The sequence below is a fragment of the Boleophthalmus pectinirostris genome, unplaced genomic scaffold (genome assembly GCF_026225935.1).
Source record: "Boleophthalmus pectinirostris isolate CB_2022bp ecotype Guang Dong unplaced genomic scaffold, ASM2622593v1 HiC_scaffold_14, whole genome shotgun sequence".
NCBI lineage: Eukaryota > Metazoa > Chordata > Actinopteri > Gobiiformes > Gobiidae > Boleophthalmus > Boleophthalmus pectinirostris.
This window is the reverse complement of record NW_026571047.1, coordinates 13,423,622-13,526,789: the sequence shown is the minus strand read 5'-3', so window position 1 is coordinate 13,526,789 and position 103,168 is coordinate 13,423,622. Positions and strand designations below refer to the sequence as shown.

Genomic DNA, 103,168 nt, shown 5'->3' with positions numbered 1-103,168 from the left:
AAAAGACTCAAAGGTGGGAGAAAATATTTTTACTGAAGTTGTATTGTAATAATAATAATAATAATATAATAATAATATATAATAATATAATATGTATTTCTTTATTTTAGTTTGCCATCATACAGTTTTCACATTCGTTTCGTATCAGTTATTATTTCAACACTTTTCCAACTGAGTCGTGGCAGTCACAAATAAATAATATACAACAACTGAGAGGAGGCACTTACACAGCTACAGCAATACAGAGAGTTGTGTAAGTAACTGTGGCTGATGCCAGTTTCTGCTGCATTATAAATTATAATGATTGTACAAATATGAAATCTAATACAATTTTTTCAGAGATGAAGTCTTCACATCATCAAGTGGTAATCGACCAAATGCAAATAATGTACTGATTGTCATTACTGATGGAGAGTCCAGTGACGGACTTTACTTACCAGGAGCTAGTGCGGCAGCAAACAGAAAAAATATTATTCGATTTGCCATTGGGGTAAGATATGAAGCTTGACTTCAAATCAAATGCATTTAGTTTTACTCATCATCTCACTTTGTCAAAACTTGTAGGTTGGGAATTCATTTAATAATCCTTCAGCAAAGGATGAGCTTATAACTATTGCATCATCTAAAGACCATGTCTTTCAAGTTGAAGGATTTGATGCTCTTGAAAAAATAAGACAGACTCTGCAGGAAAAAATCTTCTCTATTGAAGGTAACTACATATTCATTGCTTTTCATGGTCAAAACTTTGTTCATTTGATTTTTAGTGTTAGATTTGAACTATAAATACATTTTATTTAGGAACTCAAACAGGTGGGGAGACTTTGAAAATGGAAATGTCCCAGTTGGGCTTTGCTGCAGCCTTTTTTAGTGGGGTAACAGTCCACTTTTAGTGAGTATACAAAACTTTACATATATTTAAATATGAGTGTTTTATCTTGCTTAGGGATTTCAAATGACAGCTGTTGGTGCTAATGAGTGGAAAGGAGGATTACAGAAGTACACCCAGTCTGGTGCCATGACGAGTTTCTATGAGCCTAAAAAACATTGACAACGACAGTTACCTTGGCAAGTCTTTCTAAAATGTTGAAAGAGCAAATGTGTTTCATTTCTGCTATGTTTTGACACATTGTGTTGCAGGTTATTCTATAGCTATTGCAAATACTGTGGCTGGGACATTTACAGCTGTTGGTGCACCACGGTATCAACACAGAGGCATTGTAATGTATATTGATAGTACTAACTCTAACACTAAGCAGATTGATCCAGTGGATTGGCAGGTGTGTAGTCACTGTTGAGACTGAATAAAGGCCAATGATCACCTGCTAACCTGCTGCTGACGCTGTGATTGATACAGCTTCAGCAGAGTGGTGAATATTTTGGGGCAGAGCTTTGTACAATGGATGTCAATGGTGACATCTTCACTGACCTGCTGCTGATATCTTCACCAATGTACAGAGAGAAAGACAGGGAAGGAAGAGTCTATGTTTGCGACGTAACTAATTCGGTAAAAGATTATCTTTTTTTTATGCAGAGTATGTATATATATATATAATTTATTTATTTTTATTAGATTGTGGATTGTCACTTTAATTCTCCGTTAATCCTGAGGGGGGTGCCAGAAAAAGGAAGGTTTGGGTCATCTCTTGCTGTACTGCCAGATCTGAACTCGGATAAATTGGCTGATTTAGCTGTGGGAGCCCCTTTGGAGAATGGTGGTCAAGGCACTATTTATATTTACCATGGCTCTGGGTTTAGGAGGATTAATCCCACCTATTCACAGGTAAGCGAAATCCAAGATTTCTTTGATTAAACAGCCTTTAGTACCATTATATATCATCTCTTTTAAAATGTGGTGCTTTCCATCCAGTCTTTCAATCTATTATTATTATTATGGGTTTGCACATTTCCTCCCACTTGTCCCCACATGTGATCACTGGAATGTAGTGAATATACTACTAGGGCAATCTGAGTGTTCATTTGTAAAAGTTTCTGTATAACTGTGATTTATTTTTAAACACCATATAGGCCGGGAGCCAGGTCCACCCCTCAGGATGTTTTTTGCTACCTTTTTTTCACTATTATTTCCTGTTATATTATATCTTGGGCCATAACGAGTTGATAGGGACCAACCCCAACTCGGCCCCGTTTGGTCTCAGGGCCCAAAAAACACACTTTTTAAGAAAAGCTATTTGCGAAATTATGTAACTGTAAATATTAAGGTACTGAAACCGCATACATGGTCAAATAACCCTAAAATTTGGCATGGTGTATCCTGACACAAGGGGGAAACTAGCAGAAAAATATTTTGGGGCTTGCTGCCTTTCTACTGTCAAATATCACCCTCAAAATATCCTAAAAGACTAAAAAATGTCTGTCCGCCTGACAAATTGTCATCAAAAGTGATCATTTTTAAGCATTTTATTGCATATATCAGTGCCTCAAATGTACATAAAAAACCTCCCATGTTCATAAGCTTCAATTTAAGCCCAAGATGACCTTTGTATCTAGAGGGAAACAGCTGCTATGACCAAAGTTCTTCACTGTACCTCAAATCGGCAGGAGGCAGAACTTTCAGGCTTTACCATTACTTATGGGAATAAGCAGGATTTTTTTAATAGAAACAATATTTGAAAAGAGTTGACTTATGTACTGCTGTACTATATGAAGTGAATTACATTAAAAGTGAATAATGTTAATTACATTAATAGTGACTAATATTAAAACTCAAGGTCAGAGTGCAAGATAAAACTATGGTAACCAGGTTACACATACAAACTCACACACAACCAACCAACATCCTGACCCTTCATGTAACATCCCATCAGAAGTTATTTTCCAAAGACAATTGTGAGAGATGCTGATCATTTTTTCTGGTTATAAGAAGAGATTGAGTCTATTGGGAGATTGGTGTCCTTTTATAGGCGTCCATGACTTCTAGACTGAACATTAACTATTGTCAGATTGTGAGATAACAACCAACCAAAGTAGATGTGGGAGACAAAGTATGGTGTGTGTACGTGTGTGTGTGTGTGTGTGTGTGTGTGTGTGTGTGTGTGTGCGTGTGTGTGCGTGTGTGTGTGTGCACATGTCTGTGCGTGTGTGTGTGCGTGTGTGCGAGTGTGTCTGTGCGTGTGTGTGTCTGTGCTTGTGTGTGCGTGCACTGATTTCATCAATAAGATCAGTTAAGTTTCTGTTTGAGGCTAAACTTCAATGAAATTGGAAACATTGGGTCTCAGTTCTTGTGTATTTACACATTGAATACTGCACATTATTTCATTGTTGTAATGAATACACTGATTTTCAGATGGGTGTAATGCAACAATATACTATTGAAAGCAGACAACATGCCAAAGAAACAACAAAATGATGAACTGGACAGCTGGTCAGAGTTCTTCAAAGCAGAAACCTCCACCTCAGCCATCTCTGCAAAACTACAGCCTGCATAGTTACAAGGGGACAGTAAATGATAGGTTCATACTTTTGTCTTCTAAGACTGATCCACTGAGTGCATTTACTGCGATCCATGATATAAAAAAGAAACTTCACACACAAACATTTGATTGTGCTGGTTAGCAAGATGTTGTTGAATCAGTTACTGATGTCTTTGGATTATGACTACCATAAAAGCTGCCAACACATGCTTTAAGCAAGTGTCAAGACAATTTCTCAATGAGACAGAAATGTGAGCTTGTGGATTCTTTAGTTTTGTTCAGGAGTTATTGCATATTCTGCAGTAGTAGTGCAGTGAAGTAAGTGTCCAGCAAGAGATACAGCTTCCAATCAAGTGTATACAAAAATTTAGAGAAAAAAGCTCTGGAACTCAGTGATGAAGACCTGCTGTGCACAATCAGAGGAGTTGATCTTTTTGCCAATGAGGCAAGTTTCATGAATGTTGTCACAAACAGTACATGGTAACACAAGCACAGTCTGACCATTTTTTGTCTGAGGTTATGACTAGTGATGTCAGCAACAGCCGCTTCTCTGAATTCTGTTAAGGTTTCATTACACAAAGCTGTGAGATGAGCAAGTTTAACAACCTAACCCTTTTCCATAACTTCAGTTTCTCTCTGGTCATGCACCCAACTAAAAGCTTTACTGATCAGTGCCTTCTTTGTAGCTGTTTCAGACTCTGCAGCTGAAGTGTCAGACTCACGTTTCTGTCTCATGGAGACATTCTCTGCTTGACACATATTATTATTATTATTATTATTATTATTATTATTATTATTATTATTATTATTATTATTATTATTAGGTGGTTTTAAAGAGGTCTTGTTCACAAGTGAGGGGAGGATGGAGCGTGAGATTGACAGGCGGATCGGTGCAGCTTCGGCAGTGATGCGGTCGCTGTATCGGACCGTTGTGATGAAGAGGGAGCTGAGCTGAAAGGCGAAGCTCTCGATTTACCGGTCAGTCTTCGTTCCTACTCTCACCTATGGTCATGAGCTCTGGGTAGTGACCGAAAGGACGAGATCGCGGATACAAGCGCTTGAAATGAGTTTCCTCCGCAGGGTGGCTGGGCGCTCCCTTAGAGATAGGGTGAGGAGCTCAGTCACACGGGAGGAGCTCGGAGTAGAGCCGCTTCTCCTCCACGTCGAGAGGAGCCAGTTGAGGTGCCTCGGGCATCTGTTCCGGATGCCTCCTGGGCGCCTCCCTTGGGAGGTGTTCCGGGCATGTCCCCCCGGGAGGAGGCCCTGGGGAAGACCCAGGACACGCTGGAGGGACTATGTCTCTCGGCTGGCCTGGGAACGCCTCGGGATTCCCCCGGAGGAGCTGGAGGACATGTCTGGGGTGAGGGAAGTCTGGGAGTCCCTGCTTAGGCTGCTGCCCCCGCGACCCGGCCCCGGATAAGCGGAAGAAAATGGATGGATGGATGGGTTTTTAAAGAGATGGTTTTTAAGGCTTTTTAAAAAAAACAAAAAAAAACATGGGGAGTGTGGATGAGTCTCTGATGTGTTTGGGGAGGGAGTTCCAGAGGGTGGGGGCAGCAGTGGAGAAGACCCTGTCCCCCCAGGTCCTGCTGGGGGGGACACAGGAGGTTGGCGTCAGCTGATCAGAGGACATGGGTTGGGGTGTGGTGGTGGAGGAGCTCAGAGAAGCAGGTGGAGGCCAGATTATGGAGGGACTTGGTGGTACACAGTGGTGAGGAGTTTGAATTGGATGCTCTGAGGGATGGGGAGCCAGTGGAGATCTCTGAGGACAGGGGTGATGTGTTCATGGGAGGAGAGGTGCAGGTGCGGAGGCGGGCAGCAGAGTTCTGGATGTACTGGAGTCTGTTGAGGAGTTTGGAGGGTGAACTGTAGAGCAGCTATTGCAGCAGTCAAGGCGATGCAGTTTGTGAGGGTGGAATGTGTGGCTGGGGTTATGGATTTGGTGAACAGGCAGAGTCCATGTCATCTGCAAAGCAATGGAACTGGAGGCTGTGGGGAAGGATTATATGACCCAGGGGGGAGGATGAAGAGAAAGGGTCTCCAACCTTTTTTCACTGGAGAGCCTTTACAAAACAAAAATGCCAAAGAGTTACTTATTTTAACAGTTGCAAGAAATGTAGTAAATATAAGAGCCACAGCCTTAGATTAGGGACAGTTAGATAGATAACATATAAACCATTATTCATTTATTAGTGCACAAAACTGGCCATTAATATCGTAGATTTACAATGATAATTAATCAAATTGTACTTATTCAGCACAATATATATAATTCAACAATACCTTGGTGAGCTATTTGAAATGGGGTGGAGAACTACTGGTAGCTCCTGAGCTACAGGTTGGAGACCCCTGATGTAGAGTACGAAGAGGAGTGGGCCGAGAACTGAACCAACCAATTGCTTAAAGCATTGTTAGCATGTGTTGGCAGCTTTTATGGTAGTCATAATCCAAAGACATCAGTAACTGATTCAACAACATCTTGCTAACCAGCACAATCAAATGTTTGTGTGTGAAGTTTCTTTTTTATATCATGGATCGCAGTAAATGCACTCAGTGGATCAGTCTTAGAAGACAAAAGTATGAACCTATCATTTACTGTCCCCTTGTAACTATGCAGGCTGTAGTTTTGCAGAGATGGCTGAGGTGGGAGGTTTCTGCTTTGAAGAACTCTGAACAGCTGTCCAGTCTTCATCATTTTGTTGTTTCTTTGGCATGTTGTCTGCTTTCAATAGTATATTGTTGCATTACACCCATCTGAAAATCAGTGTATTCATTACAACAATGAAATAATGTGCAGTATTCAATGTGTAAATACACAAGAACTGAGACCCAATGTTTCCAATTTCATTGAAGTTTAGCCTCAAACAGAAACTTGACTGATCTTATTGATGAAATCAGTGCACGCACACACAAGCACAGACACACACGCACAGACATGTGCACGCACACATACGCACAGACACACTCGCACACACACACACGCACACGCACACATGTGCACACACACACACACACACGCACACACACACGCACAGACATGTGCACACACACACACACACACACACGTACACACACCATACTTTGTCTCCCACATCTACTTTGGTTGGCTGTTATCTCACAATCTGACAATAGTTAATGTTCAGTCTAGAAGTCATGGACGCCTATAAAAGGACACCAATCTCCCAATAGACTCAATCTCTTCTTATAACCAGAAAAAATGATCAGCGTCTCTCACAATTGTCTTTGGAAAATAACTTCTGATGGGATGTTACATGAAGGGTCAGGATGTTGGTTGGTTGTGTGTGAGTTTGTATGTGTAACCTGGTTACCATAGTTTTATCTTGCACTCTGACCTTGAGTTTTAATATTAGTCACTATTAATGTAATTAATATTATTTACTTTTAATGTAATTCACTTCATATAGTACAGCAGTACATAAGTCAACTCTTTTCAAATATTGTTTCTATTAAAAAAATCCTGCTTATTCCCATAAGTAATGGTAAAGCCTGAAAGTTCTGCTTTCTGCCGATTTGAGGAACAGTGAAGAACTTTGGTCATAGCAGCTGTTTCCCTCTAGATACAAAGGTCATCTTGGGCTTAAATTGAAGCTTATGAACATGGGAAGTTTTTTATGTACATTTGAGGCAGTGATATATGCAATAAAATGCTTGAAAATGATCACTTTTGATGACAATTTGTCAGGCGGACAGACATTTTTTAGTCTTTTAGGAAATGTTGAGGGTGATATTTGACAGTAGAAAGGCAGCAAGCCCCAAAATATTTTTCTGCTAGTTTCCCCCATGTGTCAGGATACACCATGCCAAATTTTAGGGTTATTTGACCATGTATGCGGTTTCAGTACCTTAATATTTACAGTTACATAATTTCGCAAATAGCTTTTCTTAAAAAGTGTGTTTTTTGGGCCCTGAGACCAAACGGGGCCGAGTTGGGGTTGGTCCCTATCAACTCGTTATGGCCCAAGATATAATATATAACAGGAAATAATAGTGAAAAAAAGGTAGCAAAAAACATCCTGAGGGGTGGACCTGGCTCCCGGCCTAATATATGTATGTGTGTATGCATATATATATATATATATATATATATATATATATATATATATATATATATATATATATATATATATATATATATATATATATACAATTATTTTTTCCCCATGATCTTCATGATGTTCATTTGTCAGAGTTAACCCTGATTCTATTCATCTTCTTCGTTTGTTTTATTTGAAGTTTTATTATTTATAAAACTCTATTGTCAACAAGAAACAAATTGAAGAACAGTGAAACCGTTTGAACAATATTTATAAAATATTGTCGCACAACAAGCTTGTTCACCATATTTATTAGTTTTCTTTCTTTCTAGAGAATTACTGCCTCTGAAGTAAAGTCCAGTTTGACTTTCTTCGGCATGTCCATCAGTCCAACATCATTGGACCAAAGTGGTGATGGTCTGCCAGACTTGATGGTGGGTTCCAAAGGGACTGTTCTCCTTCTCAGGTAAGTGCAACCACTTCCTGTGTAATATACTGTTCAAATAAGAGTGAATGGTGAAGATACAAGATTGAAGACTGGCAAGGACAGATTTGTGGCTTGTCGCTATGGTAATGTATGATGGGGTGTGGGCGTCATTAAACCATGACCATGTCACAAACGTGAGTACCAAATTGTGTATATCTACGACAAATAAAATGTTATTGTTCCACACAAATTGTCTAGGGGGCGCTGTTGCACCCATTTTTGTATTTTCTTATAGCAATCTGCTCAGGCTCGGGGTGTGCACCCATGATTAAAATTTGAGTGAAATTGGGTAAAGTCTGTGTGATTTGGTGATTTGCCCATTAGAATAACATGGCAAGTTTATGTCATTGCTATGGCGATGCCCGCATGGGTGTCAATGACTTTCTGGATCAAGATGGCAAAATGGAATTTTGTGCAAAATTTCAGACATTTTTGAAAAACCTTTTTTTTTGCCCCATTTTAAATTTGATTTCAATCCGTAGGGGTCAAGTATGGCCAAATTAGGACAGTTTGTAAGTGGGTCAGTCCATATGAAATCAGCCACCCTCCCTATGAGCCATCTCAGATTTGGCTGAAAAAAATTCAAAAAGTTTCAAATGGTCCAATGGTAAATTAGAAATGAGGAGAATATCTTAAGATCATTTATGTACTGAAGTGTCAGTTTCTGAAACACAAAATGAGATTGTGCCAGATATCTCTCTGTACCAGCCAGGTCAATACAGTGCATGTATTTATGACAACAGGTGGTTCATTGGGAATATTTCAGAGCATTCAGATAAACACTGTGATGTCTATGTGAGATTCATGAATGGAGACGACAGAACCCTCATCTAGCCTCCTGAACATCAGCAGAACCATGCTGGGCCCCATTTCAGCACATAATCTGTTGTATTAAGGTACCAGAAATTCAGAGAAGAGCACAAAATTATCACCTTGACACTGCAGATTATGACAGGATCCAAACATTACTTCTGAAGTTCATTAGTGGTTAGGAACATTTAATGTGCAAAATACCAATACAGATGATCTACATGTAGGTTGCAAAGGGACCAAAATGGGCAGATTTATCCAGTATGTTGGTATTTTCTGCTGAGGTTGTTTTTCACACTGAATTCTTAAAATGTAATTTCTAGCAGTTGAACAAATAACAGACCAGATTAGTATATTTTGGTAACTTTTGTGATACTTTGTATCAAATTTTTCCTTGTTAATGTTACTGCCTTCTTGTAATATTTTTGTGCAAAAATTATATACATATGATGAAAGTCATGGTTATAGAATCAGAGACTTCATGATTTAACAGGCAATGAGTATTCCAATTGTAATTTGCCTTTGATCAGTTTCTATATTATCTCAACTTTTATTGCTTTACTTATACACCATGAAAAGCGGTTTCTTTGAGAGATAACAAAATATCTTTCTCAAATAAAAAATAGAATAAATAATGCAAACAAACATAAACATCATAATTGTGTACGAAGTTAATAGTTGAATTTTCTCAAAGGATTAATGACAGTATTCGAAGCAATGTACCACAAATAATATCCAGTTGTCTTCCCTTATGACAAGCAAATACAGTCCCTGACAAAAGTCTTGTCGCTTATCCATTTTGTAGAAACAAAAGCTTATAACCTGAATTTAAATTAATCGATTGGTTTTATAAATGTCTCATATGAAAGCTAAAACCCTCCCAAATTAATACTATATATATATATATATATATATATATATATATATATATATATATATATATACTAATAAATTTGCTTCACTGAAGAAAGATTGATCATTTAATGAACACAGAAAGGTCAGATTTTGGCAAGACAAAAGTTTTGTTGCCTACAGAAAATTGAACAAATAATTCACTTCAAATACAAAAATATGTTGCATAACGTCAGTGAATTAAGTAGTGGTGCTGTGAGATCCATATTTAATATCTTGTATGACTTCCATGAGCTTGAAGGACTACATCCATGCGGTTCGACAATGATTCATACAATTTGTTGATGAAGTCATCAGGAGTAGCAAAGAAAAACAGTCTTCCATGCCTCCCAGAGTTCATCAAGATTCTTTGGTTTTGTCTTCCATGCTTCCTCTTTCATTCTACCCCCAGACATGCTCAATGATGTTCATGTCTGGTGACTGGGCTGGCCAGTCCTGGAGCACCTTCATCTTCTTCGCCTTGAGAAACTTTGATGTAGAGATAGAAGTATGTGATGGAGCACCATCCTGCTGCAAAATTTGACCCCCTTTTTTTTTTTTTCATTTGTATTTTATTGTCTTTTCACAATGTGGATTTACATGATAATTTAGCAAACCAAGTAATTTACAAATTGTCCATATTGTCAATTCTGAATGTCCAATGTCCACAGTTAAGCACTTCCACATTTCTCATTTCTATTTGCACAAACTGTAATGTAACTTTCATAAGAACAGGTAATTAATAAAAAAAAAAAAAAAATAAATAAAATAAAATAAAACAAAATAAAACACTGTAGCTTTAAAACCGGAGTGTAAATTCAGTCTTTGTTATCCAGACAATCATACCGGTTCTACACAAAGTCAGATCTATGTTGTTTAATATAGTGTAACCATCCTTTCCAAGTTTTTTAAAAATTTATGACCTTCCAATCTAAGTGAGGCGGTGAGTTTTTCCATATTATAAATACTTAATATTATATCAAACCACTCTTCTATTTTAGGCCTCTGATCACTTCGCCATCTCCTGGTAATCGCTTTTTTACTAGCCAATAAACAAAATTCTTAACATTTTATAATCTTCCCCTCTCTTTAAATTCAGAATATCAATCGTACCAAGATACATAATTTCAAAAGTCATTGGAATATTGATTTTGAAGACCTCATCAATCACTTTTTTTATATCTAGCCAATATTGCTGTATTACGGGGCATCCCCAGAAGATGTGGAAGTGATCCGCTATATCCGTGCCACAGAACCTCCAACATTTGGTATCCCCCCCTTTTCTCTGTGCCGGCGTTGCAAATACCTTACAGTGTTCTTCCAGCCATACTCCCTCCAAAAAAGGAATTAGTGGTTTTCCATTGGTAATTGTTAATTTCTACCCATCCTTCATTTGACATCTTAATTTTTGCCTCCCTTTCCCATCTTTCTTTTAAATATTCCGTACTGTCTGTTTTTAATTCCTCCAGTGCTTTATACAATTTGGCAACGGCTTTCCGAACTATCTGTGATTTGTATGCTTCCATAATGATTTTTATGATGCCCGATGTATCCAGGGCAACTTTCTTACTTTCTTGCTCTATGTAATGCCTTATCTGCAGGTACCTGTGAAAATCTTGGTTTTTCAGAATTGAAACACTCCTTGGTTTCCTGGAAACTCAACACCCCTTGCTTTTTAATTAACTCCCAGTACATCTTTGGTCCGTTTTTCCATGTTTTAAATGTGCCATCAATTTTATTTGGTGCAAAATCAATATCGTAAGCGATCCACCTCAAAAATCTACATTGACTTAATAAGTTATACTTCTTCATAATGTTTGTCCAAATTTTGATAGCTACACCCAACCATGGATTTACATTTACTTTACAATCTGATCTTAATTTTGGATCAACTAATATAGCTTGTATTGGCATCCCCTCTATCGCTCTTTCTTCAATGCCTTTCCATTTCGCGAAGTATTCAGGATCACATAAATTTAATATAACCCTCATTTGAGCTGCCTGGAAGTAACTCTTTAGACAGGGAAGGGCCAGGCCACCTCCATCTTTTGGTAATTGCAGGGTTCTATATCTTATTCTTGGCCTGGCCCCGTGCCATATAAATCGAGATATTATTTTATCCCATTCTTTTAATTCCTTCCCAGTCAGCTCAACCGGCAGGTTTTGAAAAAGGTATAGCAGTCGGGGCAAGACATTCATCTTAATCACTTCCACCCTTGATGTCAATCCCAAATAGGGTATCAAGTTCCATTTACTCAAATCCATTATTATCCTTGTAGTTAATCGATCATAGTTTTCGATTTTTAATTTAGATAACTCTTTCGGTAAATTAATCCCTAAGTACTTCATAGATTTCGAATCCCAATTGGCATCATAACTGTTTCTTATACTCTGGTTTGGCACATAGTTGAAAGCTATAATTTGGGTTTTTTGAACATTGACTTTATACCCCGACAGCATACCGAATTCTTTAAAAACCTTCATTAACCTAGGCAAAGAAGAGTTCGGGTTATCCAGGTATATCAAAGACGTCGTCTGCAAATAATGCTATTTTCTGTTCTACCCCGTTCATTGTAATACCTTTAATGTCATTGTTTTGCATTGTTTTGCTTTATCCACTGACTTAATGGTTCTAAAAATAGGACAAATAACAGTGGGCTTATGGAGCAGCCTTGATGACATCCCCGTTCTAATTTAATGAATTTAGATAAACTGCCATTAACCTTGATCCTCGCAATGGGATTTGTGTATAAAGTCTGAATGGTTTTGATACATTTTTCATGAAAGTTGAACTTTTTCATTACTCTGAAAAGAAATTCCCATCTCACGGAATCGAAAGCTTTTTCAGCGTCCATTCCCAATATTACTGTTTCTAGTTTCCTTTCGCTTATATGTTGCATGATATGCAAAGTCCGACGGATGTTATCGTGGGTTTGTCTGTGTTTTATAAATCCGGTTTGGTCTAAACTAATAATATCTGGCAAAAGTTTTTCAATACGTCTTGCTAATATTGCTGTAAATAATCTATGATCGACATTTAGCACACTTATTGGCCTATAGTTGGAACAATTTGTTCTGTCTTTTCCTTCCTTTGCAATTACAGAGATAATTGCTTCCCGCCAAGAATCTGGAATTGCTCCTCCTTTCAGTATCCAGTTAAAAGTTTTATGCAACATTGGGATCAAAGTTTTCCTATAAGTTCTGTACCACTCAGAGGTATATCCATCAGCCCCAGGGCTTTTATTGTTTTTAAGTTTGGATATTGCTGTGCTTATTTCTTCTACTGTTATTTCAGACACCAATGAATCATTTTGTTCAGCTGTTATTTGTGGTAAGGTCAAATCATTTAAAAAGTCATCAATTTGGGATTCATTGTTGTTATGTGCCTGAGAGTACAGCTGACTATAGTAATATTCGAAACACTTTTGAATTTCTTCAGTTCTATACACTATAGATTTTGTTTGTGGATCCTTCATTTTGAACACATGTCTGTCAGCTTGCTGTTTTTTTAATCTGTAAGCCAATAATTTTGCAGCTCTATTCCCAGCTTCATAATATCTTTGTTTAGTGTACACCATATTTTTCTGAATTTCTTGTGATAGTATCTCATTAATCTCAGCCTTTTTTCTTTTAATTTCATGCATGATATTATGATCTATATTCTTTTTATGTTCCTTTTCCAATTTTCCCAAATCCGTTTGCAATGTTTTTAATCTTATTTGAGTCATTTTTTTCTTGTGTGCCGATCTGGCTATCAAATGCCCTCTCATCACAGCTTTACAGGCGTCCCACAATATTGATGGGGACACCTCCCCATTGTCATTTTGTTTCACATATTCACTAATTTCCTTTTCTATTTCATCCTTCATCTGGCCATTAAGCAGGCTTGAATTCAATCTCCATACTGTACACTTCTTATCTTTACCCATGTTGATTTTCAGATATAATGGACAGTGGTCAGATAAATCCATCACTCCAATATCACAGCTGTCAATTCTGTATAGGTCCTTGGTGTAACTAAAAAAATAGTCGATTCGAGAATATAAAGAATGTGGTGCGGGTTAAATTCCCTCCAAATGTCTAGAATTCCCAGCTGTGACATTAATTTTCTAATTTTTTTCCCAATAGTGTTTTTTTGTAAACTTTTCCTTGATGAGTCCAATTGTGGATTAAGCCTCTGGTTGAAGTCTGCTCCTCCTATTAATATGCCTTTTCCTTCTGTTGTTATCAAGTCAAAAATATGTGTAAAAAACCTCCATTCAGACCCCGGAGGTGCATAAACATTGAGAAGTGTAACAAGTTCACCTTCCAACCTCCCCGTCACAATAATGTATCTTCCCTCTTTATCACTGATTATCTTCTCCATTTCAAAGCAAATTTTGTTTGAAATCAACACAGCCACCCCTCTTCTTCGGCCAGTTTTATATGATGATGAAAATGCCTGATTATAACCATTCCTCTTTAATTTTTCATGCTCTTTGCCCGTTAGATGTGTCTCCTGTAATAACAGTACTCCCACCCTTTCTTTCTTCATTTTACTTAAGACTTTGCTCCTTTTGATTGGGTTCCGCAAGCCGTTAACATTGTAAGAGGCTACCTTCATATAATTGTTTTGCTCTGTCATGAACTATTCCCCTGTTTCTTGCCATCCCTTCTTTCACCCCATATGCTACATCGTTTGAACTTGGTGAACTGCTAATAACACATAAAAACAAGAACATAAATAGGATTTCCATACCTGAGGTTGTACATTTTCCAACCTTTCCTGAGCTCTTTCCCAGCTCTAAGGGAAAACCCCTATCAGCCAGGGGGCCCTTATGACCTTTATCGGTCCTGTCCATATTACAGTCTCGGTAAAATAAACTAAATAATTCAAAGTGAACATAAAAAACCCCGATACACACTTGAAAAGAAGAGTTTATCGTAGTCCTTTCTTATTCTATACTGAACCTATATTGTACACCCTATTCTCAGTTTTGTATGCATCATTCTTCACCTTGTCCTTCATGCGTCCTCTTCTTCTAAAGGCCTGTAGTTTCTCCCTGTAGCCCACTGCAGTTTGGTCTTGCTTGTTCATTGTCTGGTGGGAACTCCACATCAGGCGTTATAACTTTTCCAGTGGATCTTCTGCTGGTTTGATGATGCGTACTTTAATCCCTCTATCCACCAGATCTCTAGTTGCTTCGGCCGCTGAGTTGTAGAGGCATGTCTCTTCTTCATCATAAAAGACGCGGAGCTTTGCAGGAAACGGTGTTTGAAATTTGATTCTCTTCTCTCTCAGTACCCTTTTTATTTCAGCGTACTCTTTTCTCTTTTTCATCACTTCTGGAGCATAGTCGTGGTCCACATACACTCGTTGTCCTTCAAAGAGAAATCCTTTCTTCTCCCATGCCTTTTTGACAATGTCCTCTTTACACTTGTAGCTTAAAAATCTTGCTACAATCGATCTTGGTGGAGCATCCGCTGGTGGTCGAGGTCCTAGTGCCCGGTGCGCCCTTTCAATATTAAACGAGTATGTGGCAGGTAGCTCCAGCTTCTCTCTGAGTACATTTTCCACAAAGGCACACATCGTCTCAGCTCCATTTTCGGACCCTTCTTTGATCCCGTGTATGCGAATGTTGGCTCTTCTGGCACACCCTTCTTGATCAATCTGTTTCTCCTCTAACTTTTTATTAATTCTGAAGAGCTCGCAAGCGGCTTCCTCCACTCTCTGAATCTGGTCCTCCGCGTTTCCAATCCGTCCTTCTGCTTCGTCAATCCTGCCATTTGCCATTCGGAGGTCCTCTCTGATGCCTCGTAGGCTGTCTGCTGTCTCCCGCCTGAACTCCCTTATTTCTTGCAGGACTGCCTCCAATTCTGTCATTTTCTCAGATATTTGCTCCTTTTCGGGCACCGGCTCCTCCGCTCGCTCCGAAATTAGCTTAGGGTTAGCTTGCTCGATTTCTCCGTCCCTCGAATCAGCATTCACAGTTAGTTTCTTTAGTCTTCTTTTGGTCATGTTCTACGCCCCTGGGGTTTTACCTTGATCCTTTCTTATTTCAGGTTTTAGTCAACAGTTTTCGGGCGTTTTATCATCTTTAATCGGGGACCTACGTGTCTATGCTACCGTCATGTTTGACCCGGAACCGGAACCCCCAATTTGACCCCTTTTATGGTTGGGAATGTAAGAGGTAGCTAATACTTCTTGATATTTTAGGTTATTGATATTGCCTTCCACCCTGCAAATGTCTCGCACACCCCCATACTGGATGTAACCCCAGACCATGATTTTTCCGCAACCAAACTTACCTGTTTTCTGGGTGAATCTTGGATCCATGCGGGCTCCAGTAGGTCTCCTGCAATATTTGCGGTGGCTGTGATGTAATTCAACCGAGGATTCATCTGAGAAATCCACCTTCTGCCACTTTTCCAGTGTCCATCCTTTTAGCAGGCTGTGGGCCTTGGCAAATGCCACACGTTTTTTTAATTGCCTTTTGTTTAGTGCTGGTTTCTGTGCACTGATTCGACCATGGAGGCTATTTCGAGACAGAATTCTATAAACTGTTCTGGTTGACCCAGGGACTTGAGGTGACCAGGCCTGGTGGAGCACTGCTGCAGTGGAAAAGGGGCTTGCCTTGGATTTTCGAATCAACAAACGGTCCTCCAGCAGTTGTCTTGTGGGGTCTGCCGGACCTGGGCTTGTCAAAAACATCTCCAGTCATTTCAGATCTTTTTCTTATTCTTTGTACTTGATGCTGAGACACATTGAAGGTGTCAGCCACCTCAGCAGTGGATCTGGTCTTCAGCCTCTTGATAATTAACGCTTTGGTCTCAGGGTGGATCTTAGGCATGTTGTCAGAGGTCAAGTTGCAGTTGATGTGAAGGTCTGGTGTGCTGGGGTTCTTTTTATACACACCCACTAACTTAATTGATCAGTAACTGATCACAGGTGAGGCTGTAATCTAGGATTGGGTGCATCATATGGCAAGGCAACAAGACTTTTGTCTTGCCAAAATCTGACCTTTCTGTGTTGATTAAATGATCAATCTTTCTTCAGTGAAGCAAATCTATTTTAGTATATTGAGCATAATTTGGGAGGGTTTTAGCTTTCATATGAGACATTTCTAAAACCAATCGATTAATTTAAAGTCAGGTTATAAGCTTTTGTTTCTACAAAATGGATAAGCGACAAGACTTTTCTCAGGGACTGTAGTGTTGAAGGCTGTTAAAGGTAATTGAACCTTTCTAGCAGGTGGAAAAGTACCTAAGCTCCACCAAGAATGACCCATGAGAGCTCATTTTCAAAAATTCTGTTTAAAATGAAGGAAGTTAAAAGTAGATGTTTTTATTACTTTAAACCACAGGTGTCAAACATAAGGCCCGGGGGCCAGATCCGGCCCTCCAAGACCTTTAATATGGCCCTCGGCTGATTTTCTACTAAAATATTTAAATTATATTTTCTATTAAAATATTGTTAATTTTCTGTGGTGTTTATCACAGCAGCATCTCCAGCATCTCTGTGCGTGGCCCCCCCACCAGAGCAACACAAATAAAGGACGATCATTTTGACTGTTGACCATGACACCCTCGTCAGCAAAATGTCCAAAATGAGAAAAGTGGAGCCGAGTGCAGGATTTTACAAGAAAAACTGACTTATTCCTATGTTGAATCATGTTAAAACATTGTGTTGAAATTGCATTTTTATTAAAGTTTCAGGTTCATAATATTATAATATTTTGTAAAAGGGTTCATCAATTAAAAAATATTTCTGTAATAGATTTGCGTTTCTCTGCACAAATATTTGAACTTATTGTTATTTTTGGGGTTTATATGCCAGGAGTTTTCTGATCCGGCCCCTTTGGATCAAAGTAGGTTGGATACGGCCCCCGGACCAAAATGAGTTTGACACCCCTGCTTTCATCTAATCAGAATATGCCAAAGTTTCTCTGGTAAAAATGTTTTTATCAACATCTAACTGTACCCACATGGGGAAATGAGGGTCCAAAGAAGGGGCCAAAAAGGTCACATTTGGTCTGTAACCATATTTGGGGCTCTACACCATCCACATGAAAGCTCAGAAAAGTGTGAGATTGTTGTCAGAAATGATCATTCTCTCAAATATTCTGGTTCAACAGTTAGTTTGTAAATACCTGCTTGAAGTAAATAGATCTGGGACCTCAAAAATTGAAAAAATAAAATAAAATAAAATTGAGCGACAACCAAATGTGAGATTTTGCGCCACCCTTAATAAAGATACTCAATATTTGACAACAGATTCAGAATCTATGACCAAGAATCTACTATAATACAAATTTCCAGCTTCTTAGTTCTATTTTTATGAAGTTATGGTCTCTGAAACATATAAATTAAGGCTTCCGAAAAAGTGAGAGACTAGTTTATTTATTATTATTTATTTATTTATTTCCGGAAAATGGAAATAGCCAAAAGTTAGAGAAGCGCAAGTTTTATCCAATGGCAAAGTTTCTTGAGTTTTCATCATTGTTCAGTGGGTGAAAAATGGGTGAGTTGGTTGGAAAAAATAAGAAGAAAAATAAAAGAGCGAAAGAAATAATAATATTTCGATTTTTTTTAGCTAACAATCTATAAGTTTTCGGAAAGCTCTTACGCATTCCTTCGTCCTTCATGTTACTTCACACCAGTTAACTTCCTGGCCTAATTGGTGGGTTTCAGATTGTACAATGTGATGATGTCATACTCTCAGACAGCAGGCAAGAGTCATATTTCCCAATTGATTACACTGTACTTTGCCATGAAATATCCAAAAGGTAAATGCATAAAAGTTGAATCTGTTAATACTGACTGTATTATAACAAAAATCTGCATTTAAACAGTATTAATTTTACTGGCCTATAGAATGTTATGATGTCATCTGAAACCCAGCAATAGGCCCTTCATCAGTTTGTGGCGCTCGGGCCTAATAATACTTTATCTTTTTTTATCATAATATTTTCAGTCTTTTAAACTCCCCTTGGAGCTGGGTCTATCATGTAATATTTTTCCTGCTTTAATATTATATACTTTTTATGTATATTTTTATCATTCATTGCTATAATGTGCTTCATCCATGTGATATTCCCTTATATTGATCTGCATACATATATTTGGTCGTATTAACCATTTTTCTTTATTTACTCTGTCCCAGGTCCAAACCAATTGTAAAAGTAGATGCCGCAATTTCCTTCATGCCACAACTGATCCCAACTCAGAATCCCGACTGCTCAAAACCTCTAGATGCTTCTGCTACTGTCTGCTTCACTATGTTCAATGTCACTTCACTAGATCAAGGTCCTTATTAAAGTTTCAGTCATTCTCTTTTCAGTATTTACTGAATATTTACTGAATATACGTGGTTTTTCAGCTCAAGCAAGAATCAATTATACTTTTACTTTGGATGCCACACGCATTGTCCCAAATAACCGGGCATTCATCAAGGAGAAACAACCAGACGCAACTGGAAGTCTCACCATTACACTGAACCATCATGAATGTGTTATTATCAGATTCTTTATACAGGTTACAAATGTTGATTTATATGCATGAATTTTAATGTGTATTGTTTTTATTAATGTCCAGTACACTTTACTTACAGTCATGTCCTGAAGATGCTCTCAGTCCTCTTTACAATGAGTTGCAGTTCACATTTGAAAGCTTGGCTTCCTCCCAAAACCTCAAACCAAGTCTCTCTGAACAGTCCCCCACAAAAGTCAACAAAGATGTAGGTGGACAGGGAGATGATTTATAAATGTTAAACATATATTTAATCGAAATATTTTCATTTTAGTTGGGGTTTGAGATCAACTGTGGGGTGGATGACACGTGTATTGACAGACTCATAGTGGACTTTAACTTCACCAGGTATACAGTTTTTATGTGATAGTTTTTCACAGAATGTTACTCTTTAAGCTACTTAATCACCATTTTGACTTTACAGATCTTCTGTAGTCCGAATTGGCATTGATGATTTGCTCAATGTGACAGTGTCATTAGAAAATATAGAAGAAAAATTCCTATGATACAAGAGTCATCCTGACATATCCTTCGGGACTTTCCTACCGCAAGTTCACTGGACTTCGAGTAAGAAGTTTGCCAGATCATCACTGATTGCCAACTACTTTCTTATTCCTTGTTATATTTCTTTAAGGGGAGAATTGACTGTAACTCAGTGGACAGTAAGGACAGTTTGATACGAGGACGGACCGAATGCTTTATTGATAAGCCTATCTTTAAGAGCAATGCAAAGGTTTGTGGTTTATTTTTTCATAAACCCTCTCTTGTGTAGCATGCACCATCAATTGCCTTTGGTATTGTTGTAGGCGGTTTTTGTTGTCTCATATGGCTTCAACACCAACAGCCAACTCGACAGGAGGATTCTTATCACTGCAAATGCAACCAGGTGCCATTCACTGTAGTATCAACTTGAACAAAACTATATAAGCACTTATCTTTTATTTGTTTTCATTACTTTTAGTGCCAATTCCTCCCATTTGTCCCAGCGATACAAAAAGAGAGAGAGATTGATGTTAAATACAGCATTTCAGTGACAATTGGAAGGTACATTTAACAAAAAATGCCTACATTATTGTACATATTTTTTTCCTCACATAAAATCTCTTCAGTTCAAACAGCTACACCAATTTTACATTTGGTAAAAATGATCTACAGAAGCCACTCAATCAGTCAATAAAGGTAAAGTACAATGGATTGTGATATAGGTGAATGTCTTTTCATAATATTAAATACTCTTTTTGCAGGTTACAAATGAGATCAGAACATTGAATTTCTCTGTGGTGATCCGTGTTCCAGTAAAGCTTGGCAAGAGGGACATCTGGGTAGACTCTGACTCTTTGCAGGTAAAAGGAGACAAGGAAATTCACTAGTTTTATAAGGTAGAAAAGGTTTCATAGGACTTTAACATTTCAGCTCTCATCCAGAACCCATTTTCACTTTGATGAAAAGTGACCACACCTGGGTAAATAAAGGATTACACCATCAGACTTCTGACATAACTGGGCTCATATGGGGTTATCTATTGAACTCGTTCATCTAATAAACATAATTATAAGCATTAGATTTTTTTTTTTAGTAGAGTAAATACCTTCTGTCATTTTTGAATTGTACTGTGCTTGTAGTATTGTGCTTGTTGTGTTTTTTTCAAGATTCCAGACTGTCAAAAAGACAAGGATGAAGAGCCAACGGTGACAGATTTTGTTCCACAAATACAGAAGAACAAATTTGTGGTAAGTATCAATTTCAATACTGTCACAATCAATATGACAACACTAAAATTAGAAATCTGGTCATTTGTGTTTATTTTTATCAACCCAAACAGAACTGCAGTGTGGCCAAATGCAGGGTTTTCAGGTGTACTCGCTTCATGGGGCAAATGGAGAGTAAAGACTACATCATCTCTGCTAACCTCAGCTCAGGATGGATTGAGCAGGTCTTGACACTGTCTAACACATACATTTACATTCAGTATTACCTGACAGATGCCAGTGTGCCATGATACATTTATGCCTCCCACAGATTGGACTAAAATCTGCCAAGTTTCTCCTCATCAGCACAGCCATTCTGGAGTATGATACAGACCGCTTTATTTTCTATTTTGCAGAGAACAAACCCGTCAAGGTACAGTGCCATCTTTTGTTAAAAATATAAGAAATGAGATGAAGTAAATCACAATTGTTACCAGCTATTTTAAGAATAAATGTGAGCCACAAATATATATATATTATATATATATATATATATATATATATATATATATATGTAAGTGTGTGTGTGTGTGTGTATATGTATATGTATGTATATGTGTATATATATGTGTATATGTATGTATATGTATATATATATATATATATATATATATATATATATATATATATATATATATATATATATATATATATATATATATATATGTATATATATGTATATATATATGTATATATATATGTGTGTATATATATATATATATATATATATATATATATATATATATATATATATATATATATATATATATATATATATATATATATATATATATATATATATATATTAGAATTTTAATAAACAATGTAGATGCGTTATGACTTTTTAATCATCTTGAAATGTTTGTCCTTCTAACAAACTGCAGACTAGCCCACTGGGTTTTGGTGTCAGCCTCTAGAACTGATCTGCTAATATTTCTAAAGAGTACAGTAATATTTTTGTAAATAAATTCCATTCATGTGTACTAAGTACGTCTCCACAGATTGAAGCAGAAGTAGAAGTCTATACGGAAGTGGACTTCACCAAAGAAATCATTGGAGGATCTGTGGGAGCAGTGGTGCTGGTGCTGTTACTGACCGCTGGCTTATACAAGGTAGATCATGCTGTGGAGCCATTATGAAAATAACACTATTACTCGGCCCAACACTGTCTGCATGTATTCTACAGGCTGGATTTTTCAAGAGTAAATACCAACAGATGATTGCTGATGAGACTCAAGGGCAGGAAGAGGCTCTCGATGGTGCTCCAGAAGAACCAGCAGCTTAACATAAAATATAGCCTAACATATAAACAATATTCAATAATAGGGCTGTAATTAATTCAAATGGATTCAAATATATATCAACCTTTTTTATCATGTTTACAACAAAAGTAGCCTAACTTTCCTTTGCAAATAAAATGCTTGTTCACAGTTAGATTTAAATAGCCTAGTAAACACATTCTATGATTTTGTATGTCCCAGTTGGTCCCTTTAAGAGCAGGGTGTTGTGGGTAGCTCCCATAGACTGGCCATGGTAGCTGCAGGGCCACAAGGCACCCTCTTCTTTCTGCGGCCGCTTTATATTACAGCCAGTGTATGTACTACTTACCTCTCCTAAATAAATTTTGTGTTGCTATCAAGTCAAATGCCTGTTCAGCCTCTGTCCCACAGTTAGGCAATTACAGAGCAGGGGAAGAAAGTAATATGTTCTTGTATGGCTCAGGGGGTGCAAATTCAAATAATCTCTGAGAGGTATGGTGCAAAGCATCTCTTAAATGCTTTCATTTGATTACAAGAACCATGTACAGTAGCAGTAAACTTAAAATACATAAATATAAGTTTATGAAATAGGCCTTCAAATGATCAATATATAAAAAATTATTGCAAAAAGCACTAAGGATTTTAATTTAAGTTTTATTGAGCTATGAAAAAGCTGAAAATCAATATGCATGTGATTGGAAAGAAAACATTTGCAAACTAATGACACAATATCATATCTTTGAACAGTTAACACAGTTAGTTTAATGTGACTATGCAGCAATGTGGAGAGGATTTACAAAGACAGTAATATGGAGGTAACAATAAGCAACAGAACAGACACTTCAGCTGAGTTTCCCCCCGAGGCTGTTGTATTCACTGCAGCAGGAGATGGCATGTCTCCCACAGTTTCCTTTATGAAATTAGCGAAACTCGAAGTTTTGGTGAAGACATGGATGTCAGAGTGGAAGGTTTTAGCTCCTCTCACAGTGATCACAGCCGCCTGAAACCACGAGGCACCTGATCGGCACAAAAGAGCGCCACCCTGGTCTCCCTGAATTTGCACAGAAAACTGTAAATTACATTTCATTATGTTATTATGAATTATAATATGCTTCAGGAGAGATATGAATAAAACTAAGTACCACATGCCTCCTAAATAGCATTCTAAATCGGTGAGTCAGTGAGTACTCTTTGGGCCCGATCTTGCCCCTAATCTTAGCACTAGCGCAAGCATTAAGGAGTGGGCGTGTCCAGGTGGGGCTGTACTTCGCTGCTGGAGACTGGAGTGGGACAGTACAAGTACATATATAGTGACGGCGTCAGAACCTATCTGTGACCGCTGTGGCATTTAAAATCACTGCCAGTGTGGATAATGTCCGTAATCTTTGCCTCATTATCAGACAGCAAAGTAGAGTGTGGGGAAAAGTTATATATGGGTACACTAAAACAACTCCGGAGCCCCATAATTCAAGTACACACCAACACAGGCGCAAGGAATATAGAAATTTGTATGGGCCAAGACAGAACTGACTGCTCAGGGTTTGTGTTCAGAACACTCTGCGCACACGTACGCTACTCTTGCGCACGCACACACATCCTTTCATAGTTTTCTCTGGTCGTTTTCCTCCCGTTACACAGCAGACCAGTGTCTATCTTATGCGCTCCCCATCCCACAGCAGACCCGCTGCTTTCTCGCACCCACTCCCTCCTGTCCCGGAAGCCCGCTCCAACAGACTCAACTGAGAGACAAATGTCCATTGCTGCTACCGCTGACCGCTCACATTCTCGTCTCACGGGTCTACTGCATTTGGTCCCACACAGGTGGAAGTCTTGCGGATTATGGAATATGTTTATTGTCACATAAATTATTCTGATGTTACCAATTTGCGCACAGATATATGTGCGTCTGCTCCGCCATCACAGCCCAGAGCTGTGTTGTTAGCAGAGCTAAATGCGCGAGCTGATCCCTGTCAGAGTCCGGTCGCAGGAATGTGAGGAAATCGACATCACAGCATTAGGACGGCAGACAGGGTAAGAAAACACACTTTAGGACATCGTTGTAAATGGCCTCATTTGAATGAGCAGCATTTGTACAGATCCAGATCAAACCAAACTATAGAGCAGAGCTGAGCCGATACAGGGAGCAGGCGCGGGGCTGTGCTCTGCTGTGGGAGGGCATCCGGACGGCTCCAGCATAGCACAGGAACATGTTATGAATGTAAAGCATTTATCATCCTAATATATTTCCAAATAAAAGAAGCCTTGAGCATGTTACATGTTGTTTTTCAGTGGACTCGTTTGATATTTGTTTTTACGATTTTGGCAATTTGGCTGAACGCGCCACACCACGCCCTCAGTCTGCTCCAGTCCACCGATATTCAGATACGGCACACCTCCTGCTTAGAACCCCCACGCCCCGCACTTGCGCTAGTGCTAATTGGAGGCAAGATCGGGCCCTTTGTGTGAAAATGAACGATGCACTTTTGGTTTTGAATTTTAGTGGCACGAACAACGACGTGAGAAAAGTTATTCACAAAAGAGGCACAAAGTTGCTCCGCTGGCCCATAATTACCTTGACTTTTGTATGTTTAGTTTCACATTAGTGAGATGGAACTTTATATTGTTGAGAAAAGTTTTCTCTCAATCTGTCTTTGTGTAAATTAATCTGATTTCTACCTGAGACCTAGACCAGTCATTAACATGTATAAAGGCTCAGCAGACATTGCGTCCAAGCTACAAGAAGTCCTTTGTTACTTTACCTATCCTTACCCAGTGTAAACCCAGTGTAAAAACTGATTAGCACATGTCTGAGAAGCAAAATTCATTCTGCTTTGATATATATGTCATTTATAATTCTGTTCAAATACTCAGAGCTCAGATGCTCTCAAGGGAGATGGAGAGAAGAGACTTGAGAGGTGATTGGAGAGAGGATACTTGAGAGAGGCTGTTGGTCTCTGGCCAGAACAGGTCAAGACCCTGTCCATATCTACTGTAACAAAGAATAAATCTGTGTCTGTATTCCAAAAACTAACCGGGCCATGCAAATGGATTCATTATTGATCATCAAGAGATACATAATTTTTTCCTCTACATTAGTATCTGGGGTTGTTATTATTTCTCAATAGGCAACCTAACAGGTGAGCATTGAGGTGGTGAGTCTAGTTCATGCAGCTAATGATTATGTTTTTGTTTCCATCGGCTAACCTCATTTGTGAAAATTGGCAAATCTGTCCATTGTTTTACCTGCTGAACATCCATGGAAGTTGTGCAAATATTGCCCAGGTCAGAAACACTCTCACAGCTTGCAACATAAGTTTTCAGATCTCTGAGAGTTGGTTTGTTTCCTAAAAATAAAAAATGGTTAGCCTAACTTTGAAAGTAGTGCAAGAACAGCAGTTCTCAAGAATGAATTAGACCATTCATACCACTGGTCCCACTCATAACTCCAAAGGCTGATACCCAGCACTGACTCCCAACAGGGAAGGTAGTGGTGTTGATAGTGTCCACACATACAGGTTGGATGTCATTGGTGTAGCTAACAGACATGGCCAGCTTTATCAGTGCAATGCTGGATCCTGAGGTAGCACTCATTATAACATCCACAACACCCATAGAGCTGGTCTCACTTTGTCCAAAAGACACAGCCCAATCTTGAAGATTTGGATTTGAGCTGAAACACAAGGGAAAAAAAATCATTGTTTATCTTGGCAAGAATTACTGTGTTCTGGGGTCGATACTGACTCAGAAAAGTACTCTGCAGCAGTAAGGACAAAGTTGTCAGCAATCAGAGTGCCTCCACAAATGTATGCGCCGCTTTTGTAAATACGGACCATCCATGGCCACATCTGAGAAATACTGTTCTCATTTCTCACAAAATCACTGGGAGCAACACCACAAAAGGAGCCTATAATGTAAAGTATGTATATTATCGAAAATACTGCTGGAATATATATTTTTAAAAGAAAAAATCTTATGGAAAAAATACTAACGAGTAGGACTCATGGCACTCATTTGTAAAGGAAGCCCAGGACAGGTGGTGCTAGTGTCAGGATCTGGTCCACTGGACATAAACTGGACAAACCCGGGCTGATCTGAGCTGATGTGGGAGTTGATCCAGGGCTGGTAGTTGGAAACTCTGGAGTAGACTCCTGGCAGGTTGGGTCGAGCGCAGCCAAAACCAAAGCTAACGACACCAGACTGAACCCAGACAGAGCCCTGCTTACTGACCATGGGACCTCCAGAGTCTCCCTAAAAGACAACAGTGCATGTGTGAGATGAGATGTTATGTTCTGCTGACAACATGTTAGTCCGATAAGAACAGCACAGTACCTGACAGGAGTCCTTTCCTCCATCCAAAAGACCTGCGCAGATCATGTTGTCTGTGATTGTGCCCACGCCGTTCAGACAGTTACACTGACGGTTTCCCACAACAGGCACTTCCACTTCCTGTAGGGTTTGGGGAAACGGGAGCGGTTCTGAGAGGAGAAACACTGGTCACTTCATTACATTCACATGATGAAAAGTGTTTGTACAGAGTGAATTAAATCAAACTGACCTCCCTCTCTAACGGTGCCCCAGCCAGTGACCCAGCTATCAGTGCCACTGTTGAACACACTGTGAGCGGCTGCCAGACACACCGGCCTGATGTAATCTGTGAAAGTGACTGCTGAGGACAGTCTGAGCAGAGCAATGTCGTTATCACTGGTAAAACTGTCATAATTTGGATGTAAAATTATTGTTGACACTGATTTGGAAAATTCATTTGGGTTTGTGCCTTGTAAGTTTTCTCGACCAAGGGAAACCTCCCATCCAAAGGTATTGGTACTGTAACCGAAGAGACAGACAATAAATATAACAGATGTTAAGTTGGCATTGTTTAATATTTTGACAATAATTGAAGCATAACCTCCTCTAACCAGCCAGATGGTCCTCTGTAATATTAAAAACTCTCACTGACCTGGAGAAACAATGGGCAGCAGACATAATCCACTCCCGGTTGATGAGGGATCCGCCACAAATGTGTCGGCCAAACCTCTGCAGACTGACCTGCCAAGGCCAACTTCCTGCTGGAGCATCTTTGCCTCCAACTATCCTGGTGTTCAGAGGAGTGATGCCACACACTGTAACAAATAATGTAAAGTTGTTGTCGGCCTGGAGTCAGAGCCTCCACAAAATCTCCCATTTTCCTTGTAACCTTGATTAGTGCTAGAAAATTCATTCATCACTAATGGTTACAGCTGTCTTGTCACTAACCTCCCTGCCTAACTCTATATTATCTTTTCATCTTCATAAAGAACACTAAAGTCTAAGGAGTCTGCAAATCTATCACCACCCAGCGAAGAGCATTATTTGGCCCACATAGTTCCCGCCACTCTTCTGATAATTTAGTTTAATCAACTTAATGTTGTTGCAGCATGTTCCTTCCTAGTTAAACAAGTGGTTGTAAAAGTAGAGGAAGGAATACTGACGTTTTGCAGTAGGCTCCAGCAGCTCTGCCTCTGTAGTCTCTGGCTCTGGGACTGTGTGGTTGTGTCTTGTGGTGGGGCAGTTGTAGTGAGAAGAGGAGGAGGGGGCAGACCAGGACAGGTGGTGCGCTAGTGTCAGGATCTGGTCCACTGGACATAAACTGGACAAACCCGGGCTGATCTGAGCTGATGTGGGAGTTGATCCAGGGCTGGTAGTTGGAAACTCTGGAGTAGACTCCTGGCAGGTTGGGTCGAGCGCAGCCAAAACCAAAGCTAACGACACCAGACTGAACCCAGACAGAGCCCTGCTTACTGACCATGGGACCTCCAGAGTCTCCCTAAAAGACAACAGTGCATGTGTGAGATGAGATGTTATGTTCTGCTGACAACATGTTAGTCCGATAAGAACAGCACAGTACCTGACAGGAGTCCTTTCCTCCATCCAAAAGACCTGCGCAGATCATGTTGTCTGTGATTGTGCCCACGCCGTTCAGACAGTTACACTGACGGTTTCCCACAACAGGCACTTCCACTTCCTGTAGGGTTTGGGGAAACGGGAGCAGTTCTGAGAGGAGAAACACTGGTCACTTCATTACATTCACATGATGAAAAGTGTTTGTGCAGAGTGAATTAAATCAAACTGACCTCCCTCTCTAACGGTGCCCCAGCCAGTGACCCAGCTATCAGTGCCACTGTTGAACACACTGTGAGCGGCTGCCAGACACACCGGCCTGATGTAATCTGTGAAAGTGACTGCTGAGGACAGTCTGAGCAGAGCAATGTCGTTATCACTGGTAAAACTGTCATAATTTGGATGTAAAATTATTGTTGACACTGATTTGGAAAATTCATTTGGGTTTGTGCCTTGTAAGTTTTCTCGACCAAGGGAAACCTCCCATCCAAAGGTATTGGTACTGTAACCGAAGAGACAGACAATAAATATAACAGATGTTAAGTTGGCATTGTTTAATATTTTGACAATAATTGAAGCATAACCTCCTCTAACCAGCCAGATGGTCCTCTGTAATATTAAAAACTCTCACTGACCTGGAGAAACAATGGGCAGCAGACATAATCCACTCCCGGTTGATGAGGGATCCGCCACAAATGTGTCGGCCAAACCTCTGCAGACTGACCTGCCAAGGCCAACTTCCTGCTGGAGCATCTTTGCCTCCAACTATCCTGGTGTTCAGAGGAGTGATGCCACACACTGTAACAAATAATGTAAAGTTGTTGTCGGCCTGGAGTCAGAGCCTCCACAAAATCTCCCATTTTCCTTGTAACCTTGATTAGTGCTAGAAAATTCATTCATCACTAATGGTTACAGCTGTCTTGTCACTAACCTCCCTGCCTAACTCTATATTATCTTTTCATCTTCATAAAGAACACTAAAGTCTAAGGAGTCTGCAAATCTATCACCACCCAGCGAAGAGCATTATTTGGCCCACATAGTTCCCGCCACTCTTCTGATAATTTAGTTTAATCAACTTAATGTTGTTGCAGCATGTTCCTTCCTAGTTAAACAAGTGGTTGTAAAAGTAGAGGAAGGAATACTGACGTTTTGCAGTAGGCTCCAGCAGCTCTGCCTCTGTAGTCTCTGGCTCTGGGACTGTGGTTGTGTCTTGTGGTGGGGGCAGTTGTAGTGAGAAGAGGAGGAGGGGGCAGACCAGGACAGGTGGCGCTAGTGTCAGGATCTGGTCCACTGGACATAAACTGGACAAACCCGGGCTGATCTGAGCTGATGTGGGAGTTGATCCAGGGCTGGTAGTTGGAAACTCTGGAGTAGACTCCTGGCAGGTTGGGTCGAGCGCAGCCAAAACCAAAGCTAACGACACCAGACTGAACCCAGACAGAGCCCTGCTTACTGACCATGGGACCTCCAGAGTCTCCCTAAAAGACAACAGTGCATGTGTGAGATGAGATGTTATGTTCTGCTGACAACATGTTAGTCCGATAAGAACAGCACAGTACCTGACAGGAGTCCTTTCCTCCATCCAAAAGACCTGCGCAGATCATGTTGTCTGTGATTGTGCCCACGCCGTTCAGACAGTTACACTGACGGTTTCCCACAACAGGCACTTCCACTTCCTGTAGGGTTTGGGGAAACGGGAGCAGTTCTGAGAGGAGAAACACTGGTCACTTCATTACATTCACATGATGAAAAGTGTTTGTGCAGAGTGAATTAAATCAAACTGACCTCCCTCTCTAACGGTGCCCCAGCCAGTGACCCAGCTATCAGTGCCACTGTTGAACACACTGTGAGCGGCTGCCAGACACACCGGCCTGATGTAATCTGTGAAAGTGACTGCTGAGGACAGTCTGAGCAGAGCAATGTCGTTATCACTGGTAAAACTGTCATAATTTGGATGTAAAATTATTGTTGACACTGATTTGGAAAATTCATTTGGGTTTGTGCCTTGTAAGTTTTCTCGACCAAGGGAAACCTCCCATCCAAAGGTATTGGTACTGTAACCGAAGAGACAGACAATAAATATAACAGATGTTAAGTTGGCATTGTTTAATATTTTGACAATAATTGAAGCATAACCTCCTCTAACCAGCCAGATGGTCCTCTGTAATATTAAAAACTCTCACTGACCTGGAGAAACAATGGGCAGCAGACATAATCCACTCCGGTTGATGAGGGATCCGCCACAAATGTGTCGGCCAAACCTCTGCAGACTGACCTGCCAAGGCCAACTTCCTGCTGGAGCATCTTTGCCTCCAACTATCCTGGTGTTCAGAGGAGTGATGCCACACACTGTAACAAATAATGTAAAGTTGTTGTCGGCCTGGAGTCAGAGCCTCCACAAAATCTCCCATTTTCCTTGTAACCTTGATTAGTGCTAGAAAATTCATTCATCACTAATGGTTACAGCTGTCTTGTCACTAACCTCCCTGCCTAACTCTATATTATCTTTTCATCTTCATAAAGAACACTAAAGTCTAAGGAGTCTGCAAATCTATCACCACCCAGCGAAGAGCATTATTTGGCCCACATAGTTCCCGCCACTCTTCTGATAATTTAGTTTAATCAACTTAATGTTGTTGCAGCATGTTCCTTCCTAGTTAAACAAGTGGTTGTAAAAGTAGAGGAAGGAATACTGACGTTTTGCAGTAGGCTCCAGCAGCTCTGCCTCTGTAGTCTCTGGCTCTGGGACTGTGGTTGTGTCTTGTGGTGGGGCAGTTGTAGTGAGAAGAGGAGGAGGGGGCAGACCAGGACAGGTGGCGCTAGTGTCAGGATCTGGTCCACTGGACATAAACTGGACAAACCCGGGCTGATCTGAGCTGATGTGGGAGTTGATCCAGGGCTGGTAGTTGGAAACTCTGGAGTAGACTCCTGGCAGGTTGGGTCGAGCGCAGCCAAAACCAAAGCTAACGACACCAGACTGAACCCAGACAGAGCCCTGCTTACTGACCATGGGACCTCCAGAGTCTCCCTAAAAGACAACAGTGCATGTGTGAGATGAGATGTTATGTTCTGCTGACAACATGTTAGTCCGATAAGAACAGCACAGTACCTGACAGGAGTCCTTTCCTCCATCCAAAAAGACCTGCGCAGATCATGTTGTCTGTGATTGTGCCCACGCCGTTCAGACAGTTACACTGACGGTTTCCCACAACAGGCACTTCCACTTCCTGTAGGGTTTGGGGAAACGGGAGCGGTTCTGAGAGGAGAAACACTGGTCACTTCATTACATTCACATGATGAAAAGTGTTTGTGCAGAGTGAATTAAATCAAACTGACCTCCCTCTCTAACGGTGCCCCAGCCAGTGACCCAGCTATCAGTGCCACTGTTGAACACACTGTGAGCGGCTGCCAGACACACCGGCCTGATGTAATCTGTGAAAGTGACTGCTGAGGACAGTCTGAGCAGAGCAATGTCGTTATCACTGGTAAAACTGTCATAATTTGGATGTAAAATTATTGTTGACACTGATTTGGAAAATTCATTTGGGTTTGTGCCTTGTAAGTTTTCTCGACCAAGGGAAACCTCCCATCCAAAGGTATTGGTACTGTAACCGAAGAGACAGACAATAAATATAACAGATGTTAAGTTGGCATTGTTTAATATTTTGACAATAATTGAAGCATAACCTCCTCTAACCAGCCAGATGGTCCTCTGTAATATTAAAAACTCTCACTGACCTGGAGAAACAATGGGCAGCAGACATAATCCACTCCCGGTTGATGAGGGATCCGCCACAAATGTGTCGGCCAAACCTCTGCAGACTGACCTGCCAAGGCCAACTTCCTGCTGGAGCATCTTTGCCTCCAACTATCCTGGTGTTCAGAGGAGTGATGCCACACACTGTAACAAATAATGTAAAGTTGTTGTCGGCCTGGAGTCAGAGCCTCCACAAAATCTCCCATTTTCCTTGTAACCTTGATTAGTGCTAGAAAATTCATTCATCACTAATGGTTACAGCTGTCTTGTCACTAACCTCCCTGCCTAACTCTATATTATCTTTTCATCTTCATAAAGAACACTAAAGTCTAAGGAGTCTGCAAATCTATCACCACCCAGCGAAGAGCATTATTTGGCCCACATAGTTCCCGCCACTCTTCTGATAATTTAGTTTAATCAACTTAATGTTGTTGCAGCATGTTCCTTCCTAGTTAAACAAGTGGTTGTAAAAGTAGAGGAAGGAATACTGACGTTTTGCAGTAGGCTCCAGCAGCTCTTCCTCTGTAGTCTCTGGCTCTGGGACTGTGGTTGTGTCTTGTGGTGGGGCAGTTGTAGTGAGAAGAGGAGGAGGGGGCAGACCAGGACAGGTGGCGCTAGTGTCAGGATCTGGTCCACTGGACATAAACTGGACAAACCCGGGCTGATCTGAGCTGATGTGGGAGTTGATCCAGGGCTGGTAGTTGGAAACTCTGGAGTAGACTCCTGGCAGGTTGGGTCGAGCGCAGCCAAAACCAAAGCTAACGACACCAGACTGAACCCAGACAGAGCCCTGCTTACTGACCATGGGACCTCCAGAGTCTCCCTAAAAGACAACAGTGCATGTGTGAGATGAGATGTTATGTTCTGCTGACAACATGTTAGTCCGATAAGAACAGCACAGTACCTGACAGGAGTCCTTTCCTCCATCCAAAAGACCTGCGCAGATCATGTTGTCTGTGATTGTGCCCACGCCGTTCAGACAGTTACACTGACGGTTTCCCACAACAGGCACTTCCACTTCCTGTAGGGTTTGGGGAAACGGGAGCAGTTCTGAGAGGAGAAACACTGGTCACTTCATTACATTCACATGATGAAAAGTGTTTGTGCAGAGTGAATTAAATCAAACTGACCTCCCTCTCTAACGGTGCCCCAGCCAGTGACCCAGCTATCAGTGCCACTGTTGAACACACTGTGAGCGGCTGCCAGACACACCGGCCTGATGTAATCTGTGAAAGTGACTGCTGAGGACAGTCTGAGCAGAGCAATGTCGTTATCACTGGTAAAACTGTCATAATTTGGATGGATCCTGATCCTCCTCACAGCCTTTTTGATCTCATTAGGATTGGAACCACGTAGATTTTCACGACCAAGTGAAACCCTCCATCTTCGTCTGTTGGTGCTGAAGGACGTTGTACTGGTATAAAAATGTCTGAAGCTCAATATCCTTAAACTGAACACAATTAGAGTACTTACTTTGGAAAACAGTGAGCTGCTGTCAAGATCCACTCTCGGTTGATTAGGGATCCACCACAAATGTGTCGGCCAGACCTCTGTAGACTGACCTGCCAGGGCCAACTTCCAGCTGGAGCATCTTCACCTCCAACTATTTTGTTGTTAAGAGGAGCCATACCACAAACTGGAGAGCAATCAGTTGTGTTAAACTCTTTTATCATTCTTATCTTCACTTTTAACCTTATTAATAGTCTTAACACTGGTCTTGGTGCCAAATCTGTGTTCAGAATAAGAAGTACTGTTCTGGTGACATGCATCTTTTGATTTTAAATTAAATGAAAAATGGAGGAGAGCCTGATCTGCTGACCTGAGTGCATGAGAGGGGGTGTGAGGTACGAGCAGGTCAGACATATCCTGAGGGGCCATACCATGGAGGCATTTAAAAGTAAATAAAATAATCTTAAACTCAATGAGAAGATGCATGAGGAGCCAGTGGAAAGACTGAAGGATGGGGGATATGTGGTCAAATTAATGTGATACAGTTAAAAGGCGAGGAGAGTTTTACTGAGACCAGTGTAAAGTGAGTTACAATAATCTAAACGAGAGGTAATAAAAGTATGGTTTCAAATTTCAAAGTTGTGACAAGATAAAATGGATTGCACTTTGGCCAGTTGCCTCATTTGAAAAAAGCTGGTCTTCACCACAGAGTTAATTTGGGCATCAAGTTTAAACCCACAGTCCATTTTCACGCCTAAATTTGCCACTACTGGACTCACAGCCTCTTTAGGAGCAAACACTGCTGCATCACCAGGAGAGAACAACACTACTTCTGTTTTTTTCTCATTGAAGTTTAGGAAGTTGGAAACCATCCATGACTTGACTTCATCTAAGCACTCCACAAGAGAATTAGACTGGTTCAGTGGCACGTACAACTGGCAATCATCTGCTTAAAAATGAAATAATATGTTGTGTTTATGAAGAATTGGCTCAAGAGGCAGCAGGTAAATTGAAAAAAGGTTCTGAAACCGTGGATTGTGAACATTAGAAGCAATAATATCAGAGAAATGCCTGTCCTTAGCCGTCCTAAGAGTTTCTTGGTAGGAACGCCAGCTGTCTTTCACTATCTGAAAAGATACTTGAAGCTTATCTCTCTTCCCACTCTAAGCCACTTTCTTTCAGCCTTTCTACTCTCATGTCGAGCAGCGTGTGTGTCACTCAGCCAAGGCTCAGTTTTGGGTCTTAATAGCCTGGGATTTATTGGGGTTGCAATGTCTAATGCTGTTCTACATGCGGAATTAAATCCAATACGTAAATCTTCAATAGATGTATCAGTGCCAATAAAAGAGCTCACATTAAAAACAGCAGAAAACTGCGCACATGTTGTGGAGTTAATTGTGTATCTAAGGCCCACTGGAGCGCATTAGTAGGGAGCTGACATTTATCGTGACAATAGACAGACCTTACTAAAGCTTTTGATATGGTCGACCATTATCAACCGTCCCTTTTCTGTTAATGAAATAAATATATTTACTAATTCATCATCAATTATAGCAGTTGAAAAAAATTAAATACTTTATTTTATGGCTTGATCCCTCACTATTATTCAGCTCCCGTACAAACAATTACAAACTAAATTTCATACCTCTTAAAATTACTTTACCAGTCCATCAATTGTTTTAGCTTTTTTGTCAGGAAAAAGATCATCTCACAACTAAATTCCTCCCATTTTTGATCACTGTGATATCATTTATCAAAATACCACAACTTCTATCCTCCAACCACTCAATGTGATCTATAACAGTCTGTTCAGGTTTATTCTTTGCTGTTGCCTAAGAACTCATCACTGCGTGATGTACTACCCTCTGTCCTGGCTCACTCTGTCCTGCCGACATCAACTTCACTGGTTATTATTATTATCTTTAAATGCATTAATCGCAGTTATCCTGAAGATCTCAAACAGTATCTAATTCCATTCAGATCCTCTTACAGGATGCCTCGCAGATCAGATATTTTTTGTTGTCCCAAAAGTCAAAAAAAAAAAAAAAATGATAATAATAAAATAAATTTGAAAAGAAAAACAATAAATATGAAGCTCTCTTTGATTGGAACAATCTATCACCATCGATCCGTGCTTTAACTTTTGTCCTTAAAAATACTCTGGTGCAATATTTACATAACCTGTGTAATTGTTTTTGATCATCTTATTGAATTTTGTTGTTCATCTTGTTGTATTTTGTGACTATATTTGAACTCTGTATTCATTTTTGTTCAAATTTGATTTATTCAGTCTGTAACAGTCATGTGTGAGTGTGTGTATGGTGTTTTATTTTATTTTTCTGAATTTATGTAGCCTACTGTCTGCCTTTTTGTATGTGTCTTCTGTTGTTGTGACTATAAGGACTCCCTCAAAAATGAGATGGTGAGACATCTCAAGGGGCTTATCCTCCAAAAAATTACATTCAAATTAATGACTAAAGCTGCTATTATCGTAATAACCAAGGCAACACAAAAATACTGAAATACCGGTAATTAAATAAGTTTAATTATATGTGGGAAAGATTAATTATGATTATTGTATTTGATTTATTAATCAATTAATATGTTTACATGTATGCCCATTCTAACTTTACAATAGTGTTTCATTGAATTAAATTGCACTTACCATCAAGCTGAGCTGCTGACTCTGGAGGAGAAAAATATATAAATTAAAAGATTATGTTGGCTAGAGGTTTGTATATATGAAACAACAGATGGTAATATAATTTCTATTTCTTTTCATTTGTACATCTGAAATAAAGACACATTTTTACAAATTTTGAATCTCTGGTTGGAAGTTTTACCTGTGCTGAGGAGGCATCCCAGCATCAATATGCAGTTCCATTTGTTCAAAGCCATTGTGTTGATGCTCATTGGTTAACAGCTCATCGGCTTATATAGGTTCGAGCAGTTACCTGTGGGGAGGTGTCATACTTTCTTGACACGCTTACCTATACAATCCAACACATGATAAGACATTTATGTCATTTCCTTGTTCCTGATATTTATATGGTAAAGCCCTTCAAAGGAAAGGGTTATATTTAGATTTTTAAAAAATCATGGCAGTTTAAACTGGTCATGTTGACCTCTAACCCTGTAAATTTAAACCTAAGAACATAATATTTCACACTGAAAGATGACATAACACAAGCAGCTTTACATAGTTCATTGTGTGACTGCTGGTATGACACCTTGTATGAAAACAATTATGAATGACTAAGTGTGCAAGAGAGGAGAATCTAAACCAGTCTAGTTTATTACATAAATTACAGCTTCTGTGTTCAATCACGGGATGACAAATTGGTGACAGCTATTATGTAACATGGTCAAAGTAACAATGGACAATGTGGTTTGTTTGATTCTTTCAACATGTATGACACATGCATCATTTACAAGGAAGTTAAGTCACACCTCATCAGTCATCTTCATAGATATAAGCATACCATTCTACAGAATGCCTGGTGATTTTAGGCAAAGTAGGAATTAGATATTTACTTTTTTGATCATGATTTATTCATGATTATTGACTTGATCACCAAACAGATAAATCCAACATTTTCTTTCATTTCAGTAACGTTATAGTATGTGACCTGTCTTAGGAAATCAAACTTTCAATTTAAGCTTTGAGTCTCCCCTAATTTTTTCTTTTATCTTTTTTTGTTTGTTTGTTTTGTTTGATCATTCAGAAAAAATGTCCTATGGACCCTAAGGACATACATGTGCACTTACAAAAATAGCTGTCATCATAGATTAATATTTTATCGTACTGTTTTGACAAAATCCAAAGATCTATCCCTGATCTAGCTCTGCTCAAAAATACCTTTTTTTTTTTTTTTTTTTTTTTTTTTTTTAAATCTTTAAACCTTTAAATGCCAGTTTAAAAATTTGAATTTCACATGAAGTGAAAAAAATGATCTTTAAAATTGAGATATCTTCCAGAAAATTGAAGTCAGATATAAAGGGGAACATTTTTATACGTAGTCCTATGAAGCTTCAACTTCAACAACAAGAAGATTTTGAGGATTTTTATAAATTTGATATTTTTGGTTAGAGCAGGAATAGATTTATTTTTTTTTTTTTTTGTTTTTAAGTATGAAAAATATGCTGATTTTATAGCTGACTTGTTTTTCTTATCTGATGCTACATGAAAACAAAAAATGCCACTAACTTCAAATTTCAGACAAAGCTGAAGTCTCCATGATGTTATAGCTTTTTTTGGAATGTTTCATAGTATGTCTTAAACCTTTCCATCTTCATGGAGACCAAAACAAGACAAAGTAATAGGTCAGATCTGTGGAGAGGCAACCCTAAATGCCTGTTTTTCTTGGTATGAAACCACCTGTAATTGTAATTATCAGTTCACTTTAAGATCATCACGTTAACACATTTTCATTTAAATACACACTACTTTGCACACCTTTACTCATCAACACATCATCAACACAATGCACTGTGCACACAAACACACACACACGCACCTAACTTTCAGCACTTCATACATCCTCCACTACCCCGTGGATCTGTCATACATCTCTCCACACACACCACACACAACATTCCTCTCCACCATCCATCCACCACCCTTCTGACCCCCCCTTCACTTACACACACTGCACAATACCCATCCTCCTGTACAAATACTAAGAATACAAGTATATGGTTTCATCTATGTAGTTTTACTTCCAGTGCATCATTGGTGCACTGAAGAACAGGTTCCATATTCTTGATGGCCCACTTCCTGTCCAGTTTGTGAAGTCCCTGCGGGATGAAATGGAAAACAAAGAGGTTGCACCAACTGATAAAATTGTACATGTTTGTGCTGCCTTATTAAAAATGCCATCAAGTGTGGTGTTCAACTATGACAGAGTTGAGAAGTTGGTCCTGTCAGAGGTGGGTATATATATCCAGCCTAGAACTTGCTTATTGTATCTAGGCTTTTCACGATGAAATCCTCATCTCTTGCAACACAGAAGATAGTGGTCTGCTGTAATGAAATCTGCATATTTTACATGGCAGGTGAACATCTGCATCTGGACCTGTAAGATATAATTACATATTTCTCTGTGAACTACTCTCATCTAAGCATTAATTAACCATTGCATTTATATAGCACCTTTCAAGATATCCAAAGCACTTTACAATTCATTATTCATTCACTCAACACTACTGTAGCCACAGCTGCCCTGGGGCAGACTCACGGAAGCAAGGCTGCCAATCTGCACCATCAGCCCCTCCAACCATTACCATCATTCATGCACACACCACTTTCATAATAGACAATGTGGGTGAAGTGTCTTGTCTAAGGACACAATGACAGTTTTTGCCACTGGTGCACCCCTGTGGCACCTGATTTTCTCAGTGGTCTCCCATCCAAGTACTATCCAGGCCCGGCCTTGCTTGGCTTCTGAGATCTGACGGGATCAGGCTTTGACAAGCCAGTATGGCCACGACTGTGTGTGCCAAATTTCATGGCTCTACAGCAAAGTTGACATCAAGACATCACCCATAGGTGCATTGTATTTTGAGTTTTCCAGGTGGCGCAGTCTCGCCATTTCTTTATAATCATGCATGCAGTATATATTTTATGGGCTTAGGGGCTCGGGCCTAAATATAATCCATACATTCATTTTCTTGCATTTATCCGGGGTTGGCTCACTGGGGCAGTGATCTAAGCAGGGACTCCCAGACTTCCTTCACCCAGACACTTCCCCTAGCTCCTCCGGAGGGGACCAGGTGGCGTTCCCAGGCCAGCCGAAAAACGTAGTCCCTTCAGCGTGTCCTGGGTCTTTCTCGGGGCCTCCTTCCCAGCCTAAATATAAAGATAATAATGTTTTTAGCAAAAACAATATATCCGTTAACATGGGAAAAGCATATTATAATATTTTTGAAAGCTCTCGAGATTACCCACATCACCATGGGCTTGTGGCGAATGATGAGCGCTTGCGCACTCACATGAGGGTCACAATGGTCCCTGGTCACCACAGGCGAGTTATGTTGCGTCATTCCACTTCCCAGCCACTAGGAGCATCACTTTGTGATACTAATAGGCCCTTCAACAGTTTCTGGCACTTGGGCCTTATAAACTATCAAGATGAATGAGGAAGTTGGTGTGTGTATTGTTATGTTATAATTAGAGCCCAGCCGATATATCGGTTGGCCGATATAATCGATCGATATGGGCACCTGGAGACATATCAGCTATCTGCTGATATGTTTGCTGATAAGTCTTTGTTGGTGTGTGTGTCCGTACTGTCCCTGAATACACATCACTCAAGTCAGGTCACTCACGTGCGCTTGTTTACACCCACAGACATAGATCCAAGTGTAACACTTACATTATATTTTTTTTATGGACAATCTGTTTGAGTCTGGATAAAAGGACATTTATTAGTGCAGACTTGTGATGTGAGGAGGACCCTGTGTGAGTGTTGGAAATATCAATCAATCAGTCAAACTTTATTTGTATAGCACTTTTCATACATTTGAAATGTAGCACACAGTGCTTCACATGCATATATACGACAATTTAAACAGAAACATAAAAACTAAAAGGTAAAAGTTTCAGTTAAAAGCTCAATTAAAAAGATATGTTTTAAGTTTACTTTTAAAAATATGAGCACTCGCAGCGGACCTCAGATCCTCAGGTAGACTGTTCCACAAACAGGGGCCATAAAAGCTAAAAGACGCCTCACAGTGGGTTTTAGTTTGAACTCTTGGGACAGTTAAAAGACGACTACCTGAGGACCTGAGAGTCCGAGAGGGCTCATATGATAAAAGCAGATCAGATAAATAAATAGGACTAAGACCATTAAGAGCTTTATAAACCAATAAAAGAACTTTAAAATCTATCCTGAAGCTCACATGAAGCCAGTGCAGAGACTTCAGCACTGGGGTGATGTGCTCTCTCTTCCTGGTCCTCGTCAGCAGCCGTGCTGCAGAGTTTTGGAGGAGCTGTAGTGGAGCTGTAGTGGAGCTGTGGTTTTCTTTGGAAGACCAGAAAGGAGAGCATTACAGTAATCAACACGGTTTGTGATAAAAGCATGTATTAAAATCTCTGCACTGGCTTGAGAGAGAAAAGGTCTGACTCTGGCAATATTTTTTAGATGATAAAAACCAGATTTAGTGATTAACCTGATGTGTGGCTCAAAGCTAAGCTCACTATCAAGAGTAACTCCTAAACTTTTCACCCTCTCACTGGGGTTCAGTGAGTAGGTTTGGAGCTTAGCTTTGAGCCTCTCTCTCTGAGCTTCAACCAATAATTAAAACCTCAGTTTATGTTGACTTTGAAGCTAGTTTTGGTTAGCGATTAGCTGCTGTAGCTCCCACACATAAACAGGCTTTTTTGTCTTCTATTTGTCTATTGTACAGTGTCTATATTGGCCATATATTTGTTACTGGACCTGCATTGACATGTAAATGAGCTGTGAATAGAGGTGTGAATTATGACATTTGCACATATAATTACCACGGCGTGCATGTATTTACGGCTAAAGGCTAATAGCGCTAGTTTCTTTACTAGCTAGGAGGTATGGGTCGGTCGCGAACGAATTGGCTCATAGAGCGGGCTCTTTGAAGCAAACGACAGGAGCCTGCTCCTTATTGGGAGCTGTGTTTTCTTTCTTTCACTTGTTTTCTCTTCTCTTCTCGTCGCGTGCAAACTCGTAGTAGTTTGACAGCGGCAGCGGCTCAAAACGAAACTTTCAGAAATATGTGTGTGTGTAGGATAGAAAAATGTGCATGTTTGGCTGTAGTTTAGCATAAAATAAATAAACCAGGACTAATCGTGGGCTCGAGAGATGGAGAGAGATAGAAACTGAGTCCTGACACTCAGTCCTGGTTCAGTTCTTGCCACTTGGGAGCCGAAAGAGCCGGCTGCTTTTGGTGAGCCAAGCCAAAAGAGCTGGTTCTCTAAAAAGAACTGGAATACCCATTACTAGTAGCTAGAATGTGATGCAAAAATGCCATTAGGCTGACCTACTGTCTGTAAATATGACGTAAAGAGTCAGAATAACAATAAATGCTTCCTAAATAAACCCAATTTAAAATCCACTAGAGCCAAACCTAAGTTTTTTTAAACAATTCAAGATTTACAGTGAATTTTAACATCACTAAATATATCGGCGATTATATTGGCTATCGGCAGCTCCAACTCCCATTTTATTGGTTTCATATCGGCCACAACAAAACCCAAATCGGTCGGGCCCTAGTTATGTTATATTGATTTATTAACAGAAGGTTTGTTTGTGATATAAGTGCAGTCCAATACAACATGGTGACATATTATTGACCCCATACATTTAAATCTACTGTGCAATATAATAGAAGAAGTCATTATCCTGTATGTTTATTACAAATTCTATTTTTCATGTATGTGACATACAACATAAACTCATAATACTATATATAGTACACTGGCTACGTATGCATTCACAAAAATCAGATCATTATGTACTTCTGGATTATTATGCGATTACTGAAATTGTCATTAAAACATCAGCAACATGGTACATCTCATGAGAGTAATCAAACCATCATGTTTCAGGGTCTAATGAATGGTTTATCTCTGCACTGGGACCTGAGTAAACAGTACTCTTTTATATTGTACAGGAAAGTATAAATATAGAGTATTAGCTAGTACCAACTGCCAACAACAGTGATCTAACATATAGGTGCAGCTTGTCACTCATCCAGAACATCCTGAAGCTTATTCTCAGCTCAGTCAACTGGATTCTTTGATATTGCAATGGCTCCTTGATTATCCTCCAGGATCACAGTTGGTATGGTCTCCATTCCGAGTTCAGTTAGTTGTTGTGTCAGCTGAGTTCCTTCCTGTGCAGCTTGGCTTACTTACTGCTCCTCCAGCAAGTAGAAAGATGTTTCCTGTAGTCAAACACCAATCATCCTGATCACTGGCCCAGTCTGCATCTGGGAATTAAGGTTCCACTTGTACTTAAGTGCAAGGTTTTGTGTCCCATTCAAGTATCACAGGGTCTTTTGAAAAGCTTGTGTAATGTCTGGTTGTGTAGCAGCTTCTTACCATGAACTGATAGGCACTCAGCCTCTTTACACTTGCTGACATCACCTTTCTTTTTTAACTTGACATTTGTGCCACCTGGTGTTGCCATTGATTTGGCACTGTCCATTACATATTTTGTAAAATGTATATTTTTCTGATAAAGAAAAAGGCATTCTTTGTGTTTGTCTTGAACAACAAAGATGCCCAGGATGTAGGACTGCTCACCCGTGTCCTTCATTTTGTATCTTTTCTTCAGAGCTTCTTTAAGGTTGTCCATACTCTCAGTTGACTGTAATCAAAATCAGGTGATCACCATACACAGCCAATATTTCTATTGCCTGACCTGTACCAACACACACTGATCTGATGTACTCTGTGTAAAGGCAATGTCCTTCATACACCCTGTGAAAACTTTGCTCCAATAGTGAGTTAATTGTTTAAGTCCATAGATTGACTTTTTCAGTTTGCACACCAGATGTTTTTTCCTTGTTTTGTGTAATCTTCTGGTTGCTACATGTAGATGTTGATTTATAAATGCAGTTACAGTATCCATTTGGTGCACATAAAGGTTGTTCTGCACAGCAAAAGATAACAATGTACTAACTGAAATGAACGATGAATGATGATTGACTTTAAACACCCACTTTGATCCTATTATTTTGTGATCCTTTGGTAACTCCAACAAGTCCCATGTGTCATTTTCCAACAGCAATTCTTATTCCAAATCAGCCACTTCCTGCCACTCCTTTACATTCGCACTCACCATAGAGTGCTTGGCTCTGTAACACAACACATGTTAGCAAGTAGTACACAAATGATGAATTTGTTAAGAATTTGTTGTAACAGCGCCAACCGCGGTTATAATTTATAGGCATATGTTGCACATATGCCTATAAATTGTCTGATGTCCTTTATTGACTATGATAAACAGATTCTAAAAATATAAGCAAGAAGGTACATGGGCCTCAAACTCATGTCACCCATAAAGAAAATCCAGGCAACTTAACTTCTACACTATATCAACATAACACTTTCTATTTAACTTTCTATTTAAAAATAGTCAACACGTACAGAGGAGGGAGTGCCGGGAGTCCTGGCATGCACCTCCAAATCCCATACTGGCAGTGTTTATGGCTGAGAACTCCCATAGAAACTAATGGTGTGGGTCATATGTGGAATTACAAAGATTGTGGATTACTGTTGTGTACTGGAATAAACACATTATCAAAGATAGAAGGTAAACTGCGCCTTTTACCAGATTTACAAAACTCCAGACTGACTGATTTCTGTAGCTAAACGGGCTAGAACCAACATTATTATTTTTATATTTATTTATTTATTTTTTCATTATTTGGTTTAACTTAAATGATTAAATGAGTCTCATTATGATTGAAAAAAAATAATTTGCATTAAATAGTGTATTAATGAGACAGAGAGAGAGTAGATTGAAGAGAAACAATCCCAAATGCTTTTGACTACTTAGAAATGTGGATTGTAGAAAACTAAAGTTAAATCAGTGATTTTTGTGTGTTTATTACATTTACATGAGCGATTAAGCTGCTATGTAGCTACAACATTGGTTTGTCAGATTAGTCAGAGAACATCGTATCTTCACAAATTTATCAATTTCACATCATTTAAACTATCAGTATCAGTCAACGTTATCTGTACAGGGCTTTTTATAAGCTCCTATTGTTCCGGATAACGCCATCTGCACCATCATGCAAAGGCAGAATGAAATTCTGCCAATTCTGCCACAGTGAGACATTCCAGTTTTTGATGGCAATCCATTGCATTGCTCTTCCTTCATGAGGGCATTTGAGCACTGTGTAGAGGAGAAGACTAGCAGCTATCAGGATTGTTTATGCTTCTTGAAACAATATACCTGAGGGCACCCAAGAGAGCCGGTGAGCTGCATGAATATACCATGACAGTTGGGTTATCAAAGGGCCAAGGAGCTTTTAATGGAGCATTTTGGAAATTAGTACAAGGTTGTTACAACACATATGGAGAAAGTGTTTAACTGGCCAGTCATAAAACCTGAGGACATTCAAGAATTGGAGAATTTCACTCTGTTAGGAGGATGTTGCAATGCCATGTCTGAGATACATTATATTGAGGAGCTGAATGTATCTTTACATATGAGGCAATTGATCATGAAGTGGCCCTACAAACTGCGTGAGAAATGGCACAGCTTTTGAGATACAGACGTGGAAAGACTTCAGAGCCACCTATACAGATATGAACTTTCTTGAACACCATCCTGACTCATCCTCTGTTTGGAGACATTTCTGATAACTCTCTCCATCTTGCACACAAGAGTAAAATCCAACAAAGGAGTAGCTTTAAAGGCAGCAGTTTCGCAACATCTATCACAGTGACTGAGGGGGTGCCACATCTCCACCTGCACAGACTAAGCATCTATCAGAAGCCTGTTTGTGCTGTGAACAACCCTATTCTGTGCTTAAGTATCTAAAGCTCGAGAGGCTGTCTCATAAGGAGAAAATTGAAATCCTCAAATTAAAAGGGAGTGTGTTTTGGTTGCCTCAATTTTGGCACATTAGCAGGGAGCGCAGACGCTGGCTTACCTATGATAAATTCAGTCTCTAAACACCACTATTCTGCATTCAGACAGCAGACAGTATGAAGGCAAACCATCTAAAACGCTGGTGAGCAGTGCACTTGTGTCTCACCAAGCTGGTGCTTGTACTGGGGCCGGAGACCAGGACTCTACACAGCAAAAAGTGGTGTTAAAATTGACCGAGTTAATTTTAACATTTTCTCAGAGTATGAGTCCAATCTGTTCTAGAGTTAATTTAACACTTGGAAATATTAAGTAACACTGGACAAAAGTTACCGTTTAACCCCCAAATCAAGAGTTAAATTTACTTTTTTAGAGTAAAGGGTTAACACTTTGTAGGGTTATCCTGATTTAGCTAAATACAGAGGTGTTTTATTTTTACACTTAATTTGAGTTAATTTAACATCTTGGAGAGTTGTAACTACACACTGAAGTGTAAATTAAGGTACATTGTAAAAAACACATTCAGTGCATGTAAAGTCTTTATTTTCTTTAAAACACTGTAAAAGATGAAATTATGTACAAATCATTATCGAAGACTCTTGGCATCACCGTCCAGCTGTTGTTCGACCTGAACAGTCCTGATGTGTTGAGCCTCCTTGAGATAAGTCAACAGGACTGTCCGGTGGCTGTGGAGTTACTTGCCTTTATCCGCCTTTGGACCATCTTCAGCCGCCATGAGATGTATCCTGATCCACTTGCAGCATCATGGAGGTGCTCCTAAATGTAAAAAGGATGCCATACAACTTAATGTTGAATGTTAACACAATTTACATTGCTTGGAAAGCAAAATCATTCTTACATAGCCTTTCTTGGCATATGGATCTTTGAGAGAAGGAAACGCCATCACAATCCCAAGGGCAGACTGTTCCCAGGTGGCCTTAGAGGGGAAGTTACTGAAACAGGAATTCAACTTATTAGAGACGTTAAGAATACTTTATTAAATTTTGTGAACAAACATAGAAACATACCCATGGTGTTGAATCATGTGAGAAACCAGTATATTAACCAACTTCCTTCTTGTAGTATGACTTAGGATTTCTGTTTGGTATTCCTTTAGCACTTCTTCACCACCAGCTTTTTCTTTTAAAGCTGCTTCTATTATCTGTCAAAAAGAGAAACATATGTTATAGAGAGCTACAACATACACCAGACAGACATACCAATTTAGCGAATAAAAATTTAAAAGCTTACTTAAAATATGCAGGATAGAATACTGTCCTTGACATAAGCAAAGAGCTAAAAGACCATTGTTAAGGTTTGGCAAGAGGGACCTCAAAGCAGAGCCAGGACTCAGTCAAGTTTTAAACAGTTTATTTTACAAACGGAAGGCAGGCTGAGGAAGCAGGGAGCTGGCCGACTTCTCCAGAGGCAACTGCAGACAACCACGGAGACACCAAACAGGACGGAATTATCTGGCAAAGTGGTGGTGAGAAGACCAGGGCTAAATACAGAGGCTGATGAAGGAATTGATTGCAGGTGTGTCTCATCTTCTCCGGAACAAGCCAGCCACGCCCCCTGCCACACTCAAGCTCTGCAACAAAAGGGGGAGGGGGAGAGAACAAAAAAAAAAACCAAATCCTAACAGTCCCCCCCTCAAGGGACGCCTCCTGGCGTCCTACCAGGCTTGTCCAGATGGAGAGTATAGAAGTCGGTGAGTAGCTGGGGGTCCAGAATAAGGAGCGGGAGACCCACGATCGCTCCTCAGGACCGTACCCCTCACGGTCCACCAGATACTGGAAGCCGCGGCCCCGTCTCCGGACATCCAGCAAATGCCGAACAGTGAAGGCAGGATGGTTGTCAACAATCCGGGGGGGTGGAGGGGGTTCGGCTGAAGGGCTCAGGGGACTCGTGGAAACGGGTTTAAGGAGAGACACATGAAAGGCAGGGTGGACATTTAAAGACGGGGGCAGCTTCAGTTTAACAACGGTGGGACTGATTATGCGCTCAATGACAAAAGGACCAATATACCTGGGTGCCAGTTTGCGGGACTCAGTCTGAAGAGGTAAGTCACGGGTTGAGAGCCAAACTTTTTGGCCAGGCACATAGTCAGGAGCAGGAGACCGATGGCAATCAGCAAGCCTCTGGTTACGAGTGGCCGTACGGCATAGTGCAGCACGGACCTCCTGCCAGACATGCCAGGCTCGCCGAAGGTGTTGCTGAATGGAAGGTACTGCAACATCTCTCTCCTGGGTAGGGAACAGGAGGCTGAAACCCATTGGCTGCCATGAAAGGAGACATTCCAGTGGCTGAGCTGTCTAAGGAGTTATGGGCGTATTCAATCCAAGGGAGGTGGGTGGACCAGGAAGCAGGGTGGCGTGCAGTGACACAATGAAGAGCAGACTCCAAGTCTTGATTGGCCCGCTCCGTCTGGCCATTGGTTTGTGGATGATACCCTGAGGACAAGCTGGAACCCAGGATGGCAGGAGACCTTGGATGCATGACCCCACTGAAGCACCACCGACCTAGCAGATGGAGGAACAAATAGGCAACCCCATGGACATCCCTCAGACGTGGGGTCACTCACCTGGGCCTCCTGGACCACTTTCTCCACCTCCCAGCGGGCTGCTCCAACAATACAGGTAGCAGGCAAAATGGTAGGCATTACGGAAGTCCAACTTTGTGAAAATAGTGGCCTCACGGAGGGAGCTGAAGGCAGAGTCTGAGAGGCAGGGGATACTTGTTTTTAACAGTTATGTCATTCAGGCCCCTGTAGTCAATACATGGTCTTAAAGATTTGTCTTTCTTATCTACGAAGAAGAATCCTGTTCCCACCGGAGACGAAGAGGGTTAAACCAGCAGTCAACGAGCTTGAAATGTATTCCTCCATAGCTTCTCTTTCTGGCTTAGAGAGGTGAAAGAGCTTACTGGTAGGTAGAGGGGCACCAGGTATTAGATCAATGCTGCAATCATATGGCCTGTGTGGGGGAAGTCACAAAGCTCGGTCCTTGGAAAAAATCTCCTGGAGGTCATGGTATTCAGTGGGGACAAGTGTGAGATTGACTGGTTTGGGAGGAGTTAACACAGTCTGAGTAGTGGGCAAGGCAGAGTGAAGACAGTGAGAGTGACAGAAAATGCTCCAATTAACTATGGACAAAGTGGACCAGTCTATGTGGGGATTGTGGAGCTTAAGCCAAGGGAGACTTAAGACTAAGGGAGAGGAGGGTGAGGAGACTATGTAGAGAGAAATAGTCTTGCAGTGGTTACCAGAGAGCAGCAGTGACACAGGGACAGTTTGATGAGTAACAGAGGCTAGTAGCTTTCCATCAAGGGCGAAAACTTTCTTGGGCTCAGGTAAAGGGTCTATAGGAATGTTGCAATGGGAAACAAATGCAGAATCAATAAAGTTGTCGTCGGCACCGGAATCCACCAGGGCTTGGAGAGGGAAAGAGGTCTGAGACCATGTGACAGTACCTTTGAGCTGAATTCATTTGGAGAAGGGGTCTGTGGGTGTGTGGCTCACCAGCGCCCCTCCGGGGACTGATGAACCTGCCCCTTTTAGACGAGCCAAACAATGGACCAGAATGTGTCCAGCCTGGCCACAGTACAGACAGAGGTTCTGGCTGAGACGGCGCTGACGTTCCTCAGGGGTTAGTCCCAATCTCCCCCCTTGCATGGGTTCCTCAGTGTTGGAGGAGGTGGAGGAAGCTGGAACTGCAGGTGTAGACACATGAGGAAAGAGAGGAGGGAGCCGGCTGTTGGGAAGCTCTGGAGTGGGTAAGAGGAAAATTTTGCCTTGCTGCTCTCTCCCTATGCCTTTCCCTGAGACTGTTATCTAAACGGATGGCTAGAGAAATCAGTTCCTCCAAAGAGGAGGTTTCATCACGGGCAGCTAGTTCATCTTGAATCTCCTCACTTAAACCTCGGAAGAACACCCCTTGCAAAGCTTTCTCTTCCCACCCACATTCTGCGGCCAAGATACGAAAGTCAATGGAGGAAGAGGAAACAGAGTCAGAACCTTGGTGTAGGGATAGAAGCCTGTTACTGGCTTCTTTACTTTGAAGGGGATGATCAAAAACCTTACGCATTTTGGCAGTAAAAGTATGTAATGAGTTACAAATGGTACCAGAGCTACTAGCTAAATCCACTGCCCAGGCTGAAGCTTTACCAGAAAGTAAACTCATTATGAAAGCTTTATCAGTAGCATAGGTTAGAGGTTGTTGGTCGAAAACTAGCATACATTGATGTAAAAATTGCCTACATTTCCCTAATTCTCCAGAATACCTGGCAGGTGTTGGGATGAATGGTTCACGGGACTGGGCAAAATGGGACTCTGGAAATGCAGGACCAGGTGGAGGTGGAGCTGGAGCTGGTGTGGGCTGGAACTGAAGCTTGAGCCAAAAGGTGAGAAGCAACTTGATCAAGATGGCTGCTGAGCTGAGACACACCGGTAGTGAGAGTTTGCAGGGAGTCCATAATCTCCTTTAGCCTTTCTTCTTGCTGTCCCACACGACCTCCTTGAAAGGTAAGTGCTTGTTTGAGCCGTTCGACTTCTGCGGGGTCCATTGTGGCCAGATAATTCTGTTAAGGTTTGGCAAGAGGGACCTCAAAGCAGAGCCAGGACTCAGTCAAGTTTTAAATAGTTGATTTTACAAACGGAAGGCAGGCTGAGGAGGCAGGGAGCTGGCCGACTTCTCCAGAGGCAACGGCAGACAACCACGGAGACACCGAACAGGACGGAATTATCTGGCAAAGTGGTGGTGAGAAGACCAGGGCTAAATACAGAGGCTGATGAAGGAATTGATTGCAGGTGTGTCTCATCTTCTCGGGAAGAAGCCAGCCACGCCCCCTGCCACACTCAAGCTCTGCAACAAAAGGGGGAGGGGGAGAGAACAAAAAACAAATCCTAACAACCATGGGTTATAGTTACATCTGATAGCAATTTCTAAGACAAGGAATTCAACCTATACAGTTATAATTATAATTAGTGAAAAAAAAATTGTCTATATAGTTTAAATCAAATTGTACTTACCAAAAAGAGCTGCATGTAAAAGTGAAAAATCCACTGTGTCTGTCTGGTTCAAACTGGTTCAAACTGGTCTTCTGTGGCGGGAATTTGAAGTGGTGGGTGGGCGGTGCCAAGTTAACACTCGGGGAAGTTGAAATAACACTAGCAGAAGTTGAATTAACACTAGGGGAAGTTGAATTAACACTAGAGGAAGTTGAATTAACTTCAACCATATCAACTCTGGCATATAACCCCAACTCTAACTCCCATTTAACTGTCAAATAGTTAAAATAACATTATGTGTTAAAAACAACTGAAATATTTTACCCTGAAATTTTAACTCTCCAGTTTTTGCTGTGTACTCTCTCTAAAATTCAGTGCGTATTCAACAAGGATATTATTGTGTGGGACTTACGTTTTAATAAGGATGTTATCCATATGCTCAATAACCGGTGTATTGTGGAGCAGCGCATTCAGAGCATCAAAAGGAAATTTGAAAGAAACAAGGATATTAAGAAGGACTGAGGGTCATTTATTACAGACCTTGCTGACAAAGGTGGTGCCTCATGACCAACTGGAACCAAAAGATGGAGCTGTACGGTATCTGAAAAGGAAAAGGACATTGCAGTGGGATTTTTGACTATGGAGCAATCTATAAAGACACCTCATTGAATAGCCATCTTATACAGGGGCCGGAACTCACCATTTCTCTCTTTGGTGTGCAGAAGGTTGCTCTGATGACTGACATATAGGCCATGATGCATCAGGTGAAGTTGTCAGAGAAGGAGGTGGACTATATTCGCTTTTTGTGGTGGCAATGTGGAGACACCTCAGCCAGTCCAGTGGATCACTGTATGACTGTGCACATTTTTGGAGCAGTCTCCTCCCCAAGCTGTGCCAATTATGCTCTGAGAAAAGCTGCTGCAGACCATATGAACAGCTTCAGCAAATAGGCAATCAATACAATTTACTGCAATTTTTATGTGGATGACTGTCTGAAGACCGTGGCCATGGAGCAAGAGGCAGTGTGGCAGACCTTACTGACTTGTGCTTAAAGGGAGGATTTCAGCTGCTGAAGTGGACCGGTAATAGTCGGTTGGTGCTGGCATTCATCCCAGAAGAAAAATGCTGAAGGCCAACCAGAGAGCTTCACCTTGATCGATTCATTTTGTTTGTGGAGAAAGCCCTGGGCCTGAGTTGGTGTTCAGAGAGCAATTCATTCACCTTTCAGGTTGCTGTGGAACTAAAACCTCACACCACCAAATGTGGCATTCTTTCCATGGTCAGCTCCATCTTTGACCCATTAGCCTTCCTGTCTCCATTCACTCTTGAAGCAGGAAATGTGTAGGCACAATCTATCCTGGGACAATCCCATTCCCCAGTCAATGTCTCAGTGCTGGACACTATGGGTACAGGATCTTCAGAATGTGGAGGAGTTCAAATTGAGGCACTGCATCAAGCCCAGTAGGTCTGGGTATCATTAAGAAGTTCCCGATATGATACATACCTTGATACATAGACCACAATTCGATACATCTCGATACAGTGCACTTTCAAGACAACATGATATATTTCAAATTGATTCGATACAGTTCATTAAAAATAATGGCTAAATCATGACTGTGATACTAAAAGTCTTTGTTAAACCACTTGTTATGCAAAGTTAAAATGAAACTCAACCATTTTAATCATCCAAACACTAAACAAGCAACAAAACTGTAGCTCTGTAACAAAATAATGTAGTAAAATACATTAAAAAAAATACTCTTGGTGAAATATATCGGTACAGCAGCTCATGATATTGATACTGTATCATCACATTAAGCGATAAAATATATCGATATTTCAATATTTTTGCACACCCCTAAAGCCCAGTACCTTTGAAGACCCTGAGTAGCTCAGCTCCACCATTTTGCAGATGGCAGTGCTCTTGGATATGGGACAGTGTCATACTTGAGGCAGCAGGATGAAAGTGGGAAGGTGCACCTGGCCTTCATGCTGGGAAAGGACAGAGTGGCGCCACTGAAGCAGACCACAGTTCACCTTCTCGAACTCACCCACTGTTCTGGCCACCAGGGTGGATAGGATGATAAAAAAGGAGCTATCACTTCAGCTGATTCATGTTTTTGGCCAATAACAGTGCTGAGATATATCAATAACAACTCCAAACAATTTTACACCTTCGTGGCGAATAGAGTGGCTGCTATCAATGACAGACGTTGCTCAGTGGAGATGTAATGGTCCAAAGTCCAATCCAGCAGACAAAGCCTCCAGAGGTTTAACAGAAGACAGCTTCATGGCCTGTCACAGGTGGATAAATGGCCTAGACTTCCTCAAAAGGCCTGAATAGGAGTGGCCACAACTCTTTGCACCCCAGCTCGTTTCACCTGAAGACCCAGAGGTGAAAAGGGATGTTTTGGTGAACAGAATTGACACTTAAATGGTAGACCCGACCTCCAGGCTGGTGTTTTCTATTTTTCAAGCTGGACCAAGATAAAGACCTCAGTGTCCTAAAGTGTTCCTAAAGGTCAAAAACATCCTGTTGGGCTTAAGCAGAAAAAGGAAAGAACTGCTATCTTCTCTTGTCATGTCTGAGCCTTTTACAACTTCTATTGATATAGAGAAGGAATTGAAGAAGGCCAGAGCTGCTATACTTAAGTAAATGCTGTCAGTGAGCGATTTCTCCAGAGCAGAAGCTGCTATCATCGATCATAGCCTGCAAAATTCAGAGAAGAAATCTGAGTTGCAGAGTGGAGCATCCATTAAGAGCAAGAGTGACATCTATAGGCTTGACCCTGAGCTTCAGGACTGTTTACTGAGAGTGGGTGGAAGACTCAGTCGTTCAGCCTTACCCAAAGAGCAGATGCATCCTGTTATTCTCTCTAAAGGACAGCATGTTTCTAATGCCATCTTGTGGCACATACATCAGCAGCTAGGACATGCAGGACGAAATCATATGCTTTCAGTCCTAAGACAGAAGTACTAGATCATTAATGCTAACTCAGCATGCCGAAAAATTATCTCTGAATGTGTTGTTTGCAGACACTACAGAGGACAGCCCACAAAGCAGAAAATGGCAGACAGGCTGGACGAATGAATTTGTCCAGATCTGCCACCTTTCATGAATGTAGGAGTGGACTATTTTGGGCCTATTGAGATCAGGAGAGGCAGAGTGATGGTGAAGAGATACAGGGTAATTTTTACCTGTATGACCAGCCGAGCTATACATTTTGAGATGGCACATTCATTCAACTGACTCCTGTATCAGTGTCATTAGACGCTTTATCTGTCACCGAGGTTTTGTGTGTCAAATGAAGTCTTTGGCAGCTGAAGACCACAAAAAGATCCACCAGGCCCTAGTGTCAAAGGAAATCAACTGGGGTTTCAACTCACCTGCTGCATCCCACCATGGAGGCATGTGAGAGCACCTCATCAGAAGGTGCTCTTCTTAATCTTACAACAGCAAACCCTAAATGACGAAAATCTGAATACCACACCATGTGAACTGGAAGCCATCCTCAATGACTGGCCCATAACAAGAGTCTCACAGGATGCGATTGACTTTGAGGCCCTTACCTCAAATCACATTCTGCTGTTCAAAGGGAAGCCCGTTCTACTCTGGCCTGGTGCCTTTCAGGAAAATGACAACTGCATCAAAAAATGTTGGAGACAGGTGCAGTATCTCTCAGACCTGTTCTGGAAGAGATAGACAAGACAGTATTTACCTCTGCAGCATCAAAGAAAAAAGTGCTCCAAGAAAATTATATAGCCTGTGACATCGTCATTGTCATGGATCACACTGTTCCTTATGGCTCCTGGATTTTGGCAAGAGTTTTGAGAACTTACCCAGATAAGAAGGGACTAGTGTGATCCATGCAGCTGAAAACTAAGAATGGACAGTTGGCAAAGCCCATATCTATCTTTGTTCTCCAATAAGCCCTGTTAAGAAGAGTAAAGCCTTACACATGGGGGACTGCACTTAACCCTCACGCTCTTCCCAGGAGAGTGCCTGGCGAGGGCGTGAAAATAAATTTTTGGGTCTGATTGACCCGCCCCAAGAGAGCGGGAAAAAAAATTAATTTCTTCGGGTCTATGTGACCCCTTGGAGAGCATGAGGTTATGGCTCTTCTCTGGGTGAATTGTGCAGTTACACAATTGGGGCCAGTGTGTAGGAGGCATTCTTGTTTTGTTTGGGTTGGGGTTTATTTGGGTCACTGTTTATGTCGGAGCACAGGGCAACCTATATTTGGCTTGGCCACAAGGGGACAGAGTGGAGTCAAGCCTATATGAACGCATAGGTGCCAGTGTACTGGATGACAGGGGGTCACAGTTTTTACCGCTCTATCAGGCCAGTGATCTAGCCTACACTATTCAACACTTTGATTATTACTGAACACTAATCTACCCACCCCCACTCCTGTCACATAACTCAATTTATAGGTGAAATGTATATAAATTTCACTTGTAAATTGAGTTAAACTTCGAAGTATTTTTATGTAGAATTTGTGTGGTTAGGACAGCAACATGTCAAGGTTAATAATGAACAAATATTGAATAAAATTAATAAACAAATTAGATTTTAATATATTATCAAAATTAAAATCACATATCCCTTTTACACTTTTACATCTATCCCACTACAATGTACATGTAAATTACAACCCAAATTGGATTTACAAAAAGGATAGGTCTACTATCGTTACTTCATTGGTCAAAGCATCAAAGTACCTAATTTTGAGGAGTTTAATGTAAACTGTTTAATTAATTGCTAAACTTGGAGAGGTCGTATACGTCAATGAGGCTGCTCATAAAATAACACTTTGTGCTTGGCGCCATCTACTGGTAAAACTATAAATCATAGCTTTCAACTCTCAAAGTAATGTGCCATTTCTGGGTAATGCTTAATCTTTTCAGCAATGTTACCTACATATTATCTAAAATAGTTTATTCTCACAATAGTAGAGACTTTGGCACATTCTAGTAGGGACGTAAGGCCCCATATTGTTGAATCTCAGTCTTTGTAAAATTTAAATGAATATGGTGGCATTGTAGAAGTCACATACTTTATTCAGCTTTCTCCTTCATTTCGTTCAGTGCTCTCCTTCTCTTTAAATTAATGAAGAGCAATGCAAAGTTTACAGCATAAGTTGACACACAAACCATGCAGAAATCCCCCAGAACAAAGACTAGAATAGATGCTAAATAGAGAGACACCACCACAGACACCCAAGAGGCCAAGACCAAGAAGACTGCAGCTCTCTGAGATAATGACAAACCTGGAAGAAACAAAACAAAAACAATATTAGGCTACAAATTTGACATTCAAAAATTGATGGCTGTGTCACCACACTTTGGCTGTTGCCTACAGAGGCAGTTTTGCTTCGACCACTACATTGTAATTAGCAGAATGACAGACTAACCCAGTCCCAGCTGTAAAGAGTAGAATATGATGCCAAGCACACTGTTAGGCTGGTTCAAAGGGCTCTCTTGTCCCACAAAGATCTGAACCAATCCAAATCCACGTCCCCATCTGAAAATACAACAGAAATGCATTTGCAAAAACTACATACATTCAAAATTGTAAATTTAAAATGTTACGTTAGATGAAATACTTGTAATGTTTTGTGCTGGGCTGTGTATAGGCCTATGCGTGTGCGTGTGAATCAGCTGTATATGCATATGTGTGTGCGTGTGAATCAGTTGCATATATGCATACAAAAGAACAACTTAAAACTAAAAAATAAAATATATTATACCTTTTTCATCAACATTTAACTTACCTGGAAGTAAAAACTTTGGAGCAGCTCACATACTGCCCTAAATCACACATTGCCCTATAGTCTGGATTACTTTCCCTGGACAGTTCGACGTGAAGAGCATAGATGGACAAAACGAACCCCAAAAAGCAAAGTATTATACGCGCTTTTCTCTCCCACGTAGGAAGCCTTTGAGCATCAGCTGCAGCCATATTTCTACAACAAAAAGTACTTTATATAAAAATATAAAATCCAACTAGATTAAGATCTACTGAAATGGAACCCTGCACACCCACCGTTTTCGTTAACGTGTCCAAAGTCTCACAGGGGTGCTAAGAATTGTTTAGTCACTTTTGATTGGTCTGGGCGTTTTGTTCGTGTCCCTGATTGGTGGGCTAGTACCATACTATGGCCAGTACAGATGTTGCGCCACTGGTACACTGTGAACCATATGCTGTGGACTTTAATCTGTGCATGAGATTCTAGACATTGCATCCCAATGTCCACGGTTTGGAATCGATGGTTTATTCAATTAGTTTTTGTTTTGGTTCCAATGATAATAAGCGATGTAGTTAAATGGTACTCAGTAGTAAAAAAAAAAAAAATAGTAGCAATAATATATGAACTGTTCAATTTCTAGGTCCTTCTGAGGTTTATGAATTTCTTTCCAAAACGAATTAAATGGAAACTGCACCGACAATCTAAAAATACAATAGCCCAGTGTTAGGCATAAAGTCCCGCCTTCCATAGGGAGAGACGTTCCTATTGGCCAGATACTAAAACACCTCTTCCTGTCATTGGTCTTTCACATGTGGCACTCAAACGCGACGCGGAACTAGGAGGAAGCGGTGGACAACAACAAGAAAGCTGTAACACAAGATTAATAACAACTTTGGACCATGTGGTTGGCGTAGAAGGTGAAAATCTTATATTTATAGATATATGTTTTCATGTAATACGTTTGTTTTGCATTGTCTGTGTGGCTTAGTAAGAAAATAGACAACATAATCACAAGCCCGAACAATAAAGGTCCTTAGAAAGCCGTGTGTTCAGGTATCGCAGCCTACGCCCCTGCACCAAGAGGGTAAGGCTGTCTTTCCCCTTTAACAAATAATAATTTTTTCGTTTTACCAGGGAAGGTAGTATTAATAGATTGGAATTTAACCAAAAGCTACAGGTTAACAGGCCTAACGGGATCGTGGCGCCCTCTTTCTTTCCCTTCCCTTAAAGAAATCCATATTAGTTGCCGTCTACTTTCATTTTTTCAAGAAAGCGTTTTGGAGCGTATGATATCATCTCTCGGATTTTAGGTTTTGGGTTCTGTCCTTCTTGTCGAAACAGAAATCCATGGGTTTCAGGGAGATGAAAAATTAGAACTGTTGTCATAGCAATTGATTAACAATTCTGATCCAAATATTCCATCTTCTGGAGAAAAGTACTCAAAATTGCACACACCGAAACCCATTTATAAGTCATTACATAGTAATACAGTGGGTTTTAAATGGATACAAAACTAGCAGTATCATACAGTAAAGAAATACAAGTAATAAGAAATGTCAAACATTAACATATCTGTTGTTTAAGAGACAATGTAAAAGCAAACACATTAAGACTTAGTCTCAGACTTGGTCTAAGATTTCAAAACTTTAATTTCCTTACTTGCGACAGGAGTTAGAGCAATATCTATATAATTGCATAGTCTATTAGAAGATATAATTAATTTACATTAATAATTATAATGATTCAGGTTTGTGTTATCAATAGAAATATGTCAACTAAGGACTCTGTAGAAGACAAAAATGTTCAACCTAAGGCCATGTCACCTGAGAGAATGGAGAAAAATGGAGAAAACACAACATGCACCAGCACTGACGTCAGCACAACAGCAAAGAACCTGGCTCTGCTCAAAGCACACTCCCTCGACGTGAAGTTTGACGTTGGAGAAGAGTACGACATTATTGAAACAATTGGCACTGGTGCATATGGGGTTGTTTCATCAGCTAGGAGACGGGACAATGGTAAGGAGGAACTAAATTAAGTTAAATGGTGAAATGTATTATCATGACTCACGTTCCCCAAAATTGAAAACGCAATGATGGTATGCCTTGTTGCAGGTCAGCAGGTTGCAATAAAGAAGATCTCAAATGCTTTTGAAGTGGTGACAAATGCTAAACGGACATTGCGAGAGCTGAAGATACTCAAACATTTTAAACATGACAACATTATTGCAATCAAAGACATTCTCCAGCCCAACCTTCCACACTCTGCCTTCAAGTCTGTGTGAGTATTATTAGTCAATATAAACTAAGTAATTAGAATCAGTTATTTATTTTGATTGTAGGTTTAGATTTTCAATTTGAATATATTTATCTATCATTTCAATATTTTCTTTTTGCAGGTATGTGGTGCTTGACCTCATGGAAAGTGATTTGCACCAGATCATACACTCTGGCCAGCCTTTGACACCAGAGCACACGCGCTACTTTCTCTACCAACTCCTCCGTGGCCTTAAGTACGTGCACTCTGCTAATGTCATCCATCGGGACCTCAAACCCTCCAACCTTTTAGTCAATGAAAACTGTGAGTTGAAGATTGGCGATTTTGGCATGGCTCGTGGCCTCAGCTCTCATCCTGAAGAGTCTCATTCCTTTATGACTGAATATGTGGCAACTCGGTGGTATCGTGCTCCCGAGCTGCTTCTCTCTCTCAATCACTACACTTTGGCTATTGACTTGTGGTCTGTAGGATGTATTTTTGCTGAAATGCTGGGGCGAAAGCAACTGTTTCCAGGAAAGCACTATGTCCACCAACTCCAGCTCATTTTGTCTGTGCTGGGAACTCCTCCTGAGGGTTTGATTAGTGCCATAAGGGCTGACAGGGTTCGATCCTATGTTCAGAGTCTTCCATCGCGCTCTGCTGTTCCCTTGGACAAACTGTACCCACAGGCCGAACCTGAGGCACTGGACCTGTTGAGAGCCATGTTACGCTTTGACCCACGTGAGAGAATAAGCGTGACTCAAGCACTGGAGCATCCTTACCTCTCCAAGTACCACGATCCAGATGACGAACCAATTTGTGTGCCAGCTTTTGACTTTGAGTTTGATAAGCTCCCCATGAACAAAGAGCAAATAAAAGAGGCCATTTTGATGGAGATTCAAGACTTTCACCGCAATAAACAGGGTTGTCGTCAGAGGCTGCAGTTCAGGCCTTTAGTGAGTGCAAATAATGGTAGTTCAACTACAGCTCACAGTGTTAACCAATGCAATACTCAGGTCTCAACTGTCACAGCAACTATGGTCGCCACTGTATCACAAGCCCATCCAGTTAAATCTCAACAAGATCAAGCACCAGCAAAAGAGAACAACACATTTACATTAAACAAGCCCAGCTCCCTCCTAGAAGCAGCCTCGGCTCATGTGAAACATAACCTGTCTCTCCTCACAAAGCCTGAGAGTGGCCCAGTTGACGTGGACATGCCTAGTGCCAGCTCAGATAGCGGTCAACCAGAGACCATAGATCTGACCACGCCAGTGTCTAATCAGGAGACTGCACCAGAAACTATGAGAGACAGTGAGACACAGGAGAGACTGGCCAGCAGCCAGGCCTCTGTGAGTCAGCCCACCCAGAGCCAGTCCATGACCCAAGCCCCCACCTCCATTTCTGCAACACCAGCATCCACACTCGGGACTTTACCCACCACTGTGCCTTCGCTGTCTCTGACAACAGCACAGGCACAGTCTCTGTCCCAGTCTCTATCACAGTCACTGTCCAAGAACACCAGGCCTCTGCCAAATGGAGGTGAAGGAATCAGAAAAGAAGGGGCAATTTCAGAAGATACCAAAGCTGCACTTAAAGCAGCCATTTTGAAATCAGCTCTAAGAAATAAAGCCAGAGGGGGTAAGTCTGCTGTCATTTCAAGTCACATCTAAACTATATACTATTATTTTGGGAAAAATAATGGGTACATTAAAACACAATATTGCATCATAATAGTACAGTTACAAGTATGAGGTTCTGTTGTGGCATTGACATTGTTCCCCACATACATCACATGCCTTTTTGTTTCATGTGACTTTAAAAAGGTGCACTGCGTAACATTTCTAGTGGACGGTATGCCGCCTGCTTGTCTTCATGGAAATGTTATTGCTTTGTCTAGAATGTTCCACAGTATAGCTTAAACCTTTCTATCACAAGTGAGACAAGCAGGTTACAGCACTACACTATATTACAATTCAGAATTGTGAAGAGTCGCCCCTACTCACAGGAGAAATTGTTGTATTTTTGCACAAAAGAAACACCAGTGATAAATAAATGCTGGATAGATACATTAAATGTCATACCATGGAACATTCCAGGCAAAGCAATAACATCTCCATGGAGACAAGCAGGCCACAGACCTTCTACTGGAAAAGTTGGTCAGTACTCCTTAAAAGCTGCCATCCATAAATGTATATGATTTTTTTTTCACCAGTAGATGGCAGATGTGAAACTTGTTAACCCCTCCTCCCCTCACTTGGCCTTTCTGCAGGCTTACTTGTGCTCTCTGGTCTTCTTCTGTCAGGCCAAAGCTGGCACCCTATCAGACAGAGCTAAGATAGATAGCATTTAGTGGTGGTATGTAAGAATACAGACTTTTATACAAATATAAAAAGCATGTTTTTACAGTAATATATATGTTTCTTTTAGTAAAGTTTCACCTTGCAATGGCATGCCATTTCATAATGACATAGAATTTTAAAAAGTGGTCATAGTAAAATCACTGTTTTTTTGCAGATGGAAGTACATCTCTACTGGGTATTGACGCCAGTTCAGGAGGTGTGTCATGTGCATCGTCCCTCTCAGAGTCACGCCGGCCTGTCACTGCTCAGGAACGCCAGCGAGAACGAGAGGAAAAGAGAAGAAAGCGCCAAGAACGGGCCAGAGAGAGAGAGAGAAAACTGAAGGAGAAGGAGCGGAAGGAGGGGAAACAGGGCGACTCACTGGGTGGTGTTGTGCTCAGCGACAATGATAAAAGCCTGCTGCAGCGTTGGACAAAAATGATGGATAGACATAGTGATAAGACCAACTGTACAAGTAATGAAGGGACAACATCGAAAGACTGCAATATGAACTTCAATGTAACCATGAAGGACAACTGTCAAGGAGCACTGAATAAAACAGACAAGGAGCTAATGAAGATGCCCTCCCATGATCAACTCATCACTCATGCCAAACCTAACCAGAATGTGATGTTTCAACCAGCAAGCACACAACCACCTCAAATAATGTTCTCCATTGGGCAGAGCAAGCCACAAGCAGACATATTGCTCATTAGTGGAGGAATAGATCTGGTGACAGTTTCTAGTGGCTTTGTGAAAAATAATGTCAAACCGCAAACTGAAAATGACGGACAAAGTGGATTCAACTGTGTGGGAAGTTGGAGTGGTCCAAATTTAGAGCCAAGGCCAGCGCAGCAACAAACACAAAGAATAGTTCAACCTCTGCCAACCACCTTTGTGCAACCTCAAAGTCAAAACCAGACTGAGACGCTTGAGAGAGAGGCAAATAGGAATGGGAAAATTGCCATCCGAAGTAGTATGTCTACACATTGTAATAATTCAAATACAAACATAGGGAATGTGGAAAAACTGTGTCCATCAGTTGGAGAGAAACCCAGCTCTCTTGAAGTTAGTGCTCATCCTCATGAGAGCCTCGGCTTTACAGACACAGGCCAGCAGGGCCCACCCACTGCCCCAGACATACACACCGTGACCTTACAGCTCTCAAAGTCCCAAGTAAGTGAATGATTTGAGTCTTTCTACCTTACATATAGACTACTAATATGAATATTTTTGCCTTTGTCAGGTGGAGGATGTGTTGCCCCCAGTTTTTTCAGTCACTCCTAAAGGCAGTGGGGCGGGTTATGGAGTGGGATTTGACCTTGATGACCTTTTGACTCAGTCTCTCACTGATCTGCAACATTGTGATCGGGACAGGTGAGATCAAAAGCAAAATGCAAAGCTTTTTTTTTTTTTTTTTTTTTTTTTTTTTATTTATTCACAAACGCTCTCTTTCACAATACACAAATGTATATATCTATTTTTTGACACATTTCTGCTTATTAGATAGGTACTGCAATTTAATTTAATACAAACAGTCCGTGGCAATGAACACAAACACAGATAATTTGGCTAGAAAAAAAATAAAAAATAAAATAAATTCAGCAAACCTAAACCTAATTGTGGTAATCATCAGTGGTTGCAGTAATGATGTTATGTTGTATAGTCACACCCACGTTTCTTTCAAAACAGTCTTTTTCATTGAGTTATTTGGAAAGCGAAATACAACCATTGCTATACATTAAACTACATTATATGTTCAACCTTCACACAAACATTTTTACATCAATTTCACAGGACAAAAATGTTAATTGTACCGTGTTGGCTTCTGACCGGACCTTTCATTAAATAAACAGGAGTAATTTTGTTTTTTACTTTGATTCAGTTTCGACTCTGCACCTCTCTCAGCCTCGCTCCTGTCAGATTGGAGTGAGGTTCACCGCATGACTCCGGCTGATCTGGAGTCACTGCAGCAGGAGCTACAACTGGGCTCTCCCATGATCCTCTCCGACACAATCCCCCCTGACTCCTAAATGCACTTCAGTTGACAAAATTATTACAAAAAAAACACACAAAAAAACACAAGACGACCGACTGAATGTCTACGTTGGAAATGTATTTGCTAGCTTTTTAAATTTGAGATGCAAAGTTGTCTTGCCTAATAAATCATTTATCATCAGCTGTGTGTTAACTGGGGACTCTCTGAAATATGGCATGACAAGATATTACATAAAGCTGATAACCATATAATTCATGTTCAATTAATACCATAATATCAGTTACAAAAATCATACATGAAATGCCAGTTTTTATATAAAATTATAAAACTTCTAGAAATTCATATTTTATTTGTCTTTTCTTTATAAAATGCACAATTCGTTAATTTCACTTATTTAATATAGAGTACATCAATCTATATCACAAACATCTATTGATTATAATACAGTTAGTGTTCATTATGGCTTCATGCTCTGATTAACAAAAAGTGGACTAGAATGATTAAAGTCTTGGTGGACTTTCACCTTCATTAACCGGTCTAAGAAAAGTCCAAACGTCTGAGTTTTATCTGAAAAGGATGGTCAGGAGGGTGGTGAGGCAGCCTAACAAGACCAACGTGCTTCCACGCGTCATGTGATTACCTCGGCCGTACAGCTGCACCTCGGGCACAGAGCTGCGGATGAAACTGCTGTAGCTCGTCAGTCTGGAGTACACTCCTGGTTGGTTAGCATGAGCACAGCCCAGTCCGAAGCTCACCACGCCTGCCTGCACCCATGTCCCATTCCCCATCTGGCACACCAAGGGTCCCCCTGAGTCGCCCTGGTGAGACACAACATGCTCTGAACATTCAAATAAAAACTAATTGATTTATACTGCATGGTGTACTACTTGTCTCCAGTTCTGTCTTTTTCACAGTTATTTTATACTCTAATGCACTATAATGTAATGCTGTTGCAAAAATATTAGTTCCCAGTGTTGACATATTATTATAGTTAATATAATATAAAAGTTGTACTCATAACTTGTTACACATTTGGTGATTATAATTCTAGTTATGTTAAAAAAAACCTAAGTAAAGTTAAGTTCATTTAAATAAATTATTAATACCTGGCAGGAGTCCTTGCCCCCCTCCTGGTATCCCGCACAGATCATGTCATACAGTATGTCGATTTGCTCCTTTTGGTTTAGGTTGTACATTTCCTGACAAGACCTCTGGGAAAGGATTGGCACTTTAACCTCCTGCAGGGTACCTACTCCTGGAAGAGGGACTAAAGAGGAAGGGACAATAGGGACAAGAAAGTGATAAATAATTTAAAAAATGCTGAATACCTGCCTGAATATAACACCATATCCAAAACAATATGCAAACAGTTATACTTAAACAATAGAATGAATTCAGCTTAAAATATTCAGACAAAGGGGTTTTATGGTAATATAAAAGGTATCACAAACATGACTTACTCACCATTGTCACGGATGTTGCCCCAGCCAGTCACATAGCACATCATGCCACTGGGAAAGAGCATCTCAGAGGCAGGTAGGCACACAGGATGGACATAATCTGACCAGGTGACCGGGGTGGACAGCTGAATTAGAGCCACATCCCTCCCACTGTGGGGCTCTGTGTAACCATCAGGAATCACAACACGATGTATTCGATGGGAAGACTCGTGGTAGTTATAGCCACTGATCTGGTAGCGACCAACATATATGATGTGGGAGCTTAAATCTGATGGACTAAAGAAAAACAACATATGAACTAAAAACTCGCTTGACTAGAAAGTGTAGGCTCTGACATTTGAAACCATAACTTGAATCCTGGTCTGAAAGATTAGGAACTTCATACCTACAGCTTAGGTAAACCTATTTAGTAAGAGGGAGTGACCAGTGTCATTTCAATTATTGTGAAATGGCCTCTCATCTCAACAGAAAGGTAAATATCCTACATAGATCAATGAGTGACTGTCTTACTTACTTTGGAAAGCAGTGAGCAGCTGATAGGACCCAGTCTTGAGCTATTATGGAGCCTCCACAGATGTGCCCTTCTGTTAATTTCTGGGTGAAAAAATACATGATATAAAGCATCACATAGGTAAACCTACATTTCCCCTGCAGGGCAAACACCGTTAAGACCATCTTATCCACAAGCAGAAGACACAGCCCCATTATTTTGTTACCTGTATGTCCACCTGCCACGGCCATTCCCCCGCTGTGGCGTCCGCCCCTCCTACAATCCTGTTCTCCGCCACAGGTGGTCGACCGCAACTTTGCGCAGAAACCGACAAAATACCTGCGTTTCAGAACATTTCACATTTAGTCGAAAGGATGTCAAGAAACAACCATCTTAACAGTGTAGTATTGCCTGTTCTATGATGATTCGGCAACCTTTAGAAATCAAATCAACACGGTTTTTGGCGCATGTCAGAACAAAAATGGCGAAAATGTGGCTCACCTGGAACGATCCAAATCACGGCAAAAGAAGAGAACTCCATCAACTCTGCTGTTTTTAAACAAACAATCCTTCTGTCTTTACAAAGCCAAGGCCCACCGAAACTCGGCTCAACGAAAACCCTGAAATTCCAAAGCGTTCAATCCGTAAGATAAATCACCAAAAAAAGTCTTCTCCACTTGATGCTTAGCGCGTTTTGGTCGCGTATGGCTGTAAAACTGGATATCTTTGCGTGACTGGCCGTAAACGAACAACGGTGTCATATAAATTCTTAGAAGAGAGAAACACAAAGGCGCTGGCTACCTGCGCTGTGCTGCGCTCACCTTTGCCCAATCAGAGCATTTGTCGCGCCCCTCCGCCATCAGCAGCCAATAGCGTTTAAAAAACAAAACAAGACATTTCTTCTGTTACTTGTGTTAAACAAGACCCTCAGATCAGAGTTTGTAATTTACTCACTGATGCGTTTACAGTTCACCAGCTTTATTTTCTTCGGGTAGGTAGGCCTGTTTAGGCATATCCTTTTTTAATCTTTCTTGCGTTAGAGTAGTATAAAGAAGTTGCATAGTGTAGGCCTAGCATTGTTTAGTATTTGACACGATTATAATTACCTATGATTGTTGAAGAATACTTTTCATTTATTTTCACTCAAAAGATTGGCCTATTAATTTCATTTTATACTTTTTTAGGCCAGTGCAAAACAATCTGCAAATGTTAAATTGTTGTTTCCTTCCCCATGAAAAAAAAACCCCAAAAACTTGAGAATCTTATGTAGGCCATACTGCCAGATAGTTATTAAAACAACTCAGGCAGCCTTATTAAGGCCTTGATAGTGTGGATAAAAAATAGAAAACAGTCAAATCAAGATAAATATTAACCTTTGGCATGTAATTTTACATGATGAGTGTAATCCAATTTTAAACCGGTTTTCCTGATCTTTCCTTGTTACTAACTCTACTGTTTACACACACTGCGTAACCACTTTTAGATTCCTCTGGAAAACCACAAGAACCAGAAACACTCCCAAGGAAGTGTAATGTGTAACTCCATTGAATCCCAGACTGCAATATAGATCACAAGACGCACTTTGTTTAATTAATCAGAAATATGGATCACAAGAATAAAGCCTTTGTGTCTACCTTAACTGTGAGTGCAGATGAAGTCGCCTGCTATTTTTTATGTTTTAGAATTGACTTAAACTTTATAACGTGCTAACAATTTCTCATTCTAGTTGTAAATAACATGCAAACTCCCATTTGATCCTGGAAGATAGAGGACCTACGTAGGGTGAGACAGAAGTGCGAATCTTTATGCTACAGTGTCACTTGCCTCATTTGGATAAGCCAGATATTTTGCTGATGTGGTTGCAACATTGGAATTACACGTAAACATTTTCAGAAAGCCCGTGTTTATCGGTACTGTATTGTGCAATGTAATATAAGACAGTGACTGCTTGTGTATGTCCATAATGCTGTCTGTCTCTCCTCCCTCTCCCCTCACCCCACTCCTCGCCCCAGGCACTGTGTCTAGTTTCACAGAGCAATTGAAGGTGACAGGGACAGAGAGCGGCGGAGGGAGGCGGGAGGGACACGGGGAGGACACATCACAGTATCGCCCGCGGCAACACAACAGCAGCGGAAGAGCCAACCGATGGAGAGACAAAGAACAAAACCAACCCAGAAAAGTACTCAGAGGCAGTGCTATGAACAGGTAAATGAAGTTGTTCTCCAAAGTGTACCCGAGTATGTTTGGAGGAGTTTTCCTCTGGGGTCACATTGGGCGCTGTACACTTTTAACGCCCGATAGGGGTGTTCCTTGTGCGTGCCTCACTGTCTCCACCCCCCTGCCCCAAGCCCCTCAGTCATAATATATGAATGCATTATGGGCTCCAGTCCGTATAAGAGCAATTATAATGTGCTCCCGTTTGTTTTTATTTTAACAACTTGATGAATATTTGTCGTGGCATCGTAACCATGGTGACTGCCTCCACCATTGCCTCACCCCGCCCCTCCCTTTCCCCCCTCCAGCGCTGAAAAAGCAAGGGATAGCCAGAGAGGAAGAGAGAGAGGTGACAGGAATGAACTAACAAGATGCACTATAAAAAAAAAAGAGAGGAAAAAAAAGCGATGTCCCGGAGCTACACGAATCTTTGCAGCGAAGCACGCGTCGGCACACAGAGTGGCTTTGGCATGCGTGTGTGAAGGGGGTGGGGGGTACATAGGGATCACATAGGTTAAGCCATATTCACACAACTTGAGCATAATGAGATGTAATCAGGATTTTGGAATAAAATAGAAGAGAAAAGAAGAAAATGATAGAGTGGAGTAATGTTTTATTTTTGTTGTTTCAGACGGGAGGGGAGTATCAGTGGAAATTTGGGGGGAAATCAGGCTTATTTTATAAAACAATATGCAGTTATATAAAGACAGCTACAATGTTTTGTGGTTTATATTATATAAAAATTTACATTAAAAAAAAATATTTAAAAATGCAAAACCCACACAGTATCATGATGATGTATGATGCTTCTATCAAAATAATACAATGAAAAGCGTAAAACAACTAAATGCATATAAACTCATAAAAAATGTACCAAAACACAAATACAGTGAGTCCCACTAATGCTACACAACCATAACAAAAAGCAAAGCCATCAGTTGGGATTTTATGATTAATCAGAATATTTGTTGTCGACTATAATTGGAATATTAATGATCATATTTTGATAATCATAATTGCTTTTTGAACTATACAGACACATGTCAAAAGACATTTTATAACAAAGACAGCATCATTTTTAAATCAAAATTAAAAAATTACATCATTAATACCAGGGTTGGGACAAGGGTCAATTTCCACAAGACAAGAAACGAGATTGGGTCCATGAGAATGAGACAGGATGAGATTTTGACACAATTTCTAATATATAATTTGTGCAATTTAGCTCTTAATTTTGGCCTAAAAAATGTATTTATTTTATGCTTGTGTTTGTCATTCTGGCACTCACCAGCAATTAACAGTTTTCATACAGTCTGAATGTAAACACAAATCTAATCTAATTTTCTTCATGCAAGGTCTTGTGGTACGAGATCTTGTCCTGCTCCTAATATATGTAAATATTCTCTATAGAAGCCTTCAGTCACCATGTTCCAACTTTTTTGGTATAATGTAACAAAAATGTCAGTGTAAAATGATTTGACTTTTGCAAGTGACTAGTTGACTACTGAAATAATAAGTTTGTTGCTGTCATAGACAAAGTAGCAAAAATGTTTAACCAAGTTAAACATGCATTCAAATTGTAATATATTTGTATTTCATTACAACACAAATAATAAGTAACTTAGCTTAGTTTCATGTATTCACGTGTATAAATGTGTATTGAAAATGCATGTTGTGAAAGTATAATATGTTAAAATAATAAACATTTAATTTTATATTCATGTCTGGTATAATTGGAATGTAACAATTTACAAAAACATTTATTTATATAAAACTGCTGTTGTAAACTAAAGTTGCAGATTTTCTACTTAAATAAATTCTATAACTAAATACTATAAATAAATATATATGTATTATGACGTGAAGCACAAACTCCCAGAGCTGTGTTGCTATTGCACCATTTCATTCCTTAAGTAAAAAATGTAAACTCCACAGCTCGTCTATACCTTTTGAACTTGTCATGTATTTCCTTTCTCCTAGGCACTTCTCTGAGGAAACTAAACGAGAAGCAGAGGTGGAGGGGCAGAAGAATAGGCAAGTATGAACGAGAGAGGGAGCGACAGAGAGAAAGGGAGCGCAAAGTCTTGTCAACCGGAAATAAAACAAGCTGGCACCCTCCCCATCCCCAAAGTCACACAGTTCCTCCTTTCCTGCTCCTCCACTGCAAATACATTTAAACTACTGGGCCCGTAGTCTGTGAGTGTCTGTTTGTAGCATCATACCTGCGTCATTCTCCCTGTGATCTGTTTGCTCCTTTATACCTGACAATACTCTGTTATTGGGTAAAGGCTGAAAACAGAAAGTGTCAAAGTAAAATAACACAAGGAACAATGCAGGCAAGTCTAACTTAAATTACTGGATTCAGCAATTACAAATTTTCTGCATATGAACGGAGTACGGTAGTTTTACAGGTACAGTGGTCTAAAGACTATATGCTACATTAGTATGTCATTTTGTTATGGGTAATTATAATTTTGTCTAATGAAAAGTTTTTATTGCAAATGATTACTCTTGTTATGAATGAAAGGGGTCAGTAATGAATTCTTAAACATTTAGGTTCACTTAAGTTTAGGAGTTTTTCCGGTAAAAAAAAAAAAAAAAAAAAAAAAAAATCACTTCATTTTAAGTGAATATTAAAGTGTGATTTGCAGCTAAAATTGAATCCATCATGTATTTATCATTTGTGATCTCTCCATTATCTGTGCTTTCTGCTCTGCTCTGGCGGCCTCCCCTCCTCCTCCTCGTGCTGGCATTAAGTTCAAACTTGACACTGATGTTGACTCACTTTGTCACCCCTCGGTGGCTCTCCTCTCTCCCTCCCTCCCTCCCTCCCTCTATCTCTCTCTTTCCCTCTCTCTCTCTCTCTCTCTCTCTTCCTCTCCATCGCTCCGAGGACAAGAGTGCCCACAGACGCATTTCTCTCCAGAGCCCCCCCCCCCTCCTCTCTCTCCCCCTCTCTCCCTCTCTCTCTCTCTCTCTCCTTGTCGAACTCCCTCCATCTACACTCTCCTTTACACACACAGCACTGTCAACAAAGCTGGAGAACAAGGGACCAACGGGGAACAGGAGAATCAAGGTCCAAAAGAAGACCAGCGGACTGGACGTGGCGTCAACATACCTGGATAGTTGGTAAGTTCAGCTAAATTGACTTTCCAACATTCTTACTGATTTCTATGTGTAGCTGCCATTAAATGATGAACATACACAAACTTATGAATTGACAAACTTGCAGAAAATAAAGCACACACTTTTATAGAATGACATCAAGTTATGGATTGGATCTCTGCTTTGAGAAACACCAATGAAAATAAACTAACCTCTGACATTGTATAGGAGTTTAACAGTACAGCCTGCTGCTAGATAGAGATACTGTTCGTGCAATAGGGAGTTCTAAGTTGAATTGTATAAGAAATATTGATATATTTGTCTCGTTTTGAGATTGTTCCGCCTCTTATACACTTGATGCCAGTTTGCATTCGTACTCAAGTGTCTCCTCATGCGTATGTGTGTGTTCGGGTACAGGTTTTTCCAACAAGCAAAGACAGAGCTAAAAGCAAGTAGCATAATAAATGGCATTGCTTTCAGAGTGGGTTCTAATGTACCTTCTCTCCCCATGGTATACTAGCATACCAATGTATAACACACACACGTTACGACAGCGGCCATGTAACTAACTCCATTTCTGTCTGTCATGGTGAGGCTAATTCACCACAATGCCAGCCATGTGTGAACTCATGCGATATGGACCCTGTCTGCCCCCCTTTCCCCCAAAGCAGCACCACAGAAAACGGAGAGCAGAGGAGCACAGAGCCAAAGGTGACACTAGGGCGGGGCGGTCGGTTCTTCTGGCTGGTTTGGACCCTCGGACTATGTATGAGAAGTTAACCATGCTCAACCTGCAGAGCAGCTCCAACTGGAGTGGGCCTAACAACTGGTATCATGACCCCACCAGCGTGCAGACACAACACAGCACAGGTGAGCCTCCCCACAGGCCCTACACTTCACTCACTCTTTGATTTACCTCTTGAGCTGTAATTTACAAGCTTACTTTGATTTCCATATATTACTGTACTACAAATGTACTAATATTTGAATATTTACCATGGCAACATTTGACTCTGCGTGATTCATTTTAAAGTAAATAGCATGATGACAACAGTTTTCATGGCTGTCATCATGCTTTCAAATGTCACATTGATGAATTCTGTGTGGATATACTGTACAGTTCATTATTATTTTACTTTTGAGTTGCTGAATATTCTATTAAAATGGGGACCTTTAACAAATATGAGCAATAAGTTTATAAAATGCCCTCATTATATATTTTTAACATCGGGGCAATTATCAGGAGGTTTTAGTGAACTGGGCGTGTTATATCATCCTTGAAAATGTCTAACCCAATTCATGTTTAAAACAGTGTACCGCATGGCTCCACAAATCTCTATCCTTGTTACCTATATTATAGAAGTACATTGTTCATGTTTTTGCCTCACTGATGTGTACCAGTGTCTGAGGGCTGCCTGCTGGATGCTGAAGGCCTGGGGGGAGAGGCGGCCTCTGGTCGGGCAGGGGCAGGAGGGGTGCCTGTGGATCGGGACGAGGGTGAGGAGTCCCAGCTGAGGCTGCAGCTCAAGAGGAAACTGCAGAGGAACCGTACCAGCTTCACACAGGAGCAGATCGAGGCTCTGGAGAAAGGTCAGACTGCACCCTCACACACTGCACACTGTATAAGCAACCAATCAGAGCTCACCACACCATGCAGCCTGCCCTACAGGCCTTTACCTTTAGAATATGGCATTTGCTTCTTTTGGGGTGGACTGAGGACACATCTAGTCTAAAATCAAGTATCAGTATCATATTTGGGCCAAGAAAAGTTTCTGCAAGAAAGACTCTGTACTTCTGATGAATGAGAACCACAAACAAAGCTAATCTAAAGAGCCCACAGCAGTATGTAAAACTGTGCTTCATTACCACAGTGGTGTGATACAGCGGGATGGGCCTTTAGCTCAGAGAGGAGGATCACAGAGCCACTTCTGACCAGAGCTGGCTGCAGAGGGCCCCTGAGCTAAATAAGGACGCAATGTCCACTGTGCAGCCGAGTGGAAGTGTATCACTGTGGTCACATTAATGAGCTGCACTGACCCCGTGCGCAGTCAAGGCACAATAACAATCATGTGTTCACACAGACGCCAGTTAGAGACAACCAATTATACCAATTTGTAGAATGGACTTAATCTACAGCCTGTTGTCTTTATGCACTTTGGTTCTGTTTGGCATATGTGCACAGATCATGGTCTAGTGTTGGTTGATATTCTGTTTTTACTGTTGTCACAGTTTTAACTGCAGACATAAGCTAAATCCATTCATGTCTTTATTATTATTATCAACCTTTGACTTTCAGCTTCATTCGATGACTCATGTCAGTTAGAGTCAGGCCAGACTTTGTTTCAACTTGTCAAAAGCAAAAATGTCAGCCGTTTGTCAACTAGAAATTAACTGCCACAATGAGAAATGATCCTGTCCAACATGGAATATCATTTATAGAAGCCTAAACAAGCACTAGAGCACCATGAGCCTTCATTACATTAGAAGTATAGACACTAAACATATCCATAATACATAGAACAAAACATGTAAGACTTTGTTTTTAGTTGGAGCCATGCTTTCCTCTACTCCTCCTGAAGTTAAGTGCCCAGCCAACATGAATCCTTTCATTTGAACTTTCTGCATGTTCCACAATGATAAATAATTGATATAAAGTGCAACAGATAAATATTTCAAATCTGGTTGTAAGGATACATCTCTCTTCCCCCATTTGTATATTTCATTGCAAGATAATTAGTGATTCTGATATTAAAAAGGGAATGGCCTGATCTCTGTTGCAAAATGCATAGGTAATTATAATACAATATTTGGGACATACTTAATGAGAGATACACAGACAAATCTCAAACATGTTAACAGCATGCAACAAGGGGTTTTTGGAGGTTGTTTTCTGGTCCTTCTGTCAAACTGCATTAGGAGCCACACAGCGAGTCTGACATGAGTTAATATCTTCCACAGAGTTTGAGAGGACACACTACCCAGATGTCTTTGCACGGGAGCGACTGGCAAACAAGATCGATTTACCTGAGGCCAGAATACAGGTCAGCAAACACTGGATTTGGTCTGAATCAGTGACTGTAAATCATCAATGTAACCAACCTGCTAGCCACTGCGCTCCAAATAGAAAGTGAGGTGTGGGTATTTCCGGATCCATCGAATCTGGCTCCAAATGATTTTACATTACCCCTCTTTCTGTAACTGCTGCAGTGAGCCTCATCATTTTGTCCCCAAATTCGCTCTTATAACAGCCTCGTGAGCTTCTTTTGACTGGAGCTGAACGCTGTGGGTGACATTACACTCCCTTAGTCCATTTCATTATACAGTTTATGGTCTGAATAGTGCTAGGTTTATTTGTTACGTGTGTCTAGCTTCGGTTTTCAATAAAAATGTGCCAATGGGCAGGTGTGGTTCTCTAACCGAAGAGCCAAATGGAGGCGTGAGGAGAAGCTGCGTAACCAGCGGAGGTCAGGGGGCATGACCTCATGTTCACAAAGTCAGGCCCCCCTCACCACCTCATTCAACACCAATGTCTATCACCAACAGCACAGCAGCACTTCAGGTAAGATGCTGTCTCTACATCAGTGCTTCAGTAAATTTGTAGCACTTTGTTTACATATTCTCACTGTTTGAAGCCCTGTATCTGTCTGTATCTCCAGGGTCAATGTTGAGTCAAGCAGAGACATCACTGCCAAGTTACAGCTCTCTGTCTGTGTTCTCATCTGGAGTACAGGTAGGACGTCAACCACTAGGGCCACAAGATTTATCACAATCGAACCCAAGCGCAATTTGAATGGATGCAATTAGTAAATCCCAAACGCTTCAATTTTTTATACATTTTTCCTCCACAAACAATAAAATATCCTGTTCCATTCTGCATAAAAATGTCTAACTCTGTCATTTATATCTGTATGAGTTTGTCAGTTCATATTTCAGTCTTTTGTTATTTTTGCTAGACATATTTAAAATGTGAACTTTGAACAGAATCGTATTAATAAATCATAAATCACTAACTGTATTGCAATTGCAATGCTTCCCATAAAAAGCGCAATTAGATATTTCTCTTATTGCAGCTCTATCAACCATTCATCATTAATTATCTAAATTATTTATTAAAATACAACTCTATATAAAGAAAAACTTTAGTGACACTAGAGTAGCAGGCAATGCTTAAATCAAACTCTAACTCTAATTAAGTTTTTTTTTTCCAAGTACTACTCTATTTCTGTATTACTACTACTCAAGTTCAGTTTCTGATACATAGCACATCTGTATTTTATAACGTATTAATAATAAAGGATGTAGTCTTTGCATATTAAGTAACACCCACACATAGTGATGGTCTAGCACCTCCTTGTGGTCACAGATGATTCATGCACAAGTAATTGCCATGGAGTTTGAGAAAAGTAATAGGAAAATGGATCTTAAAAATGTATTCACGACTGATGGCAATAACTCCGCAGCAGTAGCACACATGCTTATTCATGGGTTTCAGCTTCCTGTTATATGCAACATTTTGAAGACTTTTTCCCATTCAAATTACATTTCTTTTGTTTTAAATTACTAATCATTATGACAATGGCCCTGAATTGTCATTCTGAAAGCCATGGACAAAAAACTTTATTTATTTACCTCCTGTTTTTTTCACAGACATAGACACATTAAGAAACATATAGCAGCTGAGACAAAAAAAAAAAAAAAAAAAAAAACAAAAAAACAAAAGTGTAATTACTGCTAGTGCTTTCTAGTTTAGTTAGTTATTTAAATCATGTTTTTCCTTCTTTACAGTCCATCCCTCCCCAGTCGGCTTCCTCGTACTCCTGCATGTTGCCCCCCTCTCCCTCGGCTCCGCGAAGCTTTGACTCAGCGTACACCTCTTCACATCTGCAGACTCCACCCACGGCTAGCTCCAACACTGGTAACTCTTGTTTCTCTTTGTTTCAGTTTCAGTTAATATTGTTCCATAATGTTACCAAACTGTACAATGCCCAAGTGTTTTCTGTTGCTTACAGGTCTTATATCTCCGGGGGTCTCTGTGCCAGTTCAGGTCCCAGGAGCAGAGCAGCAGAGCATGAGTCAGAACCTGGGTCAGTACTGGGCCAGGTTACAGTGAATGACAGACTGTGGAGGCACAGACAAAGAAAAGGGCATGTTAACCGTGTCAGATCTTCCTTGGGGCAATTGTGAGCAGGCAGGGACAGTGGGAGTGGCTGGATGCATTCATGTTTACAATTCAATCAAGAGCAGCTTTGGTTGTACTTCATGGTACTATGATTTACTGATATTTGCACTAAATTAGAATTTAACATCACAGACGAGTTTAAGAGCTGACCACTACTTCCATGTAATTTGATGTGTATACTGATCTGGCACATACCGAGTGTTAAGGACACATGTTTCCTCAAGTCTTAAGACTGACAATCTAATCTGGGATTGGTTTCTGATAGTAATGATCTTGAAAGCTCCAGTGTTTTGCATTATTCATTAAGTATTAAAGATTTAAGGAAAACAAATTCAATCTAAAATGCTGACATTAGTGCATATGGATGTGACCTCTACTGGTAGGGTTCAAGGTAGGTAATCTCTGTAGTGAATGCTTTTTGGGCAGTGAAAGTTGGGCAGTAATCTAAATAAATCTATTAAAGGAGAATGAATTTAAAAAAAACATCATCTCCAGGGTAATCATTTTATGAAACAAACAATGGAACCAAACATTTTGAGCTCTGAGGAGGGAGAAAGACAAAATGTGCAAGATTATTAAGAAGTGTGAATGAAACAAAACACAACTCCAGAAATGTCGGAGATATGTAGCAACATTATATAGCATGATTAAAATAGTAAAATAGTTATAAAAGCAGCGTGGCCAAATGACGTGCAAATGGCAGCAGATGTGTGTACTGTGAAGTGTAACCACAGATTTGTTTTACTTGAGAAGAATATTGTGATAGTCTGTTCCCTCAACTGTGAGAGGATCGCTACTGTGAATATTTTTGACTTGCTGATGGCAATCACTTTTACTAAAACTGGACCATTGAAAAGAGTGTTACTCCTGCCTCTATCGTGCCAGCAACGAATTATTTTTGTACAGACTTTTATGTGAGAAGATTGAACAGGATAGTTTCAAAACATGGGAAATGTAGCATGTTGTGGACCTAAAGCACAAATTGTATTAGCTGATATTTAATTAAGGATGCACCATTATCAGAAGAGCCAAAACATTCACGTTCATGTGGTTTGACATTGATCAGACCACAGGGTCTGAGCATCCCCAAAAACACCTGTGGGGTTTTCCCAAGCTACAGTAGTAATGGGAATATGAGTTATGCAAGAGGAGTGGGTACATATGGGGCTGCGTGTTCAGCAGGGGAATTTAACATCGTGACCATCAATGAAAGCTAACATTATGTTATGCCTGATCATTGCACTCCTAGTGGTCACTTCTCATAATCCACTGACATATCAATAAGCCAATGACAATCAAATCATTATTTTATACAAAAAACTGCTTTCAGACAATCAGTCTAGAGTGGGCCACACTGTGCAGCATGACCAAAACCACGAGACAAAAGACAATCGACTCCAGGCCAGACCTCAGCCCATCTGCATTTTAGTCCATAAGAAAACATATTTATTTGTCTTTTCACTCTCTCACATTGTGTTGTTTTTGCTGTGTGTGTTGTGTTAGTATTGTAAATTTACCAAGAGTCAACCCTTTTGTGATGAAGGCCTTGGATCCCTTTAATGAGAATAAAAATGTGTGTATTCAAAACATGACTATCTTTTTTTCTCATTTTGTAAAGGGCCACACATTACATTTCTGATGCATTAGTAGTAGTTTTAATATATGTGTGTTTTTTGCAACATATGGGAGTTATTAAAAGATTTCAAGATATACTATCTAATCATAACAATATAGTTTAGGAATGCCATGGTCTAGTTTCACGACTCCAAATGACTTCTTCTTAGGTGTTAAGTATTCTAGAGCACACAATTCTGACAGAAATAATTGATAGTTTTTCAATGTCTGGCAGATATGGTCAACGTTTACTATCATAAGCATAAGATATGGAATGAAAACAGATGAACACTTGATACTTTGGATGGGCTCTTTATATGGGTACTTCATATGGATAATATAGTAGTAGATGGTCTCAGTGCAGACTTGGCGGAAACACGCTGACCATTAGCAGGGTAATGGTCTGACTCATTTGGGCCCTGGAGAGTGGACCGAAATCAAAGACGAGAGAGGAAGAAGGGGGAGAAAGATAACACCACGGTTGCAGAGTAGAGACAGTCACACATCCAAGCACCACGAGGCTGGAAGATCCTACTGTATGTGAGATGTCTTTTGTTCATTGTCTCTAGTAAGGTTATGCAACAGATAACATCCTGTCAATCATAATATCATTTTTGCATCTTTGTTTTTCTTATGATCTTTTTTATATTGCTGCAAAAACTTTATTACTTATTTATATTAAATTTTATTTTGGTTTCAAAAATAAAATCATCTAAATTAATCCAATATTATATGACTAAAAATGTTAAGTGCTCCCTAGAACATCATATACAAGAGTCTCAGAATATATTTTTTCATTAGCTCCATATCACCAACTTCACTGTTCACCCCAATGATATGGAAAGACTTCACTCCTGAGTTGGGTTCACTTAGCTGTATCTAAAGTTGTGCTTTTAAAGCTGACCACACTTTCCAAACCTCTGTCATCTATCTTCCTGGAGTAATAATGAAATTGTTGGTTCTTGGTTGTTAATATTTAAAGGTCCTTTCTTACACAAAATGGATTCTTGTAAGCTTTAAGCCATGTTATAATGCTATTACTTCCTCAAAAGCAAACCTAAAGTTGTGTTTTGTTTCATTCATTCATTCATGTTGAGTAACCCCTTGTCATTAATCTGTCTGCATTCCCAAAGCTCAAAATGCTCTGTTTCACCTTGTGATGTCATGAAGCAGTCATTTTCAAGTTAACAGTTACCTTTACCTTTAGATTAGCAGTTCCAGGAAAAATAATCCAAAATCTTGGAATCATCCAAATAATTCTAGTGAAGGTGTATGAAGTTTAAAAACACTTTCTGTATTACCATATGATATCACAATGTGGATCAGAGTGTTTTCTGTTTGAGAGGAAAAACTCAACCTAATTATGTAGGGTTTGCATTAAACATATGTTAATGAAACAAAACACAACTCCAAATACGTTTGTGATGAGGAAACAACATAGATCAGAACAGCGTAATATGGGCACTTTAAGATAATGCAGCATATATCATCATACACTTAATCATACTTTTTTGCTCTATTTGTGTAACACGTCCCTTCTCACTAGCAAACCACTACTACTTGTGTGTGACATCATTCTCAGACATCTGCCCATAGTAACTAAAGAGACACTAGAGAGAGATGCCTTATATGTTACATGCAGCAGCAGAGGGAGGAAGAAGAGCCAGATCGATGAGCCCAGCCTAGTCTCCAGAGAGCAGCTTCAGAAGAAGCCCAAACAACGGTGAGCTTTGTCCAGTCTTAAAGAGGGGGGTGTCTACACAGGGAGAAAGGAAGTTGTGAGTAATTAGCTGACAATAAGAGAAATGACACAGTATTTTCAAATTGTTAGGTAGCGGTCACGATGGAACTGGGGCCACTGTGTGTCGTCTTGATCTTTTTGGGGAATGTATTGGCTGTGGATGACCAGTACAGTAGAGCCGTGGTGAGTACACTCAATGAATTCAGAAATTATAATACAATATAATACCTGGTGTGACAAGCTTAAAGGTGAATATTTTTAAACATTTTAAAATACCATAACAATATTGCAATAGAATTCTGACAAATGAACTGGTTTTACTTCACTTTTTATAAATGGGGGAAGGGGAGCTCTTAAAGGCACTATGTAACTTTTTGGCTGGGAGTTCGTCACCTGCTTGTTTCTATGGATATGACATTGCTCAGCCTGGAATGTTCCACAGTATGATGCTAAACAGTTCTCCCTCACATTTATTCAATTACAGGTGATTTTACAGCTCAAATACCTACAAAAACAGGCATTCTGTCTGTGAGTATTTTATTAGTATTTACAGACCCTCCACCAGAAAAGACACGCAATGCACCTTTAAAGATACTGACAAATACTGATACCAAGACACACAAAAATACAACCGAAACAACAGCCTATATATTTCTTGAGGGTGTTGAGGGCAAACCACAATCAAAGAAACAGTTGATGAAATCAGTTACACATTTTGTGGAGGAAGTGAAACAGGAAACAAAATTTAACGGATTAACACATTAAAATACAACTGAAATAAAATACATAAATAATTAAATTGGCAATGTAATTAAAGATAACGTTGATAAAGTTGTGTTGTAGAAGCCTGGGTCAGACCACAAGACTCAAACAGCCATCCTTTGTGTGTGATACAACAAGATAAACATACAAGCTACAATTTAGAAATATTCCTAATTATTCCCCTGATTTGGAGGTCCTTGATGTAAAAATTCCATGTCCACTGATACAATACTGAATAATTTTAATGTTCTATGTAAATGCACTCCATCAAGGGTCTTAGCTTTGCGGTGTTTCTATAGGATTGGCTGAGCAGATATGGCTACCTCCCACCCCCAGACCCTCGCACCAGCAAACTGCAAACAAAAGAGGGCATAGAAAAGGCCATCCAGGTTATGCAGAGATTTGGAGGTGTCCCAGAAACAGGCGTTCTTGGTAAATTTTGTGTTTGTTATTTCCATCTACTAACTTCTCTTTTTCTGGTTCAGTTTCAACATGTTGTGGTTTTGTATTTCAGATGAGAAGACTCTGAAGCTCATGTCCACTCCTCGCTGCTCCCTGCCTGATATCATGAGCAGTGAAGACATGATGAAGAAGAAGAGGAGGAGGAGGAAGAGATATGCACTGTCAGGCCTCAAGTGGCACAAAACAGAGCTCACATGGAGGTGTGCTTCCTGTCATGTTACTTCCTGTGTGTCAATGCATTTTTGCAATTGGAACAGAACCCAACAGCAATTTGGCCCTTATGTTTGTGCCATAACTACCCTAGCACCACTCCCAAATGCATTTAATTCTTACCCATTAGTGCATAAAGTAGGGTTGTCAAGAGTAGATATTCGGTTAAACAATAATTGATTATTCAAGTCACAAATAATCACGATATCTACAAATTAATAATTACGAAAATGTAAAAAGCAATAATAAGTCATTTCAATTCAATCTATGTACTCCAAAAAGTAAACCAAAATGTAAAGGGCTTTTTATGCTTTTAAAGGCCTATGTAGCCTACTTAACTGATTCAGAAAGTTTGAGCTAGCCATACTGAGCCAGAATTGTGCAAGGGAATTAAGGACTTCACTGTTGTTGGGCCATGTTGTTAATAATCACAAATAATCATAATTGTGATGTTTAGTCTCACACTAATCGTAAAACTATTTGATTCATGACATTTCTAATTATCTCATGCAATTTTATTGTGTCATGCCATAACTCACATGGAAAAGCACATGAATCAGTAGCTCCTGAGGACCACATCAGTCTTGGAGAACTTCACACGTTTGTTGGATTCCTACAGGCAGAAAATACAACACGTATATTATATTAGGCCTAAATAGGCTAGTTAGTAAATATTAAAAGTAAATGAATGAACTGGCTTTATTTGATGAGCAAATTATTGTTTTGTTGTTGTTTTTTTCTTTCTTTCTTAGTTTATGCCTTCCTCTTTTTGATTTATTTTAATTCACTTTACCCCACTTCTGCCATTGCTTTGTTTTATGTTTTAGAGTCCTCATCTGTGTTCCCCTTCTTTCGCTCTAATTGCGTAACTGCATTTTCCCTCAAGTTAGCAAAAACGCATTTTTGAACTGCATGGAAAAACAGAAGCAAACAAACAAATTAATAAATAAAATTATATTTTTACTATACTCCCAAAGTTACATTTCCCCACTATGCATAGTCCTACATAGGGATCATTCAGAGACAGTATTGAATTTGCCCGTTGTCCATTACGCCATTAGGCTACATTGTCTAATACATTTGGCCCCTCTATTTACTTATCCTCTTACACTCCTGGTCCATTTACTATAGCTGTCTACTACTCTTCTCTAGTGTCTTCCAGTAACCTACTGCTGTTTGTTTTTTAGCGTCCATAGTTACCCATCACCGGCCACATCGCCCCAAATGGGGCCCGGGTTGGTTGATAACATCTTGACCCGTGCATTAAAAGCCTGGAGTGACGCAGCCCCTTTGCGTTTCCAGCGGGTGCCCAGTGAGAGCGCAGGTGTACCAGCAGGGGGGGATATCAGAATATCTTTTGCGAAGTTGTTACATGACGACGGGTATCCTTTTGATGGAGAAGGTGGGACCCTAGCACACGCCTTCTTCCCCAGCGGGGACGAGGTGGCAGGCGATACCCACTTTGACGATCATGAAAGCTGGAGCTTCAGAGGTAGGCTACTTCCCAGGAAATGGTGTAGCCTATTTGTTATTCCACGGTCATCCTTGCAAGGAAATTGTAGGGCTCTACTAAAACTCACAATCTTGGAAACCAGTCTCAGGGTTATCATTTTACCATAGTATAAAATTATGCCAATTAAAACATGTAGCCTACATGTAGACGCATATACAGATGTGGACAAAATTGTTGGTACCCCTCTGGTAATGAAAGAAAAATCTAAATTTTCATTGAAATAACTTGAAACTAAGAAAAGCAATAATAAATAAATAAAAAAATAATAAAATCCTGAAAAATAGCCAATGAAAATCAGACACTATTTTTGATTTGTTGTTCAACAGAATTATAAAAAAAAAAAAAAAAAACTAATGAAACTGGCCTGGACAAAAATGATGGTATCCCTAGAAAAGAAGCATGGAAGAGGCGTGGTTATGTTCTGGGGCTGTTTTGCTGCATCTGGCACAGGGTGTCTTGAATTTGTGCAAGGTACAATGAAATCTCAAAACTATCAAGGTATTTTGGAACGAAATGTGTTGACTAGAGTCAGAAAGCTTGGTCTCAGTCATAGGTCATGGGACTTCCAACAGGATAATCACCCAAAACACCCAAGAATAAAACTTTTGGTCTGTGAGCCCAGACATCTGTGAAATGAGCTGAAACATGCTGTCTGAAGAAGGCACCCTTCAAACCTGAGACAACCAGAGGAGTTTGCTCACATGGAGTGGGTCAAAATACCAGTTGATCAGAGCAGAAGTCTCATTGACAGTTACAGAAACCATTTGATTGCATAGTTTACCTTAAAACTTGTGCAACAAAATATTACGTTAAGGGTACCATCATTTTTGTTCAGGCCAGTTTCATTTATTTATTTTTTTCTAATAATTCTGTTCAACCACAGGTAAAAAGCAATGTTTGATTTTCATTGGACAATTTTCACTAAATTTGTATTTATTATTGCTTTTATCAGTTTCAAGTTATTTGAGTGATGATTCTCGATTTTTTTCTTTCATTGTCAGAGAGGTACCAACAATTTTGTCCACAACTGTAATTAGGCTATAGTAAAGACTAAATAAAGACAACTGTAATTGGAACTTTGTTTTTGACTTTTAAAAGCACTTTGTGGAAATAATTTGACCTAAACTCTTATAAAGATACTGACCTCATTAAAATACTTCCTTTCATCTCCTCTCATAATGAATGGCTTAGCTTACCCCAGTCTGTTTCTTTACTTTAATTAAAGTTTGAACAGAACATGGGTATCATCACATGTGTACATTATAACCTATACTATTACATATAGGTGACTGACACTTGTCTTGTTCCCAGGGAACAGCAGCAGCTCCATAGACTTGTTCACTGTTGCGGTGCATGAGTTCGGGCATGCTCTTGGTCTGTCCCACTCCTCCTCTGATCCCTCCATAATGCGCCCATATTACCAGGGTCCCGTGGAGGATCTTCTCAAGTATCATCTGGCCCTGGATGATAAGATGGCCATTCAACAGCTTTATGGTGAGTGTGCATAGGCCTACAACTTAAAAGTCAGTTTACAATGGTTTATTTCATGGTTTAGTTCAAATTAAAGGAGATATTACAGGGTGCTAAATGTTTACAGCAACTTGGCACCAGTGACAGCTCCCGGAGGAGCTAAGGGAGTTTTGAGTCTGTAAATTAATTCAGTACAGTTGCAGTGATTGAAATGCTAATGTAATTTTTTAAATTTTGAATAAATGTGGTTGCCATAACATTTTTGAGCTAGAGTAGCTGTAATATGGAAAGCCAGAAATCTTTGAGGTAGCTATGCCATGCTATGCATGCTGGGCACACAGAATATGTTTTTCAGGTGTGCAAGATGATAAATCAGCAGACAAACCTGATTTACCGACTGCCCAGTCCACCTCCACCAAGACCAACAAAGCAGTGAGTATTTATATAAACTAGGATTGGATTTCATCTGCAAACTCTCAACATTGTTTTGCTCAATACCGCTCTCTAGTGGGAATATGTCACAATGCACCTTTTATATTGAATTTATCTTTTCTGTCATAGTTTCGACACATCTTTTCTGAAACGGTGCCAGGGAGGATTTGATGCTGTGGCCAATATCAGAGGAGAAGTTTTCTTTTTTAAAGGTGCAGGGCTTTTACTTTAACTTCTTTTTGTTGTTGTTGTTGTTGTTGTTTGTCTGTACAGCCCTAAAGTATAAATTCTTCTGTTGTCCTTTAAGGTGATGAATTTTGGAGGACCAAACGTGATGGCTCATTGATCTCCCTCAATCCCTCTCGAATCAGAAACTTTTGGATGGGTCTGCCCCCGGGGTCTTACAAGATTGATTCTGTGTATGAGCGAAAGGCTGACAGTCGTATTGTCTTCTTTATTGGTGAGAATGTCTACACATTAGGCCATTGAATGTTCACGTCTTCTAAAATCCATGAAAGGTGAAAGTATTTTAGTGTTTTTTAAAATATGTACAGGTTTAGAGCCAATATCCAGCCAATAGTATAGTAGTAGCCAAAAGTGATGGTTTACTTATGTTTTGTTATTTACTTCACCAGCAGATTTGAACAAAGAAATGTTTGTTGATCAACTTGGAGCACTAATATCTGAGATCACAACAACAATATACATTTGTTGCTTAAAGCCATAGTATGTAGCTTTTAAAAAAATATAAATATGCTGAAAAACATAGAAAAACATACATCCTAATTCTCACCTTATTTGGCCTGAATGAGGGCCTCCATTTTCCCTGTATCAACTTCCATGGAAAATGCTGTGAAGTACCATTTTAACTTTCTATTTCCATGGAATCATGCAGTTGACTTTCCACCTCTATAAAGTTACACATTATCAATTTAAATTGACATTGTGTGTGTGTGTGTGTGTGCGCGCGTGCATGTGTGCGTGTGTGTGTGTGCGTGTGTGTGTGCGCAGGGTCTCAGTACTGGGTTTTCAAGGACACAGAGGTGATGAGTGGCTACCCAAAGCCTTTATCTGACTGGGGCATGAAGACTAAAAAAGGGCAGCCAGTGGACAAGGTGGAGGCAGCGTTTATCTGGGACCATAATGGGAAGACGTACCTGTTCAGTGGAGGAGAGTACTGGCGCTTCAGCGAGGTGCGGAGGGAGGGCCAGGTGAACAGAAAACTAGACCCGGACTTCCCTCGAGACAGCAGCGTGTGGAAGGGAGTGCCCACAGACATGGACGATATCATCAGCTGGGGAGAAGGTGCGTCATGACTCATGTGGTAATGAAGCTGATCTGCTTGTTACAGACCAACTGGAGCTGATTTACCAAAGTCTTGTCTAAGGTGCATGACTGCAACAGGAATGTCAACTAAACTGTTGTAAACCAAAGATTAATTTAAGATAACACTGTTTCTACTCCCATTAAATTTACAGTCTGCTTCGTTGTCTGATAGAGGCAAAATGGGCAATGTTTAAATGTTTAGCTGTCTTTAATGTTAAAGTAACATTAGGCTGTATACAGTTATGTGTGTCTCCTAATTTGTGTTGTCACTTTAGGTGATACCTACTTCTTTAAGGATGACCTGTACTGGGTAGTAAAGAGAGGGGGACTGGACAATGAAGAGGTCACTCCTAAATCCATCGGTGTGGATTGGCTCAGATGTCCTTCTCCCACTGCGACCCCTGCTCCAGCCAACCCCAGAAACCCGAAAGAATGCTACTGCAGCGTGAGGAACTCAGCAGGACCTGTACGGGGCAATCTGTTCCTCTTGCTCACTGCTCTGTTCATGATCCACTAGTGTTTAGGAAACCAGTCAATTTTGAGATTTTCTCCTTATTTTTGATTGTATATGAATGACACTTTTGAGATAACAGTAGATCTAAATTACATTTTAATAACTACAGTAAAAGAAATAGAAATTACACTTTAACATTTTAAATATATGTAAAATTTACATATGTATATATGTATATGTGTATATATATATATATATATATATATATATATATATATATATATATATATATATATATATATATATATATATATACACACACACACACACACTCAAAAAGAATCCCACATTCATCTGGGAGTGGTACAATCATGAGGTCTTTACTTCAGCTCAGTTTATATAAATGTATGTAAATTGTGTCTTTCAACAAGGTTAATCACTCACACCATTAAAACAGATGAATGTAGCAGATTCTTATTTTGTTCTACACTGAGGGTTGGGCTCAAGTCAACCCAGGTCACAGACAATGTACTGTATGAGCTAATAATAATGACATCTGCTGGACACAGGACAATGTTGAGAAATATCAGTAATTAACCAAGAACAAAACAATCAGATCAAGATGTTGACTTAGTCATACATAGACTATAGGAAAGTACTCCACATTTAAAATTCAGTGCTGCCAGTAAGTGTTGCATTCTACAGATCTTGAATACCAAAGGAGGCACTTGGAGAATTGATGTGTAGTGCAGGTGTGTATTTTGTATGTTGTTAGTGAAGTATTTTGATTGACAAGTCAAAATGAATGTAATGAATTATGTCAAATGAGAATGTTTTGTATGTAGTTCGTCTACGGTCTTAGGGAGACAGACTGGTTTGTTTCCTCTCCACTATCTTGTACAAAACTAAATCAAAGCAGAAACTCATTACATATCTCAGCACTCATCTCACAGACACAGTACATATTTTGATTATGGGGACCCAGATTCATGTTTTAATTCAGGAGGCAACCTTAGACAGTATTTAATCATAAAATAAAAAATAATAAAGTGTAAGTAAGGACTAGTTTGAGCGTGTGTTTGCCTGGGTTGTGACTGGCTGGTTGTGACGCCACATTGTAGAGCTAAAAAGATCAATCTGGGAAAAAAAAAGAAAAATAAAATATTCTAAATGTATAGTGAGTTGAAAAGGTGAAAAAACACATCCTGGAAAACGACACAAAATACTATGCAGTAAAATCTGAATCATTATCAGATTATCCAGGATGAAAGTTTGTCTGTACATTTTGAAAATTGCTAGGAATATTTTTTAATGCAGTCAACCCCAACCACAGGGTCATCCTGTCATCATTCTGCATCTCATTATACTGTGTATAATGACAATAAAGGCTTTCTATTCTATTCTATCCAGGGAAATCTCATGGGACAATGGAGAAAAGAACAGTGTTTCTCTGTGGTAGATGTACCTCTAGTGGTATGTGACTTCTTTCAGGTGGTACTTGGACAGCTCTTTAGTTTGTGAGTTTGCCTACTTTAGAGTAAATGTTTATACATTTTTGTCTTCCTTTGGAATTGTTTTTTGTTAAAACTACAGTGGAAATTAGACCCTGATTTTAATCTGGTGGTACTCAGAAAGACAAATCTTTTCTTTGGTGGTACTTGATTTGAAAACCTTGTGCCACTGACAGAGCATTAAATTAAATTGTGAATAAAATGAGAAATGTAATTAGCTCTCATACAATTAACAGCTTTGTATATACTTTAAATAAAAAAAAACAGTCAAAATATAATTGTTTGTTACATAAGTCTTTTATCACCTCTTTCTTGGCTTTTGATAGCTGGTCAGGGTGTGCCAGGCTTCTAGTGTATTTGGCTCTTGATACTGTTCATAATCTGCGTCAGCATGTTTTTGATTGATTAATGAATGTCCAGTACAAACTTCAATTAAAACATAACTTTTGTTTGTCACGTCAGTTAAGAATGCAAGAGCAGCTAGTCCTGTTTGGAAGACTTAGCATTCACAATATGTAGCTTCAGAAGAAAATCTTTTGTGAAAGTGAAATAGCTATAGCATGTAATTAAACAAGGTGAGGGAATTATATATTGCATTTTTCGATCTTACAGATCTCCTTTTAGAGAAGGCACAATATATTTATTTGGTGGGAATTAATAAAGGATTTTGCCAGTTATTTCTTCTTTTAACGATATGAGAGCAAAATACAATCTCTCCCAATCCAGTTTGTTCCGGTATTTGCAGATAAGTCATTTCATTAAAGATAACCTGCCAAATTTTGAACTATTAAATGAAAAACATCACAAGAAACTTTAAATTTATCACCCACAAGTAAAAAACTAAAAATTGCTTAGGAAAAGGAGCTAAACTACCAAAACCGAACAATTATAGAAAGAATCCTTTTCTCTAATTCATAAATGCTCAATCAATAATAGGTACAGGATAATTCAGTTAAAGTGATTCATTGTTTTCATTACTGGTAGGTTTCACTGCATAAATTCTATCCAGATGCCTCTAAATTATGTGACAAGTGTAAATCAGCTGAAGATTCATTGTTAAACTCATTCTGGGACTGTCCAATTATACAGTCATTTTAGTCTAATATCTTTTTCTTTTATTCTGGAGCATATACGACTGATTTGGCACATGGCTCTGCTTGGATGCTCCATAGAGTCACAGTACCTACCAAAACATCTAAGGAATGCTTTACTACATCTACAGCTACATCACTAAACAACATCTGCACTGACCTTTAGGAATTGGCTGAATGAAGTAGCCTGTATAATATTTATGGAAAAGCAAATACACATATTGACATTTTTTGTGTCTTTTTTTGTTTCTGTGTCACATAGGACAATGATCTCTCTCTCCTCGGGTATGTATGGGTATGAGTGCACATGTGTTTGGGTGACTGTACATGTGTGTGGGTGTGCAACTGAGTGGATGATATGTGAGTGTGTAAGCCTGTCTGCGTGTGTAATGATGGGTTATTTTTTATGTTTAAAAAAGCAATAAATGTATTTCTTATTCTGTAAAGCACTTTTTGTACAAATTGTGCTATACAATTAAACTTGGCTTGTCTAGAGATGATGCCGACAACAGTTATACAGATGTTATTGCTTTGCCTTATATGTCCTGCCTTTTTGGACACTCAAGCTTGCAGTACAACAAATAAACAACTACAAAAGCATAAGCAAAGTTAACTGTCAACAGTTTAAAAAGCATACAGTTCAAGAGGGACTGTGCAGTTATGGTCTGATGGTGGGGTGGAGGGAATAGGCCAGTCTGAACAGGTGTGTTTAGAGTTTGGAGTTAAAGTGTTGGAGTGAGTCAGCATTGTGGAGGTCAGGAGGGAGAGTGTTCCAGAGCTGAGGAACAGAGCGGCTGAAGGCTCTGGTCTCCATGGCAATGAGACGGGCAACAGAAGCGGAGAGAGAAGAGAGGAGGAGGGAGCGGGCAGGTGTGGCAATGCTCAGAGCTCAGAGAGATGTGGAGGTGCAAGGAGCAGGATTTTGTGTTGAATGCAGTGTGAGATGGAGAGCCAGTGGAGCTGATGTAGGATGGGTGTGATGCAGCTGAGTTTTGGACCGATTGAAGTTTGTGGAAAGTTTTTTGTGGAAGACCAAACAGAAGGGAATTGTAGTAATTATTGTATATAATTTTCATTTATACAATAACAGGTATTAAAAAGAAATAGGAGAGTGGCACCTCTACCACACAAGTATAGCACAACTTTACAATATTTTTGCACACCTGTCCTGAACTGGTGAGGGTTAAAAAAAAAAAAAATGACCTGACTGAGGTAGACAGACTGCCGCTGCAGCAAGAAAAGCCCAGAAGTGTCATCTAGAAAATGGCCACATACCTTTCTCAACAGGATGAGTTCTATTGGGCAATGTAAAAAATACAAATATGACTTGAGGTTTTACTTACTAAGTCGTTGTAACATCAGGGAGCTTTTAGAACACAAAGGAAACAGGTATGAGCTTTTGAGCTGTTTTTATGATTTCTATTTTTATAGGCTATAAATACTCACCAACAGCATGAACAACAGTGAAAGTGAAACAAAAAGCCTCAGGTCACTGCACATTTTGTTTAAAAAAAACTAAAATTTCTGCACTTTAACAGCAGTATGATAGCTTTAACTATAAGAAATCACTGGTTAAACATGGTTTTATGTTTAAAGAAATACATTTCATTATTGCATACCCAGCCGGTAGCTGAGATTAAGAAGAGAATAGTTATGGTTCAGGTGTGCTTATTTTAACTCAAGTTAGCTTAAGATCTTATTATACTTCCATGGGCCTACCCCATCCATAAAATACACACACAGGTCATGGGCTGAGGTTTACTGTAAGGTGTGTATGGGGGAGGATGAATTAGAATGTTACGGTAAAATAAAATAACAGTGAGAGCAATCAATACAACAAAACATGATTTAAATAAATATTATTTAATATTAATATAAAAAAAAAGTTAAAACATGGAACAAGCACAATAAAAATATAAAAGCTAAAATGAATTAAAACAGATAAAACATCAATGGGAAGCTAAAATCATGCAATTTAAAAACCATACACTAAATAACACATTTAAATCAAAAATTCTAAAATCAGTCCCACTTGTGACATATTACACACACACACACACACGTAATGGATCCTTGGATCCATTACTCTTCTCAATTCTGACTCTTAACAAAACACCAGACAACAGAAGGATGAGCAGTCATGCATAAAACAGGAAAGAATAGGCCTCAAAAAAACTGTATGGTCTTGTAATTAACATGTCTCTCCTTAGACAGTTTTTGACAGATTTATATGGACTTGTATGATTAATAAAAAGAGCAGAAGATTGATGTTTCTGTCAAACAAATGAGGTTTCTTATATCACTGAAGTCATTTCAGAGGCAAAGGTCCTTTCCTCTTCTTCCAAACCCGTTGAACTACATCTACTATTGACAAAGGTGATGTTGAGCTCCAGACATTTCACCACATTTGTTTTCTATCCATCAATTTATTTCCGCTTTATCCCAGGCCGGGTCACATATTTGTTGTTGTTGAATATTTGTTTTTAGAGTTTTACAAAAAAAAAAAAACATTTCCATAACAGTTCAATTTAAAATACATTTTCACCATTTTATTTAAAGGTGCACTATGTAGCTTTTTGTTGGCAGTCACCATACATTTCTGCATGGAGTCTTTGACTGGAATGTGTATAGCATTTAACATATTGATAGCATTTATTTGACTACAGCTGTGTTTTAATGCTCAAACATACATTGACAAACGTGTGTTCCTTGTTGAGCGAGGTCACCTCTCCACAGATCTAACCAGCATCTCTACATTTCTAACAGGACAAAAAACACAGTACAATTCCATGTCATGCTGACCTTGCTGTCTGTCTATGACCTCCAGTGGCTTTTCACAAAACAGGTTTATAATGAACAGCTTTGTAGTTTACCATGTTTCAGTCACAGCTGCACAAGACAAAACAACCTTTGCTACAGGCAATACTGTCTGAATAGTTCTGTCAGGACGATATGGCCTGTAGCAATATGGTGTTTAATTTCAAAATATTTTAAATGGTTAAACTGACACCATTCTGTGATTGTACCAAGCTATTCTTAAGTATAATCTGTTATGTAAGCTTCTTAGTGAGTAAGTAAGAGAGTAGTAATGTAGCACCTATGCTAGCAGGGAATAAGTGTGTTTGTGGGTGTGAAGGTGCTCTATGCGCCGTCCTTTCCCGCGCTTCCTGGGTAGGCTCGCCTTCCGTGTGTCTGTGTCTCCGTGTCTCTGCGGGAATTCAGGGTCCGGGACCTTCTGCTCCCACGTTCTCCCCGGGGGGAATAAAACCTGTCCAAAAAAACTCACACCCCTACTCCTGCCTCGTTAGACAACAGGTTTGCGTCTCTGTAGATTGCGCTAATAGCTGCTCTGTCGTGTGTGCTCGTTCGCTCTGCCCTAACAGGCCTTGCGTTCCGCTATGCAGCCTCTCGTGGGTGGGGGAGGGGCGTTTGAAAAACTTTTTTTTACAATATTCTTTTTAAACAAAAATAAATAAAAAACATGAATTTGTTTTTTAAATTGTATTTATATTTTTATCATGTTATTTATAGCTGTTTTAATCATGTTTTAAATCAAATTATTTATTAGTATTTATTGACCCTTTTTACTTTTTTATCATGTAATGCTCTGTTACTATTGGGTCTATTTGTAACGGGGGTTACAGTAAGTATCAATTTTATATATATATATATATATATATATATATATATATATATATATATATATATATATATATATATATATATATATATATATTTATTTATTTATTTTTTTTTCCTGAAGGCTTTAAGGTGCACAATATAACTTTCAAGATGGATGGTTCACTACCTACTTGTCTGTAACAAAAGTTACATAGTGCACCTTTAAAATGTGTTTACATTCTTGCTTTAATCTCAAAATCAAGAGACAACCCATTTTGGGTAAACTGGTGTGAGCTGGTTTTAAACCTTGCAGAAAGAGTGAAAGCTGTCTTACCAGAGCACACAAAGACTGTAACTGTAGGTATCTATACTGTGTATGTTGGCCTAAAATGCTTCACTGTGGCTGACAGGTGGGAATAACAACAGATCAGATGACTCTGCTTTCTTGTTTCTTCTGGTGATACATTTACTTTAAAATTAAATAGATACCTAATAAATAAATAAATAAATACCTAATAATTGAATACCTACAAATGTGCAATGACCCTACAGAAGAAACGAAAGAAATGTTACCTCAAAATACATTGCATGCAGTCTGTCTCTCACCCTACCTGACACTCACACTTCACGCCCTATTCACTACTATATATTAAGGTCACACATGAAAAGGATTCACATTACTAAACTGATGGCTTCCTTGATAATACACATGCACGTAAAACACAGATCACAATTATCACCACCATCAACAATCACCACCCATTCTCTGATTGGTCAGCCTCCTTCATGCTCTGTGAGTGACAGGTGGATATAACTAATCACAGTTTTTATTTTTTTTATTTTTTTTCTTGGCATATTGCCCACACTGGTAATCTTTGTATTAATGCAACATAAAAACAAAATTCAAAATACTGACATTTGACAGGATCATTTTATTTCATCAATCAAAGGTTAAAATCAGCAAGGTTTAATAAATGTCATCCTTCATCCTTCATCATACCTACATAAAAGTTACAAAGTGCAGCATTTTTTTACTTACAGATCCAGTATTTCCTGTGGCTTATTACATGGCAACGCACTATTGTACCATTCAACCATTATTCAACTGTAGAAGCTATGCCAGAGCGAAATAAAAACAACTCTAAGAACATTCTGGAAACAATTATGAACATCATCGACCGCAGGTGTAAAGACATTCAATGGGTTATCCACATCCTTCATTATATAACATACATAAATGAATATGATTGATGACTGTAATCAAATGTGTTACACACCCTCAGTCATGTACACTAGAAGCTCGTATCATTTAGTGTGTGTGTAGATAGTTACATCTTGTCACATTTTAACTGTTATCTCATCCACAGTGCAGAAATAAAGACAAAGAGCCCATAAGAGATGTTTATCTTTGAGCTGGAGCTGTGTGTCACAGGCTGCGCTGCCTGGACATTTCTGTAGCAATTAATCAAAAGTGGTGACGTGCTATTTCCAATGTGCACACTGTTGGCGAACATGTCAATCTGGGGCGAGAGAGAGAGTATATATATGAAATTAGGCAAATGTTGAACTTATAAAACACATAAGGACTCCAGATAACTTACCAAATCCTTGCTGACTTTCAAAGGCTCCTTGAAGACAGTCCAGACTACCGCCTCATAGCAGAGGGGGGTGGTGAGCGAGCCCAAATAGCGGTAATATCTAGTGCGGTCAATCCCAGCCAGGAGGTCATCCAGGGAAATCTCATTGGACAGAGTGACAGATTGACCTATGTATGTATATAGCATTATTAGGGGGAAAATACTAAATATTACAATATAAAATATAGGCCTACACAAATAATAGGCTATGAAGGGTTGCATCCATTATGTTCTACATTACCCATGTGACCCTCCATTTATTCAGCTAAAGACTACTTGAGTGATCTCATTTGTATTAAATAGCCTATGGTTTATAATATTTCTTACCCTTTAAGGTAATATTCGACAGATATGAGGTCAGGGTCTTCCAGGCAGCTGGTTCTCCTGTTGTATTTTCAGCCACCTAAATACATTAAGATATTAAATGTATACATATTTTTAATGAACATAGCATATATTGTAATCTCAATCTTTTTATTTCATTATGTATTACATCAATGAAGAATCCGAGGGCAGCAGCTCCTGTAGAATCTGCAGCTGCTTGAGTTGTATTCCCATTATACTGCGATTTAAGGTTCACAATGTGGAGCTAAAACGCCACAGGTCACATCATCATCATTAGCATGGCTTTATGCCGCACATAGTTGAATTCACTGTGTCTTGGCCTACCTCCATAGGATATCGCTTCCCATCCACAGTGTGCTCAGAGCCCGGGACAGATGCGCCGTTTCCCCAGTGCAGGTGGAACTGCATGCTGTCGTAGGTACCGGGCAGATCACCGCCCTTCACCCTGACATTCCCGGTCAAAGTCACTTTGACTAGAGGACGAAAGGTATGCATAAAGTAAGTAGCTTATCCTATCTCAAATATCATTATTATTATTATTATTATTATTATTATTATTATTATTATTATTATTATTATTATTATTATTGTTGTTGTTGTTATGTAAGTTATAGAAATATTTGAATATTTACCTGTGTCTCCGGTGTTCTCTATTTTTGTGAGGGCAGACTTGTTGTCAAAGTTTGTGAAAGTGAACGATGTTAAATTCTGATTCAAAGTGGCGTTTTTGGTAACAATGTCAATTGGAGACTGTCGTGAACCATTGCAGAATTCTGGAGCCTTTGATGGCCACGTAGCGTCATCTATAAAATAAATAATAAAATAAAATAATATACCATTTAAAATGCAAGTTTAAAAAAGAATAGTGTAATGAATAGCCAACTTACTGCACGATGGGTCATGGTAACACCACACTGCACAAATACATGAAAACGCCATCAGAAGCCTAGCAACTATTTAATAACTTAGACAAAGGAACCACTTAATAGTGGCTTCTTACCGAACGTATTAGTTGCGCCCTGGATCACTGGCGGAGTTACGGACAAAACAAATCCAACAGCTAGCCAGAACATTTTTAATTATTGCAAAGTGTCTAAAGGTTGAAAAAAGTAAATGTAATTACTGAACACGTTATTTTTAAATAAATATTGTAACAGAATATAGACAAAAACTGAACAAAAGCATTTGTCAAAAAAGCCTCAGGACTGAAGGACTTGTAGAACTGAAGCATCAGTGTTACCTGTGGTGCACCTGTCTCTCATGTGTTCCATGCAGCATCGGCTGTCTCATAAATACAGGTCCAGCCCATGTTGTGGGATGGGCCTACTCCGGTTACAAATAAACAGCAATGAAAATGTAACAGGACAAAAACATCTTAACACACTTTAACCAAATAATAAACATTTTATTAATGACAATAACACATTTTCTTACAAACATTACACTATTCATGCACACTGATAGGAACCCCTTCTGTCTGTCAATCAAAGGCAAGGTGAGTAACGTGCCTTGCCCACAGGCATATCAGCAGTATGCACTTTCTGCACTGGGATTATTATACCACTACCATTTGGATTTGTGCTTAAACTCCTGTCCCAAATAAAGTGGTCAGCAGTATGTAATGTTGCCTGGTTCTAAAAACTGTTGTGGATTCGCCAAATGAAACCTTTTCCAAATCATAATGAACCAAAACAAACTATAAAAACAAAAACAAATAACCTGTTTGTTAAATCAGGTCACAGGACGGATGCCTGAAGAGGATGAAGCCATTACATAATAAAGTGACAGACAGCTGCAAGGCTACGAAAACATCTTCACTGCTCCATCTGTAATTATGTGTCTCAGCTACGGTTAACCTACATTTTAAATATAAAGAAATCCTTTTGTTTTCCCCAAATCAATAAGAAATCAATTAGGTAGTTTCTATTGATTACCTTTGAGTCAATTTCAAGAAGAAAAATATGGCTTAAAATGGTATTGGACACTAAAGATGCACTGAATCTCATGAATGAACTTGTCTCCGTGGAGATGTTATTGCTTTGTCTAGAATGTTCCACAGTATAGTATTAAATCTATCCATCACAAGGGAGACGAGCAGGTTACAGCACTACTTTAAGTTAAAAATAAGATCTGTGGAAAGTCGCCAATATTCACAAAAATAATGATTCTTTTTTTGAGCAATAGAAACACCTCTAGTGAATGGAGACACAGTGCACCTTTAAGCATAGTTTTCACAACATACTATTTCTAAAGGCACCATTATTCATTCACTCCGCTTTTGATAATGACAGAAGCGAGGCCAATCAAACGCACACCCAATTCACACTTGACAAGGTGGGTCTTGCCTAAAGACACAAAAAAGCACCTGATTCAAAATATTAATTCATTCAGACATTCACGTTGGTGGACGAAGTGGACTAACCTGAGTCATAATTTTTTTGTGTTTAAAGTGCTCCAACAAAACTAAGTGCAAAGTGAAACAACCATTAAGAACTACATTCAACATTGAAATAATAAATAAAGACAAGCACCACCATAACAAAATCTGCACAGGGTATGATACATAAGCTGATCATATGTTGCTGATTCATTAACATTAAACAATTGCTTTCTTTACAACAATTAAGCAGCTAGGACTAGAACCTCTAATGTGATATTACTGAGAGTACTCTGATCATATCAGCCTTGTTCTCACAAGACATGTGCACAGGTGAGCAGCAGCACAACCAGAAGAGTGGAGAGATTTGAAGCAGCCGCTGTGGATGTGTAAATGGTCCGGTCATGGAGATCTTGTGCTGATCGGTACACATTATGATATTCCATTTTAGTTGGGAACAGTTGAATCTGATGGGGTAGAAAATAGCATGTATTTTAATTAGCTAAACTATTCTTCTTTATTACTAGCATACAGATTTGATCATTGTTTAAGCATGTTTTTGTATTGTTTTGTTTGTCACTATGTCCAAATAATAATACAGTAGATCAATCTTATCTTAGTGGCTGACAGTCATGAGTTCTTCAGAACTGGTGACTGTGGATGTAGGTGTACCTGACATAGGTCACATTCTTTTAGAGAGGCAAAACTATTTTCTTTCTATTTGAAGACATCATGTAGCAAAAACTTCCTGTACACATTTTTCACTAAGGTATTTGAGTATGTCTAGCTCTATAATACAGATATATTGTACAAGAGGGTATTGATGTAAGAGCATGTATACTATCTGCATGTACAACCCCAATTCCAATGAAGTTGGGACACTGTGTAAAACTCAAAAAACATAGGCTACAGAATACAATGATGTGCAAATCCTTTTCAACCTATATTGAACTGAATAAACTATAAAGACATGATATTTAATGTTCAAACTGATAAACTTTATTGTTTTATGCAAATATTCACTCATTTTCAATTTGATGCCTGCAATACATTCCAATAAAGCTGGGACAGTGGCATGTTTACCACTGTGTTACATCACCTTTCCTTTTAACAACAGTCAATAAGCGTTTGGGAACTGAGAACACTAATTGTTTAAGCTTTGCAGGAAGAATCCTTTCCCGTTCTTGCTGAATGTACAACTTCAGTTACTCAACATTCTGGGGGCTCCTTTGTCGTATTTTGCGCTTCATAATGCGCCACACATTTTCAATGGGAGACAGGTCAAGACTGCAGGCAGGCCAGTCTAGTACCTGCACTCTTTTACTACGAAGCCACGCTGTTGTAACACGTGCAAGATGTGGCTTGGCATTGTCTTGCTGAAACAAGCAGAGGTGTCCCTGAAAAAGATGTTTCTTGGATGGCAGCATATGTTGCTCCAAAATCTGTATGTACCTTTCAGGATTAATGGTGCCTTCACAGATGTGCAAGTTACCCCTGCTATGGGCAGTAACACACCGCCAGACCATCACAGACGCTTTGAATGATACCAATCCGGATGGTCCTTCTACTCTTTGGCCCGCAGGGCATGACGTCCATGATTTCCAAAAACAATTTGAAATGTGGACTCATCAGACCACAGCACACTTTTCCACTTGGCGTCAGTCCATCTCAGGTGAGCTCGAGCCCATAGAAGCCGGCAGCGTTTCTGGGCGTTGTTGATATATGGCTATCGCTTTGCATGGTACCGTTTTCATTTGCATTTGGAGATGTAGCGACGAACTGTGTTAACTAACAATGGTTTCCTGAAGTGTTCCTGAGCCCATGTGGTAATATCCTTTAAATATTCGTGTCGGTTTTTAATACAGTACCGCCTGAGGGATTGAAGGTCACGGGCATTTAGTGTTGGTTTTCGGGCTTGCTGCCTATGTGCAGAGATTTCTCTTCTCTTCTTTGGTGATATTATGGACTGTAGATTCCTTGCAATTGTACATTGAGAAATGTTGTTCTTAAACTGTTCGACTATTTGCTCACGCAGTTGTTCACAAAGTGCTGAACCTCGCCCCATCCTTGCTGGTGAATGACTGAGCCCTTCAGGGAAACAACCCAGTCATGACACTCACCTGTTTCCAATGAACCAGTTCACCTGTGGAAAGTTCCAAACAGGTGGATTTTGAGCATTTCTCAACTTTCTCATTCTTTTGTTGCCCCTGTCCCAGCTTTATTGGAATGTGTTGCAGGCATCAAATTGAAAAATGAGTGAATATTTGCATAAAACAATAAAGTTTATCAGTTTGAACATTAAATATCATGTCTTTGTAGTTTATTCAGTTCAATATAGGTTGAAAGGGATTTGCAAATCATGGTATTCTGTATGTTTTTTAAGTTTTACACAGTGTCCCAACTTAATTGGAATTGGGGTTGTAATGTTTGATTTACTGTTTGCTTTACCATGACAATAAAAACTCTGTTCTGGTTTTAGAGCTTGTAAACTTATTGGAGTGCTAATTAGAAAATTAGAATGCTCAGAACACAAGCAATACATTTGGACCACTGCAGTGTGTTTAAAATGAACTACTTCTATTTTTCCATTCCACACTATCTGTATTAGTGTCCTGGCCTTGAGCAAGACATGTCACCCAGTTTACCTCTTTATGGATATGGTTTGTGATTGAGATTATGATCAAATGGGATTATGATTTTAGGTGATTTTTACAGTCAGTCTCCCATCAGTACATACTTATTACTTATTATTACTTATTATTATTATAGTAATGTAATTGCCTTTGAATACTTGAGAATGCTTTTGAGCAGAGGTGTGTAGTACTCAGTTGCATTTACTCAATTACATTTAGTTGAGTAACTTTTTAGAAATTGCACTTTTCTAGCAGCATCATTTTACTCCTACTTGATACTTTATATTATTAATGAAGTAGCATTACTTTTCCTTAAGTTCTGGTCTACAAGTGATAAAAGCTTTATCTTGACAATATAAAATATTTTGAGTATTTGTGTTTCTTGCACTGCTCCTTCAGATATTATTTAATTTTTCTAATTTTTGTGAATTGAATTGAATTTAGAAAATAGCAGATTTTGTGCTTTATTTAATGTTTTATCCATCAAATTGCAACTTCAAATTAACTTCGAATTATAAATCAGATGTTACAAAAGTAACTCTTTAAATTACTTTTACCTGAGTAGTAGTTTTAATAATACAAATATTTTTTCTTGGACTATTACCTTGTACTACTATTGAATAATACTATTTTGAAGTAAAGGTACTTCAGTTACATTTTTGACTACTATATCCACCTCCACATTTGAATACTTTTTTCTTTTTTACAACCCAATTACACAGACAGTAATAGCACAATAATAGTAGTGTGGCATACATAGCATACGTACCAGACTTTGCTCCACCTGGATGGGCTGTTTGAAGATTGTCCACACAACAGCTTCGTTACAGCTCGGAGTGGTCAGGGAGCCATTGTAGCGATAGTATGATCCACGGTCCACATCACCAAGCAGGTCGTCAATGGAGACCTCGGAAGTGAACTTAGCCTCGGTGCCTAAAAATATTGTGTACTGCATAAGGGATGGTACCTTTTCTGAGTTTTGAAGTAATATGTTGGCAAATAATGAAAGCTACCTATCTCTTGGATGTCACTTAAGTAGCCTGAGAGAAGTTTCCAGGCCTTAGTCTCTGTTGTTTGGCTGCTCTCCTCCTTTAAAGAAGGCATATTATGCTTGTTTGGGAGGGGTATTTAGTATTATAACATATGCAGATCCATATTTTACATGTTGTTCACAGTAAAATATGTATCTTCAATGGCATACACCTTCATTACAATAATTTGGATGATTTTAGCTCTGGAAATGGCAATCTCTACTGAAGTAAAAGTAAAAAGCAGCAGTTGAAAATTAGTGCTTCATCACATACAATGTAGAAAAGAGCATTTCAAGATTTGGAGATGTAGACAGACTAATAATCTAGGATTACTCAAATGTGTAAATGAAACAAAACACAACTTTAGGCATGTTTTTGAAGAGGTAACACCACCTCACAAGTCAAAGAAAATTAGTCAGTTTTGTGTAATATGCATATGTAACATTATACGGTTTTGTCCTACAAATTACTTACATGATTTGGAGTTTCTTCTGCATTGCTGCTTTTTGTACCATCAGACATCTGCAAAACAGCCACATAAATACACGAATAGATCTGAGAGTGCAGGAGTGTGTGATGAGGCCAAGTCAAGTCACCTCAATAAAGAATCCCAGCACTGCCAGTCCATTGCCAGTCATCAATGCTTCATCCAACGTTAGATCCTTCCTCTTTGTCACTATGTGCATCTTGATATAATAATTTCACGGATAATTACATTCATCACTTGTTACAACACAAACTGACAGTGTAATACCACAGTGCAATACCTCCATGGGGAATCTCTTTGAGTCAAGAAGGTGCTCTGAGCCCCGGGAGTCGGAGCTGACGTCTGCCCAGTGAAAGTGGAACTGCAGTACAGAGTAAATATGGCCAAGACCTCCCCCAGACACTTCCACCAGGCCATCTTTCAGTACGCATTTGACTGCACAACATTGTAATTATTCAATCAACTTAATATGGGTGCTGCTGTAGTAGTAGTTTATAATGGGCAAAATAATCATTAACAAACCTGTATGACCAGTGTTAATGACAGAGTCAATGGCATTTTTGTGGTCAAAATTTTTGAAATTGAAGGAATTGAGCAGATCGTTAACCATGGCATCTTTTGAGGTGATGTCAACAGGAGACTGTCTCGTCCCTCCACAGAAAGAATGTGCCAATGTGTACCACAGTTCTTGACCATGATCTGAAAAAAAAATAATAATAATAATAATTTTTTTAAAGTATGATAAAACTCAGTATGATAATCCTTTTATTGTTTTTCAAAAAAACTATATGTTCATACCACATTCATGTTTGTCATAGCACCACTCATGAGCTAAAAAGAAAAAAAAACATAATACACATTTACAATGATTTTTTGTGACACCAGAATGTGTAAGGATGTTGACTCACCAGAAGGGAGCTTCACTGATGGAGAAGCATACACCTTGCGACCTTTAAGATCTTGTTCGGGCCGATAGATATTAGTTATTTTTGTTATGGTGGAGAAAAGCTGAAGCTAAAGAGGACACATTGCAGTAAATTGTGTGTGTGTAAAATACCAATACTAAGAAGATTTTTAGTCTTTTTGATTTTTGTCTTATTTTGTTAAACCAGAAAATCAAGGTTGTAATACACCATCAGTATCTCAGCAGACACGAGGCTTTTGGTATTTTATCTACTGTCACTTCATCTTTTACAGAAAATTTCTGTAGCTTCTCTCATTGTTTGCCACTATGATCACAGTCCTTTCACTGATGATTATCTGAAAACAGTAGCTAAAATAATACATCATTTTTCACAATACCGCTTTTACAGAAGTCGTCTTTTCTTATGTTAATTTGATTTGAAGTCTCACTTGGTTTACGTGAGCCAAAAACAACACTGCTACACATTAGTGTATGTCATTGTTATGTGGTTGTTTTGAATAGGCAGTGCACCTGTCGGTACACCTGACATGTTTCAGACAGGAGGCCTTGTGGAGGTGGATTTATCTTCCACTGGCTGTCATCAGATAAACACATCAAACTATATCTGATGTGAGTCACATGGAGCATGATTCCACCCAAACGTTCACCTGCTCATTTAAACAAAAAGCTCCTTCGTGTAGATAAACAGTTTCATCTGTTTAAGTTCAGGTCAAGGTCACGGTCAAGGTCATGGTCAAGGACAAGGTCTATGCTTGTTTAGCAGTTTGGAACATTTAAAAATAGTAAGTACTGCCCCAAAGAGCTTAACAATATAAATAAAAATGGAATATAAGAATACACAAGTAAAAAAATATAAGTAAACACAATAAATTGAGGTTAAGAACACAGATAAAACTATAGAAAATCAACAAGTTCAGCAAGTGTAAGACAGCTGGGACTTACCAGATCAGCACTGACATGTATGGGCTCCTCAAAGACAGTCCAAATCACTGCTTCATTACACATGGGAGTGGTCAGTGAGCCCTCATACCGGTAGAATCTAGTGAGGTCCACTTCTCCAATCAAATCACTGATCGAAATTGCATCTGTCAGATTAACAGCCTCTGTGGAAATAAGCAATACATTTATTTGGAAGAAAGCATCACTACCACCTGTAATTTTTATTTTTAGATCTATAACACATTTTTCTCTTAAAAATATTAAATGTCCCAGTCAGTGTGTAACTAAAGGCTACCTGTTGAGTTCATTATGTGAGATGTGAGGTTGATCCATGGCTCTGACTTGCTCATAGTTTCATTTGCCTATGAAAAGAAAAGAAGTAATTTACTGCCACTTGAATGGAAATTTCATGTAGACCTTTTGTTTTGTAAGGCTGATGTGAACATGTACTTCAATGAGAAGTCCTAGGACAGCTATCCCTTCTGGGTCTGCCAATGCCTGTTCCAGTGAGTAACCCTTTTTCAGACTCACAATATGCATCTACAAAAATACATTATTATTAGTTTGCTGAATATTTTTACCATATTACTGCTGGTATAGCCCCCCATGCACCTCCATATCATATCTTTTGCCATCAATGAGGTGCTCTGAGCCTGGGTGGAGATCATCATACTCCCCCCAGTGAAAGTGAAACTGAACAGGTATATAGGTCCCATTTAGTCCACCACCCTGAAACTCCATCATTTTTTTCAGATTGACTTTAACTGTAACACACATAAATATACAGTAGGTCAGTGCATTCATTAGGTAATATAAAGTAGAAATATATTAGCCTACCCGTTTCTCCAGTATTCACAATGTTGTCAAAGACTTCTTGAGATGTAAAATTGACAAAGGTGAAGTTTCCCAAATGTTCACCCTTTTTAACATTAGTGCGGACTATATTTATTGGGGACTGTCTATTGCCTCCACAGTGTCCACCTTCTATTTCAGGCCACTTACTTGGGGTGTTCACTAAGAAAAAAAAAGAACATACACTTAATAATAATAATATACATAATAATAATAATTTCTAGACATAATATTTCTAGAAGATCAAACATTGTATAAAAAAGTGAACTCACCACAGCCAGTATAGCACCATTCTGAGCCATCTGCCACAAACATTACTTTATTAGCAACGTTATTCAAACTTTGCAATTTTAAGATATTTTAAACTTTTTACTCAAGTTATTAAAATTGTGGTATTGCTTACCAGCAATGGCCCAACTGAGGCACAGCACAGTCAATAGCATGTACATCTAAATAAAATAAGAAAACACTTTTAAACATTTACTATATTCATAATTAAGAAATTGTCATATTTCTTTCAAAGTACACAAAAAATATAATTTAAAAGTCAGACCAATTTGTTCCTACATACTGATACAGGGTAAGAATTTTTTATAAAATTTTAGAGACAAAAGTGGCTTATTAGAATTATTAGTATTATTACTAGTAGTATTTAGATTAGTCTTCATCTTACCTTTTTGGGGGATTCTCAACAGCTTTCAAAGGTTACATGAGTTAAAAGGCCCCCAGTGTTTCAAGTGGCTCTTATAAAGTTGAAGAGGTGCATGATGGGAGGAAAGTTTACTGTTTACACAACATAATGTATATGGGAGACACAATGACCATTGTGTCTATTCAACACCTTGAGATCAAACTAGATCCCCGTGTAAGTGTTAAAAGTGGTTCAGATCTGATTAAAACAAAGCACTTTATAATATGTAGTAATAGTGAAGATAAGTAGTAATATTAGTAGTAATAGCCTTGAAGTATGAAGAAAGACTTAAAAACACCTTGATATCCTAACTCCTAACACTCCTATCCAGTAATATTTTATGAATTAGGTATGCTTTATTACATCTAATTAAGGTGTAGTACCTAAA

General features: G+C 39.5%; 10 protein-coding genes and 2 pseudogenes across 13 annotated transcripts; 4 read left to right on the top strand and 8 right to left on the bottom strand.

The window, feature by feature from the left end:
- The window catches only part of LOC129407912 (integrin alpha-D-like), a 25,856-nt pseudogene extending 637 nt beyond the window's left edge, over positions 1–25,219 (top strand).
- On the bottom strand, positions 22,982–30,278 carry LOC129407911 (transmembrane protease serine 9-like). The gene is given in 15 exon segments (XM_055150530.1): positions 22,982–23,239; positions 25,432–25,532; positions 25,614–25,858; positions 25,930–26,128; positions 26,178–26,436; positions 26,518–26,663; positions 26,744–27,012; positions 27,146–27,339; positions 27,653–28,218; positions 28,299–28,567; positions 28,701–28,863; positions 29,240–29,543; positions 29,625–29,770; positions 29,851–30,119; positions 30,253–30,278. Coding segments are annotated over 15 exon segments (3,414 nt in total).
- Positions 30,279–30,718: 440 nt separating this feature from the next.
- On the bottom strand, positions 30,719–32,068 carry LOC110156305 (serine protease 27-like). The gene is given in 6 exon segments (XM_055150529.1): positions 30,719–31,093; positions 31,175–31,195; positions 31,197–31,321; positions 31,402–31,670; positions 31,804–31,966; positions 32,041–32,068. Coding segments are annotated over 6 exon segments (981 nt in total).
- A 202-nt stretch (positions 32,069–32,270) lies between these two features.
- On the bottom strand, positions 32,271–33,705 carry LOC110159727 (serine protease 27-like). The gene is made up of 5 exons (XM_055150528.1): positions 33,642–33,705; positions 33,296–33,458; positions 32,953–33,236; positions 32,727–32,872; positions 32,271–32,645 (listed from the first exon to the last, which is right to left on the bottom strand). The coding sequence occupies exons 1-5, from the start codon at positions 33,703–33,705 to the stop codon at positions 32,271–32,273; spliced, it is 1,032 nt and encodes a 343-aa protein (XP_055006503.1).
- A 4,939-nt stretch (positions 33,706–38,644) lies between these two features.
- On the bottom strand, positions 38,645–38,762 carry LOC129407953 (5S ribosomal RNA; annotated as a pseudogene).
- A 15,731-nt stretch (positions 38,763–54,493) lies between these two features.
- Positions 54,494–56,137, bottom strand: vkorc1 (vitamin K epoxide reductase complex, subunit 1). Its single transcript, XM_020924233.2, has 4 exons — positions 55,908–56,137; positions 55,636–55,827; positions 55,276–55,385; positions 54,494–55,131 (listed from the first exon to the last, which is right to left on the bottom strand). The coding sequence occupies exons 2-4, from the start codon at positions 55,821–55,823 to the stop codon at positions 54,920–54,922; spliced, it is 510 nt and encodes a 169-aa protein (XP_020779892.1). The 5' UTR covers positions 55,824–55,827; positions 55,908–56,137; the 3' UTR covers positions 54,494–54,919.
- A 291-nt stretch (positions 56,138–56,428) lies between these two features.
- On the top strand, positions 56,429–62,388 carry mapk7 (mitogen-activated protein kinase 7). Of its 2 annotated transcripts, none has more exons than XM_020924231.2 (7): positions 56,429–56,528; positions 57,376–57,629; positions 57,726–57,891; positions 58,010–59,508; positions 60,385–61,385; positions 61,456–61,586; positions 62,095–62,388. In XM_020924231.2, the coding sequence occupies exons 2-7, from the start codon at positions 57,380–57,382 to the stop codon at positions 62,240–62,242; spliced, it is 3,195 nt and encodes a 1,064-aa protein (XP_020779890.1). In that variant the 5' UTR covers positions 56,429–56,528; positions 57,376–57,379; the 3' UTR covers positions 62,243–62,388. The 2 variants fall into 2 exon arrangements, with proteins under 2 accessions (XP_020779890.1, XP_055005852.1); XM_055149877.1 differs by lacking the exon at positions 56,429–56,528 and adding an exon at positions 56,549–56,695.
- On the bottom strand, positions 61,613–64,981 carry LOC110159642 (serine protease 33-like). The gene is made up of 7 exons (XM_055149878.1): positions 64,660–64,981; positions 64,385–64,497; positions 64,183–64,262; positions 63,673–63,944; positions 63,315–63,475; positions 62,849–63,026; positions 61,613–62,775 (listed from the first exon to the last, which is right to left on the bottom strand). The coding sequence occupies exons 1-7, from the start codon at positions 64,697–64,699 to the stop codon at positions 62,666–62,668; spliced, it is 954 nt and encodes a 317-aa protein (XP_055005853.1). The 5' UTR covers positions 64,700–64,981; the 3' UTR covers positions 61,613–62,665.
- Positions 64,982–65,078: 97 nt separating this feature from the next.
- Positions 65,079–76,215, top strand: pax10 (paired box 10). Of its 3 annotated transcripts, XM_020924414.2 has the most exons (11): positions 65,079–65,149; positions 66,171–66,363; positions 68,353–68,568; positions 69,396–69,501; positions 70,146–70,347; positions 70,879–71,067; positions 72,436–72,518; positions 72,880–73,036; positions 73,134–73,207; positions 74,263–74,392; positions 74,487–76,215. In XM_020924414.2, the coding sequence occupies exons 5-11, from the start codon at positions 70,242–70,244 to the stop codon at positions 74,585–74,587; spliced, it is 840 nt and encodes a 279-aa protein (XP_020780073.1). In that variant the 5' UTR covers positions 65,079–65,149; positions 66,171–66,363; positions 68,353–68,568; positions 69,396–69,501; positions 70,146–70,241; the 3' UTR covers positions 74,588–76,215. The 3 variants fall into 3 exon arrangements, with proteins under 3 accessions (XP_020780073.1, XP_055005856.1, XP_055005855.1); XM_055149881.1 differs by having other exon boundaries at positions 68,353–69,501; positions 70,149–70,347; XM_055149880.1 differs by having other exon boundaries at positions 68,353–69,501.
- A 1,622-nt stretch (positions 76,216–77,837) lies between these two features.
- Positions 77,838–85,705, top strand: mmp25b (matrix metallopeptidase 25b). The gene is given in 12 exon segments (XM_055150112.1): positions 77,838–77,993; positions 78,102–78,194; positions 79,073–79,205; positions 79,288–79,435; positions 80,633–80,937; positions 82,270–82,452; positions 82,784–82,823; positions 82,825–82,860; positions 82,990–83,072; positions 83,168–83,320; positions 83,872–84,165; positions 84,462–85,705. Coding segments are annotated over 11 exon segments (1,698 nt in total). The 5' UTR covers positions 77,838–77,993; positions 78,102–78,113; the 3' UTR covers positions 84,704–85,705.
- A 6,159-nt stretch (positions 85,706–91,864) lies between these two features.
- On the bottom strand, positions 91,865–94,422 carry ca15b (carbonic anhydrase XVb). The gene is made up of 9 exons (XM_020924206.2): positions 94,086–94,422; positions 93,846–93,938; positions 93,733–93,759; positions 93,478–93,648; positions 93,170–93,318; positions 92,994–93,089; positions 92,828–92,903; positions 92,465–92,628; positions 91,865–92,383 (listed from the first exon to the last, which is right to left on the bottom strand). Exons 2-9 carry the CDS (start codon positions 93,916–93,918, stop codon positions 92,216–92,218), a joined length of 924 nt encoding a protein of 307 aa, XP_020779865.1. The 5' UTR covers positions 93,919–93,938; positions 94,086–94,422; the 3' UTR covers positions 91,865–92,215.
- A 156-nt stretch (positions 94,423–94,578) lies between these two features.
- On the bottom strand, positions 94,579–102,820 carry LOC110159650 (carbonic anhydrase 4-like). The gene is made up of 17 exons (XM_020924240.2): positions 102,763–102,820; positions 102,493–102,538; positions 102,362–102,391; positions 102,075–102,251; positions 101,850–102,001; positions 101,688–101,777; positions 101,533–101,599; positions 101,241–101,401; positions 100,282–100,387; positions 100,172–100,204; positions 99,896–100,072; positions 99,654–99,808; positions 99,483–99,572; positions 99,361–99,408; positions 98,869–98,944; positions 98,625–98,788; positions 94,579–95,689 (listed from the first exon to the last, which is right to left on the bottom strand). The coding sequence occupies exons 2-17, from the start codon at positions 102,536–102,538 to the stop codon at positions 95,537–95,539; spliced, it is 1,725 nt and encodes a 574-aa protein (XP_020779899.1). The 5' UTR covers positions 102,763–102,820; the 3' UTR covers positions 94,579–95,536.
- Positions 102,821–103,168: the final 348 nt, after the last annotated feature.

Coding starts and splice junctions, on each gene's coding strand:
- LOC110159727 (XM_055150528.1), bottom strand. CDS start 33,705: ATGGTATGGCCCCTCAGGATATGTCTGACCTGCTCGTACCTCACACCC. Junction 33,459..33,641: donor ACCCCCTCTCATGCACTCAG/GTCAGCAGATCA, acceptor ATTGCTCTCCAG/TTTGTGGTATGGCTCCTCTT. Junction 33,237..33,295: donor GCAGCTCACTGTTTTCCAAA/GTAAGTACTCTA, acceptor TTTTTATACCAG/TACAACGTCCTTCAGCACCA.
- vkorc1 (XM_020924233.2), bottom strand. CDS start 55,823: ATGGCTGCAGCTGATGCTCAAAGGCTTCCTACGTGGGAGAGAAAAGCG. Junction 55,386..55,635: donor TCCAAAGTTTTTACTTCCAG/GTAAGTTAAATG, acceptor TTGTATTTTCAG/ATGGGGACGTGGATTTGGAT. Junction 55,132..55,275: donor CTCTTTACAGCTGGGACTGG/GTTAGTCTGTCA, acceptor TGTTTCTTCCAG/GTTTGTCATTATCTCAGAGA.
- mapk7 (XM_020924231.2), top strand. CDS start 57,380: ATGTCAACTAAGGACTCTGTAGAAGACAAAAATGTTCAACCTAAGGCC. Junction 57,630..57,725: donor AGCTAGGAGACGGGACAATG/GTAAGGAGGAAC, acceptor GCCTTGTTGCAG/GTCAGCAGGTTGCAATAAAG. Junction 61,386..61,455: donor TACAGCTCTCAAAGTCCCAA/GTAAGTGAATGA, acceptor TGCCTTTGTCAG/GTGGAGGATGTGTTGCCCCC.
- LOC110159642 (XM_055149878.1), bottom strand. CDS start 64,699: ATGGAGTTCTCTTCTTTTGCCGTGATTTGGATCGTTCCAG. Junction 63,027..63,314: donor GGGGCAAGGACTCCTGCCAG/GTATTAATAATT, acceptor GTGTCTCACCAG/GGCGACTCAGGGGGACCCTT. Junction 62,776..62,848: donor GGTGCAGCTGTACGGCCGAG/GTAATCACATGA, acceptor CATCCTTTTCAG/ATAAAACTCAGACGTTTGGA.
- pax10 (XM_020924414.2), top strand. CDS start 70,242: ATGTATGAGAAGTTAACCATGCTCAACCTGCAGAGCAGCTCCAACTGG. Junction 73,037..73,133: donor ACAGCACAGCAGCACTTCAG/GTAAGATGCTGT, acceptor CTGTATCTCCAG/GGTCAATGTTGAGTCAAGCA. Junction 74,393..74,486: donor CACGGCTAGCTCCAACACTG/GTAACTCTTGTT, acceptor TGTTGCTTACAG/GTCTTATATCTCCGGGGGTC.
- ca15b (XM_020924206.2), bottom strand. CDS start 93,918: ATGTTCTGGCTAGCTGTTGGATTTGTTTTGTCCGTAACTCCGCCAGTG. Junction 93,319..93,477: donor AGAGAACACCGGAGACACAG/GTAAATATTCAA, acceptor TTCGTCCTCTAG/TCAAAGTGACTTTGACCGGG. Junction 92,384..92,464: donor TGAAAGTCAGCAAGGATTTG/GTAAGTTATCTG, acceptor CTCTCGCCCCAG/ATTGACATGTTCGCCAACAG.
- LOC110159650 (XM_020924240.2), bottom strand. CDS start 102,538: ATGTACATGCTATTGACTGTGCTGTGCCTCAGTTGGGCCATTGCTG. Junction 101,778..101,849: donor GCAAAAGATATGATATGGAG/GTGCATGGGGGG, acceptor GTATTTTTGTAG/ATGCATATTGTGAGTCTGAA. Junction 99,573..99,653: donor CAAAGAGATTCCCCATGGAG/GTATTGCACTGT, acceptor TATTATATCAAG/ATGCACATAGTGACAAAGAG.